The sequence below is a fragment of the Halichoerus grypus genome, chromosome 1 (assembly GCF_964656455.1).
Source record: "Halichoerus grypus chromosome 1, mHalGry1.hap1.1, whole genome shotgun sequence".
Lineage (NCBI taxonomy): Eukaryota > Metazoa > Chordata > Mammalia > Carnivora > Phocidae > Halichoerus > Halichoerus grypus.
In genome coordinates, this window is record NC_135712.1 from 166337473 (window position 1) to 166476349 (window position 138877).

The 138877-nt window shown below is 47.5% G+C and overlaps 9 protein-coding genes and 1 pseudogene across 39 annotated transcripts; 5 read left to right on the top strand and 5 right to left on the bottom strand.

Annotated features, from left to right (window-relative positions):
- Positions 1-2276: 2276 nt before the first annotated feature.
- On the bottom strand, positions 2277-5181 carry JAGN1 (jagunal vesicle mediated transporter 1). The gene is made up of 2 exons (XM_036079847.1): positions 4962-5181; positions 2277-3225 (listed from the first exon to the last, which is right to left on the bottom strand). Exons 1-2 carry the CDS (start codon positions 5048-5050, stop codon positions 2763-2765), a joined length of 552 nt encoding a protein of 183 aa, XP_035935740.1. The 5' UTR covers positions 5051-5181; the 3' UTR covers positions 2277-2762.
- A 3226-nt stretch (positions 5182-8407) lies between these two features.
- On the top strand, positions 8408-8976 carry LOC118527778 (intraflagellar transport protein 20 homolog pseudogene; annotated as a pseudogene).
- Positions 8977-15357: 6381 nt separating this feature from the next.
- CIDEC (cell death inducing DFFA like effector c) lies at positions 15358-29721 on the top strand. Of its 6 annotated transcripts, XM_036079819.2 has the most exons (7): positions 15381-15436; positions 15996-16098; positions 16857-16934; positions 18087-18240; positions 24929-25087; positions 25177-25361; positions 29175-29721. In XM_036079819.2, the coding sequence occupies exons 2-7, from the start codon at positions 16055-16057 to the stop codon at positions 29350-29352; spliced, it is 798 nt and encodes a 265-aa protein (XP_035935712.1). In that variant the 5' UTR covers positions 15381-15436; positions 15996-16054; the 3' UTR covers positions 29353-29721. The 6 variants fall into 6 exon arrangements, with proteins under 6 accessions (XP_035935711.1, XP_035935712.1, XP_035935714.1 ...); XM_036079818.2 differs by lacking the exon at positions 15996-16098 and having other exon boundaries at positions 15358-15436; XM_036079821.2 differs by lacking the exon at positions 15381-15436 and having other exon boundaries at positions 16044-16108.
- A 3860-nt stretch (positions 29722-33581) lies between these two features.
- Positions 33582-40486, top strand: RPUSD3 (RNA pseudouridine synthase D3). 4 transcript variants are annotated; one of them, XM_036079815.2, is made up of 9 exons: positions 33582-33715; positions 34035-34174; positions 35026-35070; positions 35208-35307; positions 36033-36140; positions 36222-36306; positions 36529-36652; positions 39026-39165; positions 39970-40486. In XM_036079815.2, the coding sequence occupies exons 1-9, from the start codon at positions 33615-33617 to the stop codon at positions 40159-40161; spliced, it is 1035 nt and encodes a 344-aa protein (XP_035935708.2). In that variant the 5' UTR covers positions 33582-33614; the 3' UTR covers positions 40162-40486. The 4 variants fall into 4 exon arrangements, with proteins under 4 accessions (XP_035935708.2, XP_077931455.1, XP_035935709.2 ...); XM_078075329.1 differs by lacking the exon at positions 35026-35070; XM_036079816.2 differs by lacking the exons at positions 39026-39165; positions 39970-40486 and adding an exon at positions 38223-38323.
- A 1661-nt stretch (positions 40487-42147) lies between these two features.
- On the bottom strand, positions 42148-69397 carry TTLL3 (tubulin tyrosine ligase like 3). Its single transcript, XM_036079795.2, is given in 16 exon segments — positions 42148-42507; positions 42510-42639; positions 42642-42767; positions 42964-43190; positions 43893-44328; positions 51335-51770; positions 52977-53220; positions 56011-56159; positions 59789-59984; positions 61521-61619; positions 62361-62475; positions 63214-63342; positions 64430-64527; positions 64669-64837; positions 67046-67137; positions 67337-69397. Coding segments are annotated over 16 exon segments (3090 nt in total). The 5' UTR covers positions 67695-69397; the 3' UTR covers positions 42148-42421.
- Positions 69398-70432: 1035 nt separating this feature from the next.
- Positions 70433-81606, bottom strand: ARPC4 (actin related protein 2/3 complex subunit 4). Its single transcript, XM_036079824.2, has 6 exons — positions 81473-81606; positions 77978-78096; positions 76428-76539; positions 74936-75031; positions 73843-74013; positions 70433-71372 (listed from the first exon to the last, which is right to left on the bottom strand). The coding sequence occupies exons 1-6, from the start codon at positions 81473-81475 to the stop codon at positions 71367-71369; spliced, it is 507 nt and encodes a 168-aa protein (XP_035935717.1). The 5' UTR covers positions 81476-81606; the 3' UTR covers positions 70433-71366.
- Positions 81607-81877: 271 nt separating this feature from the next.
- TADA3 (transcriptional adaptor 3) lies at positions 81878-92728 on the top strand. Of its 3 annotated transcripts, none has more exons than XM_036079801.2 (9): positions 81878-82213; positions 83088-83320; positions 84649-84899; positions 85019-85124; positions 86409-86550; positions 86641-86744; positions 87952-88061; positions 90142-90327; positions 92192-92728. In XM_036079801.2, the coding sequence occupies exons 2-9, from the start codon at positions 83114-83116 to the stop codon at positions 92382-92384; spliced, it is 1299 nt and encodes a 432-aa protein (XP_035935694.1). In that variant the 5' UTR covers positions 81878-82213; positions 83088-83113; the 3' UTR covers positions 92385-92728. The 3 variants fall into 3 exon arrangements, with proteins under 3 accessions (XP_035935694.1, XP_035935693.1, XP_035935695.1); XM_036079800.2 differs by having other exon boundaries at positions 81879-82387; XM_036079802.2 differs by lacking the exon at positions 81878-82213 and adding an exon at positions 82845-82983.
- A 9705-nt stretch (positions 92729-102433) lies between these two features.
- Positions 102434-120725, bottom strand: OGG1 (8-oxoguanine DNA glycosylase). 7 transcript variants are annotated; one of them, XM_036079803.2, is made up of 8 exons: positions 120638-120725; positions 120269-120376; positions 119587-119834; positions 118822-119001; positions 117198-117379; positions 116205-116355; positions 116019-116068; positions 115393-115787 (listed from the first exon to the last, which is right to left on the bottom strand). In XM_036079803.2, exons 2-8 carry the CDS (start codon positions 120373-120375, stop codon positions 115506-115508), a joined length of 1200 nt encoding a protein of 399 aa, XP_035935696.2. In that variant the 5' UTR covers position 120376; positions 120638-120725; the 3' UTR covers positions 115393-115505. The 7 variants fall into 7 exon arrangements, with proteins under 7 accessions (XP_035935703.2, XP_035935702.2, XP_035935696.2 ...); XM_036079805.2 differs by lacking the exon at positions 120638-120725 and having other exon boundaries at positions 119587-119711; positions 120269-120560; XM_036079808.2 differs by lacking the exon at positions 120638-120725 and having other exon boundaries at positions 115393-115707; positions 120269-120557.
- CAMK1 (calcium/calmodulin dependent protein kinase I) lies at positions 104406-115457 on the top strand. Its single transcript, XM_036079814.2, has 12 exons — positions 104406-104560; positions 106594-106708; positions 108948-109079; positions 110533-110607; positions 110693-110831; positions 111668-111794; positions 111889-111964; positions 112658-112770; positions 113364-113442; positions 113539-113626; positions 114952-115069; positions 115178-115457. Exons 2-12 carry the CDS (start codon positions 106626-106628, stop codon positions 115258-115260), a joined length of 1113 nt encoding a protein of 370 aa, XP_035935707.1. The 5' UTR covers positions 104406-104560; positions 106594-106625; the 3' UTR covers positions 115261-115457.
- A 1708-nt stretch (positions 120726-122433) lies between the features above and the next one.
- On the bottom strand, positions 122434-137811 carry BRPF1 (bromodomain and PHD finger containing 1). Of its 15 annotated transcripts, none has more exons than XM_036079787.2 (14): positions 137406-137808; positions 134901-135509; positions 130531-131490; positions 129538-129700; positions 128989-129120; positions 128446-128592; positions 127352-127661; positions 126700-127023; positions 126097-126381; positions 125445-125592; positions 124734-124870; positions 124513-124631; positions 124010-124164; positions 122434-123290 (listed from the first exon to the last, which is right to left on the bottom strand). In XM_036079787.2, exons 2-14 carry the CDS (start codon positions 135497-135499, stop codon positions 123107-123109), a joined length of 3663 nt encoding a protein of 1220 aa, XP_035935680.2. In that variant the 5' UTR covers positions 135500-135509; positions 137406-137808; the 3' UTR covers positions 122434-123106. The 15 variants fall into 15 exon arrangements, with proteins under 15 accessions (XP_035935680.2, XP_035935684.2, XP_035935683.2 ...); XM_036079791.2 differs by having other exon boundaries at positions 126700-127020; positions 128464-128592; positions 137406-137807; XM_036079790.2 differs by having other exon boundaries at positions 128464-128592; positions 137406-137807.
- Positions 137812-138877: the final 1066 nt, after the last annotated feature.

Consider the following 138877-nt stretch of genomic DNA (forward strand, 5'->3'; position numbering starts at 1 on the left):
CAATGTAAACCAAGAGTGGATGAAGTGTTCCTTCTTTACTTCTGCTCCTCCAGTAGGGATCAACCTCCAGAATTCCAAGGCAAGAGATTATGCCTAAGAGGAGATAGGGACTCCCAGTCTGAAAGGGGAAAGTTAACAATGCTCATCAAGGGAAGGCATTTTGGTATTTACTCAGCACCTGCTATGTACTCGACTATTCATATACATTATTTAATCCTCACAATCTCAGTAGCTACTATGATCCCCGTGTGTCAGATCAAAATCAGAGACTCAAGTATCTTGCTTAAGGCAAAAGGCAGAATTCCAACCTAAGTCAGTCTAATATCAGAAGCTATATTCATTCCACTACGCCACACTGCCTTTCTCATGGACTAGATGCTCTTTAAGAGTCCCTCCAATACCTATAGTCTAAATCTGCAAACATGAGGGAATAACCATTCCTCACATTTATATAGTGTTACATAGTTCACAAAGCACCTTCATAATACTTCACCTTATTTGATCTTCAAAACAATCTTGTGAAATAGGCAGTGTTGATTTTAGCCATATGATTAGGTATGCTGGTACTCGAACCCGTCTTCCACCGTCCAAATACAGCACTCTTCCCACTAAATCAAGATCTCTTTCAAAGGGGATCTTGTTTGCTTCAGGGAATACTACAACCATGAGGCAGGAAAAAAATGATTGGAAAAGCAGAATCCCAATAACCCAACAAGAAGAAAACTAAAATAAACCAAATGGCTTTTTTTTTTTTGCATTGACAGTAATTTCCATAATGGGTCTTCAAAAGCATTCTAAGACTGTAAAGTATCACTCCAATAATCAAAGAAAAGTTTAACTTAAAAAAAATTATTTGCATCCCAATTCTTTGAAAATTAGCAATTTGTGCCTGGTGCACATAATTCCATCACTCACACATTTCCGTCTGCTTTCCTTTGCTCTCCAAATTCTACCCCTGCCTCAGTCTAATTCTTTCCTCTGTGCAATACATCCTGTCTTCAGTCTAGAGTAGGACAAGTTACTTCATTCAATAGAGTGCACACTATGCATCAGATACCGAGCAAGGGGTGAGAAAAAGACATATCAACAAATAATTCTGTCAATAAGAGGTAAAATAAAAATGTCACACGGATTCAAAGAACTCTTACTCCTTGAATGGAAGCAACCAGAAGGCTCCTGAATTACCATATAAACTGAATCTTGAAGGATAAGTAATAAAGGCATATAAAGGTCTAAAAGGGGAATTTTTAAACAAACTGGGAAAACCTGAAAGTGATATGGGGATTCATGAGGTTCTATTGACTGAGAGACTGTGAGAGTATGGGGAAACAATGTAAGACTGGTGTGCACTGAAATCACACCTCGGAAACGTCTGAGAGATTAAGGTATTTTGATTGTTCAAAAAACAATGGCACCTAGTAGAGATTTGATGATGATCTAGAACTGTGCTTTTGGTATACTCACTTGCACACAGGGATGCAGGAAGAGGTATGGGTATGAGGTAGAAGACAAGGAGTTAAGTCTGGGACACACGGAGTTTGAGATGACAGTCAGGACATGTAGAGGAAGAGGTTTTCCAGTATAAGCACTGCCAGTATCTAAGAGTGACTGAGTATATACCTAATGTTTATAGAATAAAAGGACTAAAAACAGACAAATAAACAAAAATGACTAGAACTCTGGACAGGACAGAGGTCTGCAATTAGAGATCTGGACATCATCCAGAGACAATAAAGTCAAGTGGACAAGAACAAAGGGACATGCATCTTTCCTGCAGTAAACATTTACTGTGTCAGACTTTTAGATGTGAAAAGGGACTTGAGTTCACAGATCTCTTTCCCACTTCCATTTTTAACTTATCTGCTCCACGCCATTAGATACTGTGTTTATTAGTTGCTTCACATGTATATCATGTTTCACCCAGATTACATGCAGGGATACTTTAAAATTCTTTTGGATACCATATTATTGGACACATAAATGACAATTTGTTAACACTGAATGATAAACATGAATATCCTAGAAGAGCCCATAACCCAAGCAGGGTAAATGAGAATGGACCATTTTACAGGTGGAGAGATTAAATGTATGGCCCGTGGTAGTTTCTGTCAATCAGCCGCAAGGCTGCTACTATGACTTAGGTTCCCTACACCCAGTTCACTTCTCTACTGCTACTTCCAGGTTTCTTGGGAAAGTTCTACCTACCTCCTTGTGTCTACGGCCACTCAGGCAACATACCTTTCACAATTTATCAAATTCCAACACGAGGCACAGGGTTGACAAGGCAGTTGTAATTTTATTGAAGTTCTTTTTAATTAAAATGCTTTGCAGTAGAGACCACAGCCTGCAGGGGGAGCCTCCCAAATGTTTCCTGCCCCACCACCTACAGATTGAAGTAGAATTTGATTTATTCCCTATCTCTTTCAGTCTTGACGGCTAAGGGGTAATGGATGGAAGCGGAGAGAATGACCAAGAAGAGGCAAGGATGAGACTCCGTCTTAAAGAAAAGCCCTGAAGGGCCTCAACTTCAACCAGTCGAAGTTTGCTTTATAGTTGTTGATCACCCAGTTCCAGCCAACCAGGAATAAATTAAATATAGTTTTGCCACCTCAGCTGGTGGCAACAGGAGCTTTCCAGAATGTGGGCCTGGTTTGCACTAGCTGCCAAAATCACCAACAATTTCAGAACAGCTCCTCTACCTTCTCACTAGGCTCAGTAAGAGGCCCAGGCTTCGCCCCACAGAATAGTCCATCAGGCAGGCTTCATTTACGCTTCTTCTCCTGTGTGCTGGTGAACCAAGAGTCTAGGAGCTTCTTGCTGTAGTATAACTGCCAGGCATGCACTTGAACCGCCAGCACCAACACCAGGTACATGACAGAGACGGCAGAAAAACCAAAGAGGAAGCGGTAAGCCTTTCCATGGCGGTAGAGCTGCTGTGCAGCGGGGAACATCTCCATGCTGCCATAAATGAGGGGAGCTATGGAAAAGAGCCCCATGCTGATCATGGAGAGCACCAGGTAGCTAATGTTGTTTCGAGGGAAGGAGAGGAGGCCCAAGAGAGAGGGCACAATGCTCAGCAAATATGGGTATTCCCACTGATAGGGCATGGCCACCTGATCATGTGACAATAGCCTCAGGTGTCCCACGCTCATCTTGGCAACCAGCAGCAGCCATATGACCAGATGCACGTAGATCAGCTTCTTGATTTCATACTTGAGGGTCACACTGTGGGGCAGAGCAAAAGAAGTACCTTTCATTCAAAATTTTCTGACCACCAGCTATATGCCAGGCAACTATACTGGACACTGGGTTACAAACATGAGTAAGATATAGTCCCTGCCTGGATGCTTGGGGACAAGGAACAAAAGAAAAAATAAGGGGTGTCTGGGTGGCTCAGTCAGTTAAGCATCTGACTCTTGATCTCAGCTCAGGTCTTGATCTCAGGGTTGTGAGTTTAAGACCCACATTGGGCTCCACGCTAAGCATGGAGTCTACTTGAAAAAATAAAAAGAAAAAATAATTAGAAAATGAACTGGAAGAGCTCTAGTAAATATAGGTTGCCAGATATATGAATATCACAGGAAGGAGTAATCAGTTCAGCTTAGGATGGGATGTCTGAGAAGGCTATCTAGAGGACAGGGATATTTGAGATAGGCTCTGAAGGGTGGGTGGTAATTATCAGAGGTAAGAGCATGCAGGCAAAAAGACATAAGCATTGTGTTCCAGGAAAGCAGGTGGTGTGGCAGGAATACTTTGTAGTGGGAAGGGAAGAGCAGAATGTGAAGTTGCAAAGAGTGAGTCAGATTAAAGGCAAAAGAGTAACTCAGTGCTGTGTTTAGAGAGATGACTTTGATTGCACCCTAAGAATATAGCCTACAGGAAGGAGATACTGGCAGCAAGGAAATCAACTCAGGCTGCCCATACTTCCCAAGCTAGAGTAGATTTTATAGCCAAAGCAAGCACACATATTTCTCTCATTATTCTAATTCTCTCAGGTCCTAAATGTATTCTCTTCACACCCCCGAGGGCAGTTTCTGCTCTGGACAGTCATCAAAACACTTGCTTGGGTTGTGATATCCTCTTAGGTGGGGGTCTAAGGATAAGAATGAAATGAAGATCCAAAGAGCTTGTCATTCTTCAAAACTCTGGAAAGATGTGAAAAACATTCTGGGAGAGTTTGATGGATTTAAGGAAAGAAAATCTTTTTTTCAATATTTTTATTTTAAAAATATTCATTATAGAAAATGTGGAAAGGTAGGGGGGAAAAGCCAGTCACCTGTAGACTTCATGATCCATGAAGGCAGGGACCAGTTTTGTCTTTTTTAAAGAAACTTTTTTTTATTGAAGGTATAACATGCATACAAAGACCAGATCTGTTTTTGCTTACTATTATATCCTCAGTGCCTAGCACAATGCCTGATGGGTAGCAACTCAATAAATATTTGTTGAACGAATAACGAAGTTGAAACACCCCTTACATGGGAGTGTTCCTAAAATTCATTTTAGGCGAGGAAAGGCTGGACTTTATGGTCCACATTCCCCAAAATGGCCCGAAATACAACAGCTACCATGTATTGGGCAGACCCTTTACACGAATTACTAGCTCACTAATTCTTCACCAAAACCTAAATAATGGATTGCTCTTCCCTTCACAGATGAGGAAAGTGGGTTTCAATTAAAAATTGGGTTTCCGAGGTCACAGCAAGGCCAGCATCGCTCAAGACTCCAGAGCCTAGGAGGCAGGGACTGGACCCTCCCAAGGCACAGGGCGGATCACGGGTGGTGCTTATGGGAGCGAAGGGGCTTCCCAAAATTGGGGACAGGGCCTGGGCCGTCACGGGAGGAGGTGCGCGAGGGCCGGCTGGGGTGGGTAAGACCCCGGGGCCAGGCCGGTGTCGCTTTCCAGGCCCTCCGGGCTCTGGCTGGGGAGAGGCCTCCGTGCTCCTCGCCTCACTTCATACCTCATCTGGTAGTGCATGGCGACGCGCTCCCGGTGCTGAAAGTCGCTGCCGTCGGTACCGGCCGCTCGCGGGCCTGCCCGAGATGCCATTATCCCCGCCCAGAACCCCAGAGCCCCTCACGCCGACCCACGACCGTGCCGAGCTGCCTACACACCCCGATAACGCCGCCTCGGCTTGCCACCCTAACAGCCGCGCAATTCGGTGAGGCCAACTTCCGGCCTCTCTGTCTCAGGCCTCTCTGTCTCGGGAGGACCGACTCTGTGGTCACGCCCTCGCGCACGCGCACGTGCACGCTCTCGCGGCCCGGCTTACCTCTGTCGGTTTGGAGTGCCCAAGAAATTAATCCGTCCCAAGAAATTAATCCGTAGGGATGGCATCTTTTTGCTCTCTGACTGGACCATATCACTTAGACTGTTGAGTACTTTCACCTTCTTTTTTTTTTTGTAATATTTTATTTATTTATTTGACAGAGAGAGACGCAGTGAGAGCAGGAACACAAGCAGTGGGAGTGGGAGAGGGAGAAACAGGCTTCTGCTGAGCAGGGAGCCCGATGCCGGGCTCGATCCCAGGACCCTGGGATCATGACCTGAGCCGAAGGCATACGCTTAACGACTGAGCCATCCAGGCACCCCACACTTTCACCTTCTTAAACTCTAATATGAGTTCAAGACACCGCTGTCCCCACTTCACAGATGGGGAAGTGATATTGAAAAGGGTTCTGTAACTCTCATTAGGACACATGATTGACACAGCCTCAAAATATCTCCCCATGGATTACTTAATCATTGCAAAGAGAAAATGGTGACTTTACAGTGGAGAAACCTGGGGTGCACTCCCTTAACGAAGTAATCAAAGTTAACTTGATCAGTAACGAGACAAACTGACATCTGTCTCCTGTTACACTGAAGACACAGCATCACTTCTGTGATATTTCTGCCAAAGATACTTAATTTAACCTGAATCTAATCATGAAGCAATGATAGATAAATTGAAGGACTAGACTGTATTTTTAAAAATGTCAAGGCTATGGGGGTGCCTGGGTAGCCCAGTCTCTTGTTATCTGCTCAGATCTTGATCTCAGGGTGGTGAGTTCAAGCCCGTGGTGGGCTCCATGCTGGGTGTGGAGCTTATTTAAAAAATAAAAATGTCAAGGCTATGAAAGAAAAAAGAAAATTATGGGGTGCCTGGGTGGCTCAGTTGGTTAAGTGGCTGCCTTCGGCTCAGGTCATGATCCCAGGGTCCTGGGACATGTTGGGCTTCCTGCTCAGCGGGGAGCCTGCTTCTCCCTCTCCCTCTGCCTGCCGCTCTGCCTATCTGTGCTATCTCTATCAAATAAATAAATAAAATCTTAAAAAATATACAATTTTTTTCTTTTCTTTTTTTTAAAAGATTTTATTTGAGAGAGAGAGAGAGAGAGAACAAGTGGGGGGAGGGGCAGAGGGAGAGGGACAAGCAGACTCCCCGCTGAGCAGGGAGCCTGATGCAGAACTCAATCCCAGGACCTGGAGATCACGACCTGAACCGAAGGGGATGCTTACCCTACTGAACCACCCAGATGCCACGAAGATTGCATTTCTTAAATAATAAGACGTGAAAGTCTAAATGACTGCCTGATCCAAGGGCTGCAGAATGAATGTTGTGTTAGCAGGCATGAAAACAACATTAATCTCATTATACACCTCTAGCAGAGCTCTTGGGTGACCAGGGGCATTGTCAGTGAGCAGTAACATTTTGAAAGGAATCTTTTTTTCTAAGCAGTGGGTCTCAACAGTGGGCTTAAAGTATTCAGTAAACCACATTATAAGCAGACATGCTATCATCCAGGATTTACTCTTCCATGTATAGACCACAGTCAGAGTAGATTTAGTATAACTTTTAAGGGCCCTGGGACTTCCGGAATGGCAAATGAGCACTGGCTTCAACTGCAAGTCACCAGCTGCATTAGTCCCTAACAAGAGAGTCAGCTTGTCCTTTGAAGCTTTGAAGCCAGGCACTGACTTCTCTCTAGCTCTGAAAGTCCTACATGGTATCTTCTTCTAGTAGAAGGCTGTTTCATCTACACTGAAAATCTGTTGTTTAGTGTAGCCACCTTCATTAATGATTTCAGCTAGATCTTCTGGATAGCTTGCTGCAGCTTCTACTTGCTGCTTTATCTTGCACTTTGATGTTATAGAGATTCCTTAACCCTCATGAACCACCTCTGCTAGCTTCAGATTTCTCTTCTGTAGCTTGCTCACCTCTTTCAACCTTCACAGAATTGAAGAGAGTTAGGGCCTTGCTCTCGGTTAGGCTTTGGCTTAAGGGAATGTTCTGGCTGGTCTGATCTTTTATCCAGACTACTAGAACTTTCCCTATGTCAGCAGTAAGACTGTTTTACTTTCTTATCATTCCTGTATTCACTGAAGTAGCACTTTTACTTTCCTCCAAGAACTTTTCCTTTGTACCCACAATTTGGCTGTTTGGTGCAAGAGGCCTAGTTTTCAGTCTGTCTCAACTTTCAATGCGCCTTCCTCACTAAGCTGAATCATTTTTAGCTTTTGATTTAAAGTGGGAGACTTGTGGGCGTCTGGGTGGCTCAGTTGGTTAAGCAACTGCCTTCGGCTCAGGTCGTGATCCTGGAGTCCCGGGATCGAGTCCCACATCGGGCTCCCTGCTCAGCGGGGAGTCTGCTTCTCCCTCTGACCCTCCTCCCTCTCATGCTCTCTGTCTCTCATTCTCTCTCTCTCAAATAGATAAATAAAATCTTAAGAAAAAAAAAATAAAGTGGGAGACTTGTGATTCTCCTTTCACTTGAACACTTAGAAGCCATTGTAGGATTATTAACTGGCCCAATTTCAATATTGTTTAGTCTTAGGAAATATGGAGGCCTGAGGAGAAGGAGGGAGATGGGGAGAGAAATGCCCATTTGGTGGGCAATCACAACACACACGTTTGTCAATGAAGTTCTCTGTCTTATATAGGCATGGTTCATGGTGCCGCCAATTACAATAGTAACGTCAAAGATCACTGATCACAGATCACCATAATAAAAAAATAATAATGAAAAAATTCGAAATATTGCGAGAATTACCAAAATGTGACACTGAGACATGAAGTGAGCAAATGCTGCTGGAAAAATGGCACCGATAGACTTGCTCAATGTAGGGCTGCCACAAGCCTTCAATTTATGAAAAATGCAGTATCTGCGGAGCTCAATAAAGTGAAGCACAGTGAAATAAAGTAAGCCTGTATCTGTCTCCTCCCCGTACACTCTCTAGAACATCTTTTCTTGCCCTCTGGAAATTCTGCTGACCCTTTAGAATCCATCTTATTACTCCAGCAAAAATCACCTGCTCCGACATCAGCTCCCACGGCTCCTGCTCAGTAAGTTGCAGTGTTTGTTAAGCCTGGTTTAAGACCATCTGTGATAGAATCACCCAGGATTTTTTTTTTTTTTAATCACCCAGGATTCTTATTAGAGGCATATATTTCGGTGGCAGCAGCTGAGGCCAGCGGGCGAGGTAAGATGCGGCTGACCCGGGAGAGAAGCTGCTGCCGGATTCAGCCGGCGCGGTAGCCCGCTGCCACATGGGATTGGCAGCTATGGCCAAGGACATCCTCGGTGAAGCGGGGCTGCACTTTGATGAGCTGGACAAGCTGCACATGTTGGACCCTGAGGTTATCCAGCAGACAACAGAACTCAAGGACGAGTACAAGGACTCTGTGGGAAAAATTGGCCAGTTTCAGAAAATAGTTGCTGGTTTACTTGAGCTTGTTGACCAACTTGCAAAAGAAGCAAAAAATGAGAAGATGAAGACCATTGGTGCTCAGAACTTGCCCAAATCTATAGCAAAACAGAGAGAAGCCCGAGAGCAGCAACTGCAAGCACTGATAGCAGAAAAGAAAATGCAGCTTGAAAGGTATCAGGTTGAATAGGAAGCTTTGTGTAAAGTAGAAGCAGAACAAAATGAATTTATTGACCAATTTATTTTTCAGAAATGAACTGAAAATTTCATTTTATAGCTGGAGGGCCAAAAAACAAAACCAAACCCAAAAAACCTCTGTACTGTTCCAGTGACTTGACTAATGACCCACATATGTCCTGAGACATAGTGTGTAAGGAACGCAACATCTCTAAAGGCGGTAAACAAATCTGGGGGAGCTTGTTGCAGATGTCCATGCACATCTGCTGGTGAACACCCAGTGGCCACGGTGGTCCAGGCTTTCACCTCTCGGCATTCTTAGCCTGAACCGAGCAGTCTGTAAACTCTGATCCTTTTTTTTTTCTTTGTAAATTCACAAAACTTTGGAAAGAAAGAGCAATAAATTATTGTTTAAAAAATAAATAAAAATAAAAGCATATATATCTGAGGGTACTTAGGTGACTCAGTCAGTTAAGCGGCTGGCTCTTGATTTTGGCTCAGGTCATGGTCTCAGGGTCCTGGGATCGAGCCCCATGTGGGACTCTGCACTCAGTGGGGAGTCTGCTCGAGGATTCTCTCTCCCTTTCCCTCTGGCCCTCCCCTCACTTGTGCATGCACTCTCTCTCTCTCTCTCTCTCAAATAAATAAATAAATCTTTTAAAAAAAACCCACATGGGGCACCTGGGTGGCTCACTTGGCTGAGCATCTGTTTTCTGCTCAGGTCGTGATCCCAGGGTCCTGGGATCGATGCCGCATCGGGCTCCCTGCTCAGCGGGAAGCCTGCTTCTCCCTCTCCCACTCCCCCTGCTTGTGTTCCCTCTCTCACTGTGTCTCTCTGTCAAATAAATAAATAAAAATCTTAAAAAAAAAGCCACATATATTTCTGGGCCTTACCCTTACCCAAATAGATCATTCTTCAGCGTTGGGCCTGAGACTCTTTATTTTTAATCTAAAATGTTGACTAGGTAATGCATTTATGTGGTTTAGAAATCAAATAATATAATAAATTTATGCACAATGAGCACATGAAAAGACGTTCAGCACCATGAAAAGAGCCTGCATCAGGCTCACTGCTCAGTGGGGAGCCTGCTTCTCCCTCTGCCTGCCGTTCCCCCTGCTTGTGCTCTCTTTCCCTCTCTGACAAATAAATAAATAAAATCTTTAAAAAAAATTTGTACACAAATGTTCATAGCAGCATTAATTATAATAGTCAAAAAGTGGAAACAACCCTATATTCATCAACTGATGAATGGATAAAAAAAAGTAGCATCTCCATAAATGGAATATTATTTGGCAATGAAGAAGGATACATATTACTGCATGGGTAATATTATGGTAAGTGAAAAGCTAGTCATAAAGGACCCCATATTTTATGATTCCATTTATATGAAATATCCAGAATAGACAAAGCTATAAAGACCAAAAGTAGAGTAGTGGTTGACAGGAGGAAATAGGGAGTCATTGTAATAGGTATACAGTTTCTTTTTGAGGGTGATAAAAATATTCTACAATTATATAGTAATGATCATTGAAGAACTTTGTGAATATACTAAAAACCATTGAATTGTATATCTTAAAAGGGTGAACTTAATCGTATGGGAATTATATCTCAATAAAGCTGTTATTTTTTTTTTAAGATTTTATTTATTTATTTGAGAGAAAGAGAGAGAGAGCAAGCATGAGCTGGGTGAGGAGCAGAGGGAGAAGCAGGGATTCTGATGCGGGGCTCAATCCCAGGACCCTGGGATCATGACCTGAGCCGAAGGCAGATGTTTAACAGACTGAGCCACCCAGGCTCCCCAAAGCTGTTATTTTAAAATGCAAATGGTCACAGGGAAGGGCAATAATGGAAAGGTGTGATCATTTACAGCAGCAATTTGTTTTTGTTTGTTTTGTTTAAGTAGGCTCCATGCCCAACATGGGGTTTGAACTCACAACCCCAAGATCAAGAGTCACATACCATACTGACTGAGCCACCCAGGCTCCCCTAGAGCAGAGATTTGTAACTGCTTTTGTGCCATGGACATCCTTGGCAGCCTGGGGAACCCTTCTCAGAATGAAGTTTGTTTCGTTTTGTTTTTTAAGATTTTATTTATTTATTTGACAGAGAGAGACACAGAGAGAGCAGGAACACAAGCAGGGGGAGTGGGAGAGGGAGAAACAGGCTTCCCGTGGAGCAGGGAGCCCGATGTGGGGCTCAATCCCAGGACCCTGGGATCATGACCTGAGCCGAAGGCAGACGCTTAACAACTGAGCCACCCAGGCGCCCCCAGAATGAAGTTTTTGAATGTACAAAATAAAATATATAAGATTACAGTGAAAGCAAATTGTATCAAAATAAACTTCTCCAATTTAAAAAAGTATAGGCAGTGAAAACTCCTCCTCTCAACTCTGCTCCCCATCTTCCCAGGTCTCAACCCAGTCCACCCGACTCCACCCAACCAAGGAAACACTTTGTGGGTTTTTTAGTGTAGTTGTATGTATTTCCAGAGTTTCTTTAAGCACATACAAGCAAATGTAAAGTTATATTCTTATTTTACTCTTTCTTAAATACAGAGGGTACTGTATTATACACACTTAAAGACCTTGATTTTTGTTTCCATGTGACAATATATCTTGGAGATTTTCCCCAGATCGGTACATAAAGAACATCCTTACTTTTTTTTTTTTCTTTTTTTGCTTCCTAGGGTTATTCCATTATATGAATATAAGATAATTTATTTAACCTAATGATCCAAATGTCTCTTGTAGGACATTTGGATCATTTCCAATATTTTGCTATTACAAACAGCTTCAGTTAATAACCTTGTATACGTATCATTTCATTCATGGGCAAGTAGATCTATAGTCTGGAATCCCAGAAGTGGTATTGCTGGGTCAAAGAATATATGGTGTCCGTAATCTTTTTTAGATCTGGACACATTGCCTTCCACAGAGGTTAGATCAATTACATTCTCACCAACGATGTGTGGGTGCATCTGACTCCTTGCTTTCCCACAGCTTTGCCAACAACATTTGCCAGTCTGATGAGTGAAGAATCACATCTCTGCGTAGTTTTATGTTGTATTTCTATTTCTTTTTTTTATTTCTATAAGTGGGATTAAATGTCTTTTCATATGTTTAAGGATCACTTGTATTTCATTTCCCTGAACTGTGTTCATATCCTTTGCCCATTTTTCTACTGTGTTGTTGATCTTAGTTTATATATAGAGGAGGGAGAACAGAATGAGGAAGAGGGAGAGAAAGATAGAGACAGAGAGAGGGAGAGAGGTAGGGAGAGAGGAAGAGAGGAGAAGAAAGAGAGAGAGAGAAGATCAGCATCTTGCCTATTTTAGGTGCAATATAGCTTTCTTTTTGTATGTCATTTAACTCTGCTCAGGTATGACAAGTTGAACATGCAGAATACATTTTTTTTTTAAAACTAGGCTCCATGCCCAGTGTGGAGCCCAGTGAGGGGCTTGAACTCACAACCCTGAGATCAAGACTCAAGCTGCGATCCAGACTCAGACGCTTAACCGATTGAGCCACCCAGGTGCCCCCAGAATACTTTTTAAATATAGTTGAATGCATAATCTTTTCTTTTATGGCTTCTCAACTTTGAGTCATAGCTAAAGTCCTTCTCCGCTCCGAGGTATCTCAAATGATTTCTAGGCACTTTAAGGTTTGAGAACCATGCTCAGACATCTGCCTCTCCCACTAGAATGTAAGGTCCCCAGACAGGGACAAGAACTGAGTCATCTGTGTCCCCAGCAGCCCATAGTGCCTGGCATAGTGTAAATGCTCAAGAAAATGCTTGTTGAATAAGTAAATCCCAACTGGTTCAAAACCATCCTCTTCTCCTAAGTACTGCGAAGAACCCTCAGGTTCATGGAGCCCCAAGGCAGATGACCTTTGGCTTTAGCCTGCAGTTATCTTTTTTTAAATCTGTGTCTGCTTCCCATGATGCCTTGGGAGTTCATCACCAGGGCCTGACTGCTTCTGAGTCATCCATTGACACATAATCACATGTTAGACGTTCAATAAATGTTTGAGGCATGAATGTCCAAGGGAGGGGTCCAACCTGTTCCCCAGAACTTCTTTTCTGAAGTATTTGTTTGTACTTCTCTTCCGGCTCTTGGACTGCCTTCAAGTTTAATGACTTGTGTTGCTGTCTCCTAACCCTGCTCATTCCTATCCCAGATCCTTTGCACTGATGTTTCCTTTGCCTTGAATGTTTCCCCAGGACTTCAAAAGATTGGCTTCTCAGCAGTAGGATTTAGCTCAAAGCTCACCTCCTTTGAGGCCTTGCCTGAACCCACAAGCCAATGTAGCTCTCTAGCCATTTATTATCATACCACTTTGTTTGTTTTTTTTCCTAGAACATCATTATCTGAAATCCTTTTGTTTATTTGCATATTTGCACAAGATCTGAGTTCCCCTCTGCCCTAGGAATGTCAGCTCCTTGAAGTGTGGGACAAGGCTATCTTCTTTCCCGCTGTATTCTCAGCCCCTGGGAAGGCCGGCACATAGTAAGTGCCTAATAAATATTTGCTGAATGAATGAATGATGGCTATCTGGGAGCTTGTCCAGGGAGGGGTTTAGATATTAATAATAGGGGCACCTGGGTGGCTTGATTGGGTGTCCGACTCCTGATTTCGGTTCTGATTGTGGTCTCTGGTTCCTGGGATCGAGCTCCACACTCAGCAGGGAGTCTGCTTCTCTCCCTCTCCCTTTGACTTTCCGCTTGCTCGCTCACTTGCTCACATGCATGCTCACTCTCTCTCAAATAAATAAATCTTTAAAATAATAATAATAACAATAGTGATTTACTGAGCCCAAAGGATGCACTAAATTCTGCAGCAGGTACATTTCATGATTATCTCATTCAACCTTCATGACAACCCAATGGGGTAGGAGCTATTTTTAATCCCTATTTGTCAGATTCAACTGAAGTTTAGAAGAGTTACGTCACACAGCCAACGCTAGACCTCTGGCCCTCAGAGTGGGGTTCTTGGCAGTCACACCTTTAGGATCACCTAGGAACCTCTTAGAAGTGGTTTCTTAGGCTCCACCCCAGTCATACTGAGTCAGAAACTCTGGGGTGGAGCCCAGCAATATGAATTTTAACAAGCTCTCTAGGTGATGATACTCAGGATGAAACACCTTAAGCTAAAAAAAGATGAGCTTGAACTCTTTTTTAAAAATTATTTTTATTTTTATTTTTTTTAAGATTTTATTTATTTATTTGAGAGAGAGAGTGGGAGAGAGCAGGGTGAAGGCCAGAGGGAGAAGCAGACTCCCAGCTGAGCAGGGAGCTTGATGCGGGACTTGATCCTGGAACTCCAGGATCATGACCTGAGTCGAAGGCAGACGCCCAACTGACTGAGCCACCCAGGCGCCCAAACTCTTTTTTTTTTTTTAACAGCTTTATGGATCACTTATAAAAGTAGAAATAAACAAATAACAGCTTTCTGGAGATATAATTCATATACCACCCAATTCACCCACTCTAGTGATCAAGTCAATGGTTTTTAGTATATTTTCAGTGTTGTACAACTGTAGCCAAAATGGACTGTGATTAGATTAATTGATTAGAACATTTTTGTCTCTCCTACAAGAAACCCCATCACTCCCTGTTAGAATCATTCCCCATCCCTTCTCCTTCCCCAGCTCTAAGCAACCACTAATTTATTTTGTCTTTATAGTTTTGCCTGTTCTGGACATTTCATATAACTGGAATCATATAAATATGTATGTGATCTTTTGTGACTGGCTTCTTTCACTTTGCATGTTTTCAAAGTTTATCCATGTAGTAGCATGTAATCCTTTTATTGACAAATAATGTTCCACTTACGGATATGCCACATTTAAAAAATCCATTCATCAATTGATGAACATTTGAGTTGTTTCTGTCTTTTAGCTATTGTGAATAACACTATGAATATTTGTGTATATGTTTTGGTGTGGACATATGTTTTCATTTCTCTTGGATAATGTATGCAGGCGCAGGATTGCTGGGTCAAGGGGAAGACCTTACACTATTAACCACTGCACATTTCAGCTAGCCTTAGTCTCTACTATTATTAAATAACTATATCATCACACTCATATTCACTTCTACCTATGAATTATCTCTGTTGTAACGCCCTTTACTTTTATTATCACAAGTCCTCACCTCAATCCCCTAACACGGGAATCATTGTCGCTGTTATACAGGTGAGAGAAACTGGGGCTCACAGAAGTGGAGGCAGCTTGTCTACACTCAGTGAACTCTAATGCAGCTGGGACCACAACCCACATTGTGCCTGTTTTCTGTGCCCTCTGTGCCTGATATCACGTCCTGAGCCATACCCTGTCCCAAAGCTTTCGAAACTTGCCTCTTCCCCTCCTTTCGGGCCTTTTCTGGAAGTTAGGCTGGCCTGAAGTCCCAAGGGTGAGAGCTACACACACTCACTCCCCATGCTCTTTACCCCAGCTGGGGCTGGAGGCCAGGGGAGGGGCTTCCCTGGGCGCTGGAAATAAAATGGAGGGAGGGCTGGGCTGTGCTGGGCAGTATCTTACTGGAGTTATCTTACTGGAGGCTGTGGGGGGGAGGTAAGTGTTTTGTTTTGGGATTTGGGGGGAGGGGGCTCCTGGAGAGCAGGTGAGGTGGGCTTGGCATGGGGAGTGAAGAGTGAGGCTGAGACAAGCGGACTTGGGTAGTGCTAAGTGGGGGAGCTCACAGATAGGCTGGCCTAGGAAATTCCCCAAATTGTTAGAAGGGAAGAGTGATTTTACCCAACTGGGAAGGGGGTTCCTTGTTCCATGACCACTCCCTGAGCTCCCTGCCTTGTGCCAGGCCCTCTCTGTACTGGGAATAGAGAGAACATCTCAGGGCGAGGCACCCAAGGATTGGTGGGGCTAAGGCAGAAACAGACACTGGGGCACGCTTGGCTTGGAAGTAGGAAGGGCAAGACGAAGGGGGAACTGTGGGAGCCATCTAAAAAGGCTTTCCAGAGCCTCTGCTTCCTTCGTTTATAGTGTTCTTGTCCGGTCCGTGTAAAACTTTTCTCATCAGTAAATAAATAAATAAATAAAATAAAATAAAATAATAAAAGGCTTTCCAAAGAGTGGAAAATAGTGAAATTGGGGCTTCAAGGCTGCATATGTTTAGCCCTGAGCTGGAAGAGGACGCTGCAGGCGGAGAGAGCTGCCAGCGCGAAGGCTTGGAGCATGCGAAAGCTGACGCAGAGAGGTTCAAGGAGAGGAAGCGGCAGGTGCGCCCAGGTATCAGCTATCTCTGCGTTCAGGATGGTTGCCAGTAGCCAGAAGCCACAGTGGCTATTTCAATTTAAATTAGCTAACATTAAACAAAGTTAAAAATGCAGCTCCTCAGTTGTACTAACCACATTTCAAGTGCTCAGTAGCCAATGAAGCCTAGCAGTTCTGGTACTGGGGAGAAAAGATATAGAACATCTCCAACATCCATCATCAGAGTCCCTTCGGCCAGTGGGAAGCCTCAGAAGGGGTCCGGATTGCTTAAGGACACAGGAGAGAGCCTGTGTGAGCCTGGCCTTTGAGGTCTCTGGGTTATAGGTAAGGAAACAGTCTCCAGAAGAGGGGGGGTGATGTGACTCACTTCCTGCCAGCATAAAATGGACTCTGCCCCCAGGGACGGGACCCAACCAGGCAGGGCCTCTTCAGCCCTAACTGGGGATCCCTGATCAGTGTGACCAGAGCCAGAGTCAGAGAAACATGGAGTGAGTAGTCCTGGGGAGGGAGGAGCAGCTGCTGAGTGAGGCTGAGCGTGGGCCCTGAGGGGGTTTCCAGCTTGGTCCCAGTTGGCATGTGTGGGATTGGACCGGAGAAGGGCTGGAAAGGTGTGTGTGGGAGTTGAGAGGAGAGACCAGAGTGGAGTTTAGCTGGATTGGGCGGGGGGTGGGGGGTGGGGAATGACACATTTGCACTATGTCAAATGATGAGTGAGAGGGAGCCTTCTATTCCTACCCTAACTAGCTTTCTGCTTCCTTCCCAGGTCCAACACTATCCAGGTGACAAGGATGGAATATGCCATGAAGTCCCTTAGCCTTCTCTACCCCAAGTCCTTGTCCAGGTGAGGAGAGCCAAGGGTGGAAGCAAAGGAGAGCTACTTGTGAGCTGTAAGGCAGACCTTTTCAAACTTCAATGGCCTCATAAGTCACCTGGGCATCTTGTTAAATGCAGATGTTGATTTAGTAGGTCTGGAGTGAGACCCAAGATTTTGCACTTTTTTTTTTTTTTTTTTTAATTAGAGAGAGAAAGAGCAGAGTGCTTGAGCGGCGGGGGTGGGGGGGCGGCAGAGAGAGGGAGAGAGAATCTTAAGCAGGCTCCACACTCAGCGCAGAGCCCAAAGCAGGGCTCAATCTCACGGCCCTGAGATCATGACCTGAGCTGAAATCAAGAGTCAGAACACTTTAACCAACTGAGCCACCCAGGCACCCACGTTCTGGATCTCATTTAAACCTGATCACAACTTTGGGAAGTGGGGATTATTATACCAAATTAATAGATGGGGGCACTGAGGTACAGAGTGGGTGCTCTCAATCTCCTAGCAAATGGGTAGTGGAGCCAGGATTCAGGCTTGGGTCTGACTCAAAAACCCAGGCCCCTTCGCCACTTCATTTCACTTTACAGGTGGGAAGAGAGAGGCCAAGAGAGGAAAGTGGTACTGGGGGAATGTGGGATGTGTCCCCTACTCATCATGATCAGTGCCAAAAGGCAGCGTCAATGCTACTTCAAAACTTATTAGACATTTGAGGGGCACTTGGGTGGCTCAGTCGTTAAGCATCTGCCTTCGGCTCAGGTCATGATCCCAGGGTCCTGGGATCGAGCCCCACATTGGGCTCCCTGCTCAGCGGGAGACTGCTTCTCCCTCTCCCCCTCCCCCTGTTTGTGTTCCCTCTCTTGCTGTGTCTCTCTCTGTCAAATAAATAAATAAAATCTTAAAAAAAAAAACTTATTAGACATTTGGAATCCCAGACTCCACCCAGACCTACTGAATCAGATTCAGATCCCTAGAGGACATATATGTTCACTAAAGTTTGAGATGTACTGATCTAGCAGCCTTTGAGTAAGACTAGTAAGACTTAGAGCAGGCCTGGTGGGTGGTAGAGGAGGAGAAATATGATGAGCTCAACCTACAGGGGTAGGGGAGTCAGTTTCTTGCAGTGGGGTAAGGGCTAGGAGGCAGCAGACAGCTCATTCTAATGCTCCAAATTGTCCCCAGGCATGTGGCCGTGAGCACCTCAGGGGTGACCCAGGAGCTATTGTCCGAGTCCGGCCCGGAGGCCCCCAAGGCCCGGCCCTGCAGAGTAAGCACTGCTGACCGGAGTGTGCGGAAGGGAATCATGGCGCACAGTCTCAAGGACCTCCAGCACAAGGTGAGGGTCAGGACTGCCCTCAGCACAGCCCAACCCCTGGGACCGTGGCTGAGAGCTGGCCCTGCCAGCTACCTCTGTCCTCTGGGTCATGAGCTGGGAGTTCAGCTGGGATGGAGCGCATGAGTTGGATGGTGAGAAGATTTCCTTTCTGATGCCAGCCCGAATGAGTTGATAGTGCCTGCCTGGAGTGCTGTTCAATGGATTAGTGACAGGGGGAGGCAGTATATTGTCATCCTATACTAACAGTAGGCCAGTGGTATTCTCAGAGTATATTTTTCTTATTGGGAGGACCCTTAGGTTCCCTTTTCCATTGTACACACACCTGGAAGTTGGGGAAATAGGCGAGATTATAGAGATTCTCTTCCCCATCTTCTCCCTTCAGCCAGTGCAGGTCTTCAATCCATCTCCTACACTGGCTTTCCATGGAAGGCTTTGTTAATTGCTGTGGAAGATTTTCTTCAAACTATTGACCAGGTAAGCTTCCAGAGCAGGAAACCAAAGATACACGGCTCTTGTGGATAGCAGTTAACAGCAGGCAAGAATGACACACTTCCCCATTTCCATGCTCCCTCTCTCCCACTGCCTCTCCTACAGCCTCATCTAATCTGGTTCCGTATTAATCTTGTGCCTCACTGCCCCATTAGCTTGTTAGCTAATAAGCTCCCTGCTCCTATGCAAGCCCAGTTGTCTGGCACAGATCATACATTTGTATTAGGCTTCTGATTACTAGAGTCTAGAGTTTAACATATAGAAATCATAGCTGACCTAAACCTCTATTCCAGAGTCCCTCCCCTGTTTCTGTGAATTAGGTCTGTTCTTCTTTGTGAGAGCTCATTTCCCCTCTTGTGAGGCTTGGGGCTGGACACACCAATTTCTTATGCCCTGAATCAGAAGGTCTCTTTTGCACTTGAGTCTAGACTTGCTAGTGTTTTTCACCTGAGGTCTGAGGACCACCTCCTGTACCAAAATGGACTTGTTGCACATGACTTCCCAGACTGCACTCCCTGGGACTGATTAGGTCATGAGTGAGGTTCAGGAGTTGTCATTTTCAGCAGGTTCTTCGGGAGATTCTTATCCACTGAGTTTGGGGACCCCAAGTTAGAGTCCTAACTCCAAAGGATGCAGGGAGGAACAACAGTGAGGGTCCATCTTTCCAGCATGGAACAAAGGTTAAAGGTGAATCTCACCTGTCGAGCAGGGAGGACATCAACCTGTGTAGACTGCTTTTCCAAGTTTGGCAATATAAAGAAAGGAGCAGAGAGAGTGAGGGAAAAAGGGCAAATTGATATGGTTGGCAGTGACCAGATTATTAGTCCCTTATTGGCCATGGCAAAGAACAGAGGGGTTTCATTTTAAAAGACCACAGTAAACCTTTGGAGGATTTTTTTAAAATTAATTTTGAAAGAATCTCAAACTAACAAAAGTTGTAAGAACAATACAAGACTTCCTAAATCACTTGAGAGGAGGTTGCCAACCTGATGCTTCTATTCTTGGATACTTCAGTGTGTCTTTTCTACAAACAAGAATATTCTCCTATATAATTGAAATTACAACCATCAAAATCGGGAAACATCCAATGTTACATGACTACCATTTAATCCTGAGACTTCATTCAAGTGTTACTAATCATCCCAATAATGTCCTTAATAGCAAAAGGATCCAGGTCAGGATTGAGTATTTTATTTAATTGTCTCTTTAGTCTCCTTCAATCTGGAACAGTTCATCAGTTTTCCTGAACTTTCATGGCCTTGACTGTTTTGAATATTATAAGCCTCTTGTTTTGTTTACTGTTCTTCAGTTTGGAATTGCTTATTTCCTCCATTCAGCCTGTATATCTGGCAGGAATATGATAAAAATAGGTTGTCACTGCCAAATTGCATATGATTTTGATTTGTCACATTGCTGTTTAACTTTGATTATCTGAATAAGGAGGTATATTCAGACTTCCCTATGTAAAGTTACTATTTTTCCCTTTGTATTAATTATTTTCTAGAGAGGTACTTTGTATTAAATATACATCTCATTCTGCATCCAACTTTCAATTTCCTCATTTACTTATATCAGAAGGGATTCAAATATTCCTATTTTAATGGGATATGAGGATGGTAACAGATTATTTATTGATGCTCAAATGGTCCAAGATTTAGCCAGTGGGACTCCCTTCAGCCCAACTACTGTCCTTTTCCCATGTCCCTATCATTCTTCAGTGCTTTCTGACTTTCAATCACAACGAGGTATTGCAAGCTCATCTTGTACTTTACCTGCCCCAGCCCTTTAATTGGCCATTTTTCCTAAGGAAATCTGCTTCATTTTAGGGGAGAATGGTATTCAGAAACCAAGATCTGGGAGTTAGGTGTGTTCATTGCTATTGGTGTGTTGCTGATCCCAGAACTTTACTGAAGGATTTTAAGCAGAAACACATGCTCTCTAGTGAATCCAAGCAAGAAAAGTAAAGTGAGAATTCTATGATCCCAAGATAGCTAATGATGTGGTTGTGAATGTCCTAAATAGTCTATCCTTATATTATCACTTACTTAAATGAGGTTATGTAGTATGCTGCCTGATTTTTCATTCTCTAGCATGAATGGGTCATGGGTCTCCTTCCATTTTAATCAGTACAGTGTTAATTTAGTAAATGCATATTATGGATGATGTACTCTTCTAGGTAACTTATAGCATTTCTTGTAATCATAACCCTGAGGTAGTTACTACTATTTTCATTTTCTAGAAGCAGAAGCCAGGTTCATTCACTGGGATTTAAACCCAGGCTGTCATCTCATACACTTTTGCATTTAACCATTGTGAAGACTCTAAGACTATACTTGCCTCAACTTTTTGAATGATGAAATGAGTTCAGATTCATGAGATAACTTTCCTAAATTCAGAATAATAATGTAAGGGAGCTAGAATTCAAACCCAGGTCTCTTTAACTCTAGAGTTACACTATCCAATGCAGTAGTTACTAGTTACATGTGGTTACTGAACTCTTGAAATGAGGCTAGTTAAAACTGAGATGTGCTTAAGTATAATTTACATACAGGATTTTGAAGACTTAATATAAAAAAATGTAAAATCATAAATTTTTATCCTGATTTTATGTTGAAATTGTATTTTAGATGGAATTAAATATATTACAAGTATCATGCAGCTATTAGAAAATTTAAAATTACATATGTGTGATACAGAGCATCTATGAAAAACTCACAGCTAACAACATACTTAATGGGAAATTCTGAAAACTTTCCACTTAAGATCAAGAATGAGATAAGGATATCTTTCTTGCCACTTCTATACAACATGGTGCTGGAGGTTCTAGCCAGGCTAATTAGGCAAGAAAATAAAATAAAAGGCACCCTGATTGAAAAGGAAGAGGTAAAACTATTCCTATTTGCAGCTAGAAAACCCTATAGAACACACACACACACACACACACACACACACACACAATAAGAACTACTAATGAGTTCAGCAAGGTTGCATGATATAAGGTTGGAAGATATAAGATCAATATACAAAAATCAATTGTATTTCTATACACTGGCAATAAATAATCTGAAAATAAAATTAAGAAAATGAGGGGGCACCTGAGTGGTTACTTAATCGGTTAAGTGTCCGACTCTTGATCTCAACTCAGGTCTTGATCTCAGGGTCGTGAGTTCAGGCCCTGTGTTGGGCTCCATGCTGGCTGTGGAGCCTACCTTAAAAAAAAAATTAGTGATAATAGCATAATAGCATCAATAAGAATAGAATGTTTAAGAATAACTTTAACAAAAATATATGACTTCTAGATTGAAAATTAACATTGGTAAAATAAATTAGATTGAAGGAAGACTTAAAGAAGACCTAAATAACAGACAGACAAATGTGCTCAAGGATTGAAAGACTTAATGTTGTTAAGATGGCAATACTCCCCAACTTGATCTGTAGATTCAATGCAATCCCCATCAAACTTCCAGCTACTCTTTTTGTAGATATTGACAAGCTGATGCTAAAATTTATATAGAAATATAATGGGCCAAAAATAGCTAAAACAATCTTGGAAAAAGACAAAGTTGGAAGACTTACACTTCCTGATTCCAAAACTTAATACAAAGCTACAGTAATCAACTCTGTGGTATTGACGTAAAGAAAGACAGACACACTCTATTAGTTTACTAGGGCTTCCATAACAAAGTACCACAGACTAATACTTAAACAACAGAAATTTATGTTCTCTCAAATCTGGAGGATGGAAGTCTGAGATCAAGGTGCTGTCAGGGTTGGTTTCTTCCGAGACCTCTCTCCTTGACTTGCAGGTGGCTGTCTTCACGTGTACATGGTCTTCCCTCTGGGTATGTTTCTTGGTCTCTAATCTCCCCTTCTTATAAGGACACCAGTAATATTGGATTAAGGCCCATCTTAATGATATCACTTTAATTTAATTACCTCTTTAAAGACCCTATCTCCAAATATAGTCAGATTCTGAGATCCTGGGGCTTAGGACTTCAATATGTGAGTTTGGGAGGTATACAATTCAGCACATAATACATACAAATCAATAGAATAGAATTGAAAGTCCAGAAGGAAGCCCGTGTATCTATGGTCAATTGATTTTTGACAGGAGAAAGAATAGTCTTTTCAATAATTGGTGCTGGGACAATGGAATATCCATATGCAAAATAGCAAAGTTGCATCCCTACCTCACACCATGAACAAAATTAAGTCAAAATGGATCAAAGAACTAAATGTAGAGCTCAAACTACCAAACTCTTAGAAGTAAACATAGATATAAGTCTTCATGACTTTGGTTTCTTTGATATGGCATCAAAACACAAGCAATCAGAGGGGAAAAAAATCAAACTTCAGCAACATTAAACACTTCTGTGTATGTTATCAAAAAAATTAAATGACAACCTACAGAATGGGAGAAAATATTTGCAAATCTCATATATGATAAGGGTCTAATATCAAGAATATATACAGAACTCTTATAACTCAACAATAAAAACAGAACTCAATTAAAGATGGGTAAAGAGGGACACCTGGGTGGCTCAGTTGGTTGGGCATCTTCCTTCAGCTCAGGTCATGATCCCAAGGTCCTGGGATCGAGTCCACATCAGACTCCTTGCTTGGCAAGGAGCCTGCTTCTGCCTGCCTCTCTCCCTGCTTGTGCTCCCTCTCTCTCTCTCTTTCTCTCTCTGACAAATAAATAAATAAAATCTTTAAAAATAAATAAATAAATAAAAATGGGTGAAGAATTGAAATAGACATTTCTCTAAGGAAAATATATAAATGGCTAATAACATATGAAAAGATGTTCAACATCATTAGTCATTAGGGAAATTCAAATCAAAACTACTTCATACCGGGGCACCTGGGTGGCTCAGTTGGTTAAGCGACTGCCTTCGGCTCAGGTCATGATCCTGGAGTCCCTGGATCGAGTCCCGCATCGGGCTCCCTGCTCGGCAGGGAGTCTGCTTCTCCCTCTGACTCTCCCGACCCTCCTGACCCTCCCCCCCTCATGCTCGCTCTCTGTCTCTCTCTCTCAAATAAATAAAATCTTAAAAAAAAACTACTTCATACCGACTAGAATGGCTAAAATAAAAGGCAGACAATAACAAGTGTTGATGAGGATGTGAAGAAATTGGAATCTTCATCCATTGCTAATGGGAATATAAAATGAGGCAGCTGCTTTGGAAAACAGTATTGTAGTTCCTCAAAGAGTGAAACATACAGTTAATTGTGTGACTCAGTATTTTCACTCCTAGGTATATACCCAGGAAAACTGAAAACATATGTTCACTCACAAACTTGTACATGAATACTCCTAACAGCAGTATTCATAATACTACAAAAATGGAAACAACCCAAATGTCTATAGCAACTGATGAATGGATTTAAAAAGTGATATATTGGGGCACCTGGGTGGCTCAGGTGGTTAAGTGTCTTCCTTCTGCTCAGGTCATGATCCCAGGGTCCTGGGATCCAGCCCCACGTCGGCCTCCCAGCTCAGCAGGGAGCCTGCTTTTCCCTCTGCCTGCCACTCCTCCTGCTTGTGCTCATTCACTCTCTCTCAAATAAATAAATGAAATCTTTTTTAAAAATGTGAATATTATTCAGCCATAAAAGGAATCATGTTACAACATAGAGGAAACTTGAAAACATACTGAGGAAAAGAAGTCAGTCTAAAAAGACCACATATTGTATGATTCCATTTATATGAAATGTCCAGAATAGGCAAATCCATAGAGACAACCAGTAGAGGTTGCCATGGGTTGGGGGATGGGAAATGAGTGCTAATGGATAATGGGTTTCTTTTAGGATAAAGAAAATGTTCTGAAATCAAATAATTGTGATGGTTGTACAACTTTGTGCATGTACTAAAAAACACGGAATTGTATACTTCAAAAGGGTGAATTTTATGGTATGTGAATTGTATCTCAATAAAAATTACATATGTGACTCCCATTATATTTTTATTGGACAGCACTGTTCTAGAACATAACCATGAATCCAGGTACCAAGAAGGACCATAATATAGAATCTTTGGATGGTGATCCCACAGCAAGAGCCTGGGTTCCAGTCCCATTTCCCATAGATCCTTATCCACTTGTTCTTTCCCTGGCAGCTGAGATGATGTAATATGGGTCTTCCTCATGCTCTGTGTCTGCATGGGGATGGCAGAAGCATCACTGATCTTATTCTCCAGGTCCGGGACACCCTGATGCTGGCAGACAAGCCCTTCTTTCTGGTGCTGGAGGAAGATGGTACAACTGTAGAGACAGAAGAGTTTTTCCAAGCCCTGGAAGATGACACAGTGTTCATGGTCCTCCAGAAGGCACAGAAATGGCAGCCCCCATCAGAACTGGTGAGTTCCCACCCATGTAGTGGGGAGAACATTGGGAGCCTGGAAGAAGTCTTTGGGAGGATGCCAACCACAGCCTTGTCTTAATACAGGGTACTGGGTACCAACTTGCCCTCTCCCATAAGCCTGCCAAGATTGATGTGGCTCGTGTAACCTTTGACCTATACAAGATGAACCCACAGGACTTCATTGGTTGCCTGAATATGAAGGCCACTCTGTATGGCACATACTCCCTGTCCTATGACCTGCACTGCTACCGGGCCAAGCGCGTCATGAAGTGAGTGAATTGGGATTAGCTGGGGATAGGGTGGGTATTCAACAATGAGGGAGCCCCTCTCTGCTCACATGGACCTCAGCCTTCTAGGGCCTGGGACTAGTGTTGATTCTGACAAAGCATGACAGCTAACATTTGTCTAGAACTTTATGGCTGAATTAGTGCTTTAGCATATGCCAAAGGGATACACATACTCCTCCAGGTAGAACTGGGATATATTATTTTTCTAATTACCTTCCACTACAACAACTATTTTTTTCACCTAAAATAGTAAGTTTTCCTAAGTAGTCTTCTAACCAATTTTTAAAAAGTGAACATACATCAAAGATTTTATTGAACTCATTAATTAAGGAGAGAACCAGCAAGAAGTTACAATCAGTTCAGAGAATTCAAAAACCCACCAATACATATAGGTCCATCAAGAATGCTGAGATAAGGGGCTCCTGGGTGGCTCAGTCGGTTGAGGGGCCAACTCTTGGTTTCGGCTCAGGTCATGATCTCAGGGTGATGGGATCGAGCCCCAGGTCGAGCTCTGCCCTCTGCCTGGGGAATCTGCTTGGGATTTTCTCTCTCCCTCTGCTTCTGCCCTCCCTCCTCCTTCAAAAATAAATAAATCTTAAAAGAAAAAAGAATGGGATAAATTCATAGATACGAAATTGGATATTTCCATGTGGGTGGGAGGGATGAAATAACTGTCCTTCTACAGAGGGAATTAATTTGCATGTCTGTGGACAATAGTCATCTGTATTATCTAATGAACTTCTTTTAAACTTTTTACTTTACTTTTGAAAGTGTAATCAAGTAACACAGGAAGCATGAGAATATGTTAAATGATAAGACAAGGACCATTAGGGTGATGTTTCCCAATTTCAGCCGCTCCACTAGTGCTCTAGTGAATTCTTCCCCTATCAGGTGGATGCAGCCACTGAGGCAGAGGCATCCAGCTATTCCAAAGCCACAAAGCTAGGGAGTAGCAGGGCACGGCCTCTTGCCAGTTTCTTCTGACAGATTCTACTCCTCCCCAATTGCTTCATTTAGCATCTACTGAGCACCCACTGTGTGCCTGGCCCTATGATGTAAGCTAAAGATCCAGAGATAAACAAGACGTCAGAACAAGCTGCACAAACCCTCCAGTACCTTGATGAATGCTGGCACATAGCAGGAATTCAAATCATTGTAGAATGAATGAAGATCTGATCCTTGTTCTTAGAGGCCTTCTGAGAAATCCTGCCCAGGGTCCCCAGTGTTCTGCCAGAACATATGTAGCTAGAGTATACCAAACCTTCTTGGCTTTCTTTTTCTTCTTCTTTTTTTTAATCAGTTGTGTGTGTGTGTGTGTGTGTATGTGTTTTAATATTTTATTTGTTTATTAGAGAGAGAGCACAAGCAGGGGGAGCGGCAGGCAGAGGGAGAAGCAGGCTCCCCATTGAGCAAGGAGCCCAATGCGGGACCTGATCCAAAGGCAGACGCTTAACTGACTGAGCCACCCAGGCGCCAGCCCCTTCTTGGCTTTCTGAGTTTCTTCTGGGCATAGCCAGTCTGGAGATGAGGGACCTGAGGTGTGTGGTTCTGTTTGCCAGAGATGACATCCAAATGACAGCCTTGTGCCTCGTTCTGTGGCTAGAAGTCCCATATTCCTCCTATACTTTATCATGTCCCATCTTGATCTGGGCTTGCTGCCGGTAGTTTTCTTTTTTTTTTTTTTTAAAGATTTTATTTATTTATTTGAGAGAGAGCATGAAATGGGGGAGGGTCAGAGGGCGAAGCAGACTCCCCGCTGAGCAGGGAGCCCGATGCGGGACTCGATTCTGGGACTCCAGGATCATGACCTGAGCCGAGAAGGCAGTCGCTTAACCAACTGAGCCACCCAGGTGCCCTGCCGATAGTTTTCAAATTTCAAAATCTAGAGCAAGAAGCTTCAGCCTTGAAACTCAGTGCATTTCGGGGAAGTACGACTCTCAGACCTAAACCCAGTAGACGTGTTGGTATCAAAAACCCAGCAAGCCGGAGTAGGTGTGGTGACGTCGTGGCGTCAGCTAGTTTTACTATTACTGTTGTTGCTGTTGTAGTAAAACACACATAAAATTTACCATTTTAACCATTTTAAAGTGTACAATTCAGTGGCCTGAAGCACATTCACAATGTTGTGCAACAGTTACCACTATCAATTTCCAGAACTTTTTCATCATCTCAAACTGAAACTCTGTCCCCATTAAACACTCACTTTCCACTCCCCCTTCTTCCAGCCCCTGGTAACCTATGTGCTACTTTCTTTCTCTGTTAATTTGCCTGTTCTAGGTATCTTATACAATACTTGTCCTTTTGTGACTGGTTTATGTCACTGAGCATAATGTTTTCAAGGTTCATCCATGTTGTAGCGAGTGTCAGAATTTCATTCCTATTTATGGCTGGACCACTGGTTTTAAGCCTCAGTTGTGTGATTTGAGAAATGGGTATACTTTTCAAGTATAGTCTCTAAAATTTTAAAGAAGGGGTGCCTGAGTGGCTCAGTTGGTTGAGTATCCAACTCTTGGTTTCAGCTCAGGTCATGATCTCAGGTTCGTGAGATCAAGCCCCTCATTGGGTTCTGCACTCAGCCGGGTGTCTGCTGGAGATTCTCTCTCTCCCTCTCCCTCTGCCCCTTCTCCCACTCATGCTCTCTCTCCCCCCACCTCTTTCTCTCTAAAATAAAGAAATAAATCTTTTAAAAAATAAATAAAATTTTAAAGAATTTTCATGTGTAGATGTTTATAGTTCTAATTATGTTCCTGCCTCCCTGTACCTCAACCATAAGTTCATTTATTGAATAAAGGTTAATAGTTTGAAAGTTTCAATACCAGCCAGAAAGTCTTTATTTTCTTTTTGTTTTCCCCTCCCTGACCGCCCCCTCCCCCAGAACTAGATACCCCTAGTGACCCTCATTAATCTCTTTTAAACAGATCTGGATAAGAACTTGGTTAAAATAGTCAAGCATTCCACCAGCTACTCTTGACCCCACATTTTGCCCTACTCATCTACCGATTAGGCTCCCAGTGAAGTGACCTTATGTTGTTTCAACCTCATAACCCTGTGAGCCATCAAAATGGTAATGATCTTATTTGATAGATGGGAAAGCAGAAGCTCAGAAATCTAGTAGTTGGTCAAGCTTCACACAGCCAAGAAGACCCGATTAGAACTCTGGCCTATCTGATTCAAGTCCTAGTCTCAGTACATTGCAACACAGGGCATGTCCAGTGCCCTGAAAAAAATTTTTTTTAAAGATTTTATTTATTTGACAGAGAGAGACACAGCGAGAGAGGAAACACAAGCAGGGAGAGTGGGAGAGGGAGAAGCAGGCTTCCCGCTGAGCAGGGAGCCCGATGCGGGGCTCGATCCCAGGACCCCGGGATCATGACCTGAGCTGAAGGCAGACACTTAACGACTGAGCCACCCAGGCGCCCCCAGCACCCTGAAAATTAACTAGACCACACATGACTTGGCAAGGCCTCAGCATCTAGAACAGAGGTCATGAAGGACAGCGCCATGGTATGGAGATTACTGTGGCTGGCCCAAAGGAGTACTTTTACAAAAAGTAAAGGTCTTATTAAATGAGCTTGAACTTTGCATGAGAAAATAGCGAGGTTATGGACACCTCAGGGAAAGTACAATGGCAGGCAATGCCCGTAGACCCTTTCCCATTTGCTGAAGGAGGGCAGCATCCATTCCTGTTGACACACCGCTCTACGGTTTCTGAAATTATGGAGGGGGAGACATTTAGAGGATGCAGGGAAGGATTTTCTTTGTGTTCTGACTCTGATGCCTTTTTCTTCCATCCAGGGAATTTCTCCGTTGGGTCCTCTTCAGCATGCGGACCACAGGCCATGTGCTGCTTGGCACCTCCTGTTACATGCAGCAGCTCCTGGATGCCACAGAGGGAGGGCAGCCCCCCGAGGGCAAGGCCCGATCGCTCATCCCGACCTGTCTAAAGATACTGCATGAAGGCTCCAGTCCTTGAAGGCACTCCCCAGGCAAAGACTAGACTGTGGCCCCCATGCTCAGCTCGTAGCACCACAACCTGGCAGCTAGACACTTCTTACCTCGCCACGCCTTCCTCACCCATGCAGGACCATGAAGGAAGAAGCCTTCCCAGGGGGAAAGGCTAGAAACCTGAGGGTTCTTAGCCTGGCCCAGCCCTTCCTGTCCAGGGTAGCTTAGCTGACCAAGAAAGGTCACACCAGTAGGCTAGGCACGAAGTCTGCCCCTCAGCTACTGTCTTCATATGCTCCCCACCTCCTGGCCTCCCAGCCCTGATACTCCTTTGTGAACCACCAAGCCCACTAGTGTATGATATTAGAGAGCTCACATTACATTATTTATGCTGATAGTTCTTTGCTTGTGTTCTTTGGGGGTGAGGGTGGGACTCTGTCTGGAAGGTTGGAAAGGTGTAAGGGAAGAGAGGAATCTGTTGTCAAACCATTTTTCAAAATGTGGGGTTACACGAAACAGGACTTTTTCTACCAACAAAAAAAAAATTTTGATTCTGGAGCTAATGTCTGCTCAATCAGAGACTTGAGCAGACCATGTAATCAATACGATAAAGGACAATAAAATCTGCCTACCAGAAGGACTTTGAATGGCAAGGTGGGACTAAAGCACTCTTCTTCTTTCTCAGTGTTACATTTTATTACAATCTTTTAAGCGTTTAGGTGGGAAAGGACTCGCCAGGCCATAACACAACCCTCCGTCAATGCTCTCCCTAGCTTGCCAGAAGCTTATCTTTCATTTTCAGCACTATCAACTTCAGGATTTCAAAATGAGCTGTTACTTAGCCACAAAGAATATTAGTTTCTCATCAGTGAGAGCTGACATTTTTCGATCTAGAGCAACTCAAACAAGATAAGCAGGAAAGGCCAAGTTTGTAGGTGACTGTGCTTTAGTGTGTGACTCTCAGATTCAAAAACATGTCATTTCTGCCCCTGAATAGAAAGCCTTTTTGGGTTTTAGATACAAAGTCCTGTGTTACCAAAACTAGAGTCTGGAAAGTTAGTGCTGCTGGCAGCTGATCCAAGCCTGCGGCCATGTGTGGGAGGAGCTGCAGAGCTAGCAAACACAGACTTTCTATTCTGGGCTGTCTCCTGCTCTTGCATTTAAGGCCAGAGGCCTGGCTCATTGCTATCCTGGCTCTGTGGGGTAGGCCTTCCCCATGGAGACACGATGTTTACATCAGCATAGAAGCTCCTCCTGGTCAACACTTGCAGAGGCTGCAGCCTACGTGCCCCCCCCTTTTTTAACATTTATGTATTTTTTTTAAGTAAATGCTACACCCAATGCCCAATGTGGGGCTTGAGCTCACAACCCCAAGATCAAGAGTCGCATGCTCTACAAATTGAGCCAGCCAGGAGCCCTTATTTTTTTTTAAGTTTCTTTTAAATTTTTTTAAAAGATTTTACTTATTTATTTATTTATTTATTTGTCAGAGAGAGAGAGAATGTACAAGTAGGAAGAGTGGCAGGCAGAGGGAGAAGCAGGACCCCCGCTGAGCAGGGAGTCCGAGGTGGGACTCGATCCCAGGACCCTGGGATCATGACCTGAGCCGAAGGCAGATGCTTAACTGACTGAGCCACCCAGACGCCCCTTTTAAAATTTTTTTAAGTAAGCCATCTGCCCCTCTTGTGAAGTTAGTCACAAGTTAGTCACTCACAAGCTGAGTTGGGCTGGGGGTCCAGAAGTTTGGAATTTGTCCAAACGTCCCTCCTCCTAAGATTCAGAGTTTCACAAGTGAGTCTTAAGTGACTGACCAGGGTCTCTTGGCACCGAGCCCTCTCAGCCTACAGAAAATTAGGTTCTTTTCTTCCAGGAACTTGGGAGACTGACCAGCTGTCAGCAGTGAACAGGATAGGGCAGACTTTGGTGAGGCTGGGATATGTGAAAGGAAAATTCCAGAGAGCATAGGACCTCAGGAGAGCCAGAGGCCAGTCCAAATGGGGGAAAGGCCCTCCTGTGGCCAAGTGCCATAGTGGAGGAGAGGTCTGGTGCAGTTAAGGCACACTGTGTTCCAGCCCCTGGGCCTTAGTCTTTCCACTTTTGCTCAAGCTGGTACTTGCGAAAGCACAGGAGGCCTTTCAGAAGAGGGGTTCTAAAACGCCGTGGGGCCTTATGACAAAGCACAGTACTGTCTGAGCCCAAAACAGGATAAAAACCACTTGTATTCTTGCCAAATATCTTGCCAGCTCTGTCTCTATTTGTGTACATCTATTAAAAAATTGATTGTTTAAATCTTTGAATTAAAAAAATAAGTTTGTTGAGGTATAATTTACATACAATAACATTTTCCCTTTTAATGCATAGACAATTAAATTTGGGCAATGTTTTGTTTTGTTTAGTTTTTGGTAATTTTTTTAAAGATTTTATTTATTTATTTAGAGAGAGGGAGAGAGAGCACGCACACACACACACACACACACACACACACTTGGGGGGAGAAGCAGAGGGAGAGGGAGACAGAATCTCAAGCAGACTGCACTGAGCATAAGCCTGAATTGGGGCTTGATCCCACGACCCCAAGATCATGACCTGAGCCGAAATCAAGAATCAGATGCCCAACCGACTGAGCCACACAGGTGCCCAGTTTTGGCAAATCTATAAAGTTATGTAACCACCATTTCTAGCATACTGAAAAGTTCCCTTATGCCCTTTCTAATCCCCATCCCCCAGCCACCCCAAGCCCCTGGCAACCCCTGACTCTTTTCTACCAATATAGTTTGCTTTTTCTAAAATGTCATGTAAGTAGAATCATATAGTCTTTTTTAAAAAAGTATTTCTACTTATTTTTATTTTAAAAAATTTGTTATTTAAAACATTTGATGAATCATACAGTCTTCCATATTTGGCTTCGATTTTTAAACCAGGTTTGCATGTGTGCATGTAGATGAAATATATCAATGAGATTAAAAAAAAACACAATTCCAAAGGGTAAAAATCATTATTCATCTTCTCACTTCTGATTCCTTCTCCAGAAGCAAACATCATCTCATTTTTGTGAATCTGTTCAGAAATTCAGAGACATAAAATGTAATAAATATATGTACATCACATACACACACACATATGCATCTTCTAGTCACACTGTCCTTTTCTTTCCTTTTTTGCTTTAATATATATTTGGAGACTGTTTCATATCAGCACCTACAGACATACACATTCCTTGATTAATGGCTGTGTGGTATGGATATGTTACAACCGACTTAGCCAGTCCTTTGTTGATGAATTTAGGTTAATTTACATTCTTTTCCTAATGCAAACAGTGAATTGAAAGTTACAGTGCTCTTAGTAAATAAGTAAAATAATATACAGGTTGCATGTAACTTTTGTATAGTTGTAATTATAGGATAGAACACATTTTGTTCCTTGCTCTTTTTTTTTTTTTTTTTTTTTTTTTACATAACATCTCATTTCTCCTGTTGTTCCCTGCCTCTGCCTCCCCTCCTCCCAATACCTTTTCCTCCTGGTGAACTTCTATTCGTTGTTCACAACCCTTCCATCACAACGCATGCTGGGACTAGCTCCTCTCCCGTCACCCTCTCAGCATCTGCGTAGGGTTTAGCAAGGTGGGCTGTGATGCTGTGATCTGTGTGCACTCGGTGATCTTCTTGTGGGCAGGGCCTCAGTCTTGTTGATTTCTGTGTTTCCAGCTCAAAGATGCCAGGGTCTGGCATAGAGTTAGCATTTAAAAAATGTTGACTCGGTGATGTATTAGATTTATTTCCCCTATAGAGCTAACCTAGGACAGTATGTTTCCAGTTTTGAGATTTGTTTTGGTTTTGTTTTGATAAATAATGTTGTAGTGAATCTCATTCTCCCTCTGGCCTTCTTCTCCTTTTGGATTGATTATGCACCTGTCTTTTTTTGTTTGTTTGTTTTGTTTTTCCTTCTTCTCAATTTGCCTTACAAAATTGGGCACAACGGTGGTTTTTTGAAGTCAGAGGCTCCTACGAATTGGAATGGTAATCAGAGTACCTTAACCTTTCGTTCCTGTTTTGTCTTAAGAGAGGTCCTCTGATCCCGAGTAAATTCCTTCTCAGCTCCGTGCCTCAATTTCCCCAAAAACACAGACGTGGGGCAAAGCGTTTTCTTCCTGGGCGAAGGCGAAGCTCCGCCTTCTCAGGGCTCTGAGCCCGCCTGCTCGCTATTCCGATCGACAGGCAATCTGACCAATCAGCGTGCTGTAGCCAAGCGGGTCGGCCCTTCCGGACACACGCGCGTTGTGCCGCTCGGGAGATGGGTGGCTATCGGGGTCTGGGCCCCGTCTGGGGTGGCTGGCGGCGGGGGCCGGGGGTCCGCGCAGCGCCCGAGGCCGCAGGCTTTGGCACCGAAGCCGGGTGATTACGCCTCCCTCCGCCCCTTCATGTGGGTGGGACGGTGGGGCCGGGTAAGGTGTGTGTGGGATCTGGAGTTAGGTAGGCGTGGGTGGGTTCTAATCCCGCCGCTACTGTGTGACCCTGAACTACTCACTTGGTTTCTCTGAGCTTCAGTTCCCTCCTCTGCAACATGGGGCCAGTTGTTCCTGAATTTTCGGGAAGCTCATCCACGCATTTTGAGGCATTTGTAGGAAGTGACAGGATTTAAGGTGTGTGGCGATAAGAATGGACACGCCTCAGGAAACAGTGATCTCCTTGTTGCTTACCCCACCTTTTCCAGACATCAGCTGCGACGTCGAGGATCCAGCAAACGGTCGGGGCCCCTGAGGGACCAGCTGTTCCCGGGGCTGCTGCAGCTAGAGAACCTCAGTCGGGAGGGGCTGGTTGATGTGCTGAGGGCAGCCGTAGTGGACCAGAAAGGTGAGGGGTGGGAGGGGCAGCTGCACAGACATCTGGGAGGGGAGCCTGCGGCTCAGAGCCTTCTGGGGCTGACTGGGCTCCCAACCAAAGCCTTTGGGGGTCATATCCTGGTTCTGCCTCCCACTAGTGGTATGACCTGGAATCAGCCACGTAATCTGTCTGAGCCTTAGCATCATGGGCATGGGGATGTGAGGGTGCAAATAAAGAGAGCCTTGAACATAGTAGGCACTTGGTAATAGGAATTGCTATAATAAATTATTTATGGACAAAACACAGGCTTTGAAGTCAGATCTAGGCTCTGTAATCAGCTTACTGTGTGACTTCAGGAAAATAATTTCTGTGAGCCTGAGTCTCCAGTGATTTATTAATTTTCTCAACTATTTATTGAGCATAGGTTCTATTCCAGACACTGTTCCAGTTATACAGTGCTGAACAAGGTAAATACGGTTCCTGCTCTCAGGGAGCCAATGTTTTAGTGGGAGAAATGGATTAACCAGGAAATAAATGAACAAGGTACCTACTACTGATCAGTGCTATGAATAAGACAGGGTGATATAACTGTGTGGCAGACATTAGATTGGAGATTCAGGCCTCTCTGTGGTAGTGACATTTGAGCCAAGAGGATATGAAAGAGCCAGACAGGTGAAAATCTGGGACTGAGGAAAATCAAGCAAGTATAAAAGCCTAAAGTGGCAACAAGCTTAGCCTATGCCAAGGACTGAAAGAAGTTCAGTTTAGGGTGTGGTTGATAATTCATGTCTGAGAGTTGTAGTGGGGCCAGTTGAATTGAGAAAGTATAAACTCTAACTGCTGCTTTTGTGTCACTGATGCTCACATACTGTATGTTCTAGGACCTCTCGTGACACTGAATAAGCCACCGGGTCTACCAGTGACAGGTATGGGCAGGGGGCGGGAATGCATTGGAACAGGATTTGATGGCTCTGAGGGACGGGATAATGAAAAGGAGATGGTGGCATGAAGCCAAAGGCCTCTGAGAGCAACTTGTACTTTTCCTTCTTTTTTTTTTCCCCAGGAAAACCAGGGGAGTTGACGTTGTTCTCGGTGCTGCCAGAGCTGAGCCAGTCCCTGGGGCTTAGAGATCGGGAGCTCCAGGTTGTCCAAGCATCTGGGAAGTAAGTGGTGGTGGGGGGGCGGGGGGGGGGTGGTGATGGGAAGCTAGCAGGACAGGCCTCCATCTTGGGTGAGGGAACAGTTGCTTGGGAATAGGCTGAGACATTTTTCATAGGCTGGTTTGGGATAGAGGAAGGATGCAAGGAAAAGGAGGGAACGGACAGATCTGGGTTCAAATCCATGTGCACAAACTGTGATCTTAGGCAAAGCATGAAACCTCACTGAGCCTCAGTTCCTTAATCATAAAATAGAGCAAATCATACCTATGCTCAGTGTGCAGTCACTTCTCCAATCCCATAATCACGGCAGGCATTGCTAGTTGATCCATGATATTCTTTGCTCTAACTGCCATCAATTAGAGCTAGTACTGGAGATGAAATATTTCTGAAATTCCACAAACTCATAGGCTTGTGGGGGAGTTTAAATATTTATGAGCCAGTATACACAAACTTCCTACTATAGGGCCCTGTGCGTTGTAGGCATTCAGCAGTGGATAGTAATCGTTACGACATTTGGCTTTAGCTACTTGGAGAATGAGAAACCTTTAAATTATGTAGTCTTATTGTCAAACATGAGGAAGTCTTACTTGTTTCTCAGGAGGAAGTCTGGGTTATAGTTCTGGTGACCACTTGGCCTTAAGCAGATCTGTGTTCCTTCCAAGGGGTCTCCCTTTTTTGTGGGTGAGTCCAAGGGACTTTAACTTTTATGATTTATCCTCTTTCTCCAGAGAGACCTCTGGGCTTGTACTCCTCTCCAGCTGCCCTCAGACAGCAAGCCGCCTCCAGAAGTTCTTCATCCACTCACGGAGAGCCCAGAGACCCACAGCCACCTACTGGTGAGAGGTGCTGGGAGGCTCCTGGGGCAGTAGGGGGGTCCTGGCAAGCCACCCGGTGACCTCCTCCTGCCTCTCGCTCAGTGCTGTCACTGATGGGATCCCAGCTTCTTCTGAGGGGAATATCCAAGTCGCTCTGAAACTGGAACACATTGATGGCATTGATCTAGTGAGTCATGATCTGGGAGGGAACAGGAGGGGACTTTCCAAATATATTATCCCTACAGAGGAGTCAAGGGTATAGACTTGGGGTGGCTGGCTCTCCTGTCCCCTAAAATAGGCAAGTGACCACTGCTTATACTCTGGCTCCATCTTTTGGGAGGAGCAGAGAGGGTCTGGGTGTAGCTCCAGATGTGTGTGAAGCTTGTTCATTCTTGGGCTGACACTACAGGTAATTCCAGTGAAGTCCCCATCCCGAAAGGACTTGCAAGAAGGTGTCAAGAGGACCCTCAGCCACTTCCATGTGGTGGCCAGGGGCTCTGGCTGTGCCCTGGTCCAGCTGCAGCCACTGACAGGTGGGTCTGGAACCCTGGCCAGCCTTCACAACTGTATTTGGCTGGGGGAGGTAAGGAGGTTGGGAGGAAGGTGGTGGTGTTAATGGCAGCTTGGGGAGCATTTGATGGATTCCAAGGGTATAGCCCAGCTAGAGGAGACAGCGCTTCTGCTGCCAGTCTGATCATCATTCCTTTGTAGCCCATCTGTTTTCTTCTCTTAGTTGTTGGTCTCAGGATCTTCTGTCTTTGGTGTTCTGTGGTTTCACTGTGCTGAATCTAGGTGTGTGGGCTTAGTTTTATTTATCTTGCTTGGAATTCACTTTGCTTCCTGAATCTGAAAATTAATATGCTTCATCAATCCGAGAAAGTTCTTTCTCTTCAAATGTTGCACCTCTTGCATTTTCTCTATTCTCTTCCTTTTGAATGTTAAGAGATGTGTCTGACCTTCTCATTCTACTTACTAAGTCTCTTTTCTTTCATATTTTTCATTTCTTCATCCCTGCTGCATTCTTGGTAATGTGTGTCTTTTTTTTTTTTTTAAAGATTTTATCCATTTATTTATTAGCGAGTGAGCGAGAGAGAAACAGCATGAGAGGGGAGAGGGTCAGAGGGAGAAGCAGGCTCCCCGCTGAGCCGGGAGCCCGATGTGGGACTCGATCCCAGGACTCCGGGATCATGACCTGAGCCGAAGGCAGTCGTTTAACCAACTGAGCCACCCAGGCGCCCTTGGTAATTTCTTTAGATCTATTTTCCAGGTGAATAATTTTCTGTTCAGTTGGATCTAATCTGCCAGTTCAGCTCACCTGTTGACTGTATTTTTCTTCACTTCTAGAAGTTCTGTTTGGTTGTTTTACAAATAAAAATGGCCTTATATAGCATTTTTTTTCTCATATTATTTGTTCAGGTTAAATATACTGATACTGTATTTCTATATTTTCATTGTCTGAAATTCTGGAGGGCCTAATCCTATGATGTTTCATACTGACTCTCACACTTGGTAGATTGTTTCATTGCTCTGTGATTCAGGATTGTGAATTCAAGTTCAGCTGGGCCTTTATCTGTGGAAAGCTTGTGTTGCCTCACTGTAGGTAGGGCCCTCGGGAGAGGTTCTGCCTTTGCTTCTGCCAAATGCCCCAGAGCTGTCACTGCTTCAGGATCTCCTTAAATATTAATGTCTCGGTTGGAAGTTCACAGATCACTCTGGTATTAATTTGGGTCCCAAGCCTGTGTGAGATCAGGCTCATGGTTGTGAATTCTTAGAGGAAAACTTCTTCATTCCCCTCGTCCACACCTAAGGTGATCATCTGCCTTCATCGGTGGCTGGCTTTTTCTCCTGGTTCACCCCTTCACTGAAGATATAGCCCCTCTAGGATTTCATTTGGGTACCAAGGCCTCAGCCCTGGCCCCTAGGTAGCTATTTAAACCGAAGACCCCTGGATACCAAGATTTGCAGCATCCCTAGAATAGATGAAACGTTGGCTCTTGTGTGCTGTGGATTTGTTTTCCATTGCTTTTGATCTTGGGGACCTTACTTTCCTATGCCCGGCTGCTATTTAAAAGGATGATTATTATATTTTTCTGGTGTTTCCAGGTGGTTTATAGAGAGTTTTTAGATTATCCAGTCCACCATATTGCCAGACATGGAAGCAGAGTACAGCTCCTGGGTTTGAATCCCAGCCTATGGTGCTGGGCAAGTCACTTCTTTTTGAGCTTCAGTTTTCTGTGTGTAAGATGGGAATGCTGATAGGACCCGCTTTATTGGGCCTTATTGGGCTCCCATGAGGATTAAATTAAATTAAATAAATTTACATATGTGAAACACTTTGTACCATGCCTAGCACATAGCCCCCCATTCCTGTCTTTGTCAAGTTTCCCAAAAACCTGTTCAAATTGGGGTAGGCCAAAAACAGGGAATGTATTGGCTCCCCTAACTTAAAGTTTAGGTGTGGCTAGATCTAGAGGCTCAGAGGATGTCCTCTGGACGCTCTTTCTCCATTTCTTCTTGCCTCCTGCATGTTGGCTTTTCCCTCCCACAGGCTCTCCTCTGGGCAAGGTAGAGATGGCCAGGGGCTCTGGCAGCTCCAGGCCTGCACCCCACCAGTTTAGTACCCTAGCAGGAAAAAGCATTCCTTATTTCCAGTAGCTTCAGCAGTAAATTCGGGCTTGTATCTCTTCATGAGCGAATCCCACAGGCCAGGTGGATTGATGGTTATGACTGTGCTGACCTGGTCTTGCACTTGGAGGCAGGGGCAGGAGCACTGACTTCACTGAAACCACATGCCTGGGGAACAGGAGTGCAGTGGTGGTGTTTCCCCAGAGGAAAGGAGGAGGGAGGATCCTGGGTGGGACAGAAAGAGCAGCTGCCCACCATCTGTCCTGTCTCCTGTCCCCCAGTGTTCCCCAGTCAGCTGCAGGTACACCTGGTCCTACAGCTCTGCCCTGTGCTTGGGGATCACACATACTCGGCCCGTGTGGGCACCGTCCTGGGCCAGCGCTTTCTACTGCCCGCCGAGAGCACCAAGCCCCAAAGACAGGTACCCACACCCACCGATCTGCTGTTTCCAGGGGTGGGCTGTGGGGTGAGGATGGGCAGCACCTTCAGACATTAGCTGTGAAGTCTGGGACTGAGTGGCAGTCCTCTTGGCTTCCAAGGCTATCCATAGTCCTATCTTACTGTGTGGCCTTGAGCAAGTAACATCCCCTCTCTTAGGCCTCATTCTGCCCTTCTGTTCAATGAGGGACTTGAACTGGCTGATTTCTCAAGGCCCTTTTAAATCTGTTCTTTAAGTCCCTGGTATAAGGGCTAAACGTAATTGTGTGTGTGTGTTAGGGTAACTCTATCTGCTCTAACAGAGTAACCCCAAAGTCCCAGAGTTTAACACAATAGTTTCCCTCCACATTAAATCTAATGAATGGGGGTGGGGCAGGGGTGGGCTTTACTCCAAGCAGTCACTCAGGGACCCAGGCCACTGCTATCCAGCCAGCAGATGAAGGGAGACAGTGCAGTGCTGGTCCGTGTGGGAGGTTTTCACGAGCCAGGTCTGGAAGTGGCATATACTTGCCCTCCTATTCCATTGGCTAAAACTATCACGTGGCCTCACCAAACTGCAAGAGGGACTCAGAAATGTTTAGCTGTGTGCCAGGTGGGAACTGATTTGGTGAACCCTAGCCAGTCTCTGCCATAGTGTGACGGTATGTGTGAGTGTGTGTGTAGAGAAGAAATGAATAAGAAACTATGGACATGGAGGGAGGGAGGAAGTACCTGCCTTACTTCCATTTTGGTTAGAGCTGGTTGGAACTCAACCTGGCTGAATGCTGACATGCCTCTCCCACCCCAGGTTCTGGATGAAGCCCTCCTCAGACGCCTCCACCTGACCCCCGCCCAGGCTGCCCAGCTGCCCTTGCATCTCCACCTGCATTGTCTCCATCTTCCAGGCATGAGGCCCAGGGAGGCCCCCATGAAGCTTCTGGCACCCCTGCCCCCTTATTTTTCCAGGACCCTACAGTGCCTGGGGCTCCACCAACAATAGTCCTCTTTCTGTTCCTTCTGTTTCCACTGGAAAGCAGTGGGGATGGGGTGGGGGGTGGGGCGGAAGGATGAACCTATGGTATCAGGCTTGAGGGGAATGCGGTTGGTGCGCAACATGCACTAAGGCCATGCTTTAAGGTCCTGGGCTCTGCATTCGGACAAACCTAAGCTCAAAGCCTGGCTAGGCCACTTGCTGTACGGTATCAGGCAGATGACTTCATCTCTCTGGACAGGAGTTAATAAAAGTACCTACCTCATAGTGTGGTTTTGAGGATTTGCTGAGAAAGTAAACGTTTATCATGGAGCATGCTTTCTGCTGAGTTCAATATATGGTCTTTTTATTTGGCTGTTTCTGTCCCAGTTCTAGCTGAGAGGAAATGTCTGATTTTTTTGTTGTTGTTTAATTGTGGTAAAATACACATAGCAAAATTTACCATCTTAACCATTTTTAAGTGAACAGTTCAGTGGCATTAAGTACATTCACATTGTGGTGCAACCGTCACATCCCATCATCTTGAAGAACTGAAACTCTGCCCCATTAAACACTGACGCCCCATCCACTCCTCCCAGCCCCCAGTAGCCGCCATTCTCCTCTGTCTCTACGAATCTGACTACTCTGGGGACTGCATGTAAGTGAAGATCTTAGATCTTTTACTTGAAAAAATTGTGAAATATATCAAACATACAAAGAGTACATAAATAGCTCTGTGATTTAAAGAATAATTACAAGGTGACACCCATATAACCACCACTCAGGGCACAAAATAGAAACATGCCTCTCCTTCCTTGTTAGGGTAGCAATTCTCAACGGTGGCCCTATATTAGAACCCCCTCAGCGAAGCTTTAAAAAAGCCCCTTCCTACCCTGGGATTCTGCACCCCAAAGATACCAATTTTATCAATCTGGGCTGGAGATCCTGACATCAATCTTTTTTAAAGCTCCTGAAGGGGTTCTATTGTTCAGTCTAGGTTGGAACCCCCTCCCCTGACATGGGAGCTTTCCTTGCTAAAGTTTTTCCACATACATACACATCCCTAAACAATGTATTTTGTTTTGCCCAATTCTGAAGTTTCCATAAATGGAGTCATGCTATATATATATATATTCTTTTGTGATTTGTTCTTGTTCCACACTGTGAAATGCATCTGTGATGTATGGTGGGTTTGAATGCCTGTGCATGACTATACCAGTTTATCCATTCTACTGTTAATGTCATCATTCAGCTGTTAGCACAACACTGGTGTGAACCCGCTTGTATGTATTTCCTGGTTCGGTTATGCAAGAGATGCTGTCAGAGTATATGTATCTTCACTTGACTAGTGTATTAGTTTCCCAGGACTGCTGTAACAAAATTAGCACAACTTGAGTGGTTTAAAATAACAGAAACTGATTTTCTCAGAGATCTGTTTGGAGGCCAGAAGGCTGAGATGAAGGTGTCGACAGGGCCGTGTCCTCTGAAGCCTCTAGAGATGAATCCTTGCCTCTTCCAGCTTCTGGTGGCTGCAAGCTTTGACTCATGGCTGCATCACATCAGTCTGCCTTCATCTTCACATGGTCTTCTTGTGTCTGTGTCTTCTCTTACAAGGACACTTGTCATTGGATTTAGGGCCCACCTGGATAATCCAGAGTACTCTCATCTCAAGATCTTTAACTTAATCACATCTATGAAGACCATTTTTCCAAAGAAAGTTATTCATGGGTTCCAGGCAGATGTATCTTTTGCGGGGAAGAGAGGCTACCATTCAACTCACTACAACTAAGAAATACCAAAGTTTTTCAGATGGGTGTGGCTGGTTGGGTATTTCCTTTCTAGGTGACCATGGCCCCTTGCTGAGGAAGGGACAGACCAACTCCCTCTGGAGAAGGGCTGGTGTTTAGGCAAGGTCCATCCTTCCCCCATCTCACGTTGTAAATCTGATGCCCGTTAGATGTCACTCTGCTGCCAGCCCAGGTTCTCCCCTGGGCTTGGGGCTTGGAGATCTCCCAGTGGTGAGCAGTCTGGCAATATGTCCTAGCCTTCTCACTGCCACATGATCTTGGGCAAGCCATGTCTCCTTGTTCAGACTCAGTTTCTTCATCTACAACGTGAGGCTTATCCCCCAATCCAAGATCGGAGATGCCAGAGAGTCCCTGCAGAGAAAGCCCCATGTCTGTCACTAGGGGGTGGAATTCTGGCCCTTTGCTTTGTGGAGAGGTTGCTGATGGCCTCCACAGCTCTCATTCTGGACCTTGGGGTATAGGGCCCCAGCCTACCCTCTTCTTCACCCTCCAATAGAAATGAAGCCAAGCCCAGGATACTTCACTTGCTCCTTTTTATTTGGCGTTGCATCCAGGATAGGGGCAGTGAGGACCGAAGCAAGGGCTTTTCTAGCCTCACGTCCCCTATGCCCCCTAGCCCCTGGTATGCATTGATAAAGGGCAGGGGTCCTGGAAGGCTCAGTGTCTTCATGAGGCATGCCTCAGCCTTGGGTTTGTCACAGAGTCTGGTCTTGAACTTGCCTTTGGCCTTGACCTTCCTGTGGGTGCTAGGAAGATTTCCAACTTCGAAGGGTAGAGGCCACAGGCACCTCCAGGATGGGAACCACGAAGGCGCTGGGGAGCAACAGCCTCGGTGTGAAAGGGGGGAAGAGGTGGAAGAAATGATCAGGAAATCTGTTCAGGAAGGGGGTTCTGAGGACAAAAGCCCTTCCCCTGGGGCTCCAGCCAGCCTGGGACCTGCCCTTGCCTGGGCCCTCCAGCCCTGACCCCAGAGCCCAGGATTCAGCACTGCCCACCAGGGTGCCAGTCACAGCTCAAGGCCCACCTTTCTTGGTTTCAGGACGCTGGATGCCAACTTGAGCTCAGGGTTAGGTGGGAAGGAAATCAAAACCTTGGCAGTAGGTAGAGTCATCAAGGCCTTGCCTGTGGTCGACAGGGCCTTAGAGCCCACCAACTTGCTGTGTTGCAGTCTGAGGACCCGCCCCTGGGATCGGAGCACATGGGGAGAAGACAGCCGGGCCTTGGTGTGGAGGCTGGGGAAGTGGTAAGGGGCTGTGGGAGCAAAAGGGGCCATGAGGGCCTGGGGAGGGTCCAAGGCTGACCAGCTGCCCCTCAAGGAGAGCGTGGAGGGTGGGGAGGTGGGGGAAGATGAGGGCTGGGGTGTGAGATGGCAGGTGGAGCCCTCCCAGTTCCTCCTCCAGAGGCCGTGGGAAGAACACAGGATTTGGAGTCCAACAGACCTGGGCCTGCATCCCAGCTCTGCCCCTTCTGAGATGTGCAACCTCGGGCAACTTCCTCAAACTTCCTGATACCTCGGCTGGAAAATGGGGATAATAGCACCTACCTTGCTAGGTTGTGAGGACTAAAGGAGCTGGTTAGGTAGCGGCAGAGTGCAAACTGTTAAGTGCTGTACAAACATTAGCTCCTTCCCCCCAGAGGCAACTCTGCGTGGAGGCAAAGGCAGAATACTGCAGCAGGCAAAGCTTGGGCTCTGGAGAGAGATGGGCCTGGGACTGAGTCCTGGCATCTGAAGTAAGTCCAACTGCCTTGCGGGGTGGCTACTTTGGAGGGAACAATACTCATTTGGTCATGCATTTTTAAAAAATGCTTTTAAGTGGTGGCTTTTCCTTGCTACTGGTGTCTTTTTGGTGGGGCTATGGTGGGGGTGCAAATCCAGGTGGTTAGGAGCGGGGGCTTGGAGAGCAGGAAGAAATTGCCTTGGGACCCTGGGGTGTTTTGGGGGAATGGTCTTACCCAGGGCCTGGGGGTTCTTCAGACTCAATGGCAATCTGTTCAAGGGGTGGGGTTGCCTGTCCCCACTAGCAAAGGTCATGGTGAAAATGCAGCCCATCCTGGTGCTGGGGGGCTCCCACTTCCGGAGATTGGGGTTGACCAGGGCTGTGGCACTTTTCGCCTTGCCTTTCTTCCCCTTTCCGGGGGCCGAGGTGGTGGCAGTGGAGGCTGGCTTCTCAGTGTGCCCCAGGCTCCTGGCCCCAGCAACTTTCCTAGGAGCTGACCTGTGGGTAAGGGTCCCCGAGTCCTTGCCTTCCCCAGAGCCTCTCTGGGTCAGCAGGTGAGGGAGTGCTGGGCGGACCCCCATCCGCCGGTGACACATTGCCAGGGGCTTCTTGATGGTGGAGCCCTCTACTAGGAGCCGGATACCCACATACTGGGGTACCTCCACGGCAGGCTGTGGGAAAGAAGAGGAGATGAGGCCTGTTCAGACAGTGATGCTGGAATTGTAGGCCCAGAAGGAATCAGGGCAAAGATGGATGGAATTAATTTCTGGGCTAAGAAACAGGAAGCCCACCTCTGTCCTCTAAGGAGTCTGGCTCCGTTGGCCTGAATCAGTACCTAGAAAGTCACAGAGCCCCTGGGATTAGTAACCCAGTGGAGTTAAGGAGTCTTAGCCATGCTACCACCAGCACCCCCTACCCTTTGCCCTCCCCTAAGCTCTCCCAGCCCCTGCTGGAATGTGAACGGCTCTGCTCCACAAGCCACTGCTGATGGACAGCTTCCTGAGTTAAGCCAGATTCTCTGCAGACGGAATTTGAGTTATGTCACCCAGACAGATAAGAGGCTTGGAGACTGCCTGGAGCCCTGCATGAACCCATTATGGGGAAGCAGAAATTAAGAGCCTTAATGAAGGCATTCGACTAAGAGAATGAAGTAGCAAATTTGCAGAAGGAGGCAGAGAAAAAGGTTCAAGAGAGGCGCTCCTGTGTGACTTTCACAATTTTCACAGTATTAAGCCAGCTGCACATCCCGTAGCTGGGCTCCAGGAGAGCCCCTGTGTCTGGCTGATGACCCCCTTTAACCTTGAGCTACTTGGAGGTATTTTCTGTGTCAACAAAGGATCCTGATTAGAATCTATCTAAACATCAGAGTCACTTGGAGCTTGTTAAAAATACAAATATCAGAGCTCCCGCAAAGCCCAACTGATACAAGAGGCAAGAATCAAAACTGGGTATCAGAACAGGGCAGTGAAAAGGATAACAGGAAAATGTGTCATGTGCACACAGCCTAGGCATCACTTTACAAAGTAAGTGATCATTGCAAAAGGGAGGATCCAACTTACAATAGAGAGATCTGGTAGCCACCACCTTAACCCCGTGGCCAGACTTAGCATCACTAATCAGGACACACTCCAACAGTGTGTGCCTTGTGAGATCACATGGGGCACCCAGCATCACCTCTCAAGTGTTCTTGCCAAAAATGTTTAACTTGAACCTCATCAAGCTGTTTGGCCTAACTTCTAGTTTATAGGACATTGAGATAACAGAAGAACAAGCTAAACAGCACCACGAAGAAAAAATCAGATAAATCCAGAATGTGGGACAGTTCTACAAAACAACCAGCCCGGTCCCTTCAAAAGATCCAAACAAACTATGGGGGGGGGGGGGCGGGGGGCGGGGGGAAGCAGTGCCGCTGCTCTAGATTAAAAGAGATTAAAGAGCACCCAAAGGAATACAAACCTGTAATAAATGTAATCAAGGAAGTGAAAGACCTGTACATTGAAAACTAAGATACCAACGAGAAAAACTGAAGACACAAATAAATGGAAAGATATTCTGTGCTCATGAATTGGAAGAATTAATGTTACTAAAATGTCCACACGACCCAAAGCAATCTACAAATTCAATGCAATCTCTTTCAAAATTCCAATGGCATTTTTCACAAAAATAGAAAAAACAATCCTAAATCTTATATGGAACCACAAAAGACCCTGCACAGTCCAAACAATTTTTTTTTAAGATTTTTATTTTTAAGTCATCTCTACACCTAACATGGGGCTCAAACTCAGGACCCTGAGATCAAGAGTCACATACTCCACCGACTGAGCCAGCCAGGAGGCCCCAAACCAATTTTGAGAAAGAAGAACAAAGCTGGAAGCATCACACTCACTGACTTCAAACTATACTACAAAGCTATAGCAATCAAACAGTATGGTACTGGCATAAAAACAGACACCTAGATCAATTGAACAGAATACAGAGCTGCCCAGAAATAAACCCACACATACAAGGCGAACTAATTTATGACAAAGGAGGTATAAGTATTCAATGGGGAAAGGACAGTCTCTTCAATAAATGGTGCTGGGAAAACTGGAAGCCACATTCAAAAGAATGAACCCAGACCACTATCTATAACACACATAAAAACCAACTCAAGATGGATTAAAGTGAATTTAAGACCTGAAACCATAAACCTCCTAGAAGAAAACACAGGCAGTACTAAGCTCCTTGACATCAGTCTTGGCAAGGATTTTTTGTATTTGATACGAAAAGCAAAGGTAACAAAAGCAAAAATAAACACATGGGACTATATCTAACTAAAAAGCTTCTGCACAACATAGGAAACCATCAACCAAGTAAAAAGGCAACCTGCCAAACAGGAGAAAATATTTGCAAATCATATATCTGATAAGGGGCTAATATCTAAAATATATAAAGAACTCCTACAACTCAATGGCAAAAACACAAATAATCTGATTTAAAAATGGGCAGAGGATCTGAACAGACATTTTTCCAAAGATGACAGACAGATGGCCAACAGGCACATGAAAAGGTGCTCAACATCACTAATCATGGGGGAAATCCAAGTCAAAACCATAATGGGATATCACCTCACATGTGTTAGAATGGCTATTTTCAAAAAGGTAAGAAACAACAAGTGTTGGTAAGGGTGTGAAGAAAAGGGAACCCTTGTGAGCTGTTAGTGAGAATATAAACTGGTGCAGCCACTGTGCAAGATAGTATGGAGGGGCGCCTGGGTGGCTCAGTCGTTAAGCATCTGCCTTCAGCTCAGGTCATGATCCCAGTGTCCTGGGATTGAGCCCTGCATCGCATGCGGCTCCCTGCTCCGCGGGAAGCCTGCTTCTCCCTCTCCCACTCCCCCTGCTTGTGTTCCCTCTCTCGCTGTCAAATAAATAAATAAGATCTTAAGAAAAAAAAAAATAGTATGGAGCTTCCTCAAAAAATTAAAAATAGAACTACCACACGATCCACCAATTCCACTTTTGAGTATTTATCTGAAGGGGAAAAAAAATTACTAACTTGAATAAATAATCTGCACCCCCATGTTCATGGCAGTATTATTTACAACAGCCAAGACATGGAAGCAACACAAGTGCCCATCAATGGATGAACGAATACAGAAAATGTGTCTGTCTGTTTAGCTAGCTAGCTAGCTAGCTATCATGGAATATTATTTAGACATAAAACAGAAGGAAATCTTGCCATTTGTGACAAAACGGCTGGGCTTTGAGGGCATTATACTAAGTGAAATAAGTCAGGGAGAAAGACAAATATCTCATGATGTAAATTAAATGTGGAATCTAAAATAAAAACAAAAACAAAACCCAAAACTCTGAACTCATAGATAGAGAACAGATTAGTGGTTGCCAGAGGCAGTAGGCAAAATGGATGAAGGGGGCCAAAAGGTACAAACATCCAGTTATAAAATAAGCAAATCACGGGGGTGCCTGGGTGGCTCAGTCAGTTAAGCGGCTGACTCTTGATTTCGACTCAGGTCATGATCTCAGGGTTATAAGATTGAGCCCCTGGTCAGTCTCCGTGCTGGGCATGGAGCCTGCTTAAAATTCTATCTCTCCCTCTCCCTCTGGCCCTCCCCACTCTGCTCTCTCTCTCTCCCTCTCTAAAAAAAAAAAAAAAAAAAAAAGTAAATCATAGATGTAATGTACAGCATGGTAACTATAGTTAATACTGTATTGCATATTTGAAAGTTGCTAAGAGAATAGATCTTAAAAGTTTTCATCAGAAGAAAATAAAATTATAACTATGTGTGGTAATGGATGTTAGCTAGACTTATTGTGGTCGTCATTTCACAACATATACAAATATCGAATATATACATATACAAATATTGTATACTTTAAGTGAATATAAGACTGCATGTCAATTACACCTCAATAAGAAAAAAACTTCAGAGAGATCTAAGTCCTTTAAAGCAGCTACAGATCTTTTAAGCATCCCAAGGCATACCTACAGGTCTTATGTTTAAATCTTTAATACATTTTAAGGGAGGGTTATAGGCACTCTCTGTTAACAGTAGGGCTTCTGTAATTGTGAGGGCTGTTGTCCTACAGCAGCCTCATAGGAAGAAGAGTTCTAAGATTTGTGGATATGGATTTTGTGTAATAGAATAGATTATAAATTGATACCTAAGAAACCCACAATGTTTTTAAAAATATCCACTTGAACTGAAAGGGACAGATACAATATGAAATGAAAAAGGCTTTTGTATCCGCAAATTTCTATGAGCAGGTAACAGACTAAGAACTATTGAGGATGTTCATGGAAAAGGAAGGATGATTCAGGGCTGAACTGAGATCCCAATGGATGGAAGCAAGAGCCACGGAGAACTCCTAGGAAGTAACAATGGGTCTTAACAGCAAAACTGGAAATATGAGCAAGGCTAGATTTCAGAGTTGTTATGGACCAGTGCTTCCTGTGTACCTCCTACCCTGCCTCAATGCCAAGTGTGTATCTTGATTATATGTTAGTTTAGAAAACAAAAACAGGGGCGCCTGGGGGGCTCTGTCCACTGAGTATCTGATTCTTGATTTGGGCTTGGGTTGTGGTCTTGGAGTTGTGGGATTGAGCTCCGCATCAGGCTCCGTACTAGGCTCCGCACTCAGTGCAAAGTCTGCTTGAGAATCTCTCGCTCTCTCTCTCCCTCTGCCCCTCCCCCTGCTTATGCTCTCTCTCTCTCTAAAATAATTAAATTCTTTAAAAGATTATAAAAAACAAAAACAAATAAGCTATAAAATTTTGGGGGGACAACTAGGACATCTGAAAAATGCAGATGTATAATCCCTAAACCAGACATTTCAGATCAATCTCTGGGGTGTGGCTTCCTGACACCTGTACCTTTGGAAAGCTTGCCAGGTGATTCTGGCCTCTGAACCAGCATTTGGGAACCATTGTGCTAGAACATTCCCTTCTCCCTTGGTTTTGTCTTATTTTTCTGCCCTTATATTTCTTCACTTACGTTTGATTTTTAAGATTTATTTATTTATTTGCCAGAGAGGGAGAGCAAGTGCATGCAGAAGCAGACAGAGCGGCGGGCAGGCAAAGGGAGAAGCAGGCTCCCCGCTGAGCAGAGAGCCTGGGATCATGACCCCAGCAAAAGGCAGACGCTTAACTGAGTGAGCCACCCAGGCGCCCCATGTTTTTGTTTTTGTTTAAGATTTTATTTATTTAGACAGGGCTCCGTAGCTCAGGGGTTAGAGCACTGGTCTCGTAAGATTTTATTTATTTGCCAGAAAGAGAGAGCACAAGCAGGGGGAGAAGCAGGCAGAGGGAGAAGCAGGCTTCCCGCCGAGCAGGGAGCCCGATGTGGGACTCGATCCCAGGACCCTGGGACCATGACCTGAGCTGAAGGCAGCTGCTTAACCGACTGAGCCCCCCAGGCGCCCTTCACTTATGTTTTTTGAAACCAAAGTGTCGATATTAATTTATGAACAGTAACGGTGACAAAGACCAGGACACTTGGGTCATGTGATCTGCACGTTCTCTACCTGTGGCCAAATTTTGGTAGAAGCTGAATCCTAATCAGAATGATATTTAGGATTAGGATACTTAATTTAACTGCCACCAGAGATTACTTGCAGAGTTCAGAAACCCTTGAAATTGGTTTTCTGACTGATTTTTAAAACTCTTATTCTAGGGGCGCCTGGGTGGCTCAGTCGTTAAGCGTCTGCCTTCGGCTCAGGCCATGATCCCAGGGTCCTGGGATCGAGCCCCGCATCGGGCTCCCTGCTCAGCGGGAAGCCTGCTTCTCCCTCTCCCACTCCCCCTGCTTGTGTTTCCTCTCTCGCTGTGTCTCTCTCTGTCAAATAAATAAATAAAATCTTTAAAAAAATAAAAATAAAAATCTTATTCTATTCCAATAAGTAGACTCAAATCTCTTTCTGGAACAAGGGGAGTAAAAGTATTACAAAAGTAGTAAAACAATAATAATAATAATAATAACAACAACAGCAGCAGCAGCAGCAGCAGCAGCAGCAGCAGTAGCTTCCACTGACTCTTACTGTATTTCCAGGCATTATATGTGATGCCATCGTCAAACACCCGACAACCTTATTAGGTAGTAACAATAGCTAAAACCTGCAGCATTGACTATGTTCGGGCATTGTTCTGAAGGGCTTTACTTATGTCAACTCACTTAATTATCACAACCTTATGAGGCAGGGACTATCTGCAGTCCTGCTTTACAGATGAGAAAACTGAGTGCCCCAGGGGTCAGGAAATTGTCCAAAGCCACACAGCTCATAGTTACTGAGCAGGAATTTGAACCCAGGGAGGTTTTGCTTTTAACACTTTGCTATATGACTCTCCAGAAATATGATCCACATGTATATTTTTGTTGTTGTTAGTGTTACAATTAATTTTTTTAATTCCCGTGTAGTTAACATACAGTGTTATATCAGTTTCAGGTATACGATACAGCAATATAGCAATTCAACACTTCCATGTATCACCCCGTGCTCATCACAAGTGCCCTCCTTAATCCCCATCACCTGTTTCACCCATCCACCACCCGCCTCCCTTCTGTAACTATCAGTTTGTTCTCTATAGTTAAGAGTCTGGTTTGGGGTTTGTCTTTTTTTTTTTTTTCCCTTTGTTCGTTTTTGTTTCGTTTCTTAAATTCCACATGTGATGAAATCATATGGTATTTGTCTTTCTCTTACAGGCTTATTTCACTTAGCATTATACTCTCCAGCTCCATCCACGTTGTTGGAAATGGCAAGATTTCATTTTTATGGCTGAATAATATTCCACTGTATATACCACATTTTCTTTATCTATTCATCTATCGATGGACACTTAGGCTATTTCCATAATTTGGCCATTGTAAATAATGCTGCAATAAACATAGGGTGCATGTATCCCTTCAAATTAGTGTTTTTGTATTCTTTGGGTAAATACCCAGTAGTGCAATGACTGGATCGTAGGGATGATCCACACACATTAACTCATTTTCATGCTTCCAAACCCTGTGAGAAAGATGGTAATGGCATCTCCATTTTACAGATGAAGAAATGGAGGCTCAAGGTTAGAAGTGGCTGTACTGAGTCACTGTGGCAGGACCAGAACTTGCACCAGTTCTGTCTGACTGCAGTGCCCTGTGTTTCACTAGAGGGCCGCCTGGAAGAGGGGGCGCCACCTCACCTGCTTGTAGATGAGCTCGAAGGCTCCTGTGTCACAGCTGCGGTCTAGCCGCCGGTCGATGACCACACGCAGGGTGTCGGCTTGCACGCCTGCACAGAGCCGGGCGGTGACAGCAGTGGAGGGGGCCATGGTGGGGCTGGCATTGATCTCGATCAGCCAGGGCTGGAAGTCCTCACCAAACACAAAGTCAGCACCGTAGAGCTCGAAGCTGGCCTTCCGACACTGCACGGTGTCCTGGGAGGTCTGCAGGGCATGGATCACTGCAGCCTTCATGCCAGGCACGATGACAGTGGCCCAGGCGTCTGGGGCCCCCATCTCCTGCAGGTGCGCCTGGAACTTCTGGCTCGACCACATGTTGTCTGAGGGCAGCAGCGGGTGCCGATGGCATGAATTCTCCAGGTGCTTCTGAATGGAGTTGTTGCACAAGTGCACTGAGCTGGGGCAGAGAGCAGAAAGCTGGGGTCTCGCTCCCTGTGCCTCTCCCACCCAAACGTGGGGAGGGCAGGCAGAACCTGGAACCAACCCTGGGCCATCCCAGACCATTCACCTTGAGATGGGGCTCTGCGGGGAAGCACAAGAAGGACAAAGGTCTGGGCCCTGCTACATTCTTCTAGGGCCAGAACCAGTCCCATCCCTCTGAGAGCACCCCCTACGGGGCCACAGCATTACGTGCTTTAGTTAGCCCTCCCACTGCCTGGAAGGTACGAAGGTGGGTAGGAGTGTGGGCCCTGTAGTCAACAAGACTGCTCAAAACAAAATCGAAAACAGAGACAAAAAACAAGACTGCTCAAGGCCTACCTTCACCACCGACTAGTTGTGAGATCTTTTCACCCAAATGCTCCTTCACATCTGTAAAATGGGGGTGGTACTAGGACCCATTTCACTGGGTTTTCATGAATGAGTGAGACAATATGCATGAAGTGCTTAGCAACTGTCACATATGAAGCATTCGGGAACTGATAGCTATGAGTTTCATAATACTGCCTCCATTCTTCAGATGTGAAAAATGAAGCTTCAATAGGTTTCATGTGACCAAAGTCACACAGCTTAGCAGCTGCAGAGAGGGAATTTGAACCCAGGGCTCAACAAGGCTTTTCTCTCACCGCCCCCTCCGAGTTAACGCTGCAACTTGCCTCTCTCCTTTTGCATTTCTCCTGAACCGTCTTACCCTGCTCTATGTTCTTTTTTTTTTTATATAACATACACCATCTTTCAACCTATTAGATAATTTTACTTATTACGTTCATTGCTTATCTATGAGTAACAGCATTAAAATGATGCCTTATGAGCATAACATACTTAACATCACTCATTATAAAAGAGATAAAATTAGGATAACCATTTTCTACTTAGAATGGCAAAGATAATCAACATTGTTGGGTAGGATGTAGGCAGACACATTTCATACTCGCCCAGCTTCTGTGCGGGAATGTGAACTCTTGAGAACTGGGCTCTTATTTTGGTCACTGCTGTATCCCAGGTGCTTAGAACACCCTTGGTAGGTATCTGTTGGATGGATGGAGGACCTGACTGCCTGCAGAGTCTGTGTTTGGAGCCCAACATGGCACTGGGGAACCACCTGTTCCTTGTCAGCTCCCAAGCTAGACAGGGGAGCTCAGAGGAGATAAGGGATATGGCTCACTTGTCAAGGTTCTTCAAAGAAAAGGGCTGTGTGGAGAAGCGGATGTAGCTGTCACGGTAGAACCACACGGTAAGTGGGTTCCAGTCGGTCACCAGGAACCACTGTCTCAGGTCAAATTTGGTGCCAAAGATGAGCAGAGGCCGTTCAATATACTTCTGTACCACCCACTTGCCGTCCTTCATCATCATGGGGTTGCCATCTACCAGCTTCAGCATCTCCTCCAGGTGGTCCATACACATGATGCCTAAGGGGGAAACAGGGTGGTCAGGGATCAGGTCAGGCTTGGGCTAGGAGAAGGGCCAGGGGACCACGGACAGCTCGTCTTAAGCCCTCATCCCTACAGAACTGATAGGGCCAAGTAGGTAAGGCTGCTTCCCTCAGAATCCTGTTCCCTTTGGGAAAGCTGAGGATCTGCTGAAGATTAAAATATTTTTTTTAATTAACCACGTCTGTTTGATTGAAAAGTAATATATGCACAGGTAAAAATTCAAACCATATTGGGCTTTTTAAAAAACCATGTGCATATATGACTTTGATTAGTTTTTTCCCAATAATTAACAGAATATAAAATAACAAAAACAAAAAGCAGGCAGTACAAAAGGGTATACAATAAAAAATACTTCTTTCCCAGAGGCAGCCAACCGCTGCTTCCAGGTCCGACGTATATCCTTCCAAGCTATGGGAGAGTCTACACGCCTTGCTTTGATAGGATTCTATACATCTGAACATGTTAAAGATTTAGAATAGTTCTTGGCCCACGGTGAGCATTCAGCAAATGTTAATTCCTACCATTATTATTAGTTATCTGTAGAACGAATTTCTAGCTGTAGATTTGCTGGCTCCAGGGATATGTACATGTTTTCATTTTATATTACCCAAGATGTTCTACCAATTTGCACTTCCAGCAAAAGTGTATGAGATTATGTATCTGCCCACATCCTACCCAACACTACTGATTATTTTGGCTATTCTTCTAGGTAGAAAATGGTTATCTTATTTTAATTTTATCTCTTTTATAACAAGTGACATTAAGTATCTTATATTTATAAAGCGTCATTTTAATGCTAATAATGATCAGAGTCATGTGGCAAACATACATATTCACAAATCAATCTCACTCCTTCATTCTTTGGTCCCCAAAGCAGCCCAATCACCTGCTAATGACACAGAATAGCCTATGCCTGGTTCCCAAGCCAGAGCCTTTCTCAAATGGCCAGAATGATCACCAAGATTCCCAAGAACATGATGCTTGTGACCTTTTTTTTCCCTTTAAGATTTTTTTTATTGGGGCGCCTGGGTGGCTCAGTCAGTTGTCTGCCTTCGGCTCAGGTCATGATCCCAGGGTCCCATGTTGGGCTCTGCACTCAACAGAGAGTCTGCCTGAAGATCCTCTCCCTCTGCCCCTTCCCCCACTCGCGCCTGCATGTGTGCGCGCACTCTCTCTCTCTCAAATAAATAATCTTTAAAAAAAAAAAAACAGGAAGACTGTCCATAACAATAAGCTAAAAACAGGGGAAAAAATGCAGATCTAGATATACTGAAATGAAGTGATCTCTAAGACTTATTGTTAAGAAAAAGAAAAATGCAAAAAAGAAATGAGTAATACTCATATGAGTAATACTCATTGAAATGAGTAATACTTAACTGATATGGAAAGATATAATAAATGCGATAGGATATAGAATAATATGTTGTTTAAAATAAAACACACATGCGCACACACACCCTCCCTTTCCCTCTCTCTCCTCAAATGCATAGAAGAAAGCCTAGAAAGAAACACACCAAACGGTTAATAGTAGCTATCTCAGTAAAACCAAGAGTGGCTTTTGCTTTCTTCTTTCTATGTGTCTGTAGTGCCTGGTCTTTTTTTTTTTTTTTTTTTGAGAGAGAGAGAGAGAGAGGGTGCACATGCACGCCAGAGCGGGATGGGGAGGTAGAGGTGGGGGAGAGGGAGAAAGAGAATCCCAAGCAGGCTCTGCGCTCAGCAGAGCCCAATGTGGGGCTTGATCTCACGACTCTGAGATCATGACCTGAGCCAAAACCAAGAGTCAGATGCTTAACTGACTGAGCCACCCAGGCACCCCTGGTCTTTCTTTTCTTTTTTTTTAATAATACATATTTTCATAATTGGAAGAAAACCACACAAGTATTTTCAAGGTAGGAAAAGAAAAGACCAACATGCTGGTTTTGAAGTGACATCCTCGAGAGGAGTGTCCCACAGTGTCTGTACCTCTCACTTGGACATGAACAAACTCATCCAAGAACAGTATTTGGAAGAATCTGGAAGTCTGTTTTCCACATCTTGCGAGTCCTTAACCAGATTTTTTAGGCTGGGCTAATGCAGCTCCCCAACTTGCTGGCTCTCCTGTTATAATTCCACTCACTGGGCTGAGCAGCCAGAATAACAGCTAAAAATTATAGTACTTACATAGCAGTTACTACATAAAAGCACATATTATACTTACTTAATCCTCTCTAGTAGGTAATATTGGCTCCATTTACCAAATGATGAAATGAGGTAGAGAAGAGGTTAACTATCCTGCCCCAAATCTTACAGATAGAAGGAGGCAAAGTTTGGGCTTGACCTGATGTAGTCTGGCTCTCAGCATCCATACCCTTAACACCATGCTATTTCACAAGGATGCCCTGGTCAAATCAGAGAGCCCTTAGATGACAGGCTACTGCACACGAGTATCACCAGACACACCTAATGCATTAACCGGACTCTGAAAGCAGGAGAGGAGATGACACTCGTCACAGCAGCCAACGTTTATGGGGTGATTACTCTGTGTCAGGCACCACGGTGAGCTTTAGACACACAACCTCATTTAATCCTCACCTCACAGGATGAGGGAACTGAGATTCAGAGAGGTGATGTAACTTGCTCAAGGTCACACAGCATGTTAGTAGCAAAGCTGGGATTCAAACCCAGGCAGTTTGGCCCCAGTACAGCCTGCACTATTAAGCTCCCTGGCCTCTAGTTGGACAGGCAGGCTGTAGGGTGCTGGTGTAGGAAGCAGGGGCTGACTCCCACCTCGTCCTCGGGACTTGGCTCCCGGCTTCACGATCCAGATGTTGCGATCTCCTTCCATGTCCATCTGGGGCACCACAGCCCGCAGCTGCTGCAAGATGTCCTCACAGCGCTGGACCTGAGCGTCGAGGTGCCTGAGTTCTGCCCCCTCGCTGTGGGGAGATGATGGGACATGGGCAGGGCTGGGCCTGGCGGCAGCTGGTACACAAGGCAAGAGGAGACACGAGACCACGCCCCGCCCCCCGGCCATGGTCCAACCAGCCGGGCTCATGCTTTTCCCCAAGAAACGCAGATAGGTCTCCTCCAAACCTCCACCCCACCCTCAAGCTGCCCCCCAAACTGTAACCAGCCCAGGGCGCCGTCTGAGAGTGCTGGAATAGGAGAGAAGAGGGAAAATTCCACATTTTAGACACCGTCCCACTCTAACACTCCACCTTCTGCCACCTCCCTTCTATTACAATAAAACTGCCTTGGCAGAATTTAATCACACCAGCATCTGATGATGAGGCACCACTACACGCCGGGCATGGTGCCAGGGGCTTCACATATGTTATCATTAATCCTCTCTATGGCCCTGCCAAGGAGGTATTACTGGTCCCATTTTGGGACCATTCAGTGCCAACTGAAGCTGAGAGAGTTCAGGGACTCGCCTAAGGCCACATATTGAGTTCAGTGGCTGAGCCAGGATGCAAACTCTGTCCTGCCTGATCCCTCCACCCACAGGTGCTTTTGGGGGTTCATTCCCCTCCAAACCTGGACCTACAACTGGTTGACAGATGGGTCCCTTCCTGGTCTAATTCTTCCCAAGCACGTCTGTATCACACAGCCCCTTGGCTTGTCTCTCATCCCAACCACCCCACACCTATGCTTATTTAGCTGTTGTCTGTTTCCCTTCACTGGAGTCCAAGCTCCGTAAGAGCAGGAACGTTGGTTAGCGTTTCCCCTCCCCCAGCAGTATACCCGGCACTTTTACATGCTCTCGACAAAGTCTGTTGACTGGATGAATGGTTGCCCGCCTCAGCACTGGGCTGTACAGATAAGGGTTCATGGACAAAGAGGGACTCTGTTCCCTACAGGACACAAACGTCCTGACCTAAACCAAGTCACGGAATACCTCACACGGCAGCCTCCTCCACACCCTCCCATTCCTCTCCCTCTGACTGAACAGGCAGGAAGCTTCCCTTAGATGCTAATCCCGCTTTATATCTTAGCCTTACGAATGTTCCAGCCATGAAGAACTTCCAGTTCTCATCCTGAGGAGGCAGGAGCACCCAGTGAGCAGCACCAGGAGTAGAGAGAGCAGCCAGATGGAGGGGGCTCGGCAAGGCCTCTTAGGAGCAGTCGCACCTGCTCCCTTTTCTGTGGGCCACGGCATGAGAATCTACTCAGTAAACCTGTGGTTTGGCCCAGGAAAGTGTCATATGAGGATGGCAGGGGCATGTGCAATTTGAAAAAGTCTATTAGATATGACAATGTGATTTTTGTATTTAACAAAAAAGAAAAAAGCAATCAGTGTTTTTGCAGGAAGTCAATCTTGATAAAAGCCTGGCTGGTGAGTCATGGATTTGTTTCAAAAAGTTGAAAACACAGCAGTAAATACTGAATGAATTAACAAAACTTAATGATCTATAACTTCTGTGAGTGAACCACTTAACGCTATATATGTCATATGATGTAATTAAAAAAAATTTTTTTTTAAGATTTTATTTATTTATTTGACAGAGAGAGAGAACAAGCAGGAGGAGAGGCAGAGGCAGAGGGAGAAGCAGACTCACAGCTGAGCAGGGAGCCCGATGTGGAACTCGATCCCAGGACCCTAGGATCATGACCCGAGCTGAAGGCAGATGCTTAACTGAATGAGCCACGCAGGTGCCCCTAAAAAATATTTTTGACTGGGCGCCTGGGTGGCTCAGTTGGTTAAGCAACTGCCTTCGGCTCAGGTCATGATCCTGGAGTCCCGGGATCGAGTCCCGCATCGGGCTCCCTGCTTGGCGGGGGGTCTGCTTCTCCCTCTGATCCTCTTCCCTCTCGTGCTCTCTGTCTCTCATTCTCTCTCTCTCAAACAAATAAAATCTTTAAAAAAAAAAAAGTATTTTTGACAAATGTTCCCAAGGCAAATTTTTTTTAAGTAAGCTCCATGCCCATCGTGGGGCTTGAACTCACAACCCCAAGACCAAGAGTCACATGTTCTACCGACTAAGCCAGCCAGGCGTCCTTATATGATGTGATATTCTATGTAATCCCGACTTTTGAGGAGTGCCTATGGCCCTCTGGAACTTGCCCCAATCTAGAAATACAAAGGACTCATGTTCTTTACACTTAATGTTCTAACTCAGTCTTGATAATTCTTAGTTTAAGAAGGGTAGCTTTTTCTGGTACTTTTCTGGTAGTTAAGGGGAAAGTATAAGGTCATCTAGTTTTCACTTTCTAACATTTAAAAAAATTACAAATGAATTATTTATCAAAGATGCAGGTTTGCGCAGTATGTCATTCATTCAAAGTTCACTTACTAGTTCTTTAGTCTCCCCTATAAAAATCATTAAGTCTGCCCATTCCTTTCTTTTTTTTTTTTTTAAAGATTTTATTTATTTATTTGACAGAGAGAGACACAGCGAGAGAGGGAACACAAGCAGGGGGAGTGGGAGAGGGAGAAGCAGGCTTCCCACAGAGCGGGGAGCCCGAGGCGGGGCTCGATCCCAGGGCCCCGGGATCATGATCTGAGCCGAAGGCAGACGCTTAATGACTGAGCCAACCAGGCACCCCTGCCCATTCCTTTCTATTACCACGCGGGCTGAGGCCCTTAGCACTTCCACCTGGCTTGTGGCAAGCCTCCCCACTGAGCTGTGTGCCCCTTGAAGGCAGGGACTGAACTTCATTTCTGGAGCCTGGCACCATGCTGGGCACATAGGAAGTGCTCAATAAATGCTGGGTGTTCTCCTGGCTTCAGGGTGCTTCTCCCTTTCTCTCTGCTGCACACCTCTGCTGAATCGAATCCCAGTCTCGACTCAACTCCCTTCCTCTGATCAAGAACATTTTCCCAAAGTGTGTTCTGAAAATACAGCCCCCCAGGATGCCTGTGGTGGGGCGGGCGCTGGGGTAGGGGTCACGCTAACTACAGGATATACTGCGCACGGTATCTCTCTTGGAGGTTAACGCCACCCACAGGTTCTGAAAAGTCCGGCATCAAGGAATTAATTAACTTTGCTTAACCTAATGTTTTCCAAATGCAATTGACCACAAAAGCCTTTCTTTCATAAAACTGATTTCTGCCCTGCAGAACTAAGCATCCTCTGTAACACACTTTGGGAAACACTGGCCTCCAGGATAAAACCTAAACAACTTAATAGATTCTCACTTTGTGAGTGAATACTATGAGTCTGTGCTGCGCACATAACACAAATTATCCTGTCTAATCCTACCTCTGAGGCAGACATTATTTTAAAATCTATTTTGCATGTGAAAAGTAAAGCTCAGAAAGATTAGTGACGTTGCCAAGGTCAAAGAGCCTGGAAGCTGCAAAGTCAGGACTCTCTGACGGCGCAGGCCATGATCTTAGTCATTATGCTAAGCCCAGATTCTGGAAGAATGGTTTGGAACCTATCATGAAGGCAGTGGGAGTCCCTGAGAGTTCTTGAGCAGGAGCAGCAGGGCAAACAAAAGGGGGAGGCCTGGGGAGGAGAGTGGGGCTGCATTACATATGCATCAGCTCAGAACACAGAAGCCCCCTGACAGCAAGGGGAACCTGCCCACACCCCACAGCCCTAGCGGCAGAGGTACTCACTGGACCACTTGGTAGTAGCGCTGGAGGAAGACGGACCAGCCCTCAGGGCTGAGGTACAGCGGCGCCTCCAGGTCCTTGTCGATGTCCATGTGAGCCAGGTTGCTAAGGTGCTCCTCACAGGCGCACAGAGCCTCATCCACAAACTCTGGGGACACCATCACTGGCTTTTTCTCCTGTTTCTTGGGCTGTTTGTCTCCTGAAGATAGGAAGGGGCCTGTCACTAAGCGACATGCAAGGCATATAACATGATACAGGCCACAGCCCCCACTGCTCCAAGGCCTGTCATTTACCCGAGGCCTTACCTTGAATACACCTGAGGCTCAGCACACACCTGTATCCCCTACTGTCCTGGGACCTGTCACTTACCTGAGGGTTTGTTCTAAATTCCCCTGTGACCCTAGTACTCACCCTTGGCCCCCACTGTCCCAGGGCCTGTCATTCACTTGAGGTTCCACCCTAAATGCCCCAGAGCTTCAGCTCTTGGAGCCCCAGCACACACCTGCAGCCTCTCTGTTCCTGGGACCTCTGACACACCTGAGGCCCTTGTGTCCCTGATCCTGGCACACAACAGTCTTCTTTGCACCTGACACACCCAGGAGACAGCAATGGAGAGATCTCTCTCTGGAAGAGGCAGGGATTTTCCTCCATCCAGTAGAGCTGTCCCTTACTTCCCTCAATCCATGGCTGATAGGCCCTTGGATTATAGGATGGGCACTTTGAGGTAGGAACTAAGTGCAGACACAGAAAGGAAGAGCAAGCAATAGGTTGGGCCAACATGCAGTAGGGGATTCTCTGTGTCCCCCTCCACAAAGCACAAGGGGTCCTCAGACCACATGGAACTACATGGTTTCACTGCTTCTTCCTCATCAGAGACATGAGCTCCCCACAGGCAGGGATGGACCATGTCTTCTTTTTTTTATTATTTTTTTATTTTTTAATTTTTTATTTTTTTATTTCTTAAAGATTTTATTTATTTATTTGACAGAGAGAGACATAGCGAGAGAGGGAACACAAGCAGGGGGAGTAGGAGAGGGAGAAGCAGGCTTCCCCACGGAGCAGGGAGCCCAATGTGGGGCTCGATCCCAGGGTCCTGGGATCACAACCTGAGCCGAAGGCAGACGCTTAATGACTGAGCCACCCAGGTGCCCCTGGACCATGTCTTCTTAATCTGTCCTCTCTATAGTGCTCGGCCACATGCCAGGCCCATGGAGGGCTGAATGATGCAGTGGATGATTAACAAATGGGTCAGAAGACAGGTGGGTGGGTGGTTGGGACAGAAGAACAGATGAGTGGGTGGGGTGGAGGATACATGGGTGGTGGACAGGAGAACTCCTAAAAGCAGGGGGATAAATGGGTAGGTGGGTTTATGGGAGGGTAGGTAGGAAGGTGGGGGCGTGGACAGATGGATAAGTAGTGCGGAATGTGGAGCTGAGAGAAGGTAGGTGAATGAGTAGATCAATAGTGGGGGGATAGGTGGGGTGATGGGTGAATGAATGGATGGATGGATGGGCAGGTGAATGTGAGCTCAGTGGGGTAGGAGTAGGTCAGTAGGAAGGTAGATGGATGAGTAGATGTATGGATGGACAAGTGGGTGGGTAGATGTGGGGATAGGTGGGTGGGAAGGGGTGATGAAGGAGATGGATGTGGCTAATACTTAGATAGCTGTATAAATAAACAGATGGATGGGTGAGAAGATAAATAGGTGGGGAGTGGAGGTAACCAGAGTACTTACCTGGGGACTCTTCCTCTTCTGCCTGGATAGAGTATGACTTCCATTCGGACTTTACCACCAGCTTGAGAACGTTGCGGGCAGCTGTCAGCCAGAAGTCCTCTGCTCCCGGGGCAGGGGATACCCTGCTCAGTCCCTAGGCTCGAAGCCTGTTCTGGTTCCGGAACCTGATCATAACCTGCCCCATTTTGGATCCGGAACCTAACTACCTTCCAACTCTACACTCTGGGGTTAGAACCTGGCTCCTGTTCAGTTGTAGAACCAGGCCTAGAATCTGACATGGCTCATATTCTGCCTTCAGAATCTTGCCTAGAACTGTCGTCTCATTTTCCCCTTCTGTTCCATATCCACTTTTGATACTTACTCTAGCCTGAGAACCAGATCTGAGCACAAAACCAATGTCAGGTTTGGAGATGAATTTAAACCTAACATCTAATCTGAACACAAATTCTGACCTGAATTTAGAACATGTTCTGAAGTTGGAAACTATTCCGCCTTAGGAGCCCAAAGTCTAGAGCCTTTTCTAGATTTGGAACCCAATCTAGCCAATGGAATTTGACATAGGCCTGGAACACACTGTGGACTCCAAACCCAACCCATTGACCAACTTTTAGAACCTGCTTTGGAATGCAATCTAAGCTATCTAAGCTCTTCTGGAGGTCCGGGTTGACCAAGCTAGGAAGTTCATTAAGGGAGGCACATTAGGGAAAGGTAGGATAGAGGATGGAAGAGGAAATCTGCTGGAGTGGATGAGGGCATAAAGAGAGGCTTTTGCTCTCTAACATGAACCAGGGTTTTAGCCCTCATGCTTCGGCCTGGGGCATGGGGCTGGCATCTCCTTACCTATGAAGGCCTTTTTGTCATCCTCAGCCCCCAGGCGGTAGCAGCGCGGAAAGAAGGAGTCAGCATCAGCCTCATCAAACCATGGCAAATTCCGGAGATTGAGACATAGACCCACCTATGGAGTTAGCTGCTGAGGGGGCACAGTGGGACTTGCCCAGACACCTCTAAGGGACTCCCCACATTTGGCTCACACCCAGACAGCTCAGGGAGATCCTGCTTGAGTGTTCTCAGAACCTCTGCCGTACTTGCTAGGCCTGACTCACTCATATCCATCCCCATGTATATGCCCACACAGTTTGCTCTGCCAAGAATGCCCCACATCCCTCCTATCCACCCTCTCACATTCTTGAAGACCTGCCTCCTCTGGGAAGCCTTCCCAGCCTACACCAATAACATAATAGCATGTTCCAATAATAAAGCCCTTCATTCTTATCACAACCCTACAAGATAGGTCCTCCTGGTGTTCTCATTTAAAGACAAGGAAACTGAGGTTCAGAGAGGTGAAGTCACTTGTTAATAAACCCAGGTGAGACAGAATGGATCCAGCAGCCAGATATCCCTTGCTTAGTTGGTAAGGGCTCTCTTGTTTACAGTCATTGGATGTGGCGTTTTTCTGGCTCCAGATCCTGTTTGGATTCTGGAGTCTATTTTAGTCATTATGTCTACATGTGCCAGACATGCTGCAGGGGTTGGATTCGAACCCAGGCCTGCCTGACTCCAAATCCCACTGAATCATACACCTCTCTGCCTCCTGAGAACTCTCTCTTCCTGACAAGGAAAGCAAGGAGTGGAGTTGCTGGCCCAAGAGCTAGCGGGTTAGAAGCTACCCTGCCCGCTCCCGTGGGGAACCCACCTTTGTGGTAAAGGAGCCAGCCCGGGCATAGTGGTTTATCATTTGATCCTTGGAGAGGAAGCGACAGTCCAGCACATCCCGCCGAGTTGTCCAGATGAAATAGGGGACCTCGTTCCGAACCATGCGGGACTGGGGAGAGCCGAGGAGACAGGGGAGACTGGCGTGGGCAGCACAAGGCCTGAGGAACCTTCTCCCCAGCCTGCTGAGCAGGGTGGGTGAATAGAAGGAGAAGATGCTTCCAAGGTGGCCTCTAGCCCACACCCCATCTTTGTGTATGGTAAGAAAAAACATCTCTTCCTCCAGGCCACACACTTGTGAGCAGAGAATAGGCTGGCTTGCAGGACTCCTGTGGCCAGGTGCCCCTACTCAGTGACTAAGCCATACAACTGAATGCCACACTTTTATTTCGGCCCATGGTTATCAGTGACTTGCTCAGTGGCAGGACCTGGACTCCAAGCTGATGGGCACAGAACATGTGACAAAGGTTCTCTCAGGGCTCTTCCTCCTCCATCCTTCCCACGGCTCTGGAGGGTAGGGTTACTAATAGGCCATGACATCCACGTGCCAGGCCCTGTTCTAGGTGCTTTTTTTTCTTCCTTCCTTTTAAAGTGCTTTTCATATCAACTCACTTAATCCTCACCACAACCCTATGAAGTAGGTGCTACTGTTATCCCCCTTTCACAGATGAGGGAACTGAGGCACAGGGAGGGTAAGCGACTTGTCCAAGAGCTCACATGGTTGAGCCATATGAAATTGCCAGTGTTCAACCTTTCCTGACATACAAAAATGGCAATTTGGTACATTCAGCTTAGTAAGTGGTGGTGCCAAGATCCAAAGCCAAGTATCCTCACTTCAATACAGAGGTGTCCTCACCTCTACATCATCATATCAGCCTCTTTCAGAGCTTTTTAAGTCCTTCCTTCCAGCCTTCACTTGCCAAGGGCTGTTATTTGGAAGGGGGAATTACAAAGTGTGGAGGTTATGCTGGCTTCTGGTATAACCTAGCAGGGTTCTGATCCCAGGCCAGCCTTGTCTGAGCCTCACTGTGTCCCTCACCACTCTGCTGGCCCATCCAGGCTTTATAGAAGCAATCAGTTTTTACTACGGATAGGGAAAATGAGGCCCAGAGAAGGAAAGGACTTCTCTGAGGTCACCCAGCTGGATTCTAGTGCTCTCCCTCTCAGCCCCTCCCTGCCAGCCCCCCGGGGGCCCTCACCATCAGAGCATGTGTCCCATCTAGGTCATCAAATTCCAGTAAATCATCAAAGTCAAACAGCTGCGGTGGCCGAAATGCCTCGTCCTCTTCTTCATCCTCTGTGGATGTAGAGCCCAGGGCTGGTGAGACCCCTGTCCCTGCCCCATAGACCCATACCAAAGTCTCAACCCTGGGATAGCAGGAACCAAAGGAAAGGGACTCAGGAGGGGCAGCCTGTGGAAAGGGAGGGAACTGCTTACCATCCTCAGTGGTGTCACTATCACCCATTACTGAGCTATCCAGATCCTTCTGGGGTGGTGGCAGGGTGGTGCCCGAGTGATGGACCATCTTCTTTTCCACCCAGCCTCTCCGGCGCAAGAGGCACCGTATCACTGGGTAGCGGCCTTGGATCATAAAGATCTTTTTCTGCTGTAAGGTGAGAGAAGGATACTTGGTCAGTATCACCCAAGTGCCAGACATACGAGATATAGTGGTGAACCAGACAGTTCTGGTTTCTGCCTTCAGGAAATTTTTATGTTCCAGCAGGGGAAATAGATTATAACCAAGTAGAGAAATAAATATGTATAGTAATAATTATAATGGTAATAGCTAACAATTATTGAGTACCTACTATGTACTGCTTAGTTTATATATATTACTAGCAATATGTATTTTTTTAAAGATTTATTTATTTATTTTAGAGAGCGAGACAGACAGAGCATGAGTGGGAGGGGTACAGGAAAAGGGAGAGAATCTCAAGCAGATTCTGCGCTGAGTTCGAAGCCCAATGTGGGGCTCAATCTCACGACCTTAGATCACGACCTGAGCTGAAACCAAGAGTCGGGTACCACCGAGGTGCCCCAATAATATGTATTTTTTAATAGATTTTATTTATTTATTTGACAGAGAGACACAGAGCGAGAGAGGGGACACAAGCAGGGGGAGTGGGAGAGGGAGAAGCAGGTTTCCCGCTGAGCAGGGAGCCCGATGTGGGGCTCGATCCCAGGACCCTGGGATCATGGCCTGAGCCGAAGGCAGACACTTAACAACTGAGCCACCCAGGTGCCCCAATATGTATTTTTAATAGATGCTGTTATGAACATTTAACTTGTTATGAAACAGAGGCATAGAGAGGTTGAATAGTTTGGCTACACAGTGATTAAGTGAAAGAGCAAGGATTTAAATCTAGGTTGGCTGCCTCCCAAAACTGGATACTTAATGGGGACTCAGACAGACTAAAAATACATGCATGGGAAGGATAAGAAGGAGCCATGAATGTACGGAGTTGGGCAAATGGCAGTTCAGGCAGAGGGAAACGCATGTGCAAAGGTCTTGAGGCTGGACAGAGGTCAGAAGAAACTGGAAGAAAGCCAGGGAGAATGGGGTGTGAAAAATGAGGGGAGAGCTCCTGAGGAAGCTGGTAGCAGCTAGACTGTGGAAGGTCCTGCAGGCCTTGAACAGACTTGGATTTAATATCAAGAGTAGCATGAAGCAATAAAGGCAAAGTGAGCATGATATGATTGGAGGCTTTATAAGTTTGGCTTGCTGCTATACAGAGAACAGATGATGGGGCTGGGGAGGGAAGCAGGGAGACCAGTTAGAAAGCTGTTATAAAAAGAAAAGAAAACAAAAGAAAAAAGAAAAGAAAAGGCTGTTGTGGTTTGTGCAGGAGAAAAACCACAATAGCTAAAATGAGGGTGAAAATGTGGAGAATGTGACAGATTAGAGACCTGTTTTGGAAACAGAGGTGACTGGTTTTGCTGATGGGATTAGATGTGTAGTAGGTGAACAGGGTGCCTGGCTGGCTCAGTCAGTACAGTATGCGACTCTTGATCTTGGGATTGTGAGTTCAAGCCCCATGTTGGGCATAGAGCGGCTGTCTAGATGTGTGGGTGAACGAACAGAAAGATCATATTTCTGGCTTGAGCAACTGGTTGATGAGGAAGATGGGATATTAGGGAGAATGACAGGTTTAGGCAGGAAAATCAAGAGTATGGTTTGGGGCATGGGTTTGAAGTGCTTCTAAATTCTCTCTGGATGGAGATGTCAAGTAGGGGGCTGGATCTAAGGAGTGTGGAGTCAGAGGAGAGACTGGGCTGGAAAGGGCATTTAGAGGGCGCAGCACATTTACTGGACTCACAGTCAAGGAGATAGGTGTGGGGAGGGATCCAGGGAACCAGGAAAGCTCCGAGGAGCCTTCAAAGACAACTGAAAAGCAGCAGCCAGGGAGGGAGAAAGGAAAACTTGGTGTTGTGTCCAGACAAGGGGGCAGGGTATGTGGGGCAGCAGTGTAGAATGACACGAGGTACCAGACCAAGATTAGGACAGAAAAGGGGCTGCTGGATTTGCCTCCTTGGAGGTCATGAGTGACCTTGACTAGAGTGGTTCCCAATGAGAATGGGGAAAGGCTAGGAACCAGAGTGGTAAGAGCTGAAGGGGTGAATGCCAGGTAAAGAAGTTAGACAATTCCGCCACGAACGGGTATTGAAAAATTGGGAATATTTTAAGAGGGGTGTGGGATCAAGGTTTTTGGTTTTGTTCGTTTGTTTTTAAAGGATGTAAGAAGACAGTTCAGCGAGGCAGGCTAAGCCACTCTGAGGGCCCTTTCAAGACACCCCACCCCCACCCCCCTCCGACCTTGACAGCTCTCTCCACGTGGATCCTGGCGTTTCTGAGCCGGCCCATGTGGTGAGATGGCTTGGAGAATCCTCGCCAGAGGACAAGGGAACCTGCAGAAAGATGCAGCGTAGGGATGGGGCAGGCTGAAGGCTCAGCCTAGCGTCTCTCCCGGCCTCCGATGCCCACACTCCTTTCTCCACCCTTCATCCGGATGCCCACACTCTCCCGACCCCTCATTCCCTCCACCCCAAGTCTTCTCGTCCTTGCAACCACCTCCGGCCACGATAGGCTGGCCGCAACGGGCCTCACCGTCCGGCGACTGGGCATCATCCGGAGCCGGAGTGTGCGGGGACCCAAGGGGGCGGAGATCCGCTGCGCTCTGGGTGTGGGTGCCTTGGACCAGCGACTCGAAGGCATGGCCTAGGCGGCTCAAAGAGGGACTGCCGGCCCGGCCTTTGCCGCCAGCGCAAAGCCCCTCGGGACAGGCGGAGGCGGGCCCCGGCCAAGGCAGTGTCTCGGGAGGCCGGAACTCTGAGTGGCACGCCCAGGGCCATGGGGCGGGAGAACTGGTGCGGCCGTCCTCTTGGCAGTACCAGGCGGCGGAGCCCTGGTGCGCGACCCCCAGCTCCCCCGCGTTCAGGAGCAGCGCCGCGCCGGGGCCCTGCATGCGCCCCTCGCGGCGCACGCCCTCCCAGCGCGCGAGAGCCCGCCTCCCCTCTGCGCACCGCCTCCTCTCAGGGGAGCAGGGCCCTCGGTTCCGAGGCCCCGCCCCCTGTTTGCTGTCGCCCTGGAAACCATTCCCCTGGCACAATCAAGCCTCTGGTAGTGGGTTCGGGTGCTCCCTCCTGCGGACTGAAATCCCGACCGCTAAGTGGGGGTACCGAAGGTGGAAGCGCAGAGGAGCACTGCGCTGCCAGTTAATTTCAGTGTCGTGGTTCCTGTGGCTTGAGTCATTCCACAGTATGGAGAGCAACCGTGCTAGGCAGTGGGCTAGGTGCTGGAGACTGGAAGAAGCTAGAGATGATCCCTGACCTCATGGATCTTACAGCCCAGTGGAGGGGAAACAAAAAAGCAAGCAACAAAGGAATAAAACAGCTGTAGGTATGGTAAGGGCAATGAACAAGCAGCAAACTGAAACAAGGAAGGGGACATACATTAGACAAGAAAAAGATGTCCTTTCTGAAGAGGTGACATTCAAGCTGAAGCCTATGCGAAGGAGGTCAGGAGTCGGCTAGGGAAGAAGGGTAGGAATAGCATCCCAGACAGGAAAGTCTCAGCAACACCCCTGAGAGAGGTAAGAATCTTTCCCTGGAACTAAAAGGTAGCCAGTGCGGCTGTAGCCTGGTGAGGTTGGACCAGACGTACAGGGCGTGGCGGATGGGCCTAGGGTAAGGTCCTTGGGGATTGATCTAAAAACCAGGGCAGTATACGAGGAAAACGATGAGAAAGAGTGCAGCACAATCCCCCCGCCCTCAATAACTTGGAAATAGAAAAACAGATAATCATTTTGAGTCAACCGCACAAAAAATATAATAGAACAGTTAGGCGCAGCCCTCAGGACTGTAAAAACTGTATGTAAGTAACCTTTTTGGAGGTTACTACTTTTTGGAGGTAGTGGCAAAGTATGATCCTCCGAAGTCGTAAGTAATAGAATCAAGGCTCCAAAATGTTAATTTGCCTAAAATCACACAGCAGAGCCAGCACTGGAACGCAGTCTAACCGCAAAATCCCACTCTTCAACATAAACATTATTTAACCTTAGTACACAGTTATCACTTAGATGGATTACCTATTAGTCATAGAAGTACTGAAGGAGCAATTTGAGGTGCAAATTCCAGCAGTGATCATTCAAGCAGAGTGCAGGTAAGAGAGTACTCTGGTCCAAAAACCCAGCTTTGTTAGCAGGGTAGATCTGCCGGTACAGTGAAGGTGGGTCCTCAACGTCACCGTCCAGCCAATCTCTACCTGAGATCACTCTTCTCACCCCGCCTTGGTTGGAGCCTGGACTTCCCAAAAGGCATGCCCCCAGAAGAGGGCAGGCTGATTGGCAACCATCCAGTCTGTTCTTTCCCATCAGCCTGCAAATCTGGTTTTAGGGCCTCTGGATCCTGGGAGATGGATCTATGACAAACAGCTGGCTCACCTAGGCAATGCCTTCCTGTGAGTGTTGAGCGAGCAGCTGCCATACTCTCTTGAACCTCCAGCTTCACTGTGAGCACCTTTAACATTCACTGCAAAGCTAAAACATAGCTATGTGCCCCAGGGGGCACACCTAATTCTGTAAGACAGCAGGAGGAGGTCACAGAGATAATGTCATAAAGGGGATGATAGCTGTCCAAGTTGCCCCCACCCCCAACCCCTCCTCCCTTTAACATGACCTTGTCCTCCACCTCAAGAGACTTTTTGGTGACCTGGAAAGCTTTTGAAAGCTCAGCTCAAAGGCTGAAAATTTTCCTGACACCCACTTCCATAAATATACCCCGCCCACCCTGTAGACTACCACAGAATCAGTTTGTAAATATTAAACACTTCAGTTGCACCTATTTACACACCCAGCTTTCACTACCCACCCCCAAGTCTCTCCAAGACAGGGATAAGTTCACTCCCCCACCCCCCAAGCCTAGCCCAATGAAAATTATCAGTTTGGATACTGGGCTGGTAGAAAGATCAGCTGTTGTTTATTCAGTACCTATACCACAGGTACTGTGTCGGCCTATTTACATTATCTCCACTTTATAGATTAAGAAACTGAAGCACAGAATAAAAGGAACTCATGCAAATTCAGCCTCGAGAGTGAGGACTTGAGCACAAGTGTTTGTTCTTAAGGATTCACCAAGGTCTAGTGCTGTCCAATAGAACTTTCTCCAATGATGGAAATGTTCTATGTATGTACTCTCTGACATGGTAGGAATTAGTCATTTGTAGTTATTGAGCACCTGAAATGTCTCTGGTGGAAATGAGGAAGTGAATTTTAAGCTTTATTTAACTTTAATAATTTAAATAGCTCCATGTGGCTAGGGATGACAGAGGCAGAAGCCTTAGATTTGAAGTCTACCCTCTTGCTCACTAGCTGGGAGTTTTGGGGCAAGCTGCTACATCTCAAGGAACCGCAGTTTCTTTAGCCACATGGCATCATTATTTCTCTGAGGATACCTTTTAGCCCAAATGAGCTCATTACGTGAAAAGGACCAAAGCTCTGTATAGGCACAGAGAGCAGTTTCAGAAATGAATGGTGCTTGGATGGTAATGGGGGTCTCTGGGTCGGGGCCCTTGGCACAGATAACATCAGAAACCAATCAGGAGACCACCTCTTATGGGGACCCCCAGGCCCAAGTACCAGCTACATGGTCTTGGGAAGAAAAAGCCCCACCGCCCCGCTCCTTTCATATACACAGTGCACAGACCTCATGCAGCCCCAAAGGGGCAAGAAGAGACTTTAATCAGGGGAGGCAGGATCCACCAGAATAAGAAAAGGTACAGCGAGCGTGGGAGCAGAGGAGCCAGAGCAGGCGCAAGAGCCCCAGCTCAGGAAGCTCTGGAGGACTCACCCCTCCACCTCCAGCACAGGCACTGCACTGACAGACAAGGCAAAACAGCGGCCCCTCTCAGCTGGGAGGGCACAAAGTGGCCCCTGTGGCCAGAGGTGCCTGGCTTTCAGCGCCCAGCTCTGAGGCATGGCTGGTGGCCACCAGTTAGCCCTTGTCCCCAGCCAGCACTGGGTGGCTATCTTCAGGCAGAGCTCAGGAAGCCAGCAGAGCGTCCCAACAACTTCTACTGGGCCTAAGGAGGCTCAGGAGTAAGAGGGCAAGGGAAAGGAAATGGAGTCTGAAACCCTCCTCCTTCCCTCCCTCTCTCCCCACCTGGGGCTTCGGGGGGGGGGGGAAGGGGGGAGACACACAATAGTCGCCTTCTGGCTCCAGGCCCGCCCAGACCCACAGCGACCAATATGGTACAATCACTGGGACCAGTCACAGCCACTGGAGGTGGAGGTTGTTTTGTTAAAAAAAAAAAAAAGACAAAAAGGTTACAGTCTCCTACAAGCACAGAATTTAAGTTTCAAGACGTTAAAAAAAATCTGTCCCAGCCCAGGGGACCGAACATCAGAAGCCAGCCTGACCAGGCACGTGTGGCCTTGGGGCAGGTCCACCGCTGCTTTGTTGCCCAGCTAGCAAGCATACCACCCACCTCCCGCATCGAATGCCCACCCCGACCCAGCACCCCCACCCTGCCGCCGCCGCTGCTGTTGTCGCCGCTGCCGCTCTGGGGAGTAACTCCAGGATGCCTTCGCAGAGACGCGGGGGAGTCTGAGGGGGAAGACCTTGAGATCCAGCCAGACGGTTTAAAACTGTCAAAAGAACCAAGAGGCGGTGAATGGTGATTATTACTGTATCCTGGCAGGCCTGCTCTGGGGAGGTAGGCTGATCTGAGAGCTGCCACTGTTCTCAGATTTCTGAGGGATAGGATGGGTCCCAGCACACCTTGTGGGCACCCTTTTTCTAATTCAGCCTGCGCTGAGCAGTGACTTTCAGGGCACCAGCCTTAAACCTAGCACTAGACAAGACAGAAAAATTAAGGGTGAAGTGGGCTTTTCCACAGCTCCCCTTAACCGTGTCATGGAGGCTGCTATGAAGCTCTATCACAGTGCCTTGCTTGAACTGAGGTTGCCTTCTTTCGAGATGGGGGCTCACGAGCAAGGGCTTGGGGACTAGGGAGCCAAGAGCAGAAGGACCGAGGATCTGGTACTTTGTGTCAAGCTCTGGGTGGTTCTCCAACCATAACAGGCCCTTGGAAATGTTTTCTGCCTTCAAGTATCCCCCATGGTGCCCAGAATAGCACCAGACAGTTTACAGATCAGAGATTGTGGACCAATGGCCCACAAACTGAACCCAACCTAATAATGAGTGCTGGCTGGTCCACAAAGTATTTAAAAAAATATGAATTCATTGCCAACCTTGAAAATATAAGAGATGTCGCATACAAATCCAGATTTGGGGATTCTTTTGAAAAGCTGGAAGATGAAACTGTAACGGGCGGGAGCTCTGTGGTAGTGATCCTCTTCAGATGACGCATGTGCTTACCGGGTCCCCAATAGCCCAATTCACTCACATGCATTACCTCCCTGAGCCCTGCATGCACCTGAGTATGTGACCCCTGCCAAATGCTATGGTACTATCTTGATCTTTGATCTGAAAACCAAGTTCTAAGTCCCAGTTCCTCCTCTTACTGGCTGAGGGCCCCTGAGTAGGTGACTTGACTTCCAGAGCCCAGTTCACTCACCCATAAAATAGGGATAACACATGACTCAAAGATTGTTTCAGGGATTAAATGATATATATAAATGTGCTTAGCTGTGTAATTACAGAAATGCAGTTACCATCTGAAACTAAGAGTGCACTATATGTTGGCTAATTGAATTTAAATTTTAAAAAAAGGAAAGAAATTCAGTAACCATAATTAAATGACTGGTGAATGAGCCAAATATTAAATCAGGACAAGAACTATTTTCCTTTGCAGTTGAATGTAGAGGCCTCCTAGTGCCCTGGCCATAAAACTTTGGTGCTACAATACCTAGAAAGCTTACTATGTACCAGGTGATCTGCTCTGTATACATCTCCTCATTTAATACTCAACCATACTAAAAGGTACTATTAATAGTCTCGTTTCACAGCTGAGGAAACTGAGGCTTCGAGAGATTCAGTAACATGCCCAAGTAGGCAGTGAAGCTGGACGCACGCACAGGTGGTATGACCCCATAGCCTGTGTGATTTGAACAAGCATGCTACCCTGCGTGCACAGTAAAGCTATTGTACACTGACTGCCCTCAGTATAATTAAAGCCCAGGGGAAGAAGGTGTCATTTCCATTTTTAGGAATCTGAGCTCCTTCTGGGCTGGATCTGTATGCACTGGTAGGAGTAAACACTAAATCTACTATCTAGGGATTACGGTTAACTCTAAGCAGAACATGTCAACAAACCAAAGATTGTTTGGAAGAAGAAGAAAAAAAAAAAGAAGGCATGTCCTGAATATCTAAATAAGAACAACTGTGTCATCAGCTCATCAGTGTAAACAATTCCTCCTCTTCAGAGGACTGCAGTTGGGAACACAAACAACCAAAGAGGGATCCGGAGGACTGAAGCCATGAAAGTACTGGAAAACACGTTGAAAATATCATGACTTTAAGCCTGAGAAATAGATGCTGAAAACACTCAAATCTGGGGCGCCTGGGTGGCTCAGTCGTTAAGCGTCTGCCTTCGGCTCAGGTCATGATCCCAGGGTCCTGGGATCGAGTCCCACATCGGGCTCCCTGCTCAGCGGGAAGTCTGCTTCTCCCTCTCCCACTCCCCCTGCTTGTGTTCCTGCTCTCGCTCTCTGTCAAATAAATAAATAAAATCCTTAAAAAAAAAAAAAAACATTCAAATCTGTTTGAAAAGTAGAATTACACTGATTAACTGTCCTATATTCTTGGAAAATTCCCATGTAGATTTAACTTGCCTCACCTGGGGTTTGAGCTAGATACAGGGAAGGACTGTGTACATTTTGAGATGTAGAAAGGAGCGTCTAAGTCCCCATGAGAGACTAAGGGAGGTGTCTTCGAGGCACTCAAATACAGAAAATGCCCTGCAGGTCCCAAAGATGACCCCCAGGTCCTCCAGCCCCAAGGCACCTGGCTGATGTGCCACCCACCAGAAGGTCCTATAGGCCTCAGCAAATATTCACACTGCTGGCACCACTTTACCACCAGATGCTAAGTTCTCAACCCACGACTCCTCCCTACCTCTCCTCTCGAAGGACACCAAGAAGGCCCCCCACTTACATTCTTGAGGAACTCCTCGGCTACGATGCGCGCACGAGCGTTGACCGACAGCTTCATCTCACTGATCTCCTTGTCAATCTCCTCCATGAAGTGGATCACGAAGTCCACCAATTTGTGTTTGTACATCTGCTCTGTGTGGAAGTTGGTGATCAGAAAACTGATGTCATATCCCTGGGGAAGGAAGACAGTAGAGAGGAGAAAGAGAAGAACAGGAGAGAATTAGCATCCCAGGGCACTTAGTTGGCCATGTCCTCTAGGGTCACTGAGCCACATGCTTCCTACTGGCTGTGATCTTCTCCCAAGTCTCAAGACCTTCAGGCAGCAGCCTGCCTGCTCTGCTAGGGTGTCTATGCTGGGTCCAAGTAACTAACCCAGGTGAGAATTTTGTGTCTGTCAGGCATCTCTGGAAAACTACCTGTGATAAAACAGTTGCATTCAGTCATGGGAGAGTGAAGAACTTGAAATCTTGTTACAGAAAAATCTAATGAAACAGGGAGAAGAGATGCTGTGGGAGAAGGATGGGATTGGGTTGTGTGTGAAAGAGTAATCATTTGTTCTGGGTGGCCCCAGAGGCTAGATCTAGGACCGGGAAGAATGATTTTAGCTCAGGATGAGGATGAGCTTGGCCAACACATCTGATGGTGCATGCTGCCCTGCATAGTAGTTGCTCAGTCACTGGGAATATTTTAAGTTGATTTGGAAGGGAGTCTTTGGAGAGGACTCAAGTACAAAGTCAGACAACAACTGAGCCAATGTCAACTGTGGCCTTGAGAGAATGATTTAGTTGGTGACAAAGCTTACAAAGGATTTCTGATTCATTGTGCCCTTTCTGCCGTTAGACTGTAGGCTCTGGGAAGATAAGCAACACATATTTTTTTCCTTTTCCCTGGTTGAGGCAGACCCAATTTTTCCTAATTCTGATACCCCTTATTCTCACTCCAGCTGAAATGAAGGCCAACTCTCCATTCAGGCAGTGGGTGTCCAACAGCTGGAGAAGCAGCAATCCTGGTTCTACAAACAATCCCAGGCCAATGACAGTAGACTCGGTGGGAGAATCTTGGGTATTATGAACATGTGGATCACATGGTCTCACCTCTACTGGTTTCCTTCGAAGGATAAAAAAGTTCTCTGCTCGCATCATCATGAAGCGCATGAACTTGTGGCATAAAATCTTCTCGATCTCATCAGCCTAGTAAAAGATAAACAGGGCTCCCTAAATCTGACATTACAGGCCAACAGAAACCTGTAGCCTGGTCTTCTGACCTCAATTTCCCCCAGACTCGCTGCAGGTAGTGGGGTTTCACATGGGGAGCAATCACTGCATGAATCATGGGGCATATGATTGCAACTGAATGTCTACTACATTAGAGCCTCTTCAACTCAACAGGGCATTATCATGATCTCATTTTTGCCCATCCCAGAGAGGTAATTCTGGCAAACCCAAGTCTTTTATCTGCTCCTTTGAGTCCATACCTACATTCAAAGCTGCCTCTCCCTTTCCCATTTCACTAGTGCTGTGTTTCCCAAAGTCTATGATACATACACCATCTGGAGTTATCAGAGAGAAACTTAGGTGGTCTCCGCTTTAACAACAATGACCATTAAATAATCCCCAAAGTTTTTCCCTGCTGAATTCTCATTATTTCTAGTGAAAGAATTTTGCAGCTAAGTGCTGGTATGTATGCCCTTAACACCTCCCAACACTTGTTAATCTCCCTTTTTAACAGAGCAGGGCCCAGGGATAGAGCTTTCTGTAGGAAACAGGGCCTAGTCTAAATAACAGCTTTGTTTTCTTTCACTGCAATTACTTTTTTAGAGTTCTCCCTATCTGACAAGTGATACTTTTTTCCACTATCGCATAAGGTTTCTTTTTCAAACAAATTTAAGTAAAAGAAAGTACGTCAATTTAAGGAAATCCATTAAACAAATAACTGTCTGGGTGGTACACAAATAGGGCAAAAATTATAAGAGTGGTGGGAATATGGGGGTGCCTGAGTGGCTCAGTCGTTAACTGTCTGCCTTTGGCTCAGGTCATGATCCCAGGGTTCTGGGATCGAACCCCGCATCGGGCTCCCTGCTCCGCAGGAAGCCTGCTTCTCCCTCTCCCACTCTCCCTGCTTATGTTCCCTCTCTCGCTGTGTCTCTGTCAAATAAATAAATAAAATCTTTAAAAAAAATTAAAAAAATGAGTGGTGGGAACATCAACATCACATAAAATAACGTAAGAAATTACACTTTGTTTTTTACCCTAAATCTCTTTTTCAAAGTTTATGGTTATCAAATTGGTACTGGTACTATTTATTTTTCTGAACTGGACTTATATCACTTATAAATGATTCTCTGACCTAACACCAAAACGGCCATGGCCTTGGCTGCTACTTTTCCCGACTTCTAACCTAGAGCAAGGGCTAGAAGATAGGGTTGCTATCTCTACTCTAGTGACCTGCTGAATCTGGCAAATCATTCCCTGGGTACAGTCAAGGAAATAGAGCCTGGGTTTCCTTGCACCTTGAATCTGGCATGACGATCTCTCAGATGGGGATCCCTAGCCTCCTGAGGAGGCAGGGGCTCAGTGGTGAGCTCACCTGTTTCACAGCAATGCTGACTCGGACAGAGTTGATGGAGCCCTCAATCAGAACCTTTTCCTTCTCATTCCTGCTGATGGTCACAGGTTGTAACAGGAGCTCTTTGCTACTCCTGAAAACACAATGTCAGAGAGGCCTCTGTACTACAGAAGAACAGAATGCTCAAGGAGACCCCACAGCAGGCCCAGGAATCTCTATCTGAGACCACAGAGTCCAAGGAATAGGAGACTCACAAGTAGGGGTGCTCCAAGATGGGGGCCAGCGAGTGTGTTCTCCAACAGAAGGAGCAAGGCTCTGGAGTCAGGGTGATAAGGTTTTGAAATCCAGCCTCCTCTGTTACTTTCCTTGGACAAGTTACCCTGTTGGGATCTCAATTTCCTCATCTGTAAAATGACTGATTCCTATTTCACTGGCAAGGATTGAGAGAGATCAAAAAGGGTCAATTGTCTAATAGAGTGCCTGGCACATGGTAGGAGCTTTACAAATGACAGCTCTTATTTTAAATAAGTACAGGCAAACCCATATACCATGTAGGGAACGAGAAGAGAGAGGCTGCCTTAAGGATAAGGACAAGCTAAAATCAAACAGAGTTTGGCCTCCTTTAATTATCAATTCAGAATGATTCACTTATTCAGCATTAAGACCCCTCTCAGCTCAGCTCCCATTTTGATGCCTCTGAATCTCTAGGTATTTGTAATGGTAATTAAAATACCCAGTGGAAATCATGTATGTTAAGTAGAGCAACACGAAACATGCTAACATCTTGTCAGTATTTTAAAATTCAAATCATTCCAACATGGTGTGGTAACACTGTTTATCTCAGTTATACACGTCTCAGATTAAACTTTAAAGGAGAACAGCATTAATTTAACAAAACATAAACTAGATAAGAGAAAATAACCCAAAATATGGAAAATTTGGAGTAAGGAATGAGAGAGTCCAGGTTGGCAGGGGGGAAAAACATTCTTTGATCTTTAAATTACAAGAGGACGGGGATGGCATCTAACAAAATTCTCCACTCTCTCCTTAAACTGGGTTCAATGATGACACAGGAGATACTTAACAAACAGCCCCACTCTGAGAAGTCACACTTTGTGTCAAGCAATCTTGGCTCCAGAGGAGCTTCTCCCCTGTGTTTTGTCCTGCCAACCCACTGACCCTATTTTCTGAACTGCAAATTGGGAACTATTGCTCATCGGGCAACAAGACAAATACATGGGGCGCCTGGGTGGCTCAGTCGTTAAGCGTCTGCCTTCGGCTCAGGTCATGATCCCAGGGTCCTGGGATCGAGCCCCACATCGGGCTCTCTGCTCAGCGGGGAGCCTGCTTCTCCCTCTCCCACTCCCCCTGCTTGTGTTCCCTCTCTTGCTGTGTTTCTCTCTGTCAAATAAATAAATAAAATCTTTAAAAAAAAAAAAAAAAAAAAAAGACAAATACATGAACTATAGTTGTCTTGACAACTCCAGGATGGAAATTCATGGCAGCCTCCAGACAACTGCCATCTCTGGGGCTGAACCCATCATCCCCACCCTGACCTTTCTCTTCCCTACCTGACTTCTACTTCCGGCTTGTTGTGTCGTTCCACAACCTGGGAAGAGAAATTCTCCAGGCAGAGGGCAGCCTGCAGTGTGGCCCGCACGGCACTCAGGTAGGGGCGGAGAGTGGCAGTCTGTAGGAAAAAAAACCCAAGGGAGAGTCAGGATCTGTCTTAGCAAACCCACTGGCCCCCTACTCCAGCTACATGGGAGCCAGGCAGTACTGACAGTACCTGGCTCAGATACCACAGTGAACAAAACAGACTAGGCCTTCAAGGTGCCTTTCATTCTAAGTCTAGAACAGTGTTTCTCAACAGGGGACCATTTTTCTTGCCAGGGGACATTCTGCAATGTAGGGACATTTTTGACAGGACTTGGGGTGGGGTGGGAGTGCTACTGGCATCAGGTAGAGGCCCGGCATACTGTTAAACATCCTAAAATGCACAAAAAAGAATTATTCGGGGTGTCTGGGTGGCTCAGTCAGTTAAGTGTCTGACTCTTGATTTTGGATTGGGTCATGATCTCAGAGTTGTGGGATCTAGCCCCGAATCGGGCTGCATGCTCAGCGCGGAGTCTGCCTGATTCTCTCCCTCTTCCTCTGCCCCTCCCCTATTTGCACGTGCTCTCTCTGTAAAATAAATCCAAAAAAAAAAAAAAAAAAAAAAAGACGAAAAGAATTATTCAACCCCAAATAGTGCTGAGGTTGAAAAATTCTGGTCTAAAGGCATACAGATGACAATGACTGTTCTCAAATCTGTCTTTTGAGCCAAGAATGGATAAGTCTACTGTGTGTTAGGTACTGATCTAAATGCTAAGATTTTATTTTTTTTAAAGATTTTATTTATTTGACAGATAGAGAGCACAAGTAGGCAGAGAGGCAGGCAGAGGGAGAGGGAGAAGCAGGCTCTCTGCTGAGCAAGGAGCCTGATGCGGGGCTCGATCCCAAGACTGTGGGATCATGACCTGAGCTGGGCAGCCCTTTAACTGAATGAGCCACCCAGGCGCCCCTAAATGCTAAGATTTTAAAGACCATCTCTACCTTTAAATAGCTCAACTAGGTAGAAAAGACAAAAAATAACTATGACATAAAGGAGAATGAAATGGAACAGAAGTTGATTTATAAATTGTATTTCCAGAAGAGACTGGTTTGGACATAAAAATGAAAATAGGATTAGGAGGATTTTATAATAAAAAGTAAACTAAGGACATTCCCAGTAGAGGGATCAGCTTCTACCTACACTGGTGTATCTTCAGTTCCTTGTATTAACTAAGTTCTTTCTCACCTCAGGGCTTTACACATGCTGATCCATCGAGCTACAGGGTTTTCTTCCCTCTTGACCCAAGTCATCCCTCAGACCTTGGCTTATTCAGGGAAGGCCCCTTCCTTCCTCAGAGAGGCCATTCTTGACTTCCCCCTTCATAGCATTTATTATAATTTACATGACATATCCTTCATATTTCTTTAGTAAAGTGATTTCTTCTTCACTAGACTGTAAGCTTTGTGGTCAATAGACCATGTCTCTTTATTCAAATCTACATACCCTGCACCTAGCTCAATACCTAACATATGCAATGTCTTACTCCTTTTCTATAAAATATTATGTAGAATACCACAAGCAAGGTTAGAACACCACAAAAAAGATATTAAGAATTCCGTAAGTAGTGATGAGTAAAGTGTTGCTGTATACAGAAAGCACTTTAGATTCAGTAGATGAGGCTGCAATGGTGGCCTAAAGATTCATGGGTAATCTCAAATGCCAAGCTGTTCATTTTAGCTTTTCTTTTAAGGCAGTAAGGAACTGTTGGGACTTTCTGAGGAGGAAGTTATATGACTTCACCAGTTGCACGGTGGCTCTATAGAGAATGGACTGGAGGGAAGTGAGACAAAAGGCAGAGAGGGTTATTCAAGGAACGCTGATGAGAGCCTGAGGCAGTGGAAAGGACAAGCAGAGGGTATCACAAGAGTTGGACTGTCATAAGATGTAGAGAATAATGGAATCAAAAAACACCTCCCAACAAACTGTGGTTCACCCATACAATGAAATACTATTCAGGAATAAAGAGGAATAACTAGTGATACATGCAGCATGGATGAATCTCAAATGCATTATGGTTAAGAAGCCACATTGGGACGACTGGCTGGTTCAGTCTGAAGAGCCTGTGACCCTTGATCTCAGGGTCGTGGGTTTGAGCCCCATGATGGGTGTAGAAAATACAAAAATAAATAAATAAACTTAATTTTTTAAAAAGCCACATCAAAAGGCCTACATCCTGAAGAATTCCATTTATATGACAATATCAAAAAGGCAAAACTATAGGAGAAAAAAAATCAGTGGTTGCCGGGAATGGGGAGAAGACAGGACTGGTAACAGAGGGACTTGAGGGAACTTTTTGAGGAAACATTGTTACCTTGGTTGTAGTAGTGGTTACATTATTGTGTTTGTCAAAATCCATAGATGATAAACTTAAAAAAAGGGTGATTTTTAGATGACAAGCCCCATGACACCTGCCCTTTCACAGATAAAATGCATTCTCATGTAATACCTCAATAAAGTTGACTTTTAAAAAATCCAAGTGGGATAGCCTCAATTAGAAAAATAGAAAATCCAGGCTTCTAGCAGAGGTACGAAGACACAAAGCCAGGATAAGCAACATAAAAAGAAAAGCAAGTTTAGGAGAGAAAATGATGTTTGATCTGAAGGCCTAATCTGCAGTTGTCTTCAAGATATCCAGGCAAACCTTAAAAGAGAACTAGGAAGACAGATTCAATAGCCACCAGAACACACAAGGTCATCAAAGCCGGGACTAGACAGGTACCACTAGGAAAAATGTAAAGAGGAAGGTGGTGAGCCCAAGCCTCAACTCCCGGGAACACCCACATTTATCAAATGGGAGGATTTCCAGGAAGGGAGGGATCAGTAGTATCAGAGCTCACGTACTATGGTTAAGGTTAACGCGGTTTAATTCTGACCAGGAAGAGGTCTGGGTGGTGGGAGCATAAAAGAGATACTTCTGTGGCGTAGAAACAAGGCAGGGAGTAAGGAGAAGAGTGGGATAAGGAAGTGTAGACTCTTCCTCTGGAAAACTGGGGTCAAGCGGGCAGGAGAGGACAAGACAAGTGTACTTAGGGAAGTTCTCCTCGGGGTGAAGAGACTTTACTATGTGCCTCAGCGACCCTACTACGGGCAATGAGGCCTACTAAGTGCCTTCAAGGCGCTAACACCAGCCTAGGAGGTCCCACTTCCGGCGTCCTCTATGCCTCACCATTCCCCACCTGGATCGAAAGCCAAACCATGAAGCTGCAAGGCCTGCTTAAGAGGGCGTACCCCGCTCGCCCCTTCCTCACTTCGGCTCCCGCCCCACCCTCTCTCTCCCAGCCACCTCGTGCCCCCACACCCAGCAGCATCCCTCAGCCCCGGGCCTCTCCGCTGCAAAGCCGCATCTCCCCCAGACCCACAGCTCTGAGGCAAAACAGCGGGGGGTCCCTGGACCGGGGCCCGGCTCTCTCACCATCGCGGGCGCTGGCTGGGCCGGAAAGCGGAAGTGCGGAAGTGGCCAGCCCCGCGACGCCTGCCCTTTCGCGAGAAGCGCAGCCTCAGTCTCCGCCCGGACTTCCGGACGGTACCATCTATGATCCGAGCGTAGAAGGGGGTGCTTAGGAACACTTGGTCCTTTGGAGGTTTCCCCGCTAGGGCTGTCTTGACATTTTTAGACTCCTGAAGTCTCAAATCGATACTCAAGCTTATCCCGTTATCGATGCAGGTCTCGCCTGTGACTTTGGCCTTCTTGTCTTTGGACTGTCTTTCCCCATAGTCAGGCAATGGTGCAGCCCGGCCTCAGGTTGGGCACCATATTAGGACAAGGCGAGGCGGAGGAGCCCTTCGTTCCTTCCGGTTCTGCGCCCCTATCCTTTCTCTGAGCCCCTCCTCCTTGCAGCCCCTGGGGCTCGGCGGGACTAACAGCCCGGCTGAGAACGCGGCTATCGAGCCCCGCCCCCAGCCTCAGGCTGTTCCCCAGAGTAGGCCTGAGGCATACCCTTCCCCCCGCCCACCTGCAGCGGGTTCGCTCGCGGCCTGTAAACCCTTCCCCGCAAGCCATATCAGGCTCTCCCTCGCGTCTCCCACCCCCGCGTCCTCTGCAGGGGGCCCGCCCCTAGCCAGTTCCGGGGCGGTTGCTCCCACCAACCGGAACTCCCCGCCCCCTCCCGTGGCCTGGGGGCCGTAGGAGGCAGCAGGAGGCTGCAGTGAGGAGGTAGAGGGGGCGGGGGCCGCGTTAGGGGGTCCCTAGAGGACGGGGACCCTGAAGGCAAGTCACTGGGGCGACCCACGGGAGGGGCCAGCCATTACACAGGCGCACTTCTGTGCCAGGCACTGAACTGGGCTCTTGACGAGCATCCTCTCTTAATCCTCAGAACATCCCGGGGAGGTAGGTACTGTTGTGATCCCCATTTTACAGACTTCTTATGGGGAAACAGACTCAGATTTCTTTTGTCCCCATTTTGTAGATGGAAAAACCGAGACTCAGGAAGGGTAAATAATATGTTCAGAGCTACATAAATAGAGAATGGTAGAGGCTGGGCTTGAACCCAGGTATGTCTGGCTTACCAGCCCACATTCTTAACCACTGTCAGGGGCAAAGAGAAGGGACAAAGATAGGAGGAGGTAAGACAAGGAGAAGCTGGGAGGCACAGAGAACATTAACATTGTAAGAATGGGATGTTTGGAGCTCAGGGGCTTTGCAGAACTCAAGGAGGAGTAGAACGGAAAAGCATCAGGAAGATAGGGCTTGGTATATCACGGAAATTAGTGGCACAGACTCACAACTACATCTTGGTAACCTTGGGCAGGTACCTATGCTTACAGAGTCTGAGTTTCCTTCACTGTAAAGTGTAGATCACCATTGTCCCTTCTCATGGGGTTGGGTGAGGAATTCAGTGAGAAGCCCCTAAAGTGTCTGTACCTAGTTTGGTGTACAGTAAGTGCTCTGTGGGTAGGAGCAGTGCCATCAACCTTGTCAATAAGGTACTGAAGCCGGGCTTTCTCCTTGAGTCTGTCCCTGGATGAAGGGAGCTCTTGGACTTTTCTTGTGCCAGTTTATCTCCTACCAATGGCTCTCTCCTCTCCAGTTCCACAGGGTCCCGTATCCTGGGCCATGAGTGAACTGAAGGACTGCCCCTTGCAGTTCCATGACTTCAAGTCTGTGGACCACCTGAAGGTCTGTCCACGCTACACGGCCGTGCTAGCCCGCTCTGAGGATGATGGTATCGGCATCGAGGAGCTGGACACTCTGCAGCTGGAGCTTGAGACCCTGCTTTCCTCTGCCAGCCGGCGCCTGCGGGTTCTCGAGGCTGAAACCCAGGTGATACCCTACAGAGAGGATATCACCAGGGGTGGACTGTGACAAGTTATGGGATGGGTCATTGAGTTAGCCCCACCTGCAGAGGCCTGGGGTACAGGAGCTTAGAGGGCTAAGGAGAGACCCAAGCTGGGCTCACGTGACACATAGATTATACAAGAATGTGCATGATCCTTATAAATGGCAAGATTTCCAATTTACTAAGCCTTTATTGACCCCAACCCCCATTATGTTCTGGGTCCTGTGCTAGTCATTAGAGAGAGGTAATTAGGACACTTCTGGCCTTCAGGGAGTTTGCCAAATAAAGGGAGGGAGAGGTCAGACAAATACCAGGTGATGTTGTGTTATGGTTAGAAGTACCAGGGGAACTGGATTGAGAAGACCTGGATTTGAATCCTGGCTTAAGCACTTGCTTAGTGTTGCTGTTTCCTAGCTATATGACTGGGAAAGTTGCCTCCCTTTGCATCAATTCCCTATCTGCAAACTGGGATACCTTTGAGCTTTTGTGAGGATTAAAAGAGAGGGTTTTTTTTTTGCAAAGCCTCAGGCTGATATCTAACATTAAGTATTTCAGATGTTAATTATTTGTACTCTTCACTATGTAAACATCCCCTGAGCCCTGTGTGTCAGATGCTATGCCAAATCCTGGGGAGCAGACTTAGTTAAGATGAATTTCCTCATCTCTAGTAGCTTATAATCTAGTTGAAAAGACAAGGTATGCTGTTCGTTCCAGTATGATCAAACAACACATTTAGGCCTGCAGTGGGGGTACAAAGTGTCAGAGACCCAGGGAGGACCAAGATGCCATTTTAATTGGACCTCAAAGGATGAATAGTTAACTTGTGGTCCCTGGGAGTGCACTGAAGCTTTTTGAGCAGGGCTGTGGCATATTCGGTTGTATTTTAGCATGTAAGAAGCTGGGTAACTGATGTGGAGAAGGCTTCCCAGTTGTGGTGACATTTGAAGCGAAGGTCTGCTGGGAGGCTTGTTTGCATTCACCAGAAAGTTACCAGCAGCATATTCCAGTGCTCATATGCACTGGGGCATGATCATTTGTTTGACCTAAACACTGTGTGACTGGCTTGAGTGATACAGAGGTGAATCAGTACAGACAAATGGAATGATGAGAAGTATATGAATAAAGTCCTGTGAGGTAGGCACAGTAAAGGAACTGAGTTTTGAAGGATGAGTAGGAGTTTACTAAATAAAAGGGGATGGATAAATAAGACTTTGGAGCCTTCTCAAGTTCTAGCTCCTAGTTCTTCACTAGGAGAAAAACTTGTCCTATGACTTCTCTTCTCCCCCTCAGTGATAGTCTCTGCAAATTTCAGATCCTCACTGACTGGCAGGATAAGAAAGGTGATCGACGATTCCTGAAGCTGGGTCGAGAACATGAGCTTGGAGCTCCCCCAAAACATGGAAAGCCGAAGAAGCAGAAACTGGAAGGGAAGGCGGGACATGGGCCAGGCCCTGGCCCTGGCCGGCCCAAATCCAAAAACCTTCAGCCCAAGATCCAGGAATATGAATTCACTGATGACCCAATTGACGTGCCACGGATCCCCAAGAATGATGCCCCCAACAGGTTCTGGGCCAGAAAATATAAAGGGGCCTTGGGATTCAGGCAGTAGAGGCTGTGGAGGGGCCTGGAGGCGAGGATGGTGGGGCAGGAGGTGCCCATTCAGGATCTGCTTCTCCTTGCAGGTTCTGGGCTTCCGTAGAGCCCTACTGTGCTGATATCACCACTGAGGAGGTACGCACACTAGAGGAACTACTGAAACCCCCAGAGGACGAGGCTGAACATTACAAGGTAGAAACCCTGGGCCTTGGTAGACAGGGTGGTGAACAGGAGGGCTCAGAGGTGCCTCCGAATCAAAGATCCCAAAGTCATGTATCATCTTCCTTCCCCTACTCTGCCGTAGTCTAGTCAACCTACCCAGACACCCAGGCTCTGATTCTCAGCTCTCTTGCATTGCCTCCTCTCTACCCCATCCAAATGATCACATACATCCTGAGGCATCTACTTCAGTGACACCGTCCTTTGTCCCAACATCTCTGTTACCTCTGCTTTGATTCAAGCCTTCATTAGCTTTCACCCAAATGGTCTCTTAATACTTCCTGCCTCCAGACAGACTTTTTGTTTTCTTTTTTTAATATATTAAAGTTTTCTTATGATGTAAATAAAACTGGATCCATTAAAGAAAATGTAGAAAATACAGAAAAGTGTCAGGGAGCACTCTCCTATAGGTCAGCTGTTGTGATCGGATGTGACGCAGGCCTACTCCCAGGCCTCCCAGGCCTCCCCTGACTCCCGTACAAGATGGACTCCAAGCATCTCGGTCCTTGGTGACACAGCCCTACTGCCCCTCTCCAGTTTCCTCAGCCATGCCCCCTCGTCACTGCTGCATTTACCAGCCCTGCCAGGCACCTTGCCCTCACCTCAGGCCCACCCAGGCTCTTTGCTGGTCTCTGGGCCTCTGTACATGCTCTTTTTCCCTTAGCAAACTAATTGGTCCTTCAAATCACTGATCCCTTGTTATCTCCACCAGAACACCTTTGTAGACTCCCCGCAGAAAGTTTCTTTTTCATGTGCCACAACACCTTGACCTACCTCTAGCACTTCAGTTCTTTGAATTTTTAAAAAAATTATTTGAAAAAGAAATTATTTGAAAAGTTAATTCATATAGGCAGTAGTAAATTCAAGTAATACAAATGAGAATTTCTTCTCCTGACACTAAGGCTCTTAGGTCTCTCTAGGGACAACAGCTATGACCTGAGATGATCCAGGTACATACACCATTCTGCACCTATATCTTGGAAATTGTTCCATACTGGCTCCCATGTGTGTCTTAGTTGGTTTTGTACCTGTCTCTCTTACTAGACTGTGAGCGTAGAGATTTTTATCTCCTTTGTTTCTTCCCACCTATGCAAGGCACGGGCCTTAGCCCTGGGGTAAGTCCTTGGGAGACAGATAAGTGAAGGAATGAATGATGAGCCTATTGGCAGTGTCCCAAGTGCACAGAGAGCCCCCACTCACCCCGGGCATGGCTTGCCAGTGTTTACCCCTTTTGAGCCGGGTGGCATCTCCCCACAGATCCCACCCCTGGGGAAGCACTACTCCCAACGGTGGGCGCAGGAGGACCTGCTGGAGGAACAGAAGGATGGGGCCCGAGCAGCAGCTGTGGCTGACAAGAAGAAAGGTCTCATGGGGCCACTGACCGAACTGGACACTAAAGGTAGGCCCCTCGCCTCCCTGCCCACCCCAGGCCAGGACTTGAGTTCCCAGATCTCAGCCCACCTGTCTACCGTTTCTCTGCCCACTTTAGATGTGGATGCCCTGCTGAAGAAGTCTGAGGCCCCGCATGAGCAGCCGGAAGATGGGTGCCCCTTTGGTGCTCTGACGCAGCGCCTCCTACAGGCCCTGGTGGAGGTGAGCACCCTAACTCAAAACAGGAATTATGCTTACTTTCTGTTTTAATGTTTTATTTTGTGTTGAGGTATATCATACATTTAGAAAGGTACATAGATCTTAAATGTATAGATTGATAAATTTTCACACATAAGCACACTTGTATATCTGGCCTCAGGGTCACAAAATCAAGCATTGCCAGTGTCCCTGAGCCCCTCTCATGCCCCTCCCAATTCCAGTCTCCCCCAAAAGTAGCCACTACAGCACAGTTACTTTTGTTGAGTGTTAGCTAAGGGCCGAGCCCTGTGCACGGGCTTTCCACACATCCTCCTGTTGGAGGCAAGGACAGTGGTTCGCCCCGTGTTGCATACTAGAAGATTGAAGCTCAGAAAAGGGAACTGTTTGCTTGAGGTTTTACAGCTGATAATTAGGAGGAGGACCCAAAGCCCAGGTACAGAGTCCCCTTCTTTATGCCTACTGTCTGGCCTTAGGCACATCCCTTCACCTCATTGAGCCTTAGTTTTCTTCCTGGCTCAAACACAGTAGTGTTTTTCTCTCGTTTAAAAGTCTGGGGCACATGTTCCAGGTTGGCTGAGGTGGGAGTGAGGGGAGATCTCAGCCCCACACCATCAGACAAGGACCCCAGTTGTGGTGGCTTTTCCACCCTAAACATGCACTCTGTACAAGGTCATTCTGGGTATGATTGCTACTCCAAGCCCACAGAAAAAGAGCAAGAAAGAATGTGTGAAGGAAGGTTTATGGGCCATGACTGGCTGTGGCTCTTATCTCTCCTGATCTCTTTTCACTGGAGAGAATTTGTCACATGACCACATCTGACTACAAGGGGAGCTGGGAAGTGTAGTGTAGCTGGGCAGCCCTAAGCCCAGCTACAGAAAGGTGAGAATGACTTTTGGACAGCCAGCAGCCCTGCCACGTCGTGCTCAGCACGGTGCCTAGTACAGTGCAAATGCTTAGCTCTTCTCTTTACTGTTGTTGAGTATTATCATTGCTCATCTGTGCTCCCTTCTTTTGGTATCAGTACGAAAAAGGGGTTTCTAAAATGATCAGAGCTTTCTGGAATCAGTTTGGGAAGGCTTCCTAGAGGGATGGGAACAATAAAAGAGTTTTTCTGGTCTGTGAAGACTGAAGACTCTGACTGCAGGTTAGAGAGGAGCAAGAAAAATACTACAGCTCTTACTCCCTCCATCCCATTCCTGTGGTCTTCTAGGAAAATATTATTTCCCCTATGGAGGACTCTCCTATTCCCGACATGTCTGGGAAAGAATCGGGGGCCGACGGGGCAAGCACCTCTCCCCGCAATCAGAACAAGCCCTTCAGGTGAGTGACAACTCTGTCCATATCCTACTATCTGTCCCCTGCCTCTGTTGACTTCTTTCCATCCCAACATGGGGAGGTCTTCATTAAAAGAGAGGTTGAGGGCATTTTGACGAAACCCAATGGAAGTTTCAGACATGCATGCTGGCCCAGTATTTCTGCGTGCATAGATTTAAGTACAGGGTTGTTCATCATAGCACTGTTCATACTGTAAATGATCTAAATGTGCAACTGGCTAAATAGTTGTAATTCCACATGATGAAATAACTTGTAACTGTTAATCATCTTAGAGAAACCTGGTTAATTGACATGAAAAGATGTAACAAGAGAGTGTTAAATGGAGAAAGTGTGAGTTGAGCACAATACAGTTTGATCCTGTTTTTACTCAGCATATATTTAAATGTGTGCACATAAGGAAAAAAACCTAAAATAATGTGTAATAAAAGATTGGAAAAAACATGTAACAAAATCTGTAATATATATGGTGTATAAGTAACATAAAATATGTAATTTTTGTTATGTGTAATGTTAATAACAGCGAAGTAACAGTAATATTTTTAATAGTAACATAAAATAATAGTGGTTCTCTCTGAGTTGTTGGCATTACAGGTTTTTCTGTATTTTTTGACAATGGATATGTGTTGGCTTATGTTTGAAACAAGACCAGATGTGTGTCTCTATTTTTTTTCCAGCGTATTGTGCAATAATTGACATATATCCCTGTATGAGTTTAAGGTATACATGTACAAAACATATAGTGGTCTGATTTACGTATGTTGTGAAATGATTACCACAGTAGGTTTAGCTAACATCCATCTTCTCACATAGATACAATAAAGAAAAAAAAAGGAAAAATATTTCTCCTTGTGATGAGAACTCATAGGATTTACACTCTGTATCATACAGTAGTGTTAGCTACGGTCATTGTGTTGTATAAAATATCCTGGGACTTACTTATAATTGGAAGTTTGTACCTTTTGATCACCTTCCTCCAGTTCTCCCCCCCACCCACCCTCTGACTCTGGTAATGGAAAGTCTGATCTCTTTTTCTATGAATTTGTGTTTTTTTTAGATTCCACATATAAGTGAGATTATGTGGTATTTGTTTTTCTCTCTCTGACTTATTTCACTTAGCATAATGCATTCAAAGTCCATCCATGTTGTCACAAATGGTAGGATTTCCTTGTTTTTTTTAAGGGTGAATAATAATCTATTGTATATATACCACAATTTCTTTATCCATTCATCCATCAGTGGACACTGAGGTTGCTTCCATATCTTGACTATTGTAAATAATGCTGCTGTGAACATGGGGGTGCAGATATGTTCTCCAGTTAGTATTACATTTCCTTTGTACATACTCACAGAATTAGAGTACTGGATCATGTGGTAGGCTCTGTTTTTAATTTTTTGAGGATCCTCCACACTGTGTTCCACAGTGTCTGCACCAGTTTACATTCCCACCAACAGTGCAGGAGGGTTCCTTTTTCTCCAGATTCTCACCAGCATTTGTTGTCTCTTGTCTTTGTGATGATGGCCATTCTAACAAGCCAGAGGTGATAACTCATTGTGGTTTTAATTTGCATTTCTCTAATAACTAGGGATGTTGAGCATCTTTTCATGTACCTGTTGGCCTTTTATATATCTTCTTTGGAGAAATGTCTATTCAGGAACTTTGCCCATTTTTTTAATTGGGTGGGTTTATTGCTTTTGAGTTATAGGAGTTCTTTATATATGATGGTTATTAACTTCTCATCGGGTATATCGTTTGAGAATATTTTTCCCATTCCATAAGTTATTTTCTCACTTTGCTGATGATTTCTTTTGCTGTGCAGAAGTAGTTTTTTGATGTAGTCCTGCTTGTTAATTTTTGTTTTGTTGCTTGTGTTTAGGTGTCATAGCCAAAAAGTCATTGCCAAGACCCATGTCAAGGAGCTTAGCTCTTAACATTTTCTCTTTTTTTTTATGCCTAGATAGAGAGGGGGTGCCCAAAGAGAAAAGAATGTGTTCACTAACCTTGGGAAGCTCTCCGGGATTCCCCCTCTAAGCTGGCTCTTGAGCTAAGGACTCCCTTCCTCTGTAGTGTGCCACATACCAAGTCCCTGGAGAGCCGCATCAAGGAGGAGCTGATCGCGCAGGGCCTGCTGGAGTCGGAGGACCGCCCTGCAGAGGACTCGGAGGATGAGGTCCTGGCAGAGCTGCGCAAGCGGCAGGCCGAGCTGAAGGCACTCAGTGCCCACAACCGCACCAAGAAGCACGACCTGCTGAGGTGAGTGTGGCCAGGTGGCATGGGCCGGGGGGTGGCCAGGGCGGCCTGGACCACTGCTGCTCGCCTTCTGGGGGCTTCACAACAGGGTTCCCAAACCCGGCAGGGCCTCTAAATCACCCAGAGAGCCTTGGAAAAAATACCATTGCCAGGTACCACAGACTCTAGGGCTCAGGCATCTGTGATTGATTTATTTACCTATTTGGAATTGTGGTGAAAAAAACGTATAATGTAAAATTGATTCTTTCAGCCTTGTTTATGTGTACAGTTCAGTGGTATTACCTACATTTACATTGTTGTGTGATTTATTTTAATTTTTTCATGCTTATTTTCGTTTTCCCCCAACATATTTTTATGACAAATTTCATAAACACAGAACATCTGAAGGAGTAGTACGATAAACAGCAATATACTGTCTACCTGGATTTATCAACTGTTAACAATTTGGTTGGATATCTGTGATTATTATTGGTCCTTCACTGGAAATTGCCCAGTATTTTAGTATCAGTTCTTTAAGGAATTGGTCACAATATCTTTCATTTTATATTGACTCCCATCCATCTTGCCCTGCATTGGTCATGACAAAAGTATAGGTGACGTCTGGAGGGAGATTATGTTAGTTGTTGCCCTTTATGGAGGGAGGTAGAGAAGCAGCCTCACTGACAGGTGTATCTTCCCCTCACAGAGCCCCAGCAGGGCAGGGCACACTCGTTCATTTGGCCAGCTCTGCCTGTCTCTCGCACGTTGTACTGGGGGCTAGGAAGAGAGGCAAAGCAAAGGCTTGTGGTCTACAGGTGGGTTATTGGTAAAGAAGTGCACCATTAAAAAGAGAGGGAACTGCTGACAAGCTGCTAAGGAGGTGCTTAAGGATAAGGGTGCACTGAGTGCCTACGGTGCACCAGGGGCTTTATGTACATCCTCCTGTTTAATCGTGACTACTGTCCAAGGGGTAGGTGGTATTTTCCCTGTTTCCTAGAAGAGGAAGTAAAGGGCCAATGAGGTGAGTGCTCTCCTGAAGGTCATACAGCCAGTAAACAACCAAGTTGCAACTTGAGCCCAAAGCTAAATGCAAAGCCTCTTTCTAGTTCCCTTTCATGCAAAAGCAAGAAGAGGAAAATAACAGATGAAAGAGGTACTGAGTGGGGAGGAGGAGAGAGGGTGAGAGGGAGAAGCAAGGATGTGCAGATAGAGAGGTAGTGGACAGTGAATGAACTAGCTTGGGTTATCAGAAGGCCAGAGTCCAGCCCTCAGTCCTGCTATGGACCGGCTGCAGGGCCTTAAGCAAAGTATCTCCTGTCCTGAGCAGCAGCTTCCCCTTCTAGAAGATTAACAGGTTGGACTAGGTCAGATCCACCAACAGAGGAATTTATCAGTCGGATTTCATTTACAGGAGTTGGTTTGGCATCTCACGTGCTTCATGTAGACCGCAGGCTGCCTAGACCCTTAGGTTGCTCTGAAATTTGGATACTGAAGTAAGCAGGTCTTTTGCTGACACTAGAACACCTTTTAAAGAAGGTTGTTTGGAGCCAGCCTGCCTTAATTCAGATCTCCTACTCACTAGTTGTGGGATCTTGGGGTGTTTCTTACTCTCCTTGACTTCTGTTTTATCACTGGTAACGTTGGGATAATAGTACCTACCTCACAAGGTTGTTATGAGGATTAATTCTGCTGACATATTTGAAGGGCTTGAGATTAAACCTAGCACGTAGTACCATATAAATGTGGTTCAGTAACTTTGCTTTTTGGTATGAAACGGTCCACAGGAGTGCCAGCCTGGGGTGATGCGTGGGTTCAGTCTGAAACAGGGAGGGGGGGCCCCACTGTGGAGGTGGGCTTCCCATGGCACCTGGCTGGCTGGTCCCCACAGGCTGGCAAAGGAGGAGGTAAGCCGGCAAGAGCTGAGGCAGCGGGTCCGCATGGCAGACAACGAGGTCATGGATGCCTTCCGGAAGATCATGGCTGCCCGGCAGAAGAAGCGGACCCCCACCAAGAAGGAGAAGGACCAGGCCTGGAAGACTCTGAAGGAGCGTGAGAGCATCCTAAAGCTGCTGGATGGGTAGCCCTCACCCCTGCCTCATGCTGCCTGCCCCTGGCCTGGGGGAAGGAGGGGTGGGAAGCCCACTTCCTTCTCTGGGCTGCCCAAACCATAGGCCTGTGGCCACCTGTTAAATGTCAAATCGTGGCAGTCTCTAGAGGACTGTGGCCTTTCCCTGAGGTCTTGTGACCCAGCTCTGTTCAGCCAGGACATGGGAGGCCCTGCTGGGCTGGCCTGGGGCCCTGTCTGTGCTTCCCCCTCTTTACTATCCCCCACGCCCACACCTCTCTCCCTCAAGGACTTCTCCCTTGTGGTTTTGTAAAGTGCAAACCTAAAAGTAAAGTGACTGCTGTGGTTTTTAAAAAAGTACCCAGAATCTTTGAATGTCTGTTATTGTGGGGTAGAAAAGAACTGGTGTGGGTGGCAAAGGAGGGCATGCTTGGGGGCTCTCAGCCTTTGGCCACTCACCCATGTCATTGATTCAGGAAGAACTCTCTGAGGATACCTGCGGCTGCAGGTAACAGAATACCCTCAGCTCAGACTGGATTCACAACAAGGAAATGTGTTGGTCGGGGCCTCGGTGGTCCTGGGGCAGGGTGGCCCCCGGGGTTGGCCAAGCCAGCAACTCAACAGGACCATCAAGGGTCCAGCTATCTCTCTGCTGCCCTCCGCCACATCAGCTTTTGCCTAAAATAGGTTTTCCTCCAGCTGTGCAGCCACTGGCAGCCGACAGGGGCCAAACTGACATCTCGCACAGGAGAGGCTTTCCTGGCCCCCCCAAAAGGCACGATGCCTGTCCCAGATCCCCTTCTGTCTCACTGGCCCAAGCTAAGTCCCGCATGCCCATTCCTGCACCAATCACTGTGGCAAGGGATGACTCTTCCGGGTTTTAACTAGAGAGAGTGGAGTCTGCTTCCCCACCAAGCCCAAAGCAGTGGGGAGAAATGGGGGGAACCCAACAAAAATCTGAAAGTAGGAAGTGGAAATGGATGTTGGATAGGCCACCAATCATGTCCCTTCCACAAGCTGGGCAGGAAACTAGGCCTAGGCTGTACAGATGAGCGAATGTGTTCTCATCCCTGCCTCAAGTTGTTCCCAGACTAGTCAGGGAGTTGGAAAATAATTTGCAGTTTACTGTGGGAAGGTTGAAGTCCACATGGGAGAAGGGAGGGGAAGGTTCCCTGCGGAAGTGACCTGTGAACTGAGCCATAAAGAAAGATGGTGAGAACAGCCAACATTCTTGTGTGCGCAGCACTTCTGTTAAGAGAACTGCCCCTTCACCATTTCATGTGGCTTTTGTGGGACTGTCGAACTAGGATGGATACATGACCCCAGCTTGGCCAGTCACAGCACCCTATTTTTTAGCCAGGATAACTGGTCCAGAAAATGGACACGTGACCTGAGCTGGGTCAATCAGAGACCTTCCATAAGCTTACTCTGTTGATGCTGAGAGAGGAGCGTGTCCCTTTTGGATCAAAAGCCTTAGAATGTAATCTTAGACTAGCTGCTGACCCACTCTCTTGCCACATGGAAGAACCTGCCTGAGAAGAACGGCAGAGCCAGGAGATGGAGAAGGAGACAAAGTCCTTGTGGAGCCTCACGATCCTCCACTGGACCTTCAGTTACCTCAGCCCACAGGTGCTGCTTTGGGCTTAAGCTAGTTCCCCTTGGAGTTTCATCATTTGTCAACTAAAAAAAAAAGGCCTGACTGATGAAAGTGGACTTCGGCAAAAAGAAGGCTGGAGTGGAGTTCTGAGAGAGGACAGCAGAGGCCCTGCCTCTCATTAGGTGCAGAGCCTAGCCACTGCAGTTTTTCAGTAATTCATGTCTTCTCAGAAAAGTCAAGTATACTTAATTTCATTAATGAATTTGATTAATGGATTTGATTAATGAATTAATGAAATTAAGTGCTCAGTAAATGTTAGCTCTGTACCAGGCGCTGTTCTAAACTCAGTTTACCGAATCTCCTCAGCTACCCCATGTGGTAGGTACAAATAACATCCCATTCACAGATGAGGAAACTGAGTCTTAGGTGATTACATACCTTGCTTGGTCAAACAGTCGATAAGTGGTTGAGCCAAGATTCAAACTTAGTCCATTTGACTTGCAGACAGAGCTCCCTCTTTATGCAATTCATTGGGGCCCCACTCCCTTACAGTCTATATGAATGGTACTCCTAGGTTTGGGCAGTGCACAACCTATATGCAGCCATACATGGCAGCTCTGCTTGCAGACCCCTTGCTTTTGACTAACCATTCGCTTCCATGTTCATCATTAGTCCAGACCACAAGTAAGGTAGGCATCATTGGTAGAGAGTTCCAGAAGCAGAGACAGTTTTGTGGAGGAGGTATGATGAGAGTTGAGATCCCCAAATCAGGTAGAATTGTGAGAGGGGAATGCAGGTTTTATAAACAGAAGGAAGAACCCTAGAGGCACCCAGGTAGCTCAGTCAGTTAAGTGTCCGACTCTTGATCTCAGTTCAGTTCTTGATCTCAGGGTCGTAAGTTCGAGCCCCATGTTGGGCTCCGCACTGGGCACGGAGCCTACTTTTAAAATGGTGGGGGAAGAACCCTAGAAGTCTGAGTGGGCCTGATTCATTAGGGAAAAGACTTTCAAGGATCAGTTGTGAGAACACTAGTTATTCTCTATTGCACACCTAGTATCTGCCTGGTACTGTGTTGGGCCCTCTACTCCCATGTTTTATTTGATGCTCACCACACACCTACGAGGTGAATAGGAATATTCCCACCCTGCAGAAGAGGACACTGAAGCTCAGAAGTGCAATGGCTTCTGAGACTACACAACATTGGTGCAGGAACAGCTCAGATAGCACCATGGCTGAGTTGACAACCACAGTGGCCCAGGGAGTCCCTTCTTATGGCCACATCCGTGTCTGCTGGAGCCAGAGGAGGCCTCCTTTATGGGGTTTGGAGGAAGCTGTGTTCCCCATGAGGAGGGGGAGAGTAGTTTCAGCACCTCAAGCTTACAATTTTAATTTGAAACATCCCTGACACCTTATCACTAGTTGGGTGAAAAAGCCTTTTGTGTCTTGGCCCTGAGAAGCATCCACCATCATTGTTTCTCCAGTGTCCCAAATATCTTATAACTGACTTTCAGAAACACCGGCGTACATGAGAACAGGGAGGATTGAGTGGAGGTTAAGCCTTGATGTCAGGAACGTGACCCAGCGTAGGTCCCCAGCCCCTCCCAGCTCCTGAGCACTCGGGGTTGGCAGGGGTTGGGGGGGTTGACTTGATGGATGCTGGGTCCCAGTTAATTCCCGCTTAGAGGGAAATGATGGCTGGAACTTTGTGGCAATGTGGTTAGAGTATAAATTCCCTTCCTACTATGGAACTCAGGACTTAATGGAGAGAACCAAACACAAATGGACCATAACTCATTCATGTACTAACTCATCATTTCTTCTCTTCACTCACTTCCTTTGTTTATTCACTCCATCTACTTGCCTCCCTTCCTCATTCATACTTTTGTTTCCTCACGCATGACCCTGTTGCCATGGCTAAGAGCTCTGTACATGACTAGGGCTCCAGAGACAGGGAGGCAGCTGGAAAGACAAAACACAAGCCAATAAGAGCAATAACAGAAGAATGTACAAAGTCTGCAGGGACCTGGGGCACAGAATGACTTAACAACAGTTTAGAGGGTCAGGAAAAGCTTCAGGGAGGCTGTGGAACGGAAGTTGCCAGGCAGAAGGCATTGCAGACGAAAGGAACAGTGCGGCACAGAGGTGTGAACAGCTGGCCTGCTTAGAGAGAGGTGAGAACATCACTGTGACTGGAGCCCTAGGTGTGTGGAGGGGGAGGGGAAGGATAAGAGATGAAGCTGGAAAGTAGGTTGAGACCAGGCTGGCTGTGAATGGCCGGTTAAGGAGCATGGGCTTTATTCTCAAGGTCAGTGGTTCTCAAAGTGTGGTCCTTGGTGGTGGGGGCGCCTGGCTGGCTCAGATGATAGAACATGTGACTCTTGATCTCAAGGTTGTGAGTTTGAGCCCCACATTGGGTGTAGAGATTACTTATAAATAAAATCTTTAAAAAAAAAAGTGTGGTCCTTGGGCCAGCAGCAACTTTTTTTGGGTGGGGGGGCAGCAGCACGTCACATTTATTGAGGGCCTGCCCCCAAGGAGCGCACAGCCTGGGGGCCAAGAGCCCACATGTGCTGGGGTGGGGGGGAGAGGTAAAGGCAAAAAGGAAGGCAATGCAGAGATAGTGTGGCCCAAGCAAAGGGGGTGCAAAGCAGGCACAGGCAGGGAAAGGGGTGGGGGAGGAATGGCAGCCTGGCAAAGCCCTGCCTAGACCTGGGGACCATGGACCAAGCACCGGCTTGAAGGCTGCCCCTCCCCAGCCAGGTTGGTGCCACCCCAGCTCCTCCACCTGCCCTGAGCCAGGTCCCACAATGTCAGCCCTCTCCACCCAGGACTGGACCATGCAGACCCCTGATGGGAGGGCAGGCAGCTCAGATTTGGGGGCCCAGACCAGGACAGCAAGGTGGAGTCAGGGCCTAGGAGGGAGCGGCCTGCAGCCTGGGCAGTCCTAGGTCCCTGGGCAAATCCCCCAAGGAACCTCCAAGATTCTCGTGGAAACCCCTGGGCCAGCTAAGGAGGGAAGGGGGGATGGGTGCCTGAAGGGAAGGAAGCAGGTAACCAGGAGGGGTCCCCAAGAGGCCTAGGCCCCTCAAAACTGCTCCTGGTAGGGAGGCTTGGGTATGGACAGGTGGAAGGCCAAGAGGAACCCACCTGGGGGGGGCAGGGGGACAGCCGGACACGTAGCAGCCAGGCAGGCGGCAGAGCAGGGACACGCACACACGCGGCTGACCACCAGCATCCCCTTTAATAAAATGTGGAAGGTTGCATGACGGGGAAGTGGTGGGGGGAGTGAAATACGACCATTTACAACCACAAAAAACCTTTGTACATGTCTAGCGCCTGGCAGAGGGGAGGGCAGGCAGGGCAGCGGCGGGCCGGGGCCAGCCCTATTTGTAGAGGATATCGCAGTGTCCAGGCCGATAGAGGTGCTACACTTTGGGCTCGGAGCCCTCGGGAAAGATGCCAGCATCACCTGGCAACTTACTAAGATGCAAATTCTTGGGTCCTAGACCTACTGAATCAGAAACTCTGCTGGGAGGCTCCAGCCTTCTCCGTGTTAACGTGCTCTCCAGGTGATTCCTGATGCATATTAAAGTTTGAGAATCACTTTTCTACATAGTAGGGATTTAGGGTGGTGTGTGAGCAGGGGAGTGCCATAATAGCACTCTGAATTGAAAAGCACTCTGATAGCAGCATGGAAGCCAGACTGATTAGAAGGGGTGAGAGTGAAACAGGGCAGACTGGAGTGCAATCATGTGCAAAGAAATACATCTGAGACAGTGGATGCTGCAGAAACTGGTAGATGTCCTCCAAAATCTGTTCTCCCTCGATAGTTAATAGAACCCCTGATTTTTAATGGGACATATGCCTCAAAGACTAAATATCCCAACTTCTCTTGCAGTTAGGGTGGTCATATGATGAAGTTTTGGCCAAAAGGATGTGAGTGGAAGAGATGTGTGTAACTATGAGGTCATGAGTCTGAAAGGGTATGCGTTCCATGTTCCCATTTCCCCTGGCTAGGATGAGACATGGTGGCAAGCCATCCTGAAACATGTGGTCAGAGATAACCCCGTGGGAACAATGAGCAACAAGGTAAGAAGAAGCCAAGATCCCTCCTACCTGGTAGTCATCATGCCAGCCTCGGACTACTTATGATGGTCAGATTGGTATATACTTCCATTTTATTTAAATCACAACTATTTTGAGTGTCTATTAAGGAAACCAAACCTATATTTTAGCTGCTACAGTGGACCAAGTACTCTTTTCAAAGTATACCTGATTCCTTCCGTTCTTTCCTCCCTCCCTCTCTTTTTCTCTCTTTCTTCCTTCTTTCCTCCCTTTCTTCCTTTCCTTCCTTCCTCCCCTCTCTCTTTCTTTCTTTCCTTCTTTCTTTCTTTTTCTCTGTCTCCTTCTTTCTTTCCTTCCTTCCTTCCCCAAAAGAATTTGAGAAAGCTTATAACTGAGGATGTGTACAATGGTTTTCATGAAATACAAATATAGAATTAAGCCAGTCAGGTTCAATGGAGCTGCTGTCATTAAGCATGAGATTTAGCTCTAAGCTTCCTGGAAGCCAAGACAAAAATGGAGATAAGATGAATCAGTCTCAGAACATTTGATATCAGAGGAAAGGGCATTTCCCAGTTTTCCTGACAAAAATTCCAGTAATTTCTCATGCTGGAGAAGTTTCTCCACTAGAGTCATATATTGATAATGTTCTCCACAAATTTGACAGCAAGTGGAAATTGAGTTTCACATGGTGATTCCTTATCACAACTTTTGATGAAAGCTCAGGTCACATTGTTGTAAGACAACTCTGGAAGGATGCTTCTGCCAGGGACCAACCTAGGGTGGCACCAAGCATTTTACATGAATTCTCTGTGTCAGAGCAGGCAAGATCATTACCCTGTTTTACAGATGAGGAAACTAAGATACAGAAAGGGGAAGAGCCAGATCAGATAGCTGGTGGGGAACCAGTTTTGTAACCCAGTTTTGTAGACTCTAGAGGCCCTATTCTAAGCGTCCCTCTCTGGCCTGCCAGAACCACCACATACAAAATTATGGGTTGATTATCAGAGAAAAGCACAATTGTCATTGCCCCAGAATATGCCTGCTAGCCAGGAGAAATCAGTGAGATCTGATAAATATTGGAGGGACCTCTGAGCCTCCTGAGATGGGCTGCTCCTGATTGGATGAGAAGTAGGGGTAGGCACCATAAGGGCAGAAAGGAAACCCCACATTTGGAGCTTAACTAGACTATGTGGGGCTTCAAGAATGGAAGGAAAAATAATATTAAAAGCAGCTGTCCCAGGGCAGCCGATGTCTATAAAAGGAGAAGAAACCTCCTCTCTTCTATCTCATTTCTTTTTTTTTTAAAGATTTTACTTATTTATTTGACAGAGAGAGACACAGTAATAGAGAGAACACAAGCAGGGGGAGTGGGAGAGGGAGAAGCAGGCTTCCCGCCAAGCAGGGAGCCCAATGCGGGGCTCGATCCCAGGACCCTGTGATCATGACCTGAGCCGAAGGCAGACGCTTAACGACTGAGCCACCCAGGCGCCCCTCTTCTATCTCATTTCTTACTGAGCATCTATTATGCACCAGATACATGCTGGAAACCCAAGTGACAATGGCTGAAAGTCACTTTCTGTCTCATTCTCAAAATAACCTTACAAAGTAGGTATGCTTATCGGTATGATTATGCCATGTTATAGATGAAGAAACTGAGGCTCAGAACAGTTGAAATAATTTGTTCAAGGTCCCATAGCTGGTAAGGGTTAGAGATGGAGTTTGAACCCTGGTCTGTCTGACCCCAAAACTTCTTTTAATGAGCCATCGCTGTTTCAATAGTAGGAGAGAAAAGAGTTGATGGATATGACATTTAAATCCATTCTATTTCTTTGTTGTTATTTTTTAAATAAAATTTTAAAAATTAAACACCAAGTTGGTACACACCCACCATCTTTTGGCATAATTTTTTTAAAGTGACTTTTTGACCATAAAGTTTGAACATATTCAACAAAGTTTGGAGAATACGGACCTATAGAGAGAAGTAAAAGAAACAAAACAAAAGTGGATAATTTTTGGACCATTATTATCATTTGTGGTGTTCCTCTCCACTCTTTGCTATGAATAATATATGGTTCACATTTTAAACTGAAGTTGCCAAACTGCGTACCTGCTTAACGATACAAGCATTTTTATCCTTTTTTTAATATTATTTTTTTAAGATTTTATTTATTTATTTGACAAAGAGAGACACAGCGAGAGAGGGAACACACAAGCAGGGGGAGTGGGAGAGGGAGAAGCAGACTTCCCACGGAGCAGGGAGCCCAATGCGGGGCTCGATCCCAGGACCCTGGGATCATGACCTGAGCCGAAGGCAGACGCTTAACGACTGAGCCACCCAGGCACCCCTATCCTTTTATTAAGTAGGTTGCATTACCATTAGTTTATGAACTGTGAAGTATTACATCTCATAGGCATACCTTATGTTTTTAAATCATTCCCTTCTTTGTGATTTCTTCTAAATTTTGCTGTTAGAAAAATATTTCTTCAAATATCTTGGAGTAGGGGCGCCTGGGTGGCTCAGTTGGTTGGGCGTCTGCCTTCGGCTCAGGTCATGATCCCGGGGTCCTGGGATCGAGCCCCGCATCGGGCCTGCTTCTCCCTCTCCCACTCCCCCTGCTTGTGTTCCCTCTCTCGCTGTCTCTCTCTCTGTGTCAAACAAATAAATAAAATCTTTAAAAAAAAAATATCTTGGAGTATATAGCTTTGTCTTAATTTAGGACTATTTCCCTGAAATTAATTCCCAGAAGAGGAATGCCTGGGTCAAAAGGCCTGGACATTTGTTTAAGCATCTGTGCTCAGCTCAGGTCATGATCCCAGGGTCCTGGGATCGAGTCCGGCATCGGGCTCCCTGCTTAGTGGGGAGTCTGCTTCTCCCTCTACCCTCCGCCCCTGCTAGTGATCTCTCTCTCTCTCTCTCACTTTCTTAAGTAAATAAATAAAATCTTTTTTTTTTTTTTTTTAAGGCCTGGTCATTATTTAAGCCTTTGATGAATATTGCCAAATGGCTTTCCAAAAGATTTTAGCAAGTCCTTTTTCCACCAGAAATGTAGAAGTATCTGTTGTTCACACTGACAACAGTCTTCGGTGTCACCAGTTTTTTAAACTTCAAAATCGAAGGACTATAAATGGCCTTTTAGTTTGCACTGCTTTGGTTACTTATGTGAGGTAGAAAATGTCCCATGTTTATCGTGTTTTATCTGTCTCCGCTGACCAATTATTGGGTCCTTAGTCTGTTTGTTATCAATGTTAGGTGTTCTTTACATAATAGAAATATTATCTGTCTGTAAGACATTTCCCCAGTCTGAAGTTTGCCCTTTAATGCTGGATATAATTTTGGAGTAGGGTAGGTTTTTTTGGTTTGTTTCCAGCAATAGAAGTTAAAGAATGTTTTTCTGTTTTGTAAATAACCCTGTCCATCATTTCCATAAGAATTCTTCCATTTTCGGGTGCTTGGGTGGCTCAGTAGGTTAAGCGGCTGCCTTCAGCTCAGTTTGTGATCCCAGGGTCCTGGAATGGAGCCCCCCATCCCCCCCACCCCCACCCCCTCGTCAGGCTCCCCACTCAACAGGGAGTGTGCTTGTCTCTCTCCCTCTCCCTCTCCCTCTGCCCCTCCCCCTGCTCCTGCTCTCTCTCTCAAATAAATAAAAATCTTTTATTTTTAAAGATTTTATTTATGTATTTGACAGAGAGAGGCATAGCGAGAGAGGGAACACAAGCAGGGGGAGTGGGAGAGGGAGAAGCAGGCTTCCTGACGAGCAGGGATCCCGATGTGGGGCTTGATCCCAGGACCCTGAGATCATGACCTCAGCCAAAGGCAGACGCTTAATGACTGAGCCACCCAGGCGCCCCTCAAATAAATAAAAATCTTAAAAAAAAAAAAAAGAATTCTTCCATTTTCTCTAATCTTAGAAAACCGTTCGCCCCTCCAGTGTCAGGTTAGAGAATTGATGGAGATGTCTGAGTTGTTTTGTCACCTTTTTAATAACAAAGGGGAGAAGAGGATTATTTCCTTTTTTCCTTCATATATTTGACTTCCCTTGACTTTTTGTTTTAGTACCTTGAAATATGCTCATTGGGGGTTGGGACTGTAGTAGGAAATGTGAATATGTATTTGCATCCCAAAGAGTCTGGAGGAATATGTAGCAAAAATACTAATACTGGTTATTTCTGATTAATGGGAGCAGGGCTGGGATGGATTTGTTATTCAAAGTGTGCCCAGCACCCTTATTTCCTTTTGGCAAGATACTCGTCTTCATCCCATGGTGTGGCTGCCCGTGACAGTACATTTGCCCAATATAGTACCTTATTTCCTTGGCAATAGTTTGTTTGGGGCCAAGCGGTAGGCATGTTACTCTAGCAGAACTCATCAGAGTCCTTCCCTGAGACTGATATATGAAAGTGGGTATATAGCTCTCCTGCTGGGTTTATTTGGAAAGCTGGGTCTGCCTCACACCATGTTTTCTGCCAGGCAGAGAGATCACTCTGCAGAGGAAGGGAAGTCAACGTGCAGAGAAATCGAGACAGGAGAGAAGCAAAGCAAATCCTGTGAGTCTTGTGTCTCCAGTTCCAGTCTCCAAGACCCTGATCCATGGTGTTCTTCCTTCAGTCTTGCAGTCACAGTTTCCTCTTCGATGAAGCTGGCTTTGGTTGGGATTCTGTTATTTGGCAAGTGAAAGAATCTGATCAGTGACAAGGATGGTCTTTGTGTGTTTTTAGTATCTGACGTAATTACTTGTTTGGTAGAAATATTTTAAAAATAAAAGAGAATGTATTTGTTAAAAAAAGAAAGTGTAAGTGCCCTCAAACATGCTCAAAAGCAGGCAAAATGTAAAACAGAGTATAAAAGTTGTACAAGTCTTCAGGCAGAGACTACCTTATCACCTTAGGAATATTGTCAATGAGATAAACAGGAATTTGTGGTGAAACAATTCTAGCTCAATGGGTGGGTATAGGGGAGAGTAGGGGCTCAGCCCTAGGCAGGAAATGTGATTTTCCATGGACTAGGAAGTCTGAGATACTGAGATTCAGGGGAAGGAAATTGCCCCTTAGTCCCTTGCCCCTGGACAAATCAAGTCCCTTCTCGGAGCCTCAGTTTACACTAAGTCTAGCTTTCATATTTGAACCCCTACAATATTCCAGGCACTTCACATTCATTATCTCACAGAATTCTCAGGAGAATTCTGAGTTGGTCCTCCATATTCCCATATTCCAGATGAAAAAACTGAGTCTCAGAGAGGTGAAGTGTGACTCAAGTCAGTCTTTAAAGCCTTTCTAGGAACCTCAGCCATCGTCCTCTCTCTGTAAAATGGGCATAACATCGACCACCCCTGACCTAGTCCCAAGGATAAGAGAGGTAAAAGCCAGTGGAAATTGATTTGGGGTAAGCATTGTCCTTTTCCTACGTCCCACTGGAAACTGCAGAAATTTGGGCAGTGGGAAGTGAGGGAGGTGGAGTGGGGGGTCACAGCAATGTGCCTTCTCTGACTGGCCCCAATCCAGCCCCACCCACACTTCCTTTGAATTCCTCCCTCTCTCCGCCTGCACCAAATTTCTTCCCAAGGAAAGACTTGCGCAAGAGGACCTCAGTCAGGTCCCTTGGCCCCCTGCCCACACCCCAGGAGCAATTTGTGCTCCCCCCTCACTCCAAACCTGGCCCCTAGCCATCAGCCTTTGGCACCCGCCCAGTCCCGTGGCACTTTGGTCTTCTTTGGCCTGCTTCCTCCAGGATCCTGATTTAATTCCCTCCCCCCCTCCCCCTCCCTGTCCCAGTCCCTCGGGGGCACCACACCTATTTTGAGGGGCAGGTGCAGGGGACTGGAACAGGAACACCGGGTCTGTTTTCCTGCCTGTCAACTGGGGCCACCTCCCTACAACTGCCTCCTTTCTCTTCACTGTCTACTCTTGCTTTGCCCTTTCTCTACCCCTTCATCCCCACCCCCATCAGTCTCCTGAGCCCTTTTGAGGGCCTAATTCCCTTTGGGGCACTGAGGGAAAGGTGGGGGGTGAGCGGGAATGGGGAGAAAGAGCCCAAGATCCCCAAGGGAGCTCCCAGAACTGGTCTCAAACTCCACAAGACGACTGGGTGGAACCCGCCAGTATCTGACATCACACAGACCTGGATTCGAATTCGATTTTTCCTCTGACCAACTGCTGATTTTGAACCCTTCAGCTCTCAGGGCCTCAGTTGTCCCCTCTGTGAAATGGGGGCTCCAGGAGAGAGGAGGGGAGGGAAGAGTCCAAAAGAGGATCTGACCTGAACTAGGGGATTCCTCCTCAACCACCGCGCCCCTTCCCCAGCCCGGGAGCGCAGCGGAGCCTCCCAGTCCCTCGTCCCCCCGCCGCAGGCTCCTCCTCCACTGACATCAGAGCCGCAGGCGGGCGGAGGGGGCCAGCAGAGCCCGAGCCGAGCCCCAGCGAGAGAGCGGGCGGGCGAGCCAGGAGCGGAGCGGCGGCGGACGGCAACCGGCAGCCAGAGCTCGGCGCCAGCCACCTCGGGCCTCCCAGCCAGCCCCGCGGCGGGGCAGCCGCAGGTACAGCCCAGGGGCCGCCCCGCCTGTGCTCCGGGGCGCGGAGGAGGGGTGGCCAGACGGCCCCAGTCGCTGGATACCCTCCCCCAAGGATGGGAGTGGGTGCCCGGACGGGCTGGGCTCTGGATGGGCAGGGAGAGGCAGGGCAGGGCCTTTCTCTCCAACCTCGGCCCGAGGCCCAGCAGGTGCTGGGCGGCTGTGGGGGAACTGAGTGGGTACTAGAGGAAGGTGGGGAGGGTGTGTGTATGTGTGTGTGTGTGTGTGTGCGCGCGCGCCTGTGTTCGGCTGGGCCTGAATATGGACGGACTTGGCATTTGGAGCTATAGATGTGTGGGGGCTGTGTTGGGTTGTGCTAATGTCTTAGCACAGGCATGTGGATCAGATACGGAGTTGCGTGTAAGGGTATATTTATAGGTGGGGGGTGTCTGGGAATCAGTGTTTTTGTTGCAGATGTGTGTCCAAGTGTTGTGCATGCTGGTATCTGGCTCAAGAGTAGTAAGAGTTGAGGCTATACGATTGTGTATTGAGGATGTTTGAAGTTAGGTGTGTAAGGAGTTGGGGTGGGTTTGGAGCACAGGAGTTTCTAGGGTGTATAGAAACAGGATGAAGGGTATGAGTGAATCTGGGATGTCCGGTACATAGGTGAGGAATGTGTGTGTGTGTGTGTGCAGATGTGTGTTTTGGGGGGGTGTAAGAGGGATCCGTGGGAGGGCTGTTTGGGTGTGAGGATGTGTGGGGGGAGTGTGTGTGTGGACATGTGTGCTGATGTCTGGGTTTCCATGTATGATCGGGTGTTGGGGTATCTGGGTATGGAATGTACTGAATCTTGGGGCAGGTATTCTGCTTCAGAGGTGTGGGTGGAGCTCGGCGTGTTCGGGTGTGTCTGTGGACCTGTGAGGGTTGCATTTGCCAAGCCTCCAGGTGGGTTTTAAAACTCTGCCTTGAGAACTTACCATAACGTCTCCTTTCCTAAAAGTTTCTGCCCCTGGGATGGGTGGTCAGGCCCTTCCTGAGAACCAGGTCCCATCCAAGGAGTGGGATCTCACACCAGGGACTCTAGTCAGGACACCATCCCTCATTCTCCCACAGAGGAAACAGAAAGGGAAAGTGCCTTCCTTGAGGTCACACAGCATGCTGGGCTCTGAATGGGCCCCAATCTGGCTGCATATTGGAAAGACAAGCTGAGAGTGGCCCCATCAAAGTCCTTTGTCCTCAGCAAGCTTAGCTGGACCCCAGCCAATCATCATTTGGGCAAAGATGGACCCAGTCCCTATCCATTGCCAACCTCAGTCTCCCCATTGTCCATCTGATAAATGGGGAGAGAACTCCCACCCTCCGGCTGACAGAGGTCTCAATGGAGAAAGGTACAGGCTGGATCAGGGTCAGAAGAAGCCCATTTCTCAGGCTTCTGGGACCCAAACAGGGAGCCAGGAGGGAGAGGGGGTAATAGGAGGCCTGGGGAGCTCCAGCTGTGGCTGTTGTTGCCGTGGTAACAGTGCAAAAGGAGCTATTTAAAAACATGGCTGAGATATTGCTGGAAGCCCAGGCTGCTGGAAACCTGATTTCCGAGAGGCTGGGTGGGAGAAGAAAGAGGAAGGAGAGGAGACACCCCAGCAATTCCCAGGGTGGGGCTGAGACATTGCTGGTTCTGGGGATAGGGGGACCCTCCAGGACCCTGTGCTTCTACAAGCTGCTCTGGGGTCTTCTCTGCTGTCCTCCTGGGGGTCAGTGTCCACCTGAGTGTTTGGATTTGAAAAGGGAGAAACTGGGATGTAAGCTGAATAAATTAGTGAACGAATGAGTTTGTTGAAAAAAGACTTCTGCTGCCACCCTGAAGGATTTTCCTCTAGGCATGAGGACTTGTGGGAAGAACAAATGACTGGTGAATGAATGAATTTGCTGAATAATTTTGTCAAATGAATCAGTCAAGGAATGAATAAATGCAGGCTGAATGACTGAATGGGGCCTCAGTTCCCGAAGTTCCAACATAGAAGGCTGGGCCCCACTGAGTCTTTTCCCTCCATTCCCCTTCTCAGGAGCCCTGGCTGTGGCCAGGGGGCAGTGGGCCATGCCGGGGGCAGTGGACGGCCCCAGCTGGAAGCAGGTGGAGGACATTAGGGACATTTACGACTTCCGTGATGTTCTGGGAACGTGAGTCTCAGGGCAGGCAAGCGGGGCTGGCAGGGGAGGCTGTCTCTGAACTAGGGGGTGGGTTGGGAAGGTCTTCACTCTTGGGCCTGGCTGGCTGGGGAGACTGAGTCCAGGGTGGTACTTCCTCTGGTCAGTTGATCACCGCTTCCTGTTTCCTATAGTCCTGGCCCCGTGGCAGCCTTGCCATGGCCCAGTCTGGCCCATGTTTTCACTTCTGGCTGACAGTGGGTAGAACAGATGCTGCTCTTGGCTGCAGCTCTGGGTTCCTGTGAAGAGAACGAAGTAGGGGAGAAGGAAGGAGCCAGTTTTTCCAATTTTTGGCCAAGAGCTGGGGGTTTTGGCCTAGGTTAGGAACTGAAGCTGGGCATGGTTCTTTTCTCAGTGGTGGGAATCCAGAAATAACTCAAACCTGATCTCTGCCCCTCAAGTCGATCCTAAACATGTGAGGGAAACACACCCAGGGAAAATGACAACAGGGTGTATGATGTGCTCCCGTTAAAGTCAGGAATGAGGACTTTGTAGAGCCCAGAATGGTGGCTTCTGCCTGGGGAAACCTTTCTGGAGAAGTGGGTATTTGAGCTAGGGACTGAAGGATAAGCAGAAATGCACTTGTCAGAGAGGGAGAAGGGCATTCTAGGCAGAAGGAAGGGCATAAGCAAAGGCTGAGAAGCAGGTTATGTGTGGAAAGAGGAAAAGAATGATAGAGCTTATTATAATCAGAGACTGGGGAAGAGTGGAAGAAGAGGCTGAGAAGAGAGAACAGGTCATGTAAGGCCTTGAAAGCCAAGCTATGGAGGCTGGACTTTGTCTCATGAGCCATAGGAAGACATTTAAGACATTTCTCAGGCTTGCAATTCAGGATGGTCACTCTGGCCAAAGCGTGGAGGGTAAATTGGAGAGGGACAAGACTGGAAACCAGCAATGAGGCTACCACAGTCACTAGTTTTTTTTGTTTGTTTGTTTTCCAAGATTTTATTTATTTATTTGAGAGAGAGAGCACAAGCCAGGGGAGAGGCAGAGGGAGAAGTAGGCTCCCCATGGAGCAGGGAGGCTGACATGGGGCTCAACCCTGGGACCCCGAGATCACGACCTGAGCCAAAGGCAGATGCCCAACCGACTGAGCCACCCAGGCGTCCCTAGAGGTTCCTTTATTTCATGTGTCTGGTGCTCAGCAGGGAGCCTGTTTCTCCCTCTGAGATTTCACCACAAGAGATGCTTTTGACATATGACTTCCTCTTATCCCAGGGAAAGCAAAAAGTACTAGAAAAATACTCCAGTAAATCCTCCTTATCAGTGAACTCTAGTGCAAATGAGTTTGCTCTTTTCTAAGAGCTTGTTGTAAAATATTGCTTCTCAAATTTCAGTGAGCGTACAGATTACCTGAAGATCTTGTTAAAATGCAGATTCTGACTTAGTGGGTCTGGGGTTGAGACCTGAGATTCTGCACTCATAAAAAAGTTCCCAGGTGATGCTGATGGTTCTTCAAGGATATAAAAGGTGTTAATAAACCATGACTCAAATTGACTGTAGCAGAAAAAAATGAACCAGTTATGCATAAATCAATAAGCTGAGGGCATAAACATCAGGCATGGCTGGATTCAGAGACTCACATGATGTTATCAGGAAATTGTCATCAGGAATTTCTTTTTTTTTTTTTTTAAGATTTTATTTATTTGACAGAGAGAGAGACAGCGAGAGAGGGAACACAAGTGGGGGGAGTGGGAGAGGGAGAAGCAGGCCTCCCGCCCAGCAGGGAGCCCGATGTGGGGCTCGATCCCAGGACTCCGAGATTATGACCTGAGCTGAAGGCAGACACTTAATGACTGAGCCACCCAGGAGCCCCAGGAAATTGTCATTAGGAATTTCTTAGCTCTGATTTCCTTTGTGTTACCTTCATTCTCAAGCAGGCTCTTCTTAAGTGGTGGCAAAGATAACCACCATTAGCTCCAGGCTCGCATCTTACCAGCTTGGCAGGAAAGAGCAGCTCATTCTCAAAGTGCCAGTAACCTGGCTTGCATCACAGGACCCAATTACTGTGGCCAAGGATAGGCTACTCTTGATTGGCCAGACCTGGGTCATGTGACCACCGCACGGACCAGGGGGTGGAAGAGTGATGGAGGGAGGCTCATCCCACATCCTTGGTTCACAGGTGGTCACCCAACCCTTAGGGGTATGGAGGAGGGGCTGAAGGGAAGCTAAGGTTCCAGTTCCCCAGCTCATGAATTCCCTCTCTCTGCAGGGGGGCCTTCTCAGAGGTAATCCTGGCAGAAGATAAGAGAACTCACAAGCTGGTGGCCATCAAATGCATCGCCAAGAAGGCTCTGGAGGGCAAGGAGGGCAGCATGGAGAATGAGATCGCTGTCCTGCACAAGTGCGTGGGCCACAGTGTTTCTGCCGGGGTTGACCCTGCCTTGACTCCTCCCATTCTCTTCCTACCTCTGCTTTGGGCAAATCGTTTAACCTGTGAGCCTCAAATTGCTCATTTATAAAATGGGGTAATAATCTCCACTTGGCAGGGTTGTGGAGAACATTAGAGGTTCCTTTTTTTTTTTTTTTAAGTTTTATTTATTTATTTATTTGTTAGAGAGAGCGTGGGCGAGAGTGAGCAAGAGTACAAGCAGGGGGAGCTGCAGGCAGAGGGAGAAACAGGCTCCCTGCTGAGCAAGGAGCCCGATGCAGGACTCGATCCCAGGGCACCGGGATCATGACCTGAGCCAAAGGCAGCCGCCCAACCGACTGAGCCACCCAGGCGTCCCTAGAGGTTCCTTTATTTCATGTGTCTGGTGCAGCAGTTAACATGACAGATGTGACTGAAATGCCACTGCTTATTTACAGTGGTTTAATCTGTTCAGTCAGATCTAAAAGCCAATCCTTGAATGTGGCTCGAAGCAATGTATCTCAACTGGTGCGATCGTAGACCTACCTCAAGCTCCCCCCTATGTATTAAAGCCAAGCCACTCAGGAAGTTAAAAAATGCCTGTCTCATGACCCTCTGATTAAATAACCAACTAGTCTATGATTAGCTCATACTGATGTGAAACCTCCTGCCCTCACTGGAAAGCTGATAGAGAACCTTCACTTCCATCCTCTCTCCTGAGCTTTCCAACCACCCTGGGCAGGGATGAAATGATAATTTCCACTACTGGGTGGGGGAGGGGACTGAGGCCCAGAGAGGGTAAGGGATTCGCCCAAGGTCACCTAGCAACTTTGTGGCAGAGCCATGGCTTCTGTCAAGCTCAGTCACCATCATTGGTTCATTTATTGAGCATTCACTGTGTACCAGGCATTATGCCGAGATTCTTATCTGCATTTTCTTACGTCATCCTCACCCCAACTCTTTGAGGGAAGTACTGAGGGAAGTCATTGGCTTCATGTTATAGATGAGGAAACTGAGGCTTAATATTCAATGAATAAGTGAGCACTTACTCTACCCCAGGTGTGGGAGGAACAATGGTAAGATAAAGCCCCTGGTCTCCTGGAGCTGGTGTTCTGGTGGCGGAGGCTGACAGACTTATAAACACAGAAACATTTTAAAATCGTGTATTGATCAGTGCTGCAAGGTGAAAAGACTTGCCCCCAAAAAGCACGCACTAGAGGCAGGTGAGACCCAGTCCGATGGGCCTGACGCCAGGGCCCAGTGTTTGTTTATCTCTGTGCTCTCCTACCTTCCATTACATCATAATAAATTGTGGTAAATCAGCTTTTCCTTTTGGGACAGAACTCTGGTTTGTCCTGCCCAGGTCTGCAGTAGTGGCCTTTCGAGGTGAGGGCAGCAAAGTGGCTGAGCTGTCCTCAGCTCTGAACTTCCTCATTTCTCCTTTCAGGATCAAGCACCCCAACATTGTAGCCCTGGATGACATCTATGAGAGTGGGGGTCACCTCTACCTCATCATGCAGCTGTGAGTGGCCTCACCCCTTGCTCACACCTCTCCCTGCTGCCCCTCCCTAGACTCTGTGGCCAGACTGTCCTGTCCCCGGCTGCAGGGTGTCCGGCGGGGAGCTGTTTGACCGCATTGTGGAGAAAGGCTTCTACACAGAGCGGGACGCCAGCCGCCTCATCTTCCAGGTGCTAGATGCCGTCAAGTACCTGCACGACCTGGGCATCGTACACCGAGACCTCAAGGTGGGGTGAGAGAGGGTGTGTGGTGAGCTGGGGTGCCGGGTGGGGCCTCCGCAAACCCCTCACTGTATGACCTGGGGCAACTCTTACCCCTTCCCTGAGCTTTGGCTTCCCTTCTGCAAAATGCACCCTGTAAAGCCTAAACTGCCTCCTCCCCTTCCAGTTTGGACACTTAAATGGATACAAAGGTGAATGGAGCTGGTATTTTGTCCAAATAATGGCTAGGTCTTTTTCTCATAATAAAAGTCCCCCTTGCTCTTTGTAGAAAACTTGGAGGGGACAGCAAAACATAAAGAAGGAAGCCAGAAACCCCTGAAATCCTACACCTCAGAGACTATGATGGATTCACATTTTGTAGTACATCTCCTCCGGTCTAGAAAAGCGCTGGGGTGAGACAGATCTGGGCTTGAATTCTGTCCCTACTACTCCCTAACTGTAGGTTCTCAGGCAAGTCACTTTGCCTCTCAAGGCATCAGTTTTCCCATCTGTAAAGGGGGATTATTCAGATTGGCCTGACAGGGATGTGGTAAGGATGAAATGAAATCAAGCACTAGCACAGGATCTGGCACACAGTAGGTGCTCAAAAATTATTCAGGGCTCACAATATAAACCTCAAGTTTATAGAAAATTCCTTCTCACATTCCCGAGGCCCTTGTCCTTTCTGGTACTTTTAACCTCCTTGAGAACTTCCTTGAGTTTCATGTGCCTTCAACCAAGATGGCAGCCATGAAGCCACAGTGGCTTTTGGGAGGCTCAGTTTTTGAGGGGTGCTTGGGGAGGCAGATGGTTCTGCCAGCGTCTGGCCATCTCTGCCTCTTCCTTTCCCTCCCCCTTCCAAGCCAGAGAATCTGTTGTACTACAGCCTGGATGAAGACTCCAAGATCATGATCTCTGACTTTGGTCTCTCCAAGATGGAGGACCCTGGCAGTGTGCTCTCCACAGCCTGTGGAACCCCAGGATACGTGGGTATGGAGCATCCTGGGCTGGGGCTATGTGTAGGGGAGGAATCGGGAGCTGCAGGGCAGAGATTTGTCACCACCATGTCCCTTTCCCTCCATAGCCCCTGAGGTCCTGGCCCAGAAGCCCTACAGCAAGGCAGTGGATTGCTGGTCCATTGGGGTCATTGCCTACATTCTGTGAGTGGGGGCTTGGCCATTGGGGCATGTGGCTCCAGCATTCTCCTCTCCCCTACTTTGCTCTCTTCCTCCTCTCTGCTATTTCTTCTTTCCTGCCGCCTATGTTTATATCTACCAATTAATGAGTAAGACTACTTCATTCAATACATACTATGTTTCTGGCACTATGCTAAGCACTGGGGATTTAGCAGAGAACAAAACAAAGTGCCTGCCCTCAGGGAGGAAAAACTCTAGTAGGGGAGATAGATAATAAACAAGTAAACAAATCTATAAAATAATGTCAGGTATTAAAATACTATGAAGAAAAATCAAGCAGGGTAGGGAGATGGGGATGGATGCCATTTTAGATAAGGAGGCCAGGAAAGTCCTTTCTTAGGAGGTGACATTTGAATAGCCTCCTGAATGAAGTGAGGGAGCCAGACATTCGAGGTGTGGGGGAAGAACGGTTTAGGCAGAAGGAACAGCAAGTGCAAAGGCCCTGAGGAAGGGAAGATGGTAGCAAATTAAGAAACAGAAAGGCTGGTGTAGCTGGACAGGAATGAAAAAAATCAGAGAGGGGCAGATATCCCCTCTTTGTAAAAGGGGGAACTCCTTCCTGTGGGTGCTGCCTGACCCGAGACTGCCCCAAAGCCCCATCCTGGAGCCAATGGGTGCACTGAAAGTGGATATGAGGATGAGTTTCTCCCTGCCCAGGCTCTGCGGTTACCCCCCCTTCTATGACGAGAATGATGCCAAACTCTTTGAACAGATTTTGAAGGCCGAGTACGAGTTTGACTCTCCTTACTGGGACGACATCTCTGACTCTGGTATTTGAGGCTTTGCCTTCTTCCCCTGGGCCCTACCTCTGGTGCCTTTCACATCTGTTTTGGGGTCTCTTCACTGCCTGCCTTTGGTCAGATTCCCCAGCCCCAAACTAAGAGCTGTCTTCAAGACCAGACACCCCACCCCAGGTGCTTCCCTCTGCCTGGCCCCCGGTCTGAGAAGCTTGTAGGCATGCATTCATTCAGCCTTCAAAAATAGTATTTTTGAAAATACCTCACCCATTTGACTTCCTAATGCCTAAAACACCACCATAAAGGTTTTCATCTGTCCTTTTGTGCCTCCTATTAGGAGGCAAACCTATGAAGCCATTATCAGTCACTTACACATCAGTGTGAATACACTGAGTAGAATCTTCTTTAAGAACAAGTTTTTCATAAGGGAAAAAGAGAGCTGGAAGGCTGTGGTGGGGGGGGGGCTTAGAGAAAGAGTACAAGTGGGGTCGGGTGGTGGATGGACAGATCTGGCCTCTTGTCTTGCTTAAATGCCAGGCCAGACCTGAGGGGGTGGGTTTTGTCTTGGGGGTGTCCACAGGCACCACCATGCTGTTTCTGTCTTTGCTCTTGCCTTGGGGATTCAGCCAAAGACTTTATCCAGCACTTGATGGAGAAGGATCCTGAAAAGAGGTTCACCTGTGAACAGGCCTTGCAGCACCCATGGTGAGAGCTCCCACAAGCTGCAAGCTGGGGTGGGGTCTGGGGCCCTCAAGCCTGCCTCTGCCTTCACAGACAACCCTCCACACACCCCCATCCTAGGATTGCAGGAGATACGGCTCTAGATAAGAATATTCACCAGTCGGTGAGCGAGCAGATCAAGAAGAATTTTGCCAAGAGCAAGTGGAAGGTGAGCCCACGTTCCTAATCCTGAGTCCCAGCCTCCCCAGGCGTCCTCCCCACCCCACTCCAGACCTCAGCTCCCACAGCACCTAGCATCAAGTCAAGCACACAGTAACTGCTCAGGGATGCTTACTAAAGAACCTCATTCATTCATTCATTCATTCAACACTCCCTGACACCTACTCTATCCCAGTGAGAGTCCCTGACCTCCAAGTCTAGAGGGAGAACAGTATAACTCTTAGAGACATCTACTCCAATCTACGGGGTCCTGGAAGGATGCTGATGGCCTGACAGACCTATCAGACTTGACAGCTAGGTAGGAATTAGCCAGGTACAGCAGAATCATGTCTGAGGCAAAGGGAACTGGCATGCAGAGGGCCAGAGGCAAGAGAGAGAGAATGTGGCCATTCAGGGAGGTGCACGTGTTCAGTAAGCCCGGACTGGAGGGGCTGCGGGGCAGGAGCCCAGACTGGAAATGCAGGTAGAGGCCTCAAGTGCCACAGTGGAGAACGGACTCAGTCCTGAAGATACTGGCGAGCCCCAGAAGGATTTTCAGCAGTAACCTGCCTTCCAGAAAGGGCTCTCAGGGTGCAGAGAGAGGCATGGAGTCACAGCTGGGAGGCTATAGCAGAGATGTGGGCAGGAGATGGTAAGGGCTTGGACCTGAGAACAGTGGATGGCTCAGAAGTCCTTTAGGAGGTAGAACTGACAACAAATGATGTATTTTGAGATGTTGGCAGGAGAGATGTCAAAGGCTAGCCCAAGATTTTGGTTGGGGAAATGGTGAATGGTGGTACTATCACTGAGATGGGGATCCCAGGGGTACACACTTGGGGGGGTATGATTCTGGTTTTGGACATGGTGAATTTAAGGGATGTGCCGGACACCTTGGTGGATATGTTAAATAAAGAATGATACACACAGGCATGTGGGCAAGTTATTCAAACTCCCTGTGCCTCAGTTTTCTCCTGTGGCAATGGTGACACTAACAGAGCCCACCTCAAAGACCTTTGTGAAGATTAAATGAATTGCTAAATAAAGTGCTTAGAACAGTGCCTGACACATGCTGCTATATTAAGTGTTTGCGATGATGTGAACATGAATTAATTATAAAGGGTTATAATATATACTTGTTCATATACACACATTTTATATATATGCATGCATGTGTGTGTAAATATATAACATGGCTGAGTGTCGTTTAATAAAGACTTGTAGAGGTTTCAGGGGCTTTAGCGGAGCAACCACTAACACCTGAAGGAAAAGTAACAAAACCAGTGCAAGATTCCCACCACTAGACCCTGTCACATGATCTCCCCCTTCTCCCCACAGCAAGCTTTCAATGCCACGGCCGTGGTGCGGCACATGAGGAAGCTCCAGCTGGGCACCAGCCAGGAGGGGCAGGGACCGACGGCGAGCCACGGGGAGCTGCTGACACCAGCAGCTGGGGGTGAGGACCAGTGCTCTGTGCAAGGGCGTGAGTGGTCCATGAAGAGGCATCCAGGCTGGTGTAGAGGGTCTGCGCCTACGGCCAACTCTGTTCTCTCTCCTCATGCAGGGCCAGCGGCTGGCTGCTGCTGTCGAGATGGCTGCACGGAGCCAGGTCCGGGACTGTCCCCTGCGCTGCCCCCACAGCTCTAGGGCCCCGGATCCAGGGTCCGAACCCTTCGCTTTGGAGGGGTTGGGGCACCCTGCTCCCCTTCCCTCCCTGAATTGGAGAGTTACCCTGCCCCGCCGCCTCCCCACCCCTTTCCCTATCACTCCTCTGCTGCATTTTCCATACAAATGTTTCTATTTTATTGTTCTTTCTTGTAATAAAGGGAAGAGATAAAAACATAGGTAGCTCTGTCTCTCCAGAGAATCCTCACCCCACACTGCTGTGCAAACTACTTAATTTGAGTGCACCTGGTCCCTGTGGTAGTTGCAGGAAGCCCCTTTCCCAACACAAGACTGGATGGGGGGAGAGGTATTTGGGGAACCCCTTTGTCCAGTGCCCCCCACCTAGCCCTCTGGGTCTGTAGATCTCCTGCGCTTTGCTGGTGGCTCCTGAGCCCGGTGGGGTTGGTGCAGGTCAGCACTGAACAGTACCTGGGGGCAGCAGGGAGGACACTCTGGGGGGTCAGGGTACACGGAGTCAGGGCTGGTGGGGCTGGTGGCAGTGTGGAGAGCTACAAGAGTTCACGGGGAGCAGGGTCAGGGCAAGGAGCGCCCACTAGAGTCAGGGCTGGGGTGGGTGAAAAGTCCTGGAGGACCACCTGGAATGGCGGTGGTGGTAGAGGAGTCAAGTGGGTCAGGGCTCGGGGAGGAGTCCTAAGGGGTCTGGGTGGGAGGAGGAGGAGGAGGAGGAGGAGGAGGAGGAGGATGAAGAGGAGGAGGAAGAGAAGCTTCAGTACACTTACTGCTTGGGCCCAGCCAGCATAAGGTCCCCACAGGCTCCGGAAAAAGCTTCCTACACCAGAAGCGATAAGGTGAAATTAATTGGCCCTCCTACTCCCTATCCACAGGAGTGGGATTTTATGGAGAGGTGTGAAAAGTTTCTACCACCTCAGCCCACTACCAGCTCCAGTGTCGCACTCTCTCCTTACCCAGTTCCTTGTTAGCCTGGGGGCTTGGACCCTTGGCCTGGGACGTGGTGGGGTGCCAGCTGTAGTCACGCTGGGCAATCTGCCACATGTGGACATCCACGGGCACAGCCTGGGGCTTGTCTAGGGCCATCAAGCAGATGCAGTCAGCCACCTTTGAAAGAAAAAGAGTGAGCCACAGAGGAGGAATGGCAGGATCCAGCCAGCATCCTGCTTCTGGTCCCAAAGCTGGCTGTTTCCTTCTCCACTCCAAGGTTACTATTATTTTACATTCTCCATCAATATACACCCTCTTGTAATAACTTTAAAAATAGCTATGATGAGATTTCTACTGTGTGAACACCCATGTGGGCCAGGTTCTCATCGTAACCTGGGAAGAAGGCAGTACTATATCCTTTCTGCAAACAAGAAAACAGGTTCAGAAAGGTGAAGTGACTTAGCCAAGGTTACAAGGCTAGAAGAGGCAGAACCAAGATTCTCTGTTGGGCTGAAGTTCAGAGCCCATTAAAAAAGGTTTTTAAACAAAAATCCATTTTTAATCTAGAGAGAAGTATAAAGAAGAAAACAATAAATGCCCAATTCCCAATCATTTTACTGCTAGCAAACCTTGTTGATATTAAACAAAAACTTTTATAAGTACATATAATTTCAAGATAAGAACAACATGAAAAGGAAAAACATCTTTCCACTTGTCTTCCCAAAGGTAACCACTATTAAGTTTCCTGTGGTTCCTTCTGGAAATTTTTGTACACATATAGCAGTGTATATGTGCACCTGAACAAATAGCCTTTTTAAAAATGCACTCAAGGGACAAAGTCCTTTATATTCCTTCTGCACTTTGCATTTTCTCTAATAAAACATCTGCTTGTATCCTTTCTCTTCCTGCCCTGCCTCCAGAAGCCAAGCATGTACCCAGCTCTCAGGCCTGCCTTATCTCCTTCTCTGCTATTCTCCACATGGGTGGTGAGGGTAGATCCTATCCCAGTGGGACCTCACCTTGGTGCCCACCCCGGGCAAGGTGCAGAGGGCCTTGTGGGCCTCCTCATAGGGGGCCATGTGCAGCTGCCGCAGCCAGGGTAGCCCGCCCTGTTCTTCTAGGATGGCTCGAGCACTGGCACTCACGTAGCGGGCACGGTACCCCAGGCCCAGCTTCCTGAGCTGAGCCTCTACCTCTGGCCCTGTTGGGAGTTGGGGAAAGTAGGGGTCAGGCATCTTCAAATACTTCCTGTCTTCAAGCTAATGTGTGAGCCCTCTGCCCCACAGGAATGCTTTCCCTAGGCACCTCTCTCCCACCTCATTGCCCTTTGGGAGATGCCAGGACACTTACTTGTGCAAAGGTAAGGGTTAAAGCCTGGGTTCTGCCCCTCTACAAATGTTTTCTGAGCACCTACTACCCGGTGTTGGGCACTGGAGCAGGGACAAGAAGGACTTGCCCTAGTGGAACTCCCCAGTTGAGTTCTTTAACCTTTCCAAAGTGCATTCACATCTATGATCTCAAATGATAACCATAATAACAACAATAGCTTCTATTATCAAGTGCTGGGTATCGTGTGGGGGCAAAGTGCTTTAGGCACATTATTACACTTTTCTCAAGGACCCTGATGACAGCACTACTATTTAGGGTAATAACTTACTCAAGAAAGGACAGGGTGTAGATGGGATCTTGCACCCAGGTCTGGGAAACCAAAGCCCATGCTCTTAGACCCTTAGAGCACCCTGCCTCATGAATGCTTTACTCACCACTCAAACCCTTCTGAATAGAAACTGTTATTCCCATCCTACAAACAAGAGAAGCTTGGATAGGTAAATGAATTCTTTTGGTCTTATGACTACTAAACTGGGAGCTGAGACACGAGACTGGGTTTCTATTCCTCAACCCCCCCAAGACGGGGTTTCTAAGTACCAAAAACATTCTTTTCTCTAGCTGGCCTGTTTCCTTACTATGCAGTCCCTAAGCACTTCTCTTCACTTTATTCTCACATCTGCCAACTGATATATTTGCCTCTGTAAAATACTTGCCTTACAGGGCTGCTATGAAGAACACTAATGTTCTTGGATGCAAAATTTTTGGGTTCCCTTAGAGATGGCAACTTAAATTTTCTGCATAATTCCTGTATGTCAAACACTGTCCTAGGTGCAGTATGTGTATTTCTTTACTTCACCCTTGTGGCAACTCTGATAGGTAGGTGCCATTATTATCTTGTTCCAGATGAAAAAACTGACACAGAGAGACTAAATAATGTGCTCAAGGTCATCCAGCTAGATGTCAAGTGCCAAAGGTAGAATTCAGACCTAGGCAGTCTGTCTCCAGAATGAGTGCTCTTAATCCCAAAGTACCATATACTATATATAGTTGGGTTTTTTTGTTTTTGTTTTTGTTTTTTTTTTTTGATGAAGCACTGAACCCATGGGGTATAAAGCAAAGACTAGTGAGGTGCTGACATTTTAGGGACAGACGGGGAGGATTTGGTGGGGCTGATCAGACCAGGCAAGGTGGTTCTGGAAGAGGGCAGTGTTTGGGAAGGCAAGAAGCTTTGAGATGGGAGATGGGGACCAGGGCAGAAGTGAAGAGACCCTGAAAGCTATTGGAGGGTCTGAGGGCAGGGACCCACCTACTCACCAGCCAGGGCCTGCAGGCTGGGGAAGCCATGGTAGGTGACATCATCAAGCTGGATGAGCCGAGGTCCGAAGGCCTGACAGAGCCGTTCTACCATGCCAGTTATGCGAGCAATGTTGTTGTTGGAGGAACAGATGAAGGAGAAAAGGCACTCGATAGGGTCCTGTTGCAGGAGTCTCACACCTAGGGAAAGGTAGGGGATAGGATACAGACCTGCTGTCAGGAGTGGCCTCTTCTTACCCTCAGATCCTAGGCACCAAAGACCTAGAAGCATCCCGGGGGAATGACGGACAGTGTTGTTAGAGAAAGCAACACCAGAACTCTCATTCCTCATAGAATCCATGAGGTCTGGGCTATCATTACATTTCACAGATATAGAAGGCACAATGTAAACACTATGAGGATGGGGATTTGTGTCTGTTTTGTTCACTGCTATATCCCCAGTCCCATAGCAGATGCTATGTAAATATTTACAGAGTGAATGACGTCACCTGCCCTAGGTCACACAGCCAGGATTTGGTCCAATATCCTTGTCACTACACTGTGGTAATCAGCAGAACAATAATAATAGTAATAAATAATTACTATGTGTCAGGTACTATTCTAAGCAAAGCTTTACACGTTAAATTAACTCCTTTAATCCTTGTAAAATTCTGATTTACGAACCCTTGTAAAATTCTGATATAATCCCCATTTTACAGATGGTGAAACTGTGTAATTTAACCAAATTACAAGAACTCCAACCCCTGCCCCAATCCTTGAACTCACCTTGGAATTTCTGAGCCACCTCTTGAAAGTGGGGGTCCACAGAACTCCAGTGGTGATATAGTTGAGCCAGGCTGACATCCAGCTGGAAGTACTGGTGCACAGTCTTTAGCTCTTCTGGTGTAGGCCTGCCAACCCATCCCTTGTCACCTCGGTACACAGTACAGTAGAGCTGCTCCTCAGTCTGGGTCAGTGTCCATACCTGGTTCGCCAGCACTCCAGTCCAGTGCGCAGGGTTTTGTTCCCTCCACCTGAGCCCCCAGGCACACAGCAGCCCTGGTACTCAGTTTTCCTTCTTGCACCCTTTGGGGCCCTCCCATCCTACAACAGCTTCATACACAAAACCGACTTAGGAAATGCCAAGTCATTTGATCCTCACAACAATACACTGGCTTTTTTTTTCTTTTAAGTTGGCTCCATGTCCAGCGTGGAGCCCAACGCGGGGCTTGAACTCATGACCCTGAGATCAAGACCTGAGCAGAGATCAAGAGTCGGATGCTTCCGACTCGGCCACCCAAGTGCCCCTGCACTGCTTTTTTACCTCCACTTTATAAAGGGGGTAAACAGGCTCACCACCCGTGCCTCAGTTTCCTCTTTTGTACCCTGAGGTTTCTTCCATCAGCCCCAACATTCCTTTACACTCCAGACCTGCAGTGTCGAGGGTCCAGGAGTCAGGGTCACTCACCGGAAGGACTGTCCGGAAGCCAGAACCAGGTCCAGGCGCAGCTCCGAGCGTGGACAGGGGATGGAGGCCCACAGGGCCGGGAAAGAAGCTAGAGTACGATGCCCCATGCTGCATAGCAGAAGGGAGCGAACAATTCCACGCCAGGCTCCGCCTCATAATGGCCCTGCCCACTCGGTACCAGATCTCCCGTAGCCAAAAGACCACGCCCACACAGACTACACATCCCTTAAGGCCTCGCCCACCAAGCCCTTGCCCCCTAGTTTACTTAAGGCCCGCCCAGTTTCATTTAATTCTTCCACTCCCCGTAGGCCCCGCCCCTTACGGTCCGCAAGGGCCCCTCCCCCCCAATCCTCCGCCCTTCCTCCTTACGTATCCTCCCCGGCCCCCGCCTCCCGCGCGGCGCGCACCACTGTCCTCCGAGCTGTCGCGACTTTGGGAAGCGCGCGCAAATGCACTCTTCCGGCTTCTCCAGGGGGCCGACCTCACTCTCCCCGGAAGTAGGACTCAGGCCTGGCTTATTGGATCCGGAGGTAGCCAATCCGCGAAGAAGTGAGAGGCGCCAATGAGAACAGGGTGTGGTGGTAGGTGGGCGGGTCTCTCCGAGGCGCCGCAGCGGTTGGCGCGCGCTGGGCTCGCTGCCCGCTCTCGGCCTTTTCTCTGGGGATGTCTGCACTCGGCACGCCAGGGTGTCCAATCCCCGCGCCCCGCGGACCGGCCGCAGAATGCGCCTTCGGGCCCCAATCCTCACGGCCTGATCTCCTCAGACCCTCGGGGTTCCTCAGGCTTGCCTGTCCGCAGAACCAAATCCTGTCCCTCACCGTCCTCAGAAAGCCTTTCTCCACCGAGCTTCTCCAGTCAGATATTCGCCCTCTTGACCGAGAATCGGACCCGAACACAGCTCGGGCCCCTGCGAGCCCCTGTGAGGCGTCTCCACAGCGTCTGTCGCCTGCGGATCCTGTCTTCGCACCCGCCGGCTGGGCCGCTCCCCTCCAGAAGGCCTCACCGAGCCTCGACTCCGCAGTCAGGCCTCAAGACTTCACTCCATCAGAGGCCGGGCTCCTCGGACTGCCGCGCCCCGGCCGCAGCTGCGCTGCCCAGCTGCTCCCTTCAGTCTCGGGGCATTCCTTCAACAGCACTCCCATCATCTCACACCCGTGCCCAGTGGGGCCTGTCTGCCTCGCCGTTTCCAGGGCTGGCTGCCTGGGCCGAGGAAAGATGTTTTAAGTAATTTCTTCCCTTGTGGAGGAACACAATGAGCAAGGAGCTAGGAGACAGGAACTTTTATCTGGGCCACTTTTCACCTTGTAGCGCAGTGATTTGGGGTTACTGTGTCTGAATGAGTAGACTGCAGATTCCTCAGGGGCAAGATTTGCAGCTGATTTGTGTCCCACCCACAGTACCTAGTATGGAGCACCAGGAGCATGGTTATCATCAAATGGTGTTTTTGTCTGCTCCACTCCTCAACAGCTGCAAGGCCCTTGAGCACCTACGTCCTGTGGCTGTCTCATCTCTAGGCGTGCCAGCCCACAGGTGCCTAGCACTTGGAAGGTATTCCTTCAGTAACTGTTTGAATCTGTAAAGGGGGTGCCAAGGTTGGGAATGAGTGAAAAGCAATCCTCTACATGCCTGCTCTGGCCCCAGTTAAACAGGTGAAGGTCACAGCTATAGAGACTCTGAAACACTTGGACTATCCTACGGGCAGAGAACTTGAAGCATCTGAAATTCATGAAGGGATGGGCAGTAGACTCTTCCTCCAGCAGTTCTGCGTGCTGGTTAAAGAGCCAGCTTGGCAGACAAACAGACCTGAGTTCAAATCCTAGCTCTGCGACTTCCTAGTTGTGGAAATTTAGGCAAGTTACTTAATTTTTCTTAACCTCAGTGTCTTTGTGGAGATAACCACTCTATTATTAACTTTCCCCAGAGTTATTGCAAGGATTACATGAAATCGTGTATCTAAAAGTGCTTAGAACAAGGCCTGCCACTCAGTTAAGTGCCTGGGAAATGGGAACTGTTATATCATCTTTGCTGTTGTCTTACAAATGCAGCAGGCACAGCAACCAGCAACCTCTTGAGCCCAATTATTTACCATCCCTGGGGGACTGAGCTTCCCTTTTTATCCCTTTGCCCTGGCAAGAGGTAAGAACCCAAGAATTCCAAACAGACCATTTATTTTCTAAGAATCAATATATTTTCTTCCTTTGAAATAAATACAAACCAGTTTGAAAGGTGGGGGAATCTATGGGGAAAAGGGAAGTGGGGACAGGCCCCAGTCTTTTTTAGTACCAAATGACTCTGGCGCGACCCGGAAACGCAGTTACAAATGAGAATAATTTAAATTCTCCGCTAATTACAGTATTTACAACAGCAGGGGAGGGGGTCACCTAGTGCCCCTCTTCCGGGCTGGACAGACATCAATCCCACTGCTAGGCTGGGCAGATGCCCGCTCACCTCACCACCTGCAGGGGGGCCTCAGGCCACTAGGCAGTTACAGATTCTCCTGGAACAAGCAAAGCAGGCAGAAGTGGTGGGCTGGCCTGTTTTATGCAGTGTCCTAACCTTGGCCCACCACCCTGCACTACAATGCTGTGAGGTCTCTGGAGCTTTCTGGCCAGTGGGACCTCCCCTCTCCTTGCGCAGAGCCACCATGGGCCCTTGGAGTGTTCTGTACAGTCCAGCTGCACTCAGGGCGGGAGGGACCTCCCCCACCCAGCTTCCCCTGAGACTGGCCCCAAGACCAGGAATGAGTCAGTGCAGAGGCCGGTGCCACTCCAGGACAGTGAGCAAAGGGGGGAGGAGAGAGGTGGCAGGGCACTGTAGGTTGGGCTGTGCTGGGCATTATCAGTCACTATCACTGGTCTCACTGCTCTGCTCGCCCTGCACCTTGCTGCGGTGCTGCAGAGCCCTGTGGTAGGCAATCTGCACTGACTTGCGGATGTTGGATTTGCGGCCCTCCAGCATCTTTTCCTTGTCGAGGTCCTGGTTCACGCCCAGAGGAACCAGCTTAGTTCTCGGCAGCCACTGCCTGTAGGACGAGGTGAGGATCACATAAGTCATCTCTGGGAAAGCAACAAGCATCAGCCTTCATCACACACTCATTCAAAAACACCTCCTGAGCACCCACTCTGAGCCAGGCTCTGTTGGGTAATGGGGTTACTGAGACTAAGAGAAACAGTCCCTGCCCTCTAGGAATGGCTCATAGTCTAGTGATGAAAAGAGCCCAGTCAACAGACCTACTACGGGGTAACCACAGGGTATTTCTGAGTGCAAAAAAGGCAGAGCCATGACCTAACCTGAAATAGGTACCCTGTCCCAGAGGCTCCTGGCAGACTTGACGGACATTAAATATCCTCTGCAGACAATGCACAAAATCACACTACGTACATGTGACAGAACAGAGATTCAGAGCGTGAATGTTTATGCTTGTTTTATCCCCATTTTGTCACCCTGAAGGCAGAGGTGGGAAAACTAAGTCTAGAAGCCACCTAAGTCTGGGTGGGGAGCATACTTGTCATAGTCACTAATGGCCCTTTGGCTTCTAGCTACAGCTGTTTGTCAGCTGCTGCCCACTCAGGCTCTCAGACTCATGGTCAACACAACCCTTTTGCTCAAAGATCTAAGTCCCTCCCCCTCTGATTTGTGATAGCCCAGTCTGTCTTGCTGGAATTTCCTGGCAGCCAGCCCCTATACCCAGAGTTGCATCTGTGGCTGTGAATCACACCAAATGCTCCCCTCCTTCCTTACCAGGTTCGCTTGTTGTCAAAGAAGAGGACGAGGTAGAGATGCTCTCGGGCTTCCTGGGTCATCTGCTCCCCAAGTTTCAGCACCTCCAGTGGGGGCACAGGGATGGGAACCCCATGGTGGAACATACCTTCCCGGGGCATCTTTGGATCAATTATCTGAGGGTGTAATAAGACCTTTGTTTGGTTCAGTCCCCTTCTTCTGCACGGCTTACTCTACCTAAGAACTGGGAGACTATCTCTGAAGTGGGGACAGAGAAAGGTTATTATGCCACAAGGCTGCAGTGCTGACCCTTGGCTTCTTCTAATGATGAACTATTTCAGACCCAAGGGTACAAAGGGAAGGAAAAGGGAGACATGGAACAACTAACCAGGAACCTCTTAAGTGTCTATCTGCCAAAGACCCTTGTTCTCTGCAGCTCAGCAGAGAGTAAGTAAAGTTTGCTAACTGTGTCTGCCATCTGGTGTTGGAAGACAAAGGGTATGATAAGAAAAGGGGAAGCCTACCAGAGCTGGGTATGATGGATATCCTCGGCATTTGGCCCACACCAGGTCCAGAGCATCCAGGGGCGAGTCTTCATCCTCTGACAGCCAGCCAGCTCCCCGTCCCAGACTCTTCCTTACCACTTCACAGGAATGGGAGAGAGGGGGCGGATCAGCAGCCAGGGGGCTGGCAAGGCCCTGACACTGGGCCCCCGGCATCCCTGGCCTTGGGTGAGGGTACTTACTGCTGTGGCCCACGCCGCGGCCAGTGCCCACGGAGTAGGCCTCGTTCTCAGTGCCTGAGGTATCTTCACTGCTATCTTCCGGGAACGTGCCCCGAGAGAAGGAGGGCTTGCCCCGGCCTTGTTTTGAGGGTGTTGTGCTATGGACAAGACAATAAGAACTGAGCTTAAAGCAGGGGAAGAGTGGGTAATGGCATGGTAGATGTCCTCTCTTTAAACTGGGCCCCAGGGTCTAAGAATTTTTGAAAGCTGAGGCCACTTGAAAAATTTCAAATCCAAATGCCCTCAGGGGGTTGGCAGTGATGTGATGGACATGGGCTGGATTTAGCAGTGGTGGTGATGAGTACACCCCGTCTAAAGGCAGCACTGGCTAGATTTGCCAGATCTGATTTTTAAAGAGAATATAGACACTAGGAATTTTATGTGGGAGTACTGGATTCATTTTTTTAAAAACACCATGCTGGCCAAACAAAGTATGTATGCAGGCCAAATCCAGGCCCCAAGGCATCAGCTTACACTCTCTGCTCTGTCAGCTTAACCCAGGATGGTTCCCACTATTCCATTATGGTGACATTCTTATATATGCTGTTTATTTTGCAGAGAACCTTGGGTCTGAGCCATCTTAATCTAGGCTGAGGTGGCTGGCACCCCACTTCTCATAGGGAAACATGGAAGGGCATCCTGGAGACAGGCCTTGATCTGGAGGGCTGGTACCTGGTTCGGTCTGAGGCAGCGCTGCTGCTGCTACTGCTGCTGGACTCAGAGTCGGAGCTGCTCCGGGGAAGGCTGCAGTCATTACGATATACCAAGAAACTCTTCTTCACTGGCTGATTTCCACCGCTGAAGCCATTGGCTGGTAAGTCTTGGTTGGCGGGAGGGGGAGGAGGGAAGGAATCGGTCAGGAAGATGTAGATCAGAGATGGCATGGGGGCAGGGGGGACTTGGAGCTTAACTTTCCCTTCTGTGCTGGAAAATTCCTCCAACTTTGGCCAACAGAGCCAGCTCTGGGCAGGGTCTGCCACAGTTGGCCATAGTCCTGCCCCACCCCTTGCACTTCCCTTGGCAGTTACTGGTCTTAAGACACAAATGGCTTAAAGGGCAGGAAATCCCCAAGGAGGGTGAGAAGAGAAAAGGTGAAGTGATACAATGGAGGGGATCCTGGATAGGAATCTAGCTGGGTCAGTGTTTCTGGACTTCAGTTTCCCCATCTGTAAAATGAGGGGACTGAATTAAAGGATCCCTAAGGGCCCTCCTAGCTCTGATATATTATAGGCAAATGAAGGGTAAGTGGGAGTTATGTTGGGGACGATGGCAGCTTAGCTCACTCTCTTGGGGAGGGGGGTGGCTGGGTGATGGTGAGGCTCACCCATTGGGGGGTCTTCTGTGGATTTATCACTGTCGCTGTCTGAGCTCGAACTGGGCCGGGGGCTCCTACCCCGCTTGCGCTGACGTAGGGAGCCCATGATGGGGAGCTGGGGGGGCCCCACAGGACTGCCTCCGTGGCTGGGGGTCATCTGGCTCTCCCGGTTTTTGGGGGGCCGGCCCGGCCTCTTGGGCGGTCCAGCCGTCTTCGGGTTCTTTTTGGAGAACAGAACTGAGGTTCTCCTGCCCACCTCATGTGCGGGGGTTGAGGACATGTTGGGACCCAGGCCTGGAGCAGAGAAAGAGAGAAGGAGAGTTGGTGAGGGGCCTGATGTGGGAAGGGTAGATGCCCAGGGTATGCCCTGGGTCTATAGGACCATTACTCCAGCTACAGTTGGGAGATGATCTGGGGGATATGGAATTGGGAACATTGTCTCTTATACAAATAGCCAGAGAGGCAGCTGAGAGGCCCCTGAATGGGGAATGAGGGAGAAAGTACAGCTAGCTGTGTAGGAGAAACCTCTGCCTGGGGATGGCAGGGGCTGAGTGTGTGCTGCAGAATCAAGTCTGGCTTGCTTTGGGGTCCACCTTGCTAGGGGGTTCAGACCTTTGCTTGTCTCCTGGCTGCTGCTCTCCTCGGCGGCACTGTCTGTCTGCCCGTCCTTGTCACAGGCTGCCGGGTGAGGTGTCAGGCTGCCCCGGCTCGTGGGGCCGTGCCGCTCAGGCCCATCCCTTCCAGTTTCCCGCTGGTGGGCAAGCTTTCGCCGCAGTGCCGTCATCTCTTTCTTGATCATCTTTGCACGCCGTGAACGGCCCACACTCTGCTTGCTGGCATTCACCTCATCCAGCCGCTCCAGCAACAACTTTAGCTGCTCTTCCACCGGCAGGTGCTTCTGGTTCTCCAGCAGGACCAGCCGCTCTTCCTCTGCTGCTAGGGGTGGACATGGGGAGGTGGGGAAAGGTCAGACTCAGGGCAGCCCTCTGGGCCCCCTGAACCTGGGCAGGCAGCAAGAACCCAGTCTTTTCCCCTTGGCTTCTCACCAGGAACAGCTGTATAACAGCAGCACCAAGATGTGGAATGGCGGGCACTGCTATCCATTCACCCAGTCTGGCTTCTTGGGGAGCATTCCTGGGGACAGCTTGCCACTGCTCAGCCTAGCTACTTCCTGCCTACACTGCCCGTTCCCAGTAGGGGGCTTTTGGAAAGCTGTTCGTCCCTGGCACTGGCCTCTATGTGTGTAGCATGACTTATCACCCACCATCTTCAGTGTGTTGTGGGGCTTCATCTCCAGGCAGGCTGTGGGGGATATGCATGCCCGTCTCAAAGTCAATGCCCATTTTTTCTGCCTGGCGCCGGGCCTGGCGGAGCACAGCGCCACCCTGTTCACGGAGCCGCACTGCTGCCCGGTAGAAGATGGTATCCTTGGCGTTATACTTGAGGCAGTTGCTGACGATAAGGTTGAAGTCCTCCTCAAAATCATCAAAGTTCAGGTAGCGGTAAGCCTCCAAGTTCTGCTTCATGGTGAAAAAGTCCATGGGCTTTTTGATGTGGTCTAGGTAGTCAGGTACCTGGGAGAGTAGGGTAGGTGTGGCTAAGTGGAGACACGCTCCTCATTCCCCCTGAACCCTTCTCCTAACACCCCCACCCCCTGAAATGCATCCAGCAACCTCCTCCCACCACAGTTAGAGGCAGGCATATAGCACAGGGGAAAGGAAAGCTGGATTCTAGTCTTGACTTTACCAGTCACAAGCTGTGTGACCATGGCAAGTCTCTTAACCTCTCTGGGCCTTCTTTTCCTTGCCTGGAAAATGGTGATGAAATTACAGTGAAATCTACTTCCTACAGCCATATGAGGCTTCAGTAAGAAAATGGCTACGGCAATCCTCTGGAAATAACACCATCTTGCATTCCTATAATTCTTTTTACTTATCATTAAGACTTATAAGGAGGCTACTGCCTCAGGCCTCTCATTTTATACCTTTTAGAGAGAAGAGTCTGCCAGTCAGGACCTAGGGCTTCAGAGCTGGTTCTTTAGGTGCTGAGCCTTCTAAAGTCTCCGTTCTAGGGTTCAGCACCCCGAAAGTGTCTTCCTGCCCTGGGATTATTCATTTGGCAGACTCAGTCCCTGCCTCTGGGGAAGGAGTGCAGATTGCCTCCCATTCTGGGCCCTTGGGGTATGACAGGGACAAGACAGAGTCCAGGTGATGCATGTGGCTCCAGTTCATCCTGGAGCCCCAGAGCCACCAGCCCCTCTCTTCATGGTCCCCTCCTAGTCCCTGGCCCAGACCTGCAGCAGGGGTCCAACTGGGAGAGGAACAGAAAGAAGGTGGAGTGAGGGGAAGGGATTCTTACTTCGTCCAATTCGGTTACCTCAGACAGAGGGACCGGCTCGCTGAAGATGTTGCCTGTGTCCTTTTCTTGGAGCTGCTCCAAGGTTTTGCGAAGGAGGATGAGGAAGGGGGTCAGCTGCATCTCCATGGCGATCTGCTGGACCTTGATCTGACACATATAAAGGCCTGATCAGCCAGGCCCGGACCAGTCCCTTGGCAGAGGTCTGAGGGGATGGTAGCAGCTGGTTTGGGACATTGCCTTCCTTCTCCCCGGCCCACAGCTGGGTGTACTCACTCAGGTCTACTTTATAAAAAGGCCCAACTACTCTGGCTGGCCTTTCCCTTCCTTAAGCTCCCAGTGCCAGCTACCTATATCACATAATCTAGGGTCCCTTTCATACTCTCCTGTGACATTCTGCTTGCAGTGAGCTTGAGAACACACTGGGCGCCAGGAAACCTGACTCCAGCATCAGCCCTGTTGCTTCCTGGCCAGGGGATACATGCTTTTCCTCGTCCCCGGACTGTTTTCTCTTCTGTAAGACAGAGTTGGCCCAGGAGCACTCACCGTCTCCCTTTTCAGTTTCTCCCGCTTGCGGATGAGCTCCACCAACAGCCGAGCTCGCTCCAGGTCGTGCCGGAGTCGCTGCCAGGACTTGAGCTGTTCTTTGAGGGCCCAGTTCTTATCCTCAGAATCTCTCTATAGAGGCAAAAAAGGGATTAGGAGATGATGAGGTAGCCAGAAGAAAGGCCAAAGGGGAGGAGAGCCCAGGAAGCCTGGGTCAAGGGTAGGTAAAGCTTAAGGAGGGAGCATAGTAGTTTATTGGCAGGCTTGCTAGCTAAAGTGGGAGTTCCTCAACCTATGTGCCCCCTAGGCCTGGCACAGAATCAGTGCTTGGTATATGCTTGTTGAATGAATGGATGAATGAACACATAGGAACAGTGCCCTTCTAACGAGCAGATAATCTATAAGGATTTCGTCCTGAGCCTGGTTTGAGGGCTAGCTTAAAGGAGGAAATAGCCTAAGTCCTTGGACACTGAAAGCTACAGTCACAAATCTCAGTCCTTGTGTCCCTGGCCCCAGTTCCCAGAGCCCACAGGGAATCTGACACGGTACCCCGACTTGGTCACAATTCCTCTGAGACTGTAGGTGTGTCTGTAGGCGACGTAGCAGCGGGACTCCATTTCGGGACTGCCGTTTTAGCGTCCAGTAGCTGTGTAACCTCTGCATGAACTGGCTCTTCCTTTGGATGGTCAAGCGGTTGGTGATTTTACTGAGCCTGGGAAGCAGGGAATAAAAGAGATAAACCCACTGAGCCATGCTTTTCTTAAGCAGAACAGGGGTCTCTGGCTAGTGAGAATTCCTGAATGGGGCTGAATCAGGAATAAGTCTATTGTCAAAAAGGCTGTGACACTTGGCTTAATGCAAAGAAGAGCAAATGGTACCAGACAGGAAGCCAAGCTCCCAGCATGAAGCCAGATCCCTAACCCTGTTCACTAAGTTGGGTGGGGGAGGGGTATCAGGGAGCTTGGCCCCTAAGACTGCTCTTGTCACGGCAGCCTGGAGTACTATTTGACCCTGGGATGCCCTGCTCAGATTGAGCCTTGGAAGGTTTTAGGATAAAGTACAATTGTAAAGCAGTAAACTATAGAAAATCAACCAGATAGCACAAGAGAGAGTTAAAAATAACTGATGATGGCAGCCCTCATCTGGATTCATTTGTGGCAGTGACCACTTTGCAACTCCTTGAGCGTTTCCTTCCCCCTTTTTCGTTCCATTTCTCCCTTCAGGGTCAGACCACTTCTGCCACTGTGGCTGGTAGCTACTCCATCCTCTTTCTTCCTAACTTAAACTAGACCATCAAAATGAAGGGCAGCTGAAAACACTTATTAGGTCTACGATAAAAGTTGACGTTTCTGGCTCCTGATGTAAAAGTCAGGTGACCTGCTCGAGCTAAATTCTTTTGGAATCTGGTGTGATTTTTTTTTTTTTTTTAAACTTCTTTGTAGCTCCTGGTAAGATAACCCACCCCTGTCACTCCACTTGGGCCTATCCATCTCTAGGAGGGCTTCTTCTTCCCTTACCAGCCTATATCCACTCCCCACATACCTGTGTGGTGGGATGCAAGGCACCGATACCACAGGTGCTGCTGCCCGCTTCTCTGCCAGGATCTTCCGTGCCTTCTTCATCTTGATTCGGGACTTGGCCTTGGCCTTCTTGACCTTCTCTGAGCTCCAACTCTTACCCTCATCCTCCTCCTCATCCTCATCCTCCTCACCCTCACTGTGGGACAGGGCAGGCAAGCGGCGTGCCGAACCTGGGGGCGTGTGGATGTCACAATAGGCCGTCTTGCGGACGCTGAAAGAGGTGCCGTTGGCACCCGTCTCCCGCACAGGCTCCATCTTCATGTAAAGGCCAGCCTGCTGGGCACATGTCACATGGAAGGCTGTGTAGCAGTTGGCCTTGTGGCACTGGATGCAGGCCCCTGAGCCCCGCTGTTTGCAAATATAGCAGGTCAGCTTCCAGCGAGCTGGCGGGATGTGCTCAATGCTGTCAATAGGCTCCAGGAAGACTGTGTTGGCGAAGCAGACTTCAGGGATCCACAGGGCACATACCACATGGGCCCAGCGCCCGTCATCTGTCTGCTTGAAGGCACCACCCTTGTTGGGGCACAGGGCACAGTCCACAGCGCGGGAGGGTGACTGTAGGCAGCGGCGGCACAGCCACTGGCCCTCAGGGATGTAGGGGACACCGTAGCACTCTTGGTGCACAGCCAGGTTGCACATGTCACAGAACAGGATGACATTGCTGTTCTGGCACTCCCCATCATTGCAGATACAGCACACAGCATCCTCGTCCACTAGTGCATTGGGGTCACCTTTATTGTGGCTTTCAAAGTAGGACTCCTTCTCCAGCCGGTCCATTAAGTACTCAAAGATCTCCTGTGGGATGGGACTCACACCCTCTGTCTTCCGCCGCTCGTTCATGATATCCAACCAGATGTAGTCCTCCTCGTCCATGTCATACTCTACTTCCTCGTCCAGCTCCTCTGCCGACTTCTCAATGTACCTGCAGTGCGCAGAGGCAGCTCAGCACCATATGGTTGAGATTTCCTTCCCTTAAAGACAATGGGCTACAATTGCTGGACACTTACTCAATGCCAGGCCTGTGCCTTTACTTATGCTGTCTCATTCCATCGTCATCTTAACCCCAGGTTTTGTAATTATTATGGTTTTGCATAAAAGGAAACCTAAGGTTTAGGGAGTTAGGAAGCTTGTGTACTAGCTACTACACCACCTCCTCTGACGTGCAGAGGTTCACTCAAACTCCTGAAGGGAGGAGGGTGGGACAGCTAGGACCTATTGCGTTGGTCTGGATGATGGTGCAAAGAGTCCGAAGGAAGGTCCTCACGTGTCACTTGCAAATTGTATATCATTTTTAGTACCAGCTGGCAGTGTCCTGAATGGAGATGCCATGGGTCTGCTGTCAGCTGGTGCAGCTCAGCGCTCCCTCAAACTCTAGGTATTGTGTTTGTTCTCTGGATAGCCTTGGAAGATAACAGAATAGCTAAGATTTACTGAGCATTTACTGTGAGCCAAGCATTGTACTGTTACACATTTATTCTCACCAGAGCCATAGCATTAATGTTCTTATTACCCTTATTTTGTGGATGAGGAAAATGAAGCTTTGAGAAGTTAATTAACTGCCCAACACAGATAGGTCATACAACCAGGAAGTGGCAGAGCTACAGTTCACACTCTACCCTACAGCACTCATTGGACCAGCAGGACTGGAGCTGAGGGCTGCTCCAGGTCTCTGGCATTACAGAGCAGACTCCCCATGCCCCCTGCTATGCTCTAGGTTGCCTGGACTCTGGTATTATAAAGCTACAGGGAGCTACAATGGAAAGAATGGGGCTTTGGCTTCTGACAAACATGGATTTAAATCCTGGCTCTGCCACTTTGTGACCTTCAAGTCATCACTGGTCTTTCCTGAACCTCAGTATTATTGAATGATAAGATAAAGATGCTACCATTTTCTCCCAAAGACACTTGTCAGGACTAAATGGAATTTAAAAAATGAATGCGCTAAATGAAGTGGCACAACATAGCGGGCCCTAAATGTTAGTTTCTGTTCCTCCCTTCCCCTCTCCACAAGGGAAATGGGGTTCTGGGTGCTAAGAGCAGGCCAGGTAAGCATAGACTCTGGAGCAATGCTCTGTACAATAGTAGGTAAATAAGGTGACCTCCCTGGGCCTCTGTTTCCTCATCTGCAAAGTGGTGATGCTAACCTGAACCTATTTCACACAGCTGTTGTGGGCATTAAATGAGTTAATACAGGTAAAGAACTTAGAACAGTACCTGGCATGATGCAAGTATTCAATAAACATTAGCTTTAGTATTAGCTTTTGTACAGCCCTGACCTATCTTGCCTTATATTCTAACTATTTATGTGTCTAACTCCTCCACTCTAGGCTAGAGGCAAGGATCATGTGTGATTCACTACACAGAAATAGGCACAGTGTTGTTCATTTCAAAGGCATTTTGGGGGTGGAATGGAGGAGAGAAACTAAAATACTGTCTCTATAGGAAGCAGTTTCTTCCTTTGCCCTTTACTTCTTCCCCAAAGTGACCACAATGTCCTCGTCCTCGAAAAAGGGTGTGGCTCAGAGCTTGTATGAACCATCCAGCCACTTCCAGGCCTTGGCACCTTTTCTCTGCCATGACACATGTGACATTACGCGATGGTGCATAACACACTCCCACAGTGTACCCAGATTACAGGCTGTGGCACAGATAGATAATGTAGGCTGCATGTCATGTATAATTCCTGGCACACCAGCCTACACTCCCCCCACTTTCCCCCTCAAGAAAGCGTATCAGATGTAAGCAAGAGAAAATGGTGTTCTCAGAGAAGTAACTTCAAATCTTCTCAAATTTATATATAAAAAATATCATTTACAAAACTTGGACAGTTCTGATAACAGTAGTAATAAATGATATGCAACATATCTCCCAGCTGATCGCAGTATACCTAGCTGAGCACTGCTCCCCTGGAGAACAGATTTGAACCCCAGGAAGAAAGAGTGAATCTGAGCAGAGGGAGGAAGAAATTGGGTGGAATGAATGGTCTGGATTGCCTATCAGAGCAGAGAGTGCTGAAGAGCCATTAGGAGGGAGGGCAGGCCCAGGCAGGGGTCTGTGTGTTGGGGGGTGGGCACAGCAGTGAGTGCTAACATAAAAGAGAAGCAGTGGAAAGCCAGAAGGGGGTGGAGCTGGGCTGGACAGATGAAAGAAAAGAAGAGAGGAAGAAGAGACTGGCTAACATATGAACAAGGGAGAGACCGAAGTGTCTTACTAGGCCTAATCACTTGAGTTCCCACAGGCTTGATTTTATTTATTTTTTTATATTTGTTTTTTTCCCTCCCAGACTTGATTTTAAAGAACTGAGACTGAGTATACCATCACATGGATTGCATTTTTGGTAAAAACTACCTTTCATATAAAAACCTTTACAAGTCCTTTTCAGAGATCAGGCCTTCTGATTAGTTGACACCAAACATTGCTCCTTAAACTTAGCCAAATGCCCTCTTTGTCTTGAATGCCAAGACTCAGAGAAGTTTTACACTTTGTTTTTGTACCATCCTTCAACTAAGGTTTCTGTATGTAGCTTCACCACCACACTGCCCCCATCCCTTCATTTTTTACCTTGTGTTAAAGGAATTTAGCTTTATGCCTGTGACTTTGTTAGGAGCCACCATGACTAATTTTGGAAGGAAATGGGATGCCAAGAAACAATTAAATGAAATAAATAAAAGGGCCAACAGAAGAGTACAAAACATAGGCAATGAAAATATTGCTTATACATGCCAAAGGATGGGTGACAGTAACAGAATAATGGGAAAATTACCTCTGCAGATTTACCAATTGCTTTCAGGACCTTATAAAATCAGTGTGCCTAGTCTTCTACCTCTACTTGGCAGAGGAATATTATACATGCTTTGCAGATGGGGTCATTAGAACACCAGAAGCTTTTCTCAAGGTTACACAGTGATGGAGTGGAGAGGGTCAGCAACCAGACACATGATGTTTTGATACAGTGGAAACAGTATAGCTTTGGAGTCAGAGTAACCTAGATTTGAATTCCAGTTCAAATCTACTAGCATGTGACTTTCGGTCCCCTTTCTGGACTGTGGGTTCCTCATCTGCGAAATGAGAACAATACCTGCCTGAATGAATTGTAAGAATAAAATAAGGGAGTGGCTATAAAGTACCCAGTGCAGGGCCTGGCATGTGGCAGTATATAGTAAGTACCACCATCATTAGCTGGGGCACTGTTCCTCTCACTGCCCTGGCAGGACCAGTGTGCTTCTGCTACCCTTTATCTCTGCCACTCTCCTCTCTGCTGCCTGTTACTTCTCCAGCTCCTGAGCCCTGCTTGACCAGTTTTCCAGAGTTGGGAGGTAGAGGTGGCCTTACCGGTAATAGGAAGTTGGCCGGGGCGGGGCATCAGGGGTGTCCTGCTCCAACTCCCGGTATACCACCTCTGGCAGCTTGGGAGTGGTGCTCACAGAAGCATTATGGTGGTGGTGATGGTTGGAGTCCTTGCGCTTCTCCTTGTTCTTATGCTTGCCTGACTTGGGAGTAGCAGCTGGTGTCTCAGTGTTCTCCTTGTTGCTGCCATTTTCAGGAGCCTCCTCAGGGGCCTCCTCATCCTCTGACACCACATCCAGGTTGTCAAAAATGCTGATGCGGTGGACACGGCCATGCAGGTCCACCTCCACCATGCGCTGGGCTTGTGCGTAGCTCATCACCTCACGGCCCGGTGACTGGGATACCTCTGAGGGGCTGGGCGACTGCTTGTTGGCTGGGCGTGATTGGCGCCCCTTCTTCTTGTGCTTGCGGAGTGGAGTATGCTGCGGGGGCGGTGGGTTGTCGTGGTCATAGTGATATAGGTGGTACTCGATACCACTGTAACTCTTGTAGACCTTGCGGCAGGTCTCCACGGGGCACTCATACGGTGGCTTAGTTGCCCGCAAGTTGTGGCAGAAAGTCTTCACGTCAAAGTCCACCCCCATGCTGTCACATCTAGAATGTACAGATTAGTTAGCATAGGCCTGGGGACAAGCTCTTGGCCATCCACTCTACTCTCTCCAGCCCTCCTTCTCCCCAACGGTCCTGGCCAGCCCACCTCTATAGTGACTCCAAATGCCATCACCTCCACACATGGCCACAGTCTGGGCCTCATCACCTCCTGCCTAGTCATCCTGCCCTATATCTCAACTCTTCTAGCCTAATCTCACATAATGTGACAAGAGTAGCAACAATCATGTCAATCTTTGGATTAAAAGCTTCCTGATGCTCCCCACTTATTTCAGGATAATATCCAAATTCCCTATGATGACATTCAAGGTACTCCTTTCATTGTCTGGCCCTAGTCCTCCTTTCCAGACTCTTCTCACTAGTTACAGTTGTGCTTCTGTCTACCCAGGGCAACGTGCCATTCCTGAATGTTATAACCTCTCATTCCTGCAAGATGATCTCTGTTTGAAATGGCTTCCACCTGATTGGTGAGCTCCTACTCATTCTTCAAAACCCAACTCAAATGTCACTTCTTGTTATGATTTGTCTTTCCCATGGGGAGCTATGTTTCTACAGCATTCCATTCTCATCATTCCATCATGGTGGCATGGCACTTAGCACACTGGAAGTTCTTTGTCTCCTCCCACTAGACGGTGCTATGCAGGGCAGACATCAGAGCCTACCCACCTCTATATATCCCCAGTACCTGGCATGTAGTGGACACTCAGTTTTTGGCAAATGAATGAAGAACTTGTTGAATGAATAGCTAAATGAGGGGATCACCAGATTTGGAGCTGACAGATGGATGAAGGCTAGTGTTAACCCATATAGAAGCTTGCTTGAATGGGTAGCCAAATATTTAATCCTGGGCACCAGCAGAAATCATTGCATTACAGAAAAAAGCAGTTCATTTCTGAGGTCTTTAGGGGAAGCCTATGCCCTGGCCCTGGCTCTGGAAGTGGTACCAGACTCTGGCCCTGGGAGTGATACCAGGTACTAAGGGTACAAACAGGAACATGACAATCTAGGCACACTCAGCTCCATGATGGTCCTCAGGGCCTTCCCTTCCTCCTCGCCAGTGTTCCTAGGTGAGTAGTGACAGCAGATGGCACCAGCCCCCAGGAAGCCCAGCTTGGTCAGAGACTGCCCCAATTTCTCCAGGCCTAGTTGAGTTCAACAATTCAGCTAGGGGGTTGGCACCATTTCAGGCAAAGCCAAACAGTGACCCCTCTTGGCCTCTCTCCAGCTACTTAGCTAAGCCAAGTGGGCTGCTCCAGCCTCTCTGTCAAAGCCCCTGACTTCTACGTTGGTAAAACTACTTCAACTTTTACTTCCTACCTGCAGCTGTGTCTTTAAACACAAACCAATCAGAGGAACACGCAAGCTCTTCTTTTTCAATGATGGGTCCCTGGTGTACGCTGCGGCTCTGTCGCCCTGGCTCCCAAAGTAGCACAGAGCCCCAGGCAGATGTCCCGCTGGGACTGGGCGGCAGAGGCACACGCGGTGGAGACAAGAACTCAGACTGGAAGCCCGTGAGGAAGGCACAGGGCCCACAGGGGTATGGCGGCAGAGCTCAGGGGGCTGGAGGAAGTAGGGGGCGGGGGCCGGAGCGATCAGGCCGGGCCCAGGCGGTGCCCGCAGCCCTCTCCCGGATGCGGCGACGTTTCCCTTTTGTCGAAGTGTAACATGTTAAACAAGGCTCCCCTCCTGCCATTGGCCCAGGCAGCCCTGGAGGATACTCTGTTGCCCTGGGACGCGGGCTGGGAGGTAATGCACTGTCAGTTCTCCCGGCTGGAGTAGCCCAAGGGGCAGCCGGGCCAGACAGCTCAGCGCACGCCCCACGAAAGTAGTCTAGTCCTTCCCCGCTGGCCACTCCCGCCCCGGTCCCAGGCCCGCACTCACCGGCCACCTCGAGTCCGGGCTCATCGCCGGGGGCGCCCGCCGGGGCTCCGACCCCACTTGGGGAGGCCGGCGGAGAAAGACGGGCCGGGGAGAGAGAGCCCCAACTCCGGAGACCGCAGATCTCGCCACCCCGGTCCCCTGCCGCCCCACGCTCTGGCCCCGGCTCCCCGGGATTCCCGCGCTGACCCCTGCCGCTCCCGGTCCCGCCGGCGCCCCGGTGTCTCAACTCCGTCGGCCGCCGCCCGTTTCGAAAACCCCTAGGTTGTCCGGCCTCGGGACCCGACACCGCCGGAACAATGGAGGCTCCCGGAGGCAGCGCGGGGACAGTGGCGGCGGAGACCGTGGCGGCAAAGGCAGTGGCAGCGGCGGCGGCAGCAGCGGCGGCGACGGCGTCTGCGCAGGGTAAACTCGGCGCCTCGGCGCTGTCGAGCTGCACTTTCGCCACAGATCCCCGCCCGCCTGCTGAGTCTCGAGAGGCCATTCTCTGAGACTCAAAAGAGTCCCTGGACGCCCCACATGGCTTCTCTAGCACCTCCATCTTAGAGTTGAGTTTCTGTAGACTGAAGACGCGATATTCGGGATCCGGAGTAGTCGGGCCGTTTGTGGCGAATCTGCGGACACGGACGGTGAGCGCGGGGCTGGGCTTGAGGAGCCCGCCCTTCTCCCTTCCCCCTCTGCCTCCTCCCTCCCTCCTGCTGGCGCCTCGGCTGCAGTAGGGACCTGGCCTTGGTCTCCGAGAAAGGCGGCGAGGCGGGGCTGGAGCCATGGGGCGGGGCTGGGGGCGGGTCCGGGAGCAAGAGGGACGCAGGCTGGAGCCTGAGGAAGGGCTCGGAGTTATGGGTAGGGGTGGGGCGGGTCTGGCGGAGAATAAACCAGTCCATGGGGCGGAGTTTGCGGGGAATGGGCGGGGACATCTGTAAAGCGGGCCTCAGTAAGGAGAATAGGGGCTGAACAGGGGTAAAAGGGTGGGGCTAAACAGAAGAGTGGGCCTCGGGAAATAAAGGGAGGGGTTTTAGATGGGCCTGGAAGGCGTTGGGCTGGGGAGAAAGGACAGAGCTGGGAATAACGACGCGAGACTGAAGTGAAAGGGCGGGGCGTGGAAAAGGTAAAGGGGCGGGGCTGGAAGGAAAGGGCGGGACCAGGTTAAGGATAACGGGAGTGGCTGAAGGAAAGGGAAGGAGCTTGGGAAAGGCAAAGGAGCAGGACTGGAGGAAAGGTGTGGATCTGAAGGAAGGGGCCGAATTTGGGGAGGTGTAAGAGGCTGGTGAAAAGACTTGTGCATGGTAAAATGGGATTCAGATGCTGGGAACCCTTTAGGGTTGGCGGGGAAATGCATCATGGCTATGGGTGGAAGGTTGGAAGACTGTCAAAACAGACAATTGTTTTTAATGTGACTGGGCCACTTAGTAGCTATGTGAACAAGTAGCAAGTTGTTAAATTCTTCCTACCTTAAATTCCGCATTTATAAAGGA

Bases quoted from the DNA above. Each gene is read 5' to 3' on its own strand.
- JAGN1 (XM_036079847.1), bottom strand. From the start codon at position 5,050: ATGGCATCTCGGGCAGGCCCGCGAGCGGCCGGTACCGACGGCAGCGAC. The intron at 3,226-4,961 runs GTATGAAGTGAG...TCTGCCCCACAG, and splicing joins GCCATGCACTACCAGATGAG to TGTGACCCTCAAGTATGAAA.
- CIDEC (XM_036079818.2), top strand. From the start codon at position 15,366: ATGGAGGGAGGGCTGGGCTGTGCTGGGCAGTATCTTACTGGAGTTATC. The intron at 16,935-18,086 runs GTGAGGAGAGCC...AATTGTCCCCAG, and splicing joins TACCCCAAGTCCTTGTCCAG to GCATGTGGCCGTGAGCACCT. The intron at 25,088-25,176 runs GTGAGTTCCCAC...GTCTTAATACAG, and splicing joins GGCAGCCCCCATCAGAACTG to GGTACTGGGTACCAACTTGC.
- RPUSD3 (XM_036079815.2), top strand. From the start codon at position 33,615: ATGGGTGGCTATCGGGGTCTGGGCCCCGTCTGGGGTGGCTGGCGGCGG. The intron at 33,716-34,034 runs GTGATTACGCCT...CACCTTTTCCAG, and splicing joins GGCTTTGGCACCGAAGCCGG to ACATCAGCTGCGACGTCGAG. The intron at 34,175-35,025 runs GTGAGGGGTGGG...TGTATGTTCTAG, and splicing joins AGCCGTAGTGGACCAGAAAG to GACCTCTCGTGACACTGAAT.
- ARPC4 (XM_036079824.2), bottom strand. The intron at 75,032-76,427 runs GTGAGCTCACCA...ATCTTTTACTAG, and splicing joins TCAGCATTGCTGTGAAACAG to GCTGATGAGATCGAGAAGAT. The intron at 74,014-74,935 runs GTGAGACCATGT...TTCCTTCCCCAG, and splicing joins TTCGAAGGAAACCAGTAGAG to GGATATGACATCAGTTTTCT.
- TADA3 (XM_036079801.2), top strand. From the start codon at position 83,114: ATGAGTGAACTGAAGGACTGCCCCTTGCAGTTCCATGACTTCAAGTCT. The intron at 84,900-85,018 runs GTTCTGGGCCAG...TTCTCCTTGCAG, and splicing joins AAGAATGATGCCCCCAACAG to GTTCTGGGCTTCCGTAGAGC. The intron at 86,745-87,951 runs GTGAGCACCCTA...GTGGTCTTCTAG, and splicing joins TCCTACAGGCCCTGGTGGAG to GAAAATATTATTTCCCCTAT.
- CAMK1 (XM_036079814.2), top strand. From the start codon at position 106,626: ATGCCGGGGGCAGTGGACGGCCCCAGCTGGAAGCAGGTGGAGGACATT. The intron at 113,443-113,538 runs GTGAGAGCTCCC...CCCCCATCCTAG, and splicing joins CAGGCCTTGCAGCACCCATG to GATTGCAGGAGATACGGCTC. The intron at 113,627-114,951 runs GTGAGCCCACGT...TTCTCCCCACAG, and splicing joins TTGCCAAGAGCAAGTGGAAG to CAAGCTTTCAATGCCACGGC.
- OGG1 (XM_036079803.2), bottom strand. From the start codon at position 120,375: ATGGGGCATCGTACTCTAGCTTCTTTCCCGGCCCTGTGGGCCTCCATC. The intron at 117,380-118,821 runs GTGAGTAGGTGG...AACTCCCAACAG, and splicing joins CAGCCTGCAGGCCCTGGCTG to GGCCAGAGGTAGAGGCTCAG. The intron at 116,356-117,197 runs GTGAGGTCCCAC...TTTCTTTCAAAG, and splicing joins TGCCCGGGGTGGGCACCAAG to GTGGCTGACTGCATCTGCTT.
- BRPF1 (XM_078075395.1), bottom strand. From the start codon at position 135,499: ATGGGGGTGGACTTTGACGTGAAGACTTTCTGCCACAACTTGCGGGCA. The intron at 128,593-128,988 runs GTGAGTGCTCCT...TATATGTGTCAG, and splicing joins AGAAACTGAAAAGGGAGACG to ATCAAGGTCCAGCAGATCGC. The intron at 124,871-125,444 runs GTACCAGCCCTC...TCTTGTCCATAG, and splicing joins GCTGCCTCAGACCGAACCAG to CACAACACCCTCAAAACAAG.